We start from the raw sequence: 144,179 nt of genomic DNA, 5'->3' as shown, positions 1-144,179 counted from the left end.
ATTTAAAATTTGTTTCCAGAGGGAAATTTTGTGCTTCATCTGCAATGTACCTGGGAGCTTCAACAATCTGGGGACACTCTAAATTAATTTTTTTGCTTGAGTTTCTTTCCCTTCACCATACCTATTCGTACTAATTCCAACATTATATCCTATTGAAGGCAGGTGTTCCTATTATTTTTCTCAGTGGACCAAGGTTTTTTTTAGCCCCCCCCCGCCCCACCCAGTTCAGTGATTATAATAATCAAAATTATTAGACTAAATGTAGTTAAAAATAAGCCGCAAAATTTCAGTGGCTTAAGAAAATGATGGCTTATTTTCCTTATGCCAAGTCTGATGTGGAGTGGGCCGTCTTCCCACATTTTTTAACTTTAATATGTGGAACACATTACCTCCCAAGAGCCAGGTCTGGAAAGAGAGTACGTTATTTCCACCCACATCCTACTGGCCAGATTGCTGTCACACAGCCCCAAACAAACTGCAGGGAGCCTGGGAAAGAGCATCTTCCTCTGTGCCCAGGAAGAAGAAAGGTTATGATGATCGTATAATATTGTCTCAGTCAGGGGCGCTTGGGTGGCTCAGTGGGTTGAGCCTCTGCCTTCGGCTCAGGTCATGATCCCAGGGACTTGGAATCCAGCCCCGCCTCAGGCTCTCTGCTCAGCGGGGAGCCTGCTTCCTCCTCTCTCTCTGCCTGCCTCTCTGCCTACTTGTGATCACTATCTGTCAGATAAATAAAATCTTAAAAAAAAAAAAAAGATATATATATATATATATATATATATATATATATATATATATATAGTCTCAGTCACATCCACCAGGGTCAAAAGGCATTCAGGCATCCAGCACTATGTGGAGGTCTCCGTTCTGATTTCCCAACTTGCAGGAGACTTAGGCTTTCTTTTTCTTTCTTTCTTTTTTTTATTTTTTCCTTTTTAATGCTTTCCTAGATCAGGCTGATGGTCAGTTAAAATCAAAGTCTTGGGGGATGCCAGTTTTAGTGTGTCTGGGCTTGCTGGATTTGTACTTTGTTGACAGTTCTGAGAATTTCCCTTATTTTTCTGCCAGCTCATCAATGCATTTTTTTTTTAAATTTTATTTATTTATTTGACAGAGAGGGAGAGATCACAAGTAGGCAGAGAGGCAGGCAGAGAGAGAGAGGAGGAAGCAGGCTCCCTGCTGAGCAGAATCAATGCATTTTTTTAAAAAGTTCCCTTAAAATGTACATTTTGCACACTTAGGTATTTTGCACCAGGAGGATTTCTTAGGACAGCTAGTCTGATGTGTTGCAGAAAATGGAAGTCAACTTCAGCTTTTAAGAGATTATTCGGATCCCAGTTCATAGCCTGTTTTGCAGTGTGGTTTCTCATAGTGAGGAAGAAACTGGGTGGTTTCTTCATTTTGAGAGTCTGAAATGTTACACCTACCAGATAGCTGCTCCTGTTCCTTAGCATCCATATCTTTTTCAATTTTATTTCATATGAGAAAGCCATGTTATTCCCGGACCAAGTTGTTTGAATTAAATTTCCAACAAGCTACTTTTAGCCAGCTTGCAATTAGACCACTACTATATCACTTTTCTCATTTCTCCCCTTTTAAGATATCCTTCAGGAAGTTATAGGGACATTCAGTCTGAGGGGAAGAAGAACTGGTTTGATAACACCACATAACTTCATAATCACCCACATTTCAATTAAAATGAGGTAATATGGGGATATCAAATGTTGAATTATAGTTAGTGTATTAGCATTTTCTTATTTTTAAAAAAATTAAGTAAAGCTCCCTCATCAGTAGGAAACACTGAAGATTTATAAATTAAGGTAAGTAGTCCAATCCAAAATTATTTATTGTGAGTTGTCATAGTTGTAGATCATAAACTAATCTAAATGCAATGTTTAATTACTTATAAAAATTAAAGTGATTAATATGGCATAGTCAATGTTGTTTAAGCTCAGTGGGTATTAATCAGAGCTATATATTCTCATATAGTGTTGAACTAATTTCTGTTGTAAAAAATGGGTTAAGATTACTTCTGCCAATTTTTACAATCCTCAAGAGGCAATATCATATTGAGTTCCATTTAGAATTTTAAGTCTAAATTACTGTAATTAATTCAGTGATTGATAAAGTCTCTTGTGTTTTTGTTATAAAATTTCTAAAAGAATCTCAATTTGGAAAAATTACTTAAGCAAAGTTTTCTATTTTTATGGACTGATTTCATGAACTTCATCATAAGCATTTGCTGTAGACTGGAATCAATAGAGCAGACCTAAAACTTTGTCAAACTTTTTTATTCAAACATCATATCTTTTAGCTCTTCAAATGAAAAGATTGATATATCCTAATTGTTAAAAACTACTTTCTATATTGCTTCCTTTAGTTTACTTTTCTTTAAATTACCAAAAAAGAGTTGATGTTATAAACTTCTTTAAGCTTACCTTATTGTAGTTTCACATTGTCAAATTCATGACCATACATCAATACTATTGCCGGTTTGGTTATAGAAGGTAATTATTGCTTTTTAAATGTTACCATTCTTAAAATGTTTTCCTGTGTTTTAGATTTGATAGGCTATATTCCCTCATTTCACTCATTTCTTTCCATGACTGTAAGGGTGGTTGCTTGGATAAGACACAGCAGTTTATAAAGAGTACCTGTAAGTCCAATGAAAAGAGAACATGTATTAGTATTTGCGTTAAAAAAGAAATCCTGTTCTATGGCCTTTGTGCTGGTTTTCTCTCAAAAATTGTTTTTGTGCTATTCACAATTCCAGCATGGTTTCTAATCTCCATCATATAAGTCATAGTTATTACAAAGGGGAAAGAATGTCTGCTAAAGAAAGATAAACTGGTGATAGCTAGATATGGAGTATAAGCACCAGGCAGCACAGATAGGAAGGTAGAGGATTTGCGAAAAGGATGACAATGCTTGAATTGGAAAGGTCAGGAAAGATCCAAGGATTTGAAATGGTCTATTATAGTCACTGTACTTTTTTTCTTTTCCATGTTAAGACGCAAGCTTCTAAACATTTTATAGGTGCCTTTATTTCTTCTTTTGCAAAACTTTTATTTATACCTTAAGCGCCTGGAAAAACACATCCTATAATTCAAGTAGGTAGATTTTTGTATCTTAAGGCAAGTCTTATCAGTGGATCCCATTGAGATTCTTTCACCAGAGAAATTCTTCTGTAACCAAAATTTTGTAAACAATATTTGGATATTGGAATTTATGCATTGACCCCAGGTTAAGAAACTATGCTTAATATAATAATCCAATACCAACTGAATCAAGTTTGAAAGTCTAAAGAAAAAAAAAGTAGACTATGATGAGAGTAAATTATTCATTTAAGTAGTTTCTACCACCTTCCCTGTGTCTTTCTGTAGCTTTGTGTTATTATTCTGATTTTAAGTATTAAAAACTGGACCCCATGTATTATACACCCAAGATGAAATAAAGTATTTAGGAAGCCGGGTAGGTTAATGAGTTCTTTAAAGAATACTAAGGGTGATCCAAGGGTAAAGAGAGGGAGGCCAGAGATGGTTTTCAGAGATCTGGAATAACTACCCTCTGATGAGAGTCATGTATATTAATCTGTTTGGGCTGCCATAACAAAGTACCAAAAACTGAGTGGCTTAAAAAATAGAAATTTATTTTCTCACAGTTCTGGAAACAAGAAGTCCAACATCAAGGTTCAGGTGATTTGGTTTTTGGTGAGGACATTCTTTCTGGCTTGTAGATAGCTGCCTTCTTGCTATCCCAACATGGCCTTTCCTCAGTGTGTACATGAAGAGAGAGCTCCCCCTCTGGTGTCTCTTATAAAAACATTAATCCTATTGGAGCAGGACCCTACCCTTTTGATGTCATTTAACCTTAATTACTTCCTTAGAGGCCTCATTTTCAAACACAGTCACCCTAAGTGTTGGGACTTCAACATAAGATTTTTTGGGGTACAGGAAAGGACATAATTCACTTCATGATACTCTACATCTCATAGTAAACTTATAAACCAATAAGGAGTAGATGAGAGTGTTTATCAAATCGACTTTCTGAGCCACCTTTGTTCAACTCATCCGGCCAAATGCAGGTTCAAGAGTTCCACTTACGTATTTACTGAAACAAAATTTCTAGGATTTGGCCAAAAATCTCAATAAGACAGGTGCTTGATTTGCATACCAAATACTGAGAATCAGTAACCTAAAATACTTAGTAAGAGTTGCTGCTAGGGAAAATCAGTAGTTTTTACCAGGGAGATGGTTTTATTGAGTACTTATGAAACTCTTATATATAAATATAAGCTTAATAAGTACTCTTTCTAATCCTTTTCTTGTACTCAAACAGTGAAAATGGTGTTTGTATCTTCTCAGTGTGCTATGAAGTTTAGCAATGTAGATTAATTTGATCAAGGCCTTGTCATTTGGACCCATTTAAGAAAAAAAAGAAAAGAAAAGCCTTGTTCTTTGCTGTTGCAGTTGGCATAAACTCCAAGGAGTGATTAGAATTTAGTGAAAAATTTTGAGAAAGGTAACAGATTTCTTATTGTGTAAAAGAATCCCAATACATGATTAAGAGAAACAAAACTTTCCTTTGAATTTTAAATATTCATCTCAAATTGCCAAATTTACATGTGGGGAAGATGAAGGGGAAACCTGTTTTTTATTTGGTGGATTGAATACTGCTCTGTCGGATGTCCAGGGGCAAAAAAATCAAGCAGGAGAAATAAGCTGCTATTTGCAAAGTGTTAAAACAACAGCCAGATTGTTTCTTCTTCACTTACTGTGCACAGTATGGGCTGGCACCACTGTGGTAGCTTAGAAATCTCAAATGCTGTCAGGAAAAACAAACCCAACCCTCCAGACAGAATAAAAGGGTGAAAATGCAAGCAAGGAGGAAGACCAAGAATTTATCTGCAGTTAACAAAAGAATGATATATTTGCTAACAGAACAGTGGAAACTGCTGTGTGAGGAGGGAGTGATCTTGGGAAACGTCTTCCATTTTGCTGTCTTCGTTCCTGAGTGTAGCATAAATGTTGATTTAATTAGCAGTGAATTCTTTGAAGATGTAAAATTTCCTTTAAGACCCCAAAGCCTATATAGCTTACATGATGTGTTGACTTGAAGAGTTCATATATTTCTTAGCTGTTTTTTGAAAGAAATGTCTTGTGAAGTTTTTTTTGTTTTGTTTTGTTTTGTTTTTTAGTGAAAACTGAGTGAATGGAAAGAAAAGAAAAAGGAAATTATCTTTTATTACACTAAACTAGTTTTAAGTTATTTACCTGGAGCACACCACAGGACAAATATTTCTTGTGGTAAATTATCTCTCTGCCTCCCTTTCTGTCTCTCTTTTCTACATTAAAAAAAATATATCTATATATCTATATATCTATATATATAGATATATATCTCCCTGGAAATTGCCTTGTGGAGCAGTTGTAATATCTACCACCACTACGGTATGGACAATTTTAGCATGAACGCAGGTTTAAGTTGCTAAAGATATTCTGATCACAGTGACTGGAAAGGTAAACTTTACCCCCCCCCCAAAAGAGAGAGAGAGACAGAGAGAAAGAGACAGAGACAATTTAGTTTTACTGAAAATGTAAGTCATTTGACTGAAAAAATAAAATAATCAATTTTATTTTTTCTGTTGTTTGGTTGGTTTTCTGCACTTCTTTGTTTTCCTTTTTTTACTTAGTGTAGGACAGATTTTATCCTGATCATTTTTATAGCATGTCCAGGGAAGAAGGTTTGTGGTAAGGATCCATCTTTTCCTCTCAATTAAGAGTGCTTCGAACTGGTTTTCTTCTGTAGAGTTTTAGTACATCATGTGGTTTAACTTAAAAATTAGAGATTACAAAAAGAGTTGGTACTGCTCAGACATATTATCTGTAAATACTTCTGTAGAAATGTCTTGATAATAGACTTAGGTAATTAATAAATAAATTATTCATACTAAACAAAAATAAAACATTAAACTGAGTAAATTTCAAAGATCTTATTGGCTTTTTTCAATGACTTATGGTCTGGGCAGCAGCCTATCTAGGAGATAGAAGGGTGTTCCAAGGAGTTGTACAAATAAAAAATTTTCATTGGCAGAAGGGAGTCAGGACAAGGAGGCAAAAAGTAGATTGGTTCTGTCAAAGTCACTTTCCTTTAGGAGATGACAGGGTCTATCAGGCATATTACTTAACTAGTGCTTATCATTATAATTAACTTTTGGTTTGGTGATATGGGTCTTAGCATAAGTGACTCCATTTTGAGCCTGTTGTCTTGTTTTTAACATTCAGGAACTAGAAGGTATATTGAAGAGTTTTAGCTACTGGATGTCTTATCTGGGGCATGGGACAATCATTTATATTTTTATACTATTGAGATACTTAGAAAGGGTTCTTGTAACTTCTAAAAGATGACAAAGAAAAAAATGGGAAAATGGATTTAAAGTTAATATACTGGTTAATAATACAAGTTCACATACCAATCCTGACTATGTTACCATTAGCATAAGATTCTAAGCTTAAGGACTTAGTAAAAGTTGTATAGTTGATTTGTGTGAATAGATGCATACACTTCAATCCTTTTCAGCCACTAAATCAGCTAGCAGTAGAGGGAGCTGGTTTAGAAAAGGGAAATAACTCAAATGATTTCATTATTTTAGCGTGAATATATACTTCGTTGTTTTAGCAAAATTATTTTGAAACGAGGTTATCAAATGTTTTTGTGTTCATGTTCGACTGACTATTCATTGTTATACTTTTGACTAGGAAGTTCAGATGCTCCAAAAATAGTTCTTGAAATAATGAGTGAGTGAATAAATGAAGCTTTCTTAAATATCCTAAGGAGAAAAAATGTATAGTTGATCCTTGAACAATGTGGGGATTAGGAGCACTGACCCCCCACATGGTTGAAAATCTCAGTATAACATTTCACTCTCCCAAAACTTAGTGACTAATAGCCTACTGTTGACTGAAAGGGTTACTGATAACATAAGCAGTTAATTAACAAATATTTTGCATATTTTATGTATTATATATTGTATCTTACAATGAAGTATCTAGAAAAAAGAAAATGTTATTAAGAAAATCATAAGGAAGAGGGATGCCTGGGTGGCACAGTCCGTTAAGCCACTGCCTTTGGCTCAGGTCATGATCCCAGAGTCCTGAGATCAAGTTCTGCATCAGGCTATTTGCTGGGCAGGGAGACTGCTTCTCTCTCCGCCTCTGCCTGCTACTCTACCTGCTTGTGGGGTCTCTCTCTCTCTCTCTCTCTGACAAATAAATAAATAAATAAATAAAATTTTTATTAAAAAAAAAAAAAAGAAAATCATAAGGAAGAAAAAATAGGTTCCCTCTACTAGACCATAAAAAAAAATTTCTATGGATAAGAGGAGCTGTATAGTTCAAACCTGTGTTGTTCAAGGGTATACACAACACTCTATATGCCTAATATGTATAATTATATATATAATATATATATTACATTGTATATTATAGAATTATGTTTGCTAGTATCTAGTAATTTGATTTGACTTTATGTTTTTGTATCTCTTTACTCTATAATCCTGTCCTTTATGAACATAAAATATAAGTCCCTCTGATTATCTTGTTCTCCTTTTGTGTTTGTTTTGTTTTGACACAGAGAGAGGGAGAGAGCACAAGCAAGGGGAGCTGCAGGCAGAGGGAGAGGGAGAAGCAGGCTCTACACTAAGCAGGGAGCCTGATGCAAAGATCGATCCCAGGACACTGGGATCATGACCTGATCTGCAGGCAGACGCCTAACTGACTGAGCCACCCAGGCCCCCCTTTTTTTGTTTTTAAAATTTATTTTTTAGTAATCTCTACACCAAGTGTGGGCTTAAACTCATGACCCCAAGATCAAGAGTTGCATGCTCTACCAACTGAGCCAGCCAGGTATTCCTACCCTATTATCTTAAAAATTTAATCCTCATTTTATTCTGTTTTCCTTTATCCCAAGATTCATTTTTCCATTGCTAATCTTTGCCCCAACTCTTAGGATTGTTCCCATATATGTTTTACTTTTTCACAAAATATTTATGACATCCTTTCTCCTCCCTAACTTAGTTTCCTTTGTCCACTGGGGACACTTGGTCCATGAGGTCATTTATTTTTTTTTTTTAAGATTTTACTTATTTATTTGACAGAGATCACAAGTAGGCAGAGAGACTGGCAGAGAGAGAGAGAGACGGGGAAGCAGGCTCCCTGCTGAGCAGAGAGCCTGATGTAGGGCTCGATCCCAGGACCCTGGGATCATGATCTGAATTGAAGGCAGAGGCTTAACCCACTGAGCCATGCAGGAACCCCCTATGAGGTCATTTAAATTAAAAACTGCTCATTCTCCTATAAGCCCATGTTTTTTAGATTTGCTGTATTTTTAGATCAGTTAGGCATTCCTTAAATATTTTTAAGTGATTGTCATAAAATTACTATTCTTCCATCTCTCAGTAAAACCCATTCATTATTCCAGGCTCATAGAGTCCAGCTTTGCTTTCTTACTTTTTAAAGTGGGTCTTCTAACATTAGTTACTCCCTCATATTTATCAAGAATTTTGCTTCTTGCCTTAATCTCTCTCTTCATCTCTCCCCCAAGTTTAATATCCTTGTGGCTGGGCCACTTGACTGATGTTTTCGCATTAGAATTTGTTACTCTATTCCAAACCATGTAAGCTATGTTCTCCTCATTACATGGTCAGACCATGGATTTGCTTATCATCTTGAACTCTGAAGAAACCTGAAATTCCAAACTTCTTCAATCCCTTTCATGACTTAAACTTCCGAATACCTCCTCAGATTCCTACCTTTATCATCTTACTGAAAATGCCTTACTATACCTTACAGCCATTCTAACCACTAAAATCTTGCTATATTTTTCCTTAGAATTTTCATCACTATTAAGAATCATATTATTTATTAATTTGTTTGATTCATATCCTTTTATTTTTCTCTCCAGAATGGAAGCTCTTGAAGGACAGGTGTTTTGTCTTCTTCACTAATAAATCCCCCAAATTTACAACAGTGCACAGTGTAGAGTGGGTATTTGCTGAATTGATGAATGAATAAAGTAATTCCAGTGAATCAAGGAGCTGTGTTTTTTTTTTTTTAATGATTATAAATCGGGTTAACTATGTCTTTCAATTATGTGTTCATCTGCTTTTGCTGGATAGAACTGCCTTCAGACTCAGTCTCCAGGGTGGGAATAATTTTATTATGTGACTAAAAGATTGTTTCTCCAAGACTATCTCAGAGGTGTGCATATTTTAGGGTGAAAGTTCCTTTTAGAGTGTGTTTACAAATAGAAAGTATATTAAATTTGGCATATCATCTTTTATTATTGACTCTTTTATAGTCCTGACTACTTATTGATCATCCTCAGTAGGAAGATGGCAAACATTAAAGAGCCAAAAGAACCACACATTTAGTTCTTTGTAACCGAAGGTATGATTTAGAAGGTGATTTTGGAACAGAGCCTAGACAAATGATACATGAAACTTCTTTTGCATTTCACCCAGAAACAAGAGTATACTCTAATGCATTTTAGTTCTGGTCATCTAAATAGATTGCTTTATTGCCTTCCCTTTGTGTGTGAGGATGTAATTCTACTTAAAAAAAAAAAAGAAAAGAATGAATGAATGAATGTAAATAAATAAATGTAAAATGAGAATTAAGCAATGATATGAGCTTTCAACCAGTGTTGGTATTATTTGTTTATCAAGTATTATGTGGAGTGTAATTGAAAACTCTGGGATATCAGGAAGAGCATTCTGTTCATCCTCCTGTCCCTCTTAAAACACTGTGCCTAGCATTTGGCAGGCAATAGTCCTTATAAAATGATCAATCTGATTTTCACTCTTGAGATCTGATATCTAATATACATTTGTCTTCATTTTCTCAAGATTAGTTTTTGCTTTTCTGGTTGTCTTTGGTTGTTAAAATCACTTGTTCTAGATGAGTTATTATTTCATTATGGTTAAAATATATGTAGCTATAAATTCATAGTCTCCTAGGAAGAACATCTTAGAACCGGAATTTTAGGACTAGATGGGTCATTAAAGATCAGTCAGTCCAAACATTGTACTTTACAGATGGGCAGAAATGTCCCAGAGAGGTAAGCTGACTTGCCTGGGGTTTTACAGTTTTTTTAATGGGACTAGAATCTGGGTCACTCAGTGCCGGGCTCTTTTATATTAGATGATTGTACACCATAAAGCCCATTCAGAGGGTAATAAACCTATGTGGCATGCAGTATTGTCTAAGGCAGTGGTTCCAGAACATTTTGATGACACGCCCTAATGAGTAAACAACTTTGAGAATACTCTCAACATATCTAAAATTGTCTATTAAGAAATTATTAAATATTGTGTATGATTTTCATAATAGAAATTTATAAGAGTAATACAGAGTAATAACACCTTAAAACAATTTTACTTACTTTTATTAATAATACAAACATCTTTTTCTGCTTTCACTGAAGAAATAATTATTAATAAAATTTCTAAGAATGCAGTACTTTTGAATATGTTTTATTTTTGAAAATTCTGGTTTAAATATCATTTCATAAAGTGACTTAAAAGGCAGGTCCAGAGTTCAGATTATTTTGATTTTTTGTTTTAATTTTCATAGTGGAAGAAATATAGGGTATAAACCTCCAGTTACAAGTAAGTTTTAGAGAGGTAATGTTCAGCATGTTTAGTTGACAATACTGTATTATATACTTGAAAGTCACTAGGAATAGATTTTTTAAATGTTTTCATCACACATGGAACACACAGTAGTAATTATGTGAAATGATAGAGGTGTTAACTAACCTTATTATAGTAATCATTTCACGGTGCATCTATGTTCAAATCATCACAGGGTACACCTTAAACTTATACAATGTTATATATCAACTACATCTCAACAAAGCTGCAAAAAATACATGTAACAGTGGGAAAAAATATTTCACTGACTGCAGTTAGTACAGCATGATATTAATTTTAAATTGTATTCACCAATTATGCAAAAACTTGTAGATAGAATTCATTTTCTTTCCATCTCCTTCGGGAGTCAATAGTTTATTCTTGCAAACAAAATCTAGATGTCAAACAAATGTAACCATCAAAACCCATTTCTTGGAATAAAAGCATACAGACATATGCTTTTCTTAATGTTGATATGCATAAATGTTAGCAGTAACTGCACATAAAAACAGATATTTCTAACTTTTTTTTCCTCCAGTATGCTCTCTCCTCAGCATGAAGTTTAATTGGAAACCAGTTAGACACGTTCACTATAATTAAAGTTATTCTCTATACAAATGTTCATTGTACCTAATGTGAAAATTCACATTTCAAAAGCTTTCTAGATAATTTCAATATTTTGTGCAACTATTTTCAAATCTGATTAAATTATCATGGTTTATCTTTCAATATGGCTGAAGAGGAGCTTGTATTAGAGAATAGAGAAATAATTAGTTTTGTAATTTTCGTATCATTCAATTTTACTCCCTTCCCATATCATCAACCTATGATTTTTTTTTACAGAAATAGTATTTACCAATTTTGAGAATTAGTCTACTTAAAACTAAATAATATTTACATAAATCTCCTCCTTTATTACCTGCCCACTGAAATACATTCTATGTTGAAAGCAGACTGCTATGATAAGCTCCCCAGTGTAACTTCCCTTCTTTCTTTGGGATAGCAATCCTACATGACAAAAAATTATCTGAATTACATATTTGGGCATAGACCAAATTAAACATCAGTGTGAAATCATATTGATAGTTAAATACCGGAAAATGTTGATTTTTCTCATTCCTTTAGTTAAAAATATAAGTAGAAATTTTAGTATTTTTCAGTTACCCTAATAAATCATTTTGCATACACAAATTGGTACCTTCACCCCTCTTTATAGGTGACTATCTTTGTAGTACAGCTTCACTTACCTGGTTTGTCTAATCTTAAAACCGGAATCAAGACTGTACTAGTCAGGAGCACCTGGGTGGTTCAGTTCTTTCAGCGACCGACCCTTGATTTCAGCTCAGGTCATGATCTCAGTGTCCTGGGATCAAGACCTGTGTCGGGCTCCCCTCTCATACTTTCTCATTCTCTCTCTCAAAAAAAAAACAAAAACAAAAACAAAAAAACAAAAACAAAAACCACACACACACACACACACACACACACAAAATCCCTAGTCTATAATAAGCTGGATCAATGATTTGATCATAAATAATTATTTGGCACCTATCTTTATTGTAGTTACAACATTTGGGTGTTAATAACAGCCAAAACAATGACAACAATAGCAACAACAAAATAACATTTATTGATACTTAAGCCTAACCTATAATACTTTATAGGTATTTTCTCATTTAATTTTATGTATTTTACAGATGTCTCAAAGCTCCAAACTTTCCTAAGTTTGTTTTTGTTCTATCTGCAAAAGGATGATAAGCATCCTTTTATCTGAGAAACAGACTGAGGGTTTTGGAGGAGAGGGGGTGGGAGGGTTTGGTGAGCCTGGTGGTAGTTATCATGGAGTGCATGTATTGCATGGAGCACTGGGTGTGGTGCATAAACAATGAATTCTGGAACACTGAAAATAAATAAATTAAATCAATCAATCAATCAACCAACCAACCAACAAACCAACCAACCACTGGTGCCTACGCTACAAGTTATAGTGAAGTGTGTAATGTGGACAAGGCATTGGAGTAGAAGTGAGAATTTCTTGGTATCACTTCAAGCTAGTTCTGCTGTTAACTAGCTTATATGACTTTGAGTAGTTATTTCAAGTTTCTGGACATTCCCTTTCAGGACATTAGTTGCTTTATGTATAAAATGGGAATGTGGCTAGGGTAAATTATTCTCTTAATTTCCTTATACGCCATTATGCTATTTTAATTTAACTTAAATTGGTATTTGTATATGTGTATAGTGTACGCAATGTGATAATTAAAGTAAGGGATTATTATAGTTACAGTATGTGCAACAAATATGTTTCCAACTCGAAAAACTGCTCTTCAGAGGATATTTTGGGAAGGGATATTGAAAATATCCAGTGTGTATGGTCTCCATGGTCAGGACCTTGTGGGAATTAGAGATGGTAGGAATTCAAGATAAGAAAAGAAGTGCCTACTTTGGTGATCTAGTTAATTTTCCACAACAAAAGTTTTCCCCAAGGTGAAAAAACAATTAGTGCTAACTATTTGCTTAAGCACCAGAGGGATTCTGCATAAGGATTAGCTAGAAAGTTTCAAAGGAAAATCAAGTGACTTTTGAAGGTATTTATAGAATCAAAGCAAAGTTTAAACTGGGGGTGTTCCCATGATGTCTTATTTTCTTACTGAAAATTTGCCTTAGCTATGTCTTTGGTGTCTTCCTTCTATCTGAAGTTTTCCTAAGGTGCATGTTGAGCCAGAGATAAAATATCCAGCTGAAAAAATTGGATCCGCTCTATGAATCTTCTAGAGGAGTAAACAGTAAGTAGAATTAGTGCCTAAAGAATAAAAGTCTTTCCAAACTAGATTTATTTCCTCTGACAAGTGGGCAAAAGTGCTCTGGAAATCACATTGTACCCGATCAGGCATTTTGCTACTGAGATAGCGTTCCATGGTTAGAGTCAGAGAAAGATGTCTCCGGATAATTGAAGAGTAGTAGTCAAGAAAGGGTCTGGAGAAAATAAGCAATTGAGAAAATGGGAAAGAATCTAACGGGCAGAAGGACAAAGTGGAAGAAAGATCAGAGACACTGGTAGTTTTTACTTAGGGAGTAAATTGTATCTTACACAAAGAATGAGGGAATAGTGTAGCATTATGAAAGAATTAAAATAGAAGATGTTAGGAGCCTAGCTTTTTTCTCTTCTGTCTGCAAAGAGTTTTCCAGTTTTCATATGCTTGTTTGAAATGAGAAAGCTTAAATAGAATGCCTCTTCATTCTGCTTGATAAACTACTTCAGGGACCTCAAGGCCCAATTCATTTTCTCTTCCTCCCAACCTTTTCCCCTTCTGTGGGATTTGTCACTGTCCCTTTATGCTTCTGTTATACTGTATATATTTCTGTGTCCCTGTATATCTCTGGGATACCACATGTCACATTGAGTTAGCAATCATTTGCTTACCTAAAAGTTTCCTGTACTTTTGAACCTCTTGAGAGAGAACCATGTTTATTTTATTAGCGACAAGCTAGGTCCTAGCACACTGAATTCAGCCAATTTATCGAGTAATTTAATGAAAAGGTATCTTTAAATTTTTGGATTGACCATATTGATAGTGACCATGATGCGATTTTTGTCTTCTATTCAAAAGATTACTTTTATGTTGATTCTGAGGCTAAGGAAATTGCAGGCGTTCTAGACATTAAGCTGCTAGAATTTCATCCTCTTTGGAGGCTGATGTAGTCACTCAGCTCTTCTAAGACACTTACATGGTCAGGGAATAAGATGACAAAAGAAAAATGTATTTCAGGATTTTTCAAAAATATGATCCACACAGAGTAAAGAGACTTAGCAAAGTCTTAGCAGGAGTGAGATGAACATAGGCCGTGGGGAAAAAAAGGGTAACACACAGATGTTAACTTGAAAATAGCATAACGCTGCTTGACATGTGTGAGTATTAAAAATGGGTCACCAACGGTCCTTACCATTCCCCCTCCTCTTCTCCTGCCTTATGTATCCAGGCAAATGGACACGGAAGACACCTCATGAACAGTCAGAGAAAGATGGTTGTTGACCTAGGTCACAGTGGTTCTTTTGGATCCGAAATAACAAAATCAAACCACAGAAGGATGGAGGAAAGAGCTAATCAAAAGAAAGTGAAAAGGCTTTGCACTTGAAAACTTAAGCGAAAGGGAGAGAAATGTAAGAGAACAGAATGGTTGGGTCAAGAAAATGATTTTCCTACTCAGAACTGAGAAAATCCTTTCAAGTTTGAAAGTCTCTTAACAAGACCCATACATTGAGTTAAAAGTGAGCGAGAAGATGAATAATCAAAATTAAAACTACAGGTTATAAGCTACTTTGTGAAACTGTCGTGAAATTCAAGATTGAAAAAAGGAAGAAACTTGGAAATTAATTTTTCTCAGAAAAAGTATTTATCTTTCATATAAAATTATTCTTGTGTGGTAACTAAAACCTATGTCACTGGCTACCAGCTTCATCAGCAGTGCATATTGCGTTCATTTCTCCATCCCTCCATTGACTTTATATCTCTGAAAAAAAGTTCTATCTCAACTACATTTATTCACAATAACACATATCTCATTAAATATAATAGAAAACAATTGCCCACCAGAGTCTCTCATAAGCATGAAATAAAAAGTGACATCACACCAATTTATTAAGAATTCAACTGAGAACAAAGGTGATTTAAGTTCTGGTTAGTTTGTGCATTGTGATCTTAGATAAGCACAAATTTTAGTAAGCTTCTATATGTTATTGAAAATAGCTTAAGACACCCCCTTGCTTTCGTTTTTCATGGTTTCTCAGTGGTGGCACTATTGACATTTGTGGTCAGGTAATTCGTCATTGCAGGGGGCTGTCTTGTGCCTTGTATGATGTTGAGTAGCATCCCTGGATTCTATCCACTCGATGTTAGTAGTGCCCTCTTCTTGTGGGTAGGGCAAAATGAGTGAAGGGTAATGGGAAAAAAAAGGCCTGCAGTCATGGAATGAATAAGTCATGAGAATAAAAGGCACAACATAAGGAATATAGTCAGTGGTAGTAAAATAGTGATGTAACGGATAGACGGTAGCTACATTTGTGATGAAGATAGCATAATGTATAAACTTCTTGAATCACTATGTTGTATACCTGATACAAATGTAACATTGTGTGTCATCTACAGTCAAATTTTTAAAAAATTACAAAAACTGAAAAAATTTAAAAATGCAGCTCCAGACTTTGAAGTATCCTCTAGGAAGCAAAACTAACACCACTTTTGGTACAAAGAGGTCTGGGGTTCTGGTTTGAGAACCCCCTCACCTCAAGGAATCAAACATTTGGGAAACAAATAACACCTAGAACCAAATAATGCATCCAAAAGGAGCAATAGAGATCATACGTTGGATCCATTCATCTTTCACAGAAAGCAAACATAGCTCTAAGAAGAATCACAAAGCTGGGCTGTCATTTTTGTAGTTTTTGACCAGGCGTGTATTCTGTATAGCATCAAATGACATAAATTTAAAGTAAGACCACACACATTGAAAAGTAGGGTGGAAGCCTCTTTGAGATCCTTTAAACTGATTGTTTAATTCAGAAAGAAAGAAGCAATTATAAAGAAAGAAAGGAGGCTCTATGGATTCATCATTTCAGTCTGTTTCTAATTCAGTGGGAAGTGTGGCCTATCACAGTTTTAGAAGGCAGAGGACTGATAAGAGTTTACAAGCTTTTCAGACTTGTTAGGAACGACCCTTAAATTACCCAATGTGCTGTCTGACTGTTTAAAAGTGCCCTCTGCTGTAATGTGTATTGGCCATTTTCTTTCTTTCTATCGCTTTCTGAATTTGAGGGTGGAATTCTAATCAAAATCTTTCCTTGCACATAGTTCCATTACGCAGTATAGATATTATTACTCAATTTTTAAGACAGCTGTTATTAAAGTGACTGGGTAGATTTAATAGTGTTCATCAATGTTTAATTTTATTTTTGCCACAATTTCCTGCAGACCTTAAGATTAAGGCATGGTCTAAGGAAAGCTATGGATTAAAATTGAATTTGAAATTTTGCTTAGAGTCACTATCCTCTATCAATGAAGAGTGAATCGCTGGGGAGTGCGGCCCTATATGGGTCTGAACGTGTAGCAGCCCATTTGTCATCTGTAGAAATGGTCTGAGCAACATATTACCTGGGATAGAGTAACTAGAGGTAATCTCAGATTATATGATTAAGTCACTAGTTTTAAATTAGACTGAGGGAATCAAGTTATTGTTTAAGAAGAATGAACTCAAGGTTCTGACATCATAATTTTCACTTATAGGAATGAGGAAGATCCAGAACATGGTTAGGTTAGCTCCACTGAAGTCTCTTTTCACATAATAGAGGGAGAGTATATTCTGATGTTGCTATCTAAGTAGTTTACTGCTCATGCAATTACTATTATTGCCACCACCATTATTACTGCTATTAACAAGAATAGCAGTAGCTTCCATCAATTTGGGAGTGTTTACTATATGCAGAATCTTGATATTTAAAATCATTATTTCAAGTTCCCCCCAACAACCTGTGACTGCTACTAGGTCTAATCTAGAGATGAGGAAACTGAATTTTGGAGAAATTGCTTCCTTCAGATCAAGTTGTATTAAATGGCACAACCTGAATTGAGCAGCGTTGACTATCTCCAAACCCCATGCTTTTTGTTGCTGTTGTTCTTAAATATATTGCACATATCAAGCTCCTGTGGTGAAGGAAGGAAGGAGGCAAGAAGAATGCCAAGGAACTAACCTGTGCACCTGGTATTTCACAGAGGACCAAGAATATTTTCATTCTTCACCCTTCTGCTCAACTGAGTATTTGGGTAGAGAAGACATTTTCTTTCCATTACTAAACTCTACTTGTTGTTTACCTTTTCTCAGCCCCTTTGCTCTTGGTGGTGAGATCAAACATGTCCCCCAACATTTGTGGTATATTTTAAAATGTCGTCCTTGCCCCATTATAGCATAGTGAGGGAATGTTCAGTTTTGAAGAGAATGAGAATCTTAAGCACCCTTTTTCTAACAAATGTGTTCCTCTCTAAAACAGAAGGATCGTCTAAATGATAAATTCAACTGTGCTTGATTTTGGTGATATTAACCAAGAAAAAAATCTTCTGAGATAATTGGCCATAAGTCTTTCTTCTTTTTGCTGTTTTGCATATTTATGCAAGATCCTTCTCTGACGATTTCAAAGCTGAGGCCAATTAATATTCATTTAAAAGTATTCAGGCTCATGTCTTCTTATATCTACTTCTGTAATGTTCAACATTTCTTATTGTGATAAATGTATGACCCTGCATACACATATAAACCTTTCTGTCCATTTTACTTGTTGATTTTTGTCTGTGATAAATATAGAAGTCACCATGTAAAGATGGAAAGAAGAATGTGCCTATAAACCATCATTAATTTAACAATGTCTAGGAACTGGCTGCCATATCCCAGCGAGGTGCTGTGAACAGCAAAAGCAAACAGGTTTCTGCACTCATTGGACATAGGTTGTGGGAGCAGTATTCTATGAATTTTTTTTCGATTTGCTTTCCCCCACTCGGCCTCTCTTGGTCTATTTATGCTTATGGAATAATGGTGGCAGAGGACTCAGTGAGACTGAATTGTATGAAACTTAATTCTGAGCTCATTCTGAACCTCAGCTTTTCCATTGGTGAAATGGGGTGATCATACCTTCTCCATAGGCTAGTTGTCGGATTACGTGAAATACTATATGTAAAGAGACCGCCATGGTGCTTGAAGCAGAGGCACTTAACATTAGCTTTTTTTTTTTTTTTTAAGATTTTTTAATTTTATTTCATTTGACAGACAGAGAGATCATAAGTAGGCAGAGAGGCAGGCAGAGAGAGAGGGGGAAGCAGGCTCCCTGCTGAGCAGAGAGCCTGATGTGGGGCTTGATCCCAGAACCCTGAGATCATGACCTGAGCCAAAGGCAGAGGCTCAACCCACTGAGCCACCCAGGCACCCCAACATTAGTTTTTTTTTTTTTTTTTTTAACCACCATCTCTGTTTTTGTAACATCTGAGCCTCTGCCATCACATATTATCCTCTGTGGAACTCTTGCCTATGAAGTCTTGAGGTAAGCACCTATGGATTCTAGCAGGGAAATACATGGATTTGGGATTAGAAAAATGAGGTGCATGCAGGCCAGAAACAAGGGCATCAGGGGACCACCTTTCTGAGAATTGAGGGTCCTCAGCACTACGAGGTATTTTGTGTTGCCATGTTATGGAGGTAGAGTTTGCCATCTATATTTTAAAGATACTGGCAAATTAAAGTCTTCATTAAGCTAAATGGTAAAAGAAGGAAACCATTAATCACAAGAAAAGAAAAAAAAATCACAGGACTAAATACCTAGCTTTAATAGAAACAAATGAGTTTTTTCTCTCCAAGTAGTTTTCTGGATGTTATAGCAGATACCAGAAAGCCATGTATGTTTGGCACACAGTTTATGTTCAATATATATTTGCTGAACAAGCAAACAAAAATTAATAAACTCTTCCCTTGATTAAATAAAATTGTGAAAGTCCCCCTAGAAATAGTAATTACAAGAGGTAGCCAAATCAGTTCATAGTTTTGTATTTGACTGATACTGGTGAGTGTTAGAAGTCTGTACTAATTCTGCTTGAATTAAAACTTCAGAAGATACATGTTGGTTTTCAGAGCTGTCAATTCAAGAGTATATAGGCAGTGAATTTTCTGCAGAGAAAAAACATCACTACCTTACTCAATTAAAATTTTTCAGAGATATTCTGCCCCAAATTTCGTATTCTGATCTACAAGGACAGTGTAATACCTGAATGGACTAACAGGATTTCATTCTATTATCATGCAGTCCTTGTTGTCTGGCAACATTAATCAGAATGTGTTACCTTGCAAAATGAAGCATTACCCATTGGCTTAGGAAGTCCCCCAAACATGATTAATTCATTCATAGCTTTTAAAATGCTATGTCGAGTTGTCCTTTAGTTTGTGATTTAAAATTCTTATCGTAGTTTATTCTGGTTAAAAGTCATTTTCTCATGAAAGATAAATGTGAAATGTTCAATGGCTTCACGTCTCCTCATTCTATGATCTCATATGACCATGTAGTTCAGATAAGATTTAATTTGGTTGGGTAATTATTTAGAAAAAGGAAAGTGTCTAAGAAAATGCAATTGAAATTGCATTTGAATTGAAATGATGGACCTCTAGGAATCCTACAGAACATCTAGTCCAAACCTACATTTCAAGATTTAGAAAACTGAAAAACAGAAAGAATGAGTTTTTAGTTCAAGGTTGTTTACCTTGACTGGGAAACCACTGTTTTACCAAATCATGATGTTTTTGTCCTTAGGGCTACTTCTCTTTCAGATAAATTTATGTAAGTTTACACATATGCTTAACCTTGACTTTGTCATATTTGTTTCTTCCTTAGTATATTTACTTTCTCATAGTTAATTGATTGGTATCCCTGTCTTCCCATGACCTGTGAACATTCTAACATGAAATGCTTTAAAGAAGAAACTGAAATAGCGATAGTTATTTAGGAGAAAGGTTAACATCTGATATCCATCAGCCTGTTGTTAATAAGACCGGACTAGGCTTTGTTCCATCCCTGAAACCACTCCTCAGATCTTCCTCTAGTCTTCTTAAAATACCATACGACACTCATGCAATGACAAAATAGCATTGCCTTTGTGTGCATTTATCCTTAAAATTCTCCCAATATTTGATCTATAACTGAGGTTTCCCCCTTTCCTTAACAGTCATTAAATAAAAATATAAACCTTTTTATTGTTATGGATTTAGGTATCTGTATCTGTATACTCTTTCTATTTTATATGCAGCCCCGTTTAGAGAAAGAGCAGAACAAACACATGGAAAATAAAATGACTTATGTGTTTGATAACCAAAAAAGTCATTCCCATGGAATGGGAAGATGGGCGATAAACATTAGTAGATCCTATCTTAATCAGATAAAACTGAGACTCTGCCAGACAATTTTGCTCATAATGATAATTGACCACAACTCTGTTTTTGTTAAATAAAAGTCATTTCCCTAAGTAACATAGTTTATGGCAAATGTGGTAGAGCCATAAAAAAAAAAAAAAAAAAAACAGAGGGACACTAAATTGTTGCTTGTTTTTGTCACAGACAAAATACCATGACAATAATGTCCCTTATCACTGCATCTAGGGAAGTCTTATCTTGGCACTTAAAAAAATTATTGACTTAGGATTTTTTGATATGTGTTCTTCTTTTTAAAAAACGTGTACCATAGTGCCTGCCATTTAAATGCTCTTGGCTTCAGTTTCCTCAACTGTGAAATTAATGGGTTGATATTGATATTCCTAAGGTTACTTCCAGTTGTAAAAGTCAGATTCTATTATTTAGGTATATCAAATAAAACCATTCCTCCTTGTTGAAATACAAGTGTGTATGTATTCAAAAGTTCTATCCATATTGTGCTGATTTATTCATTCAAATTTTACCAAGTGTGTACTGCTTGCCTGACAATTTCATGCAGGGGTGTAAATCAAGGATAGGCAAACTATGGTCCCCAGGTTTAATGTGGCTTGCTGCCTATTTTTGTGAATAAAGATTTTTAGAGCTTTGCCATACAATTTTGGGTGCTGTGTATGGCTGCCTTCACATTACAGCACAGAGTTAACTAGTTGGAGAGAGCCTATTGCCCACAAAACCTCAAATATTTACTGTCTGGTCTTTTACAGAAAAAGGTTGCAAAACCAAAATATACGTTTATGTATATACTCATTTTATTGAATCTGTCACTGATTTTTATCGATTACACTATAATAAGCATTTTTGTTGTAGGTGTTCTTGGATGTGTGTGTGTGTGTGTGTGTGTGTTATGTATGTTTGTTTTTGTGGCAGTAAGTTGAACCTTTGCTTTGTTCATTTTTCAATCTATTTTTCTGTTCCATGCTAATATTTCAATTGATTTTTTTCATTATGTAAACAATTGGCAACTGGCCATTGAACTTAGAAGCCAGTAATGTATGGATAACAGTCTTGATGCTATTTAAAGATGACTGTGAATAACCTTAAATAAAACTTGTGTTTTTGTCCATGAAAACACTATCAATGGATTGAAAAGATCACATGAAAAAATGTTCATCATCATTAGCCATCTGGGAGATTCAAATCAAAACCACATTGAGATACCACCTTACTCCAGTTAGAATGGCCAGAATCAACAAGACTATAAACAACATGTGTTGGAGAGGATATGGAGAAAAGGGAACCCTCTTATACTGTTGGTGGGAATGCAAGTTGGTGCAGCCACTTTGGAAAACAGTGTGGAGATTCCTTAAGAAATTAAAAATAGAGCTACCCTATGACCCTGCAATTGCACTAATTGGTATTTACTCCAAAGATACAGATGTAGTGAAAAGAAGGGCCATCTGTACCCCAATGTTCATAGCAGCAATGGCCACAGTCACCAAACTGTGGAAAGAACCAAGATGCTCTTCAACGGATGAATGGATAAAGAAGATATGGTCCATATATAAAACAGAGTATTATGCCTCCATCAGAAAGGATGAATACGGGGCACCTGGGTGGCTCAGTGGGTTCGGCTCAGGTCATGATCTCAGGGTCCTGGGATCGAGTCCCACGTCAGGCTCTCTGCTTGGCGGGGAGCCTGCTTCCTCCTCTCTCTCTCTCTGCTTGCCTCTCTGCCTACTTGTGATCTCTCTCTGTCAAATAAGTAAAATATTTAAAAAAAAAAAAGGGTGAATACCCAACTTTTGTTTATACATGTACAGGACTAGAAGAGAATATGCTGAGTGAAATAAGTCAAGCAGAGAGAATCAATTATCATATGGTTTCACTTACTTGTGGAGCACAAGGAATAACAAGGAGGACATGGAGAGATGGGGAGGAGAAGTGAGTTGGGGGAAATCCGAGGGGGAGACCAACCATGAGAGACTATAGACTCTGAGAAACAAACTGAGGGTTTTGGCGGGGAGGGGGGTAGGGGTTTGAGTGAGCCTGGTAGTGGGTATTAAGGAGGGCATGTATTGCATGGAGCATTGGGTATGGTGCATAAACAATGAATTCTGGAACACTGAAAAAAAGTAAAATAAAATGGAAAACAAAAAGGTGTTTTCAGCACATATCTCTAAGCATTTGCACTAGACTATTTTTGTTGAAATCAGAAGAGAATATACAAGTTATAATTTGTCATAGATTATTTTTACATTGATATTTATAGTAGTTCTGGTAGACAGAAAAATAAATTCTGTTTGATAAAATAGAGGATATTTAGACTGCTCTTTTCATTTAAGGACCATTGTCCATTTTTTCTTTGTTTTTGTTCCTCAATTTGGTGTGGTGGAGAGAGGGGAGAATGGAGAAAAAGGAGAAAATGGCAGGAGCCATCCTAGTCTGAGGTGCATAAGGAAAGGCTCTGCTTTAGTTAACATTTAGGTCTGATGGTTGCTTATACTCTACGGTTCCCCTCATCTCCTCAGGAAATTAGACTTAATACAATTTTTACAGTTGACTGTATTAAATGAAAGGATGATTAATGAAGATGACATTTCCCCTGATTGTTGTGCTCTTTAAAAAGATATTCTCCACGAAGAGCTCGCATTTCTAGGCTCCAGATGGAGGTGACATTCTTGGGGAAGAAATTGAGTTGAACTCTGTTTCACTAACTACATTTCCAGGTAAAGATTACTATCTTGGTGCTTCTTGTCAGACTCATCAGAAGAGATAGGTTTTCTTTGAAGTACAGCACTCATCAGTTTTGAGTACTGAATTACATGACCCCCTTCTCTCTCTCTTTCTTTTTTTAAAGTTCACTGAAGACACTAACATTCTGAATTGTTTGAAAAATTCCAGAAAACTTTTGTTGGAGAAGCTTCAAAGGTTTCAATAGTCTTAAATTGGTGATTTAGGACATGAAGATCTAAAAGCAGACAGGGTTCACATCCCACAAAGGTACCTTTCAGTTCACACAAGCAGAAGGACTAACCAACCTCTCTAGTCTTTTAGGGATTTTGATATTCTTGTCTCTTGGAACTGGCATTCAGCTATTTTTGCTAATCACCATCATATAACAAAAAAACTTAAATCTGTTCTGGAGTTATTGGAAGCTAAGTGGGCCAGAAATCATGCTAATCTAATTGCAGTGTGAACTTATAGATACAGAAGTCAACATTGATTTTGTACCAGCGGGCAAGGTAGTCTAGAAAAAAAGGAAACTGTCTTAATTTCCTCCCTGAACAAGCAGATACCTTGGTTGCTGGGCCCGGACAGTTTGTTAGTTTTTAGTTATTGAGTTTCTCATACATATAAACCACTGCATGTATTCTCATGGAGCTCACAGTCTAAGGGAGCCCTAGAGGCCTAGTCTGAACCCTTTGAAGGGAGGACAGATCCACCTTGAGGACTGACTTGAGGACCTCAGACTATGATTCTAGTGAGAGCTAAAATATACTTTTGAGGGGACAAATCTGAAAAAGAAATTTAAGGAAGATACTACAAATGAGGCAGACTGAGAAGCAGAAATTAGGTATGAGGTCACAAGGATATACCAGAATCATTGGCCATATGGCAGCCTTTGGTTTGGATAATAAGATAGAGAGATGGGCCAGGGCCAGTGGAGAGGGCTGTGTGTGTGTGTGTGTGTAGAAATCTTTCAGAGCACTGACCTGTCCAGGAAGAACTCACCTTTTTATTATTACAGAATAATCCAAGGGAAGAACCTCTGAAATAAAATTTCGACTCAATCACAGTAAACTGTAAGGAAATAGCTTTATTATTTTTAAGTCTTTGTTGTGGTATCTCAATTTGGGATTTCCACGGTATTGCCCAATAGTGACCTCTTAGGAATAATCTTAACAATTCATGCCATGGATTTGTAATTAGAACATAGCGTGTTTTCACATTCATTATTGCATCTGAGGTACCTTAAAATAGTTTGTGCCCACCCAGGTAAAATGTTTTTCTTGCAATTGCATTTAGACTGTTGGTTAGTTAAGCCTTTCCCTTTGTGTTGTGAAAAAATCAACTCTCTTTTAATGCTGTAAGTACGTGATCACAAACCTCAAGTTGCTAGAGTTGAAAATGAATCTTCTTTAGAAACATTTGTTTGCCATTCTGAATAGGAGAAATGACATCTCTTTTCCATTCTCTTCATTGTTAGTTACCATCAGGGCCTTGTCTCATTGCAATGAGAAAGTATGGATCAGCAAGATCCATAATTAGATTTAGAAGGATACTACTCAGTATTAGGATCTGCTGAGAATATAAAGGGATTCAAAGAGAAGACCTGTCTGTTTATGGAGATGAATACATTTCCTCAAATACATTTTCATATTTCTACAACCTGGATAAATCTGATTACAAAAGAATCTCACCAGACACAATTAAAATTTCTTTTATCACTTAAAGCTATCATTTAATTGATGAGGTGCTTTGTAATTGAGGGTGTTTGAGACCTAAGAAAAGATGATTTTTAAGATTCTTTGACATTTTCATATTTCAGAATAATCCGCCCTTTTGGATCTATTTAATTTCAAACCATAAGTCTGCAAAGCTTTCCGTTCTAACCCTGGTGAAGCAATCTGGTAAAATCTATTTTAAAAAGACTTCTGCTTGGCTACTTTATCCCCATTCAGTTTCTTTTTTTTTGTTTTTGACAGGAATGACTACCGTTTTTCTTAAGTTCTTCAAACCATCCTTAAAACTTCATTGTCAAAACATGAACTTTTGGTCTTGTTGGAATAAAATGGGCTTGCTCAAATTTTCTCCCACTATCCACCACACGAAACGATTCCTTAACCAATTTTTACTTTGATTAGTCTCATATAAGAAAATGATCTTTCATCTACTCCCATCTTCCATTTCTCTGCACTGATTCCTTCTCTTCTGATTTTGACTCTACCTTACACTCTCTTGTTACACAAAATTACACAAACTAAATTTAAAAGAAGAAAAAAAAATACCCTTGCCTTACCTTTATTTGTTCACAAGTTCCCTTTTCCTTTTATTTATCATGAACCTCTTAGAAAGATTAAATTCACTCACTGCTGCCCACATCAGTCCCTTAGATGTTCCTGGATGTACAAAACTCTGAATTTACCTTTTTGTGAAATTGCTCTCAGTGGTCAAGAATACTGCCCCGGTTACAGCATCTAATGATCTTTTCTCAAAACTTGGACTTTTGACACATATGGGGGTTATAGCGGTGACCTCCTTCACGCAATTGCTACTCCTGTTTCTCAGCATCACTATTTTGAGTCTATTTTTAGTTTTCAATATGGCTCAAGTTTCCAGATCACTCTTTGTCTCTTTTCACTTTAAAATTTCGCTCACTTTATTATCTTTGCTTAATCTCTGACATGCCAATACTGCCCAAAATATATCTCTCTCTGCTTCCTGGACATTGTCACTTAGATGGGTACTTCAGTCGTAAGGTATCCCACCTCTTAAAGCTGTCTTTGTTCTGTATATCCAGGAACCATGCGGGAGACTGCTTGTCACCATCACTTTTTCCCACCCTGTTACTAACTCAATATATCAACTGCAAACCCTCTAGATTTAGACATTTAGAAATGTCTTTTCCTGATCTCTCCTCTTTTTTTCCATTCTTATTACCATATCTTTAGCCCAGTTTCTCATTGTCGTTAAAAAACACATTTAATCTCCTTAGCCTATCTCAAAGCTGTTCAAATCCTATTTCTAAATCGACCTTTTCAGTGTATTCTCCCGATGCTTCTCCCCCATTCTTGCGACTGTGGGTCATATGTCCTCTCCTGAATCTTAAGGAATAAAGTGTTGAAAAGCTACTATTTTTATGCTTTTGATCATCTTCTTTCTCCTCTTTGCTATGCTTGTGTCTTCATGGCCTGGTAAAATTTTACCCATTTATTAATTCTAATACAATGTCCTCTTCTTTGTAAAACAAAACAAAACAAAACAAAACTTTTTTTTTTTTTTTTGTGCTTAGGCAGAAATAACTCTTCTCTTTGTGTCTCAGCTGTAACCCTTTTGTTTCTAAGTAACAGAAACTTAGTCACCTGAGATTAAATGGAGAGAGATTCACAGGGAAAGAAAATGTGCTTTACATACATATACCATTCGTATTATCTGACTATTGCTGTATAACAAACTAGCCTGAAACGTAGTGGCTTGAAACTATACATACTTATTATACCACAAATTGTATGGGATAGAACCTGATCATGGCTTAGCTGGATCTTCTCCTTTATGGTCTCTCAAAAGATTGCAACCAAAACATTAATCCAGGGTTTGTATTTTTATCTGAAGCCTTGAAGAAGAAAGGATTGACTTTGGAACTTTCTGAGCAACAGTGATGTTATCCGTGACAACATTTACAAATCAACAAAAGGCATGATCTTTTAAAGTCTTTCATCAAATAAAGTTCGGTGCTATTGTCTTTGATATACACTTGCGTTATTGAGGCTTAACACAGAGTTTGGTTTCATTCTGTGACATCGAAAAGTGTTCAAAATGAGAGCTAATAAAACTATGGTAGTAATATGGCCTCTTATGCTGTTTCTCCAATTTAGAATATTGTTGCTTAAGCACCTTTATATTTGGAATATTTACATGGACTAAAAACCTACTTCCTTCTTGAAGCCTACAGTGATCATTCAACATCTATTTATAAAATTTGTGTTATATATGAGCCAAAGGGATAAATATTATTGCTGCTATGAATATGACAGTTCCTGCTCCCCAAGGACTCTGTCCACTGGGGAAGACATCTTGGTAAACAAGATATAAAACCATTGGTAAATGTAGTGTATATTTATAAGAGCAAATCAGAAGTAACCTCTCTTTCCTTGAAGGTCTACAGTGTTTGTATTATAGAAATACTTGCCTTAAATTACTTGTTTTAGTTATTTTTTTTATGTGCTTCATGTCTTATGTTAGTAGTAAATTCCCGAAGAGCATGTAACTGAATATTGTTTCCTTCAAATCTCAGCTTAAGGGTCTCTTTCTAGTAAATATCCTTTCACTTCCCCCTTCATATACCTCATGTTCCCAAAGCATATGGCTATATCTCCATCTGTTTCTCTAGACAATAAAATTCTTTTTTGAAAAATTGAAGCATAATTGACATAAAGAATTGTTAGTTTCAGGTATTCAACATAATGATTTGATTTGTAGATGTTGTGAAATGATCACCACAATAAGTCTAGTAAACATCTGTCACCCTACATAGTTCCAATTTTTTTCCCTTGTGATGAGAACTTTCAAGATTTACCCATCCAGCAAGTTTCAAATGTGCAATATAGTATTATTAACTACAGTCACCGTGTTGTATATTACATTCCAATGACTGACTTATTTTATAATTGGAAGTTTGTAACTATAGGTCTCCTTTAGCCATTTTCCCCACCCCTTCCCCTTCCTTGGCAATCACCAACCTGGTTTTCATTTTGTTTGTTTTTTTGTGTGTGTTTTTTGTTTTGTATTCATGAGCTTAGTTTTTTAAAAAAATTATTTTAGGGGCACCTGGGTGGCTCAGATGGTTAAGTGTCTGCCTTTGGCTATGGTCGTGATCTCCACGTCCTGGGATCGAGCTTCATGTCAGTCTCCCTGCTCAGTGGGGAGTCTACTTCTCCCTTTCCCTGTGCCCCTCCCCTCCCAGTTGTACTGTCTTTGTTTCTCTCTTTATTTATTTAAAAAATAAATAAAAAATAAGTTTATTTGTTATAAAAATTTTTATTATGAAAAATTTATTATAAAAACAAATTTATTTAACATAAAAGTGAGATCATACAGTTTTCATCTTTCTTTGACCTATTTCACTAGGTATAATCCCTTCAAGGTCCATCCATGTTGTGCAAATGGTAAGATTTCATTCTTTCTTATGGCTGAATAATATCCAATTTTATATATATACAGTATTGTCTTTATCCACTCATCCATTGGTGGATACTTAAGTTATTTCAATATTTTGACTATTGTGAATAATGCTGCCTAGAACATCAGGGTGCATATATCTTTTTGAGTTAATATCTTCATTTTTTTCAGATAAATACCCAAAGGAATTACTAGCTCATAAAGTATTCTATTTTTAATTTTTTGAGGAGTTAGCATAATATTTTTCATAGTGGCTACACCAACTTACATTTCCATCAACAGTGCACAAGGGTTCTGTCTTCTCATGTCCTTGCCAATACTAGTTACTATTTGTCTTTTTGATGACAGCCATTTGACAAGTGTGAGGTGATACCTCATTGTGGTTTTGATTTGTGTTTCCCTCGTGATGAGTGATGTTGAGGATCTTTTCATGTGTCTGCTGGCCATCCGTATGTCTTTGGAAAAATGTCTATTCAGGTCCTCTGTTTTTAAATGAGATTGTTTTCTTCACTATTGAGTTGTATGAGTTCTTTATGTATTTTAAATATTAACCCCTTTTCAGATATATGACTTACAAATATTCTCTCCCATATAGTAGGTTCCCTTTCATCCCTTTCATTTGATGGAGACCATACTTTTTTTTTATGGAAAAAATAAGAATTTAATAAGAATTAAATTTCTTATCATTTTAATCATGAATTTTCTGATACTTGTACTAGGTCCTGGCTACTGAAAATGTGATTCTTGAATTGGCCACACTGGCATCACCTCTAAGTTTGTTAAAAATGTAGGCTCTTCAGTTGGTGGGTATTAAGGAGGGCACGTATTGCATGGAGCACTGGGTGTGGTGCAAAAACAATGAATTCTGTTATGCTGAAAAGAAATAAAAAAAAAAAAGAAATGTAGGCTCTTAGGGCACATGTGAGAGCTATTGAATTAGAATATGCATGTATCAGTCTCTCCAGATGAGTATGTGCACATGTAATTTAATTAACATTGTTGGAAGATATAAAGTATCACAGCATAGGATTTTTCAAATGTGTTTGAAAAGTCATCAATATGAGAATGTGAATCATTGAATTCGGGTTAGCATGATGGTTTGGTGATGGCAATGTGGTGGTAGGTAGTGATGGTGGTTTATGAGTTTGTAAAAATTCATGGTCCTTGGCCTCACCTCAGAATCTACAAAAATGCAATATACGTGTTTCTGTTTAACGCGTTGTACAAGTGATTTTTAGTCTTATAGAAGTTTGAGAAGATTCTAGGTGAAGTGTTCTACCTCTGGAGCCTGATTCCCTCAGTTTCCTCCTTTATAAAATGGGATAATGAGAGTACCCATCTCTTTGACATACAGATCTGTTAGGATTACAGGTGTTAACGTTACACATTGCTTGCTGCCTAGTCAGCATATGGTAATGTTAGCTGTTAACAGCTGTAACATATATTTGATGTTCAAATGCACATCTGCCTTATAAAGTTACTGGCAATAGTAGCCACACAGTAAATATTATTTTTACTTTATTTATTTGCTTCTTGTCTATTCTTTTGCCCAAACCGTAATTGTGATTTTTTTTCCTTTCTCTGTTTCTTCTCTGAGACTGTTTTTCTTAGTACTGTTTGCAATATCCTTCATAGTTTTTAGCATGAATTCCTTGATAAATTTGGTTACATGGAAAATTTGCTGATTTCAGTAATAAGAGAGATAAGGGGCAGCAGGGGCAAAAAAGGCAATACCATGACCCTGAGAGAAGAAGTGTGAGGAAGACAATATATAGATAATAAAAGGTTTTTTAGCCAGTTTGGGAAGATAGCCACAATTCAACAGGCCCTTAGAGTCAGCTGTAGAAAATGAATTTTCAAAGCCACCTTGTCATGGCAACTAAGGGTCTGGATTGTTCTTCAAATCTTCTGACTTCACGTGCCCCGAAATAAATTTCTCTGAAATTATTTTTAAAGCCCAAGTATTTCAATCCTAGAACTTTCATATTACTAAATGGTTAATTGTTTTAAAAATCAAGATTTCCAAATGGAAATAATTTGTGAGCACAGAGAAAGGAAAATTCAAGGTATGTTTTGGTAGAGCTTGGAAAGCAGTTTTATTAAAGCAGGAGGTTCAACTTTAAAAGAGTAGATTGAATTAAAATATGTCTGTTTGTATCACTTCCTTATTTGAAACATATGAATAGGTTAATCTTGCATTTGTAAGAAAATACGAACTCTGCTCTGCACCAGAAAGGTCTCTTGGAGGGATTCTTGCCTATATCTTTTCTGTCTTAGCACCAGCTACCTAGTTCACTACTCCAGCCAGGTCTTCCTGCCATTCCTTGAACACACTGTCTAGAACTTACCTGTTACATAGGTGGATGGATAAATGAATGAATAGTGGTTGAATGAATAGTGTAAAAATGAAATAATGTTTTGGTTTATTTTTTCTTTAAGGTTATGCCTATTGAATAAACTTTGAATAAAATTAAAAACAAAAGTGCTAGTAAAAACAGCAGCCCTGATAGAGTTGGGTAGCTTTGTCTATGTAACTCTGTTATTTTTCCTATAGATTCAGGTTCCTCTTCTATCAACTTGAGTCACAATTTCCCATCCTACAAAATAAGTCTCTTTCATTTAATCACTTGCCTTCAGAAAGAAGCATTTGCATAAATCACTTATTCCTTGATATTTTAGATTGAAAACTCAGCTTAATTTTCAAGAGTGACTAAATCTATACCTAAGTTCGTTTCAATTGGATTTTTTTTTTATTAATTTGGGCAAAAAGGCAAAGATACCTTCTTTTTTATTAATTAAATTTATGGAAGATTTGAATTGACAACTGAAACATTATTTTAGTGTTCTTTGGTTATTTTTTTAATCAACGGCCTCTACATTGGCAACTTTAAAAATGTTTAAACATAGAGACTTAAGTTGCCAAAAAAAAAGTCTTGGTTTAGCTTTGAATGAATCCAGAAATACCAGTGAAGTATTTGCTTCTACCACAAGGAGATACTTTATAATATCCAATTTTATTTGACTGTCTTTTCTCCTTAACTTAGAATTAATCCTCCTAGTGGAAGACCTGGTTTGGAAACAGGGTGAATAAAAATAATCTTTTTGCTTGTTGGACCAGCTGTTTATAAAAAAATGGTTATATAAACACAACTGGGCAATCATTGCTAAAGTTCAAACTAAGCATGGTGAGTCTCTAGAACTTCCCTTGCACAGCAGGCAGCTGGCCAGGGCAAGGGTGTGTTTATCCACAGAATACTATACCTACAGAAAATGTTCACATGTCACTGAAACCTTTTTTATGCTGCTGTCCTGTAGTTGGACACCACAGATACAAATTAGTGAGACTCTGTAAACCAGATGTTCTTACTCTGTGGTAACATTTAAGTGGTCTGTGGGTGAATGTTTGAGGGTCCTGGAAACCTCTGAAATTGTACACTAAATTTCAGAATAATTAGAATATGCATTTTCTTGGAAGGGAGTCTATAATTATTATCAGATTCTCCAATATCTCCAATATCTCTGTAATTGCTTCTGCGTCAAATGTGGTTTACTTGTCTATATTCCTTACTAGATTTTAATCATGACCAAATATGAGACTTACTATTGAAAGCCTAGTACCAAGCTCTGTACTTAGTACAGGAAAGGCAGTCAGTGTTGATGAGTAAGTGAATAAATGAATGTATGGTTGAGAGAATAAACAAATGGACTGTATCATCTGTTGCTAGCATCTAGTGTCTTGTTATGATGGTATGGCCCTTCCATTCAACTTTTTCCTTGGCTTGGGGGAAGGATTATCGCCAGATTGTTTGCTCAAAGTGTTTCATGTCTGAGTCCACTCAGTATAGTGTTTATGCTCCTAAAATTTCTATAACAGAGCTAAGAATAACTTTTAGCATATTGTATAGTAAAAACATTTAAATTCTTGTTCTCATGAGAATTAACAAAGTTAATGAAGTATTCCAAAGATCTCTCCAAAACTGTTCTTTTATATTTTTATATTCTTTCTTTGTAAAAGAACCATGCTTTTTCATTTTTACCATTTTAACCCATCATTAAATTGACAGCTGATTTGATGTAATAAACAATACATGATGAAAACACATGTAATATAATTATTGCAAAATATTTCCAACACTCATTATTTGATTGATATCTCACAAATTTAATGAAAACACATGTAATATAATTATTCCAAAATATTTCCAACACTCACTATTTGATTGATAGCCCACAAATTTAATGAAGACTTGATAATGGGACTAATTGGGAACCAAAGTGCATTCTTAGGTTTTTCTCTATATTGCAATTCAAAAAAAGTTTGTAAAACAACATTTGATACTGAACTGTCTTGCCAGTTTAGCAGAAACTTTGTGAGTCTGACGGGAGAAGTGTATGTATATGTAGGGGAAAGGAAGGTTTAGAGCAAATACTTCTGGTTAGACCCAGGCTCATATCCAGACTTGGAGGCTTTTGATGACACATTAATTTCTTCATGATGAAATAATAACACCAATTTTTGGTTTGCCCCATTCTCAGCTGTAGAGATGAACCAGTTCTAACAGAAAACTGTACACTTCTATTGTAGTGTACAGACACTAATGGGGAACTGGGTATACAAAATTTCTTAGCCTAACTATATACTACGATTTATAAATAAATTCAAGTCTTAGGGCTAAACCATCTGCCACATATCTTCCAACTGATGTACTTAATGCAGAAAAAACAGAAACACAGCTAAGCACCATTTGCATAGAAAGGAATAAATGGTGTGCTGAAAGATTAGGTATTCTCTCTCTCTCTCTCTTTTAAGATATTATTTATTCATTTGAGAGAGAGAGTACAAGCTGGGGGAGAGACAGAGGGAGAGGGAGAAGCAGACTCCCCACTGGATTGGGAGCCTGACATGGCGCTTGATCCCAAGTCGTGGAGATCATGATCTGAGCTGATGTTTAACCATCTGAACCACCCAGGTGCCCCAACTCTCTCTCTTTTCTTTAAAAAAAAGGTGGTATTTATTTGAGATAAAGCATGGGCTTGAGCAGGAGGGTAGAGGGAGAGGGAGAAACAGACTCCCCACTGAACAAGGAGCCTGTCGCAGGGCTCATTTCCAGGACCCTGTGATCATGACCTGAGCCAAAGTCAGACACTCCACTGACTGAGCCATCCATGCACCCCAGGTATTTTCTCTTAAGCTATTTTTGAGTCAAAGAAATTATTACCTTTAACCATAGAAGATTTTTTTTTTCTTCTTTCAAAACCATTGGCATAAGGCATTTTAGTACAGTAATTCAGTTGTGCTTTCATTTATCTAAAATAACACAAAAAGATATATCAACCAAGATTGTTAAAATATGTTAAAGCATCTGTTGTGAATAGATTATGCCATTTCCCCCACTTTGTTTCTACTATCTGTTTTATTAAGAGGCAATACAACCGAAGATCTAAATTTTTGTTTTTAGACAAAATGAATACTTTGAATATAGAAACAACCTTTCTAAGATTTAGTGTACATTAGTGGATTTTTAAAACTATTTTTGAAAGCAATTGTAGCAAGGCATGCTGATTCTTTGTCATAATTTGTTGGTTTGAAATCTCAATGTGAGTATAAAAGCTAAGCAAAAAGAATAAGATGAAGAAACACACAAAAACTGCTCTGCTGGAGAATACAGAGTTAGAAAGTTGGCCCAGCACCCATGACAAAAGAATCCAAGTCAAAAGAAAATTATACTGGGGGTGCCTGAGTGGCTCAGTGGGTTAAAGCCTCTGCCTTCGGCTCAGGTCATGATCCCAGGGTCCTGGGATCGAGACCTGCATCAGGCTCTCTGCTCAGCAGGGAGCCTGGTTCCTACTCTCTCTCCGCCTGCTTCTCTGCTTACTTGTGATCTCTGTCTGTCAAATAAATAAATACAATCTTTAAAAAAAAAAAAAAGAAAATTATACTGACCTGAAATATACAATTAGCTTTGTGACCATGATTTAGCACGATTTTTAAATTTTCATATGAGCAGGGACTTTTAGCTCAGGGAGAAATGTTAGGCCTTAACTAATTCTTTCCTTTAGTTTATGAAAGAGAAAATTCAGATGAAGAAATGTATGGACAATATTATTTGTCCATCCAAGATCACATCCCTATTTGGGGTCTGAGCTATAACTGGAATCCTGAATTCTTTACTCCACATCTTTACCACAGTGCACTACTTTTTGTGAAAATTTGTTTCCATTGACATCTATATATTAATGTCTATGGTAAAATACATGAAGGACATCCTCAGAAAAGTCTCCAACATTGTTGACTTGTTATTTATCTAATGTGTATAACATATTATTCCCAAACTTGGTTAAAACAAAAATTATTTATTATCTCAAAGTTTGTGTGGAATAGAAATCCAGGTGCAACCCAGCTGGATCCTCCCTTTCAGAGGATACCACAAGGCTGTAATCTAGGTGTGGGTCAAGGCTGTAGTCTTCTCAAGGCTCAGCTGGGGGAGAATCTTCTTCTAGGCACACTGCCATGGGTTCTGCAGGATTCAGTCCCTCACACTGAACAACTGTAGCTGTCACTTGGAGGCTGCCCTCCAATCTTTGCCACAGGGCTGCTTGTAATATGGCAGCTCGTTTCACCAAAGTGGGTAAGCGAGGTGAGCCAGAGAAAGAGCACAAGTGAGAGAGAAGACATAGTCTTTCAAACAATCTTGCTGTATTCTCTTTATTAGATGCAAGTCCCTAGATCAGCTCATATATTGGGGCGAACACCAAAAGGTAGGGATCACTAGGGGCTCTTTTAGATGCTGCCTGTTACACTGACCGAATCCCACTGCTTTATGCTCTTATAGATCATAGTTGCCTCAGCAGGACTTCCATGATTACACTAGTACATGAATGGAAATGTAGATTGAGGAAAAGGCAATAGGGAGTGTCATAGGCCACTGTCCTCATTTGCATGATTTTTCATTAATGGCTCATCTTCCTTGACTGCAAGTTCCGAGAAGGCAGATGTTATGTCCTGCTAACTCTTGTCACCATCCCTACCCCCCAACACACACTCTATTGTATTTCTAGGATCTCTTAGAGTCAATGGCACTAATAGTTATATTATAAGATTTTTTGAATAAACAATTGGATTGTTTCCAGAGAAAATTAGCCTTTCATCCAGGTCCCTGTTGGCAGAAATATGCATAAAATCAAAAGCCAAAAGAAATAAAGGCAGTTTCATAACCATTATGAATTCTTTGGTGCCCTGTTTTCTTTATATACCAGACATGCTACGTAGTGTATACTCATATACCAAACCTCATGAGCATGACATTTATGCTTAAAGAACGCACGGCTTCTTTAATCACTCACTCACCCCACCAATCAATCAGTGCAGAGATCTTAAAGACTTGTGTGTTTTCAGATTCAGTCAATGCTTTAGGTGGTCCACGAGTTAAATGTACAAAATGTTCCCAGAGGTAAAAGAACTTCCTATCTAGTCTGTGAATCAGGACTAACATATGAAAAGGCAAAGGCTGTTGTGTTTAGATTTAAAATGTGAAATGAATGGAAAGGACAAAAAGAGGGTGAAGAGGGAAGATAATTTTCAGTTATTTTCAATCAAGGAAGGCTTTGCAGCATTTCTGGTAGTTCATCTGTATCTTCCAAGATGGCAGGATTTAGGTGATTAAGGAGGGCTGGGACGCAAGAGCATTTTTTGACAAAAATACTGTGGACAGCAAACAGGCTGACGTGGACACTCAAGAGGAGTAGCGAGAAAAAAGCAATGTTTAAAGGAGATGCAGTAGCATTGAGTTTCTCACTCGTTTTATTTTGAAAGGCAGAAATGTAATGGTCAGGAAAACTTGTTTGTTTGAAGGCCTTTAACTCTAACTTGTCTCTAACATGCAGAGGATAGTAAGGCCAACCCTTGGTAAATTTTGGAAGGAGTGCCTAGATTCTCTAGTATGTTTCTGAATTATGATTGTATGACATTTTCCTCTGAATCTCCCCACTAAAGTTCTTTTGATTCAGATTTTTTCATCTTCATCCTTCTTAGATTTCAGTTATTTGAGAAAACAGATAAAACAGTTTAGACTGAGGAGTGAATGACTGATATTTCTGGAACTCTCCTAACGTGTTTACATTAAAGAAATAAAAGCAGGGGTGAAAGAAGGGGTAAAATGCCATTTATTTCTTTGAGAAAAGGAAAACTTATCTAGTATTCTGCAGGTTTGGGAAGGAAGCTAATCTGTGTGCATCCACGCGTTTTAACATTTAGTTTCCTCTCAGCGGCCTCATAGCAGTGCCTGTCTAGTCCACACATCATAGCTTCTCCATGTAGTTGAAACCAACTGTACTTTCTTCACCGCCACTGTTACAGGTCCCTACTTTGACCAAGAGCCAGGTCTGGAATAGTTTGTGAGTGAAGTAAGGTAGAGTGCACTGGAGGGTGGATTAGCTTGCTTGGGCTGCCATAACAAAATACCACAGACTGGGTGGCTTCAACAACAGAAATGTATCTTCTCACACTTCTGGAGGCCAGAAGTCCAAGATCATGGTGTTGGCAGGGTTTCTCCTGGGCCTTTCTCTTTGCTTTCAGATAGCTACATTCTCACTGTGTCCTTATGTGGCCTCTTCTCTGTGTGCTCTGCATCCTTGATGTCTCTTCATCTTCTCCTAAGGACATCTTTAGGTTAGATTAGGGCTGTACCTTTATGACTTCATTTAGCCCTATTGTCTCTGTAATGCCCTATCTCCAAATACAGTCATATGTGTGTGTGGAGGGCTAGGATTTCAACATGTGAATTTGGCGGAGACATAATTCAGTCCCTAAATAATGGGTAACTTTCACTAAATAACTGCACAAGGAAGAATCTTAAGGTTATTCTGTGCAGTAGCCTAAAAAAGTACAAAGTCAAGGCCCAAAGTATGTCAATACAATAAACACTTATTGAGCACTTGTTAGGGACCAAGAACTAAGTACCTTAACATTCAAAGGCAGCAAAGTCACTTTTAGAGCCCTTGCTTCTTTAATCTAACAGATGAAACAGAAGAGAAATGCATAATTACAAGGTGTGATGATTAATTTCATTGTGTCAATTCGGCTGAGCCATGGTACCCAAATATTTAGTCAAAAATGATTCTGGATGTTTCTGTTAAGGTGTTGTATGTGGATGAGATTAACATTAAAATCAGAGGACTTCAAGTAGAGCAGATTGCTCTCCATAATGCGGTGGATCTCATCTCTTTAGCTGATGGTCCTGAAGGAAGAAAAGATTGACCTCTCATGAATGAGAAGGAATTCTGCCACTGACAGCCTTAGGACTTGGAACTATAGAATTATAGACTACAGCCTGCTGGCTCACTGTGCACATTTTAGACTTGCAGTCTTTACCAATCAAGTAAGACAGTTCCTTAAAATAAATCTATCTCTATACATATACACTCATCCTCATGGTTCTCTTTCTGTGGAAACTCTGTTCCTTCATTCAGTTGCCCTCTCCTCCGTTAGCTTCACCTGTTCAGAGTATGTCTCCTTTGGGATGTAAGGGCAGGTGCAAGGTGCTAGGATGTCAGTTTAATTGAACTCTGTTCAAGCCACTAACCAGAATCAGCTTAGTTGGTGAATTTTCATACCATATGGCTTGATGTTCAAGTCTGCAATTTACAACTTTACAAAAAGTAGGATAGGTGATCGAACTCCTGTTTTTTTCTGATCTAATTGGGTTGCCTGTACTACGGGACTCTTCTATATGAGAGCCTGATGGGAATTGTGCATGGACATTGTATGGCACCACAAAGAGGGGGCACGTATGTGATACAGCATAGGGCTGGGTCAGGAATATGTACTAGGTTCTGGTAATTTTATTTCTAAGAGTAGGATGAAGCTGTGTATCTCCAGAGCATATTTTTTGATAGCTTACTAGTTTATAGTCTTTTCCAGTTAGCCTTCTAACCTTGCCTGAAGGGAATCAATGATAAGCATTATTAACTCCTTATGGGCATCCAGAGACTCTAAAATGCCAGGAAGAAGGTGACCTACCATATATCATGCTGTAGGCCTTGGAGAGAATGCCACTGCACAGAGCTCTCTTCTCCTGTGTTCATCCTCTGAAGGCATTCCTGGGGTCTGAAAGGTCTGTCTTTTGTTCTGTGGGAAATCTCGTTGTTGTAATTTGTGGTATATAAAGAGAAAAAATAAAAATTTGTAAGGAGTATATAAATGGATGTTATATTTTTCATTCCTGAAATGGCAAAGTCAACCAGTGAAGGAGTATGTTGACTTGAAACAAAATAAAAAAGAGCTTTGGAGTTCACATTATTGTGATATTGACTTTTCCCCTCCATTTGCATATAGTGCCACAGATTCCAAGGGAGCTAAAGGGAATGATAAGCTCTACCTAGAGAGTATCTATACAAAATGAGATAGGAGACCTATATTTTTACTCTTTTTTTTTTAAAAGATTTTATTTTTAAGTAAACTCTATATGCAATGTGGGGCTTGAACTTAAAACCTCAAAATCAGGAGTTGCTTGCCTTAACTCAGCCAGTCCCCCCTATTTTTACTCCTTTAAATGAAATATATAATTATTACCTATCAAAGTGTTTTCTTTCACTTCATTGAAAGCATGAACATACTGTCTTTTAGTATTTCAGTTTTTCACCACCTTCTCTAGCAGAGTTGCCTTCAAGGTCACTGGAAAAATGTTTTGTTTTGTTTTGTTTTTTCCTCTTGTCTTCCAGAATCCTAAATTTAAGAGACCATTCTGCCATATCCTCATTTTGCTTATGAAAAAACAGAGCTTCAGGGAGGTTAAGTGTCTTGCCTTTTATCACACAGCTGTTTTTATTTCATTTTATGTTGTATATGTGTGCATTTGTGGCTAAAATAAGACTGTTTCTTTCCTGTGAAAAAATTCCAGGTATAAAAACATAATGGTGTTTGCTACCCTTTGTACTGCTTTCACTCAAACTTTGTCTGCTATAAATCTGGTAAATTAAATAAAAAGTAACTGGTAGATCCTAGTGTTAGAGTTTACTGTTCTAACTGAACTGATGGTGAAGTTGAATCAAAGCCAATGGTTGAAAGGGGCATTAGGGAATATAAAGATTTGAGCGTACTTTTCTTTAATAGAATTCTTTCATTATTGAGGAAGTGGGAATGGCTTCTGATCCCCTATCCTGTCTTCTTAAACTATTGTACATGAGATCAGAACAAGGATTTTGTTGTCAAACCTAAGTTTTAGAGCTCTCTCTCTTCTGTTTTCTTTCTATGTAACTTTGAGAAAGTGTATTAACTTTTGATGGAATGGTAACTACCTTACAGGTATTGCAAAGACTAAATGGTGATACAATGCCTATAAAGTTCTTGGGGTGGCTTCTATTGTCCTGTGGTGATTACTGCTAATATTCACTATTATTGGTCTTTCTCCTTCAATCTTTCTTCATATAATTTTTTTTCCTCTCTGGGTCTTTTTGGTAAAGCCTAAACTATATACTAGAACAAGGTACTGTTATGGTCAATGAGAAAGACAGGGAATGGGGTGTGTGTCAGGATATATGGAAGGCTCAAAAATCTATGTTTGTGAAAAAAAAAAAATCCCTGCACCACAATTAATGGCAGTTGTCAATTATTAAGTACTTATTTTGTGCGATATTTACTATTAAGTGTTTTATACATATTAGCTCATTTAGTCCTCATTATAAATATTATAAAATTGTTATTACTCCAACTTTTTGAACGAGGGCACTGAGGCTCAGAGAATTAGGTAATATCCTTAATATGTATTAACTAATTTGAGAATTTAGATTGAAACCCAGATATGCTGGATGTTAGGCACAAATATCCTTAATAATGATCCTTAAGGGTTATCAGGTAGAATTCTAGAATAGAAAGATGAGATTGGAAATTTATAAAGTTTACATCATAACATGCTCAGCTATATGAAAACCACAACTTTCTATAAGTCTTGGCCATACAGCCTCTATGATTGCTCTACTGTTGAGCTCAGGAAAAATCACAATGATTTGTTAGCAAAAAAATAAGGATATTTCAAAAAATGATGTGGGAACAATTATATGAGGAAAACTATTTCTCACTCTAAATCAAAAATAAAGTTAGATAGTTAAAAAATTTCAGGGAACAAAAGGTATCTATGACTTTTTTTAGGGAAAAAAAAAAAAGAAAACCTTTATGATACTAGAAGAGGGACAAATTTCTTAACAAGAAAAAACCATAGGATGCTGGGTGGCTCAGTTTGTTAAGCAACTGCCTTCAGCTCAGGTCATGATCAGAGTCCCGGGATCCAGTCCCGCATCAGGCTCCCAGTTCCATGGGGAGTCTGCTTCTCCCTCTCACCTTCTCCCCTCTCATGCTCTCTTTCACTGCCTCTTTCTCAAATAAATAAATAAAATCTTTAAAAAAAAAGAACAAACCATAAAGGAAAGGACTAATGAAATTGATTAAAATGATTGTTTTATGAAAAGATACTGTAAGTAAAATAATAAAAGGCAGAGAAGATTTTTATAATACATATATAGGTAACTAAGTTTTATGTGCAGAACGTATAGAATACTGTTATAAACAGATAAGAAAATGACAACAATCTGAAATAACCTGAAAAAGAGGTAATAGTTATTATATCAGTTAGCATTATTTTTGGCTACAAGTGCCAGACTGTCTCAAAATAGCAGACAAAAATTCAGTTTTTTTCCTCACATAAAGGAGTGACACAGTAATCAATCAGGGTCATCAGTAATTAGGTAAAAGATTGGTTGGTAATTTCACTATCATTAGGAGTTCATGGTCCTTTTCTTGAGTTGCTCTGTTATCTTCCACATGTGACTTCCTAATGTCCAAGATGGTGACTCCTGTTCTGGGGATCATATTCCGTATTCAAACCCATAGGAAGGGAAAGGAGAAGAGATGGGTGGTTTCCTTTACTTAGTGGGCATTTGCTATATGTCATAGACCGCATTTCTGCTTACATCTCATTGGCCAGAAGGTTGACACATGACTACACCAAACTTCTCTTAAAACTTGGAAATATAAATTTTAGGATTGTCTGTTCCAGCACTTTGAAAAATGCCATTGGTATTTTGATTGAGATGGCATTGAAAGTATAGATTGCTCTGAGCAGCACAGACATTTTAATGATTTTTTTCTTCCAATCCATGAGCATGGAATGTTTTTCCATCTTTTTGTGTCTTCTTCAATTTCTTTCATAAGTGTTGTGTAGTTTCTAGAGTATAGATCCTTCACCTCTTTGGTTAGGTTGATTCTAAGGTATCTTATGGTTTTTGATGCTATTGTAAATGGAATTGACTCCCTAATTTTTCTTTCTACAGTTACATTGTTAGTGTATAGGAAAGCAACTGATTTCTGTGCATTGATTTTGTATCCTGTCACATCACTGAATTGCTGTATGAGTTCTAGTAATTTAGGGGTGGAGTCTTTTGGGTTTTCCACATAAAGTATCATATCATCTGTGAAGAGAGAGAGTTTGACTTCTTTGCCAATTTGGATACCTTTTATTTCTTTTTGTTGTCTGATTGCTGTTGCTAGGACTTCTAGTACTATGTCGAACAATAGTGGCAGAAGTGGGCATCCTTGTTGTGTTCCTGATCTTAAGGGAAAGGCTCTCATCTTTTCTCGATTGAGAATGATATTCACTGTGGGCTTTTCATAGATGGTTTTTATGAAACTGAAGAATGGTTCTTCTATCCCTACACTCCAAAGAGTTTTAATCAGGAAAGATGCTGTATTTTGTCAAATGCTTTTTTCTGCATCAATTGAGAGGACCATATGGTTCTTCTTTCTCCTTTTATTAATGTGTTCTCTCACATTGATTGATTTGCAAATGTTGAACCCCCTTGCATACCAGGGATAAATCCCACCTGGTCGTGATGGATAATCCTTTTAATGTACTGTTGGCTCCTATTAGCTAGGATCTTGTTGAGAATTTTGGCATCCATATTCATCAGGGATATTGGTCTGAAATTCTCCTTTTTTGGGGGGGTCTTTGCTTGGTTTTAGGATCAAGGTAATACTGGTCTCATAGTGAATCTGGACGTTTTCCTTCTGTTTCTATTTTTTGAAACTGCTTCAGAAGAATAGGTATTATTTCTTCTTTGAATGTTTGGTAGAATTCTCCAGGGAATCTATCAGGTCCTGGATTCTTGTTTTTTGGGAGGTTTTTGAACACTGCTTCAATCTTGCTACTGGTTATTAGTCTATTCAGGTTGTTAATTTCTTCCTGTTTCAGTCTTGGTAGTTTAGAGGTTTCGAGGAAGACATCAGTTTCTTTCAGGTTGCTCAACTTATTGGCATATAGTTGATAATAACTTCTGATTATTGTTTCTATTTCCTTTGTGTTAGTCATGATCTCTCCCTTTTCATTCATAATTTTATTAATTTGGATCCTTTCTCTTTTCTTTTGGATAAGTCTGTCCAGTGTTTTATCAATATTCAAATCACCTAGGAAATGTTGAAAAAGAAAAACAAAGCTGGGGCATCATATTGACTCATTTCAAGCTGTATTACAAAGCTGTGATCACCAAGACAGCATGGTATGGGCACAAAAACAGACACATAGATCAAGGGAACAGAATAGAGAGCCCAAGTATGGGCCCTTGACTTTATGGTCAACTAATGTTTGACAAAACAGGAAAAAGTATCCAAAGAAAAAAGACAGTCTCTTCAATAAATGGTGCTGGGAAAATTGGACAGCTATATGCAGAAGAATGAAACTCGGCCATTCACTTACACCATACACAAAGATAAACTCTAAATGACTGAAAGGCCTCAGTGTAAGACAGGAATCCATCAAAGCCCTAGAGGAGAACATAGGCAATAACCTCTTAGACATCAGCCATAGCAACTTCCTTCAAGACATGTCTCCAAAGGCAAGGGAAACAAAAGTGAAAATGAACTTCTGGGACTTCATCAAGATAAAAAGCTTTTGCACAGCAAAGGAAATAGTCAACAAAACAAAGAGACAGCTCACAGAATGGGAGAAGATATTTGCAAATGATGCTATAGATAAAGGACTGGTAGCCAAGATCTATAAAGAACTTCTCAAACTCAATACCCAAAATCACAAATAATCAAGTCAAAAAATGGGCAGAAGACATGAACAGACATTTCTCCAAAGAAGACATACAAAGGGCTAATGGACACATGAAAAAAATGTTCATCATCATTAGCCATCAGGGAAATTCAAACCAAAACCACATTGAGATATCCCCTTACACCAGTTAGAATGGCAAAAATTGACAAGGTGAGAAAGAACAAATGTTGGAGAGGTTGGAGTGGAGAAAGGGGAATCCTCTTACACTGTTGGAAGGAATGTAAGTTGGTACAGCCACTTTGGAAAACAGTGTGGAGTTTCCTCAAAAAGTTAAAAATAAAGCTACCCTTGGGACGCCTGAGCAGCTCAGTGGGTTAAGCCGCTGCCTTGGGCTCAAGTCATGATCCTAGGGTCCTGGGATGCCCTTCAACAGATCCATGGATAAAAGAGATGTGGTCCATATATACAATGGTATATTACTCAGCCATCAGAAAGGATGAATACCCAACTTCTGCATCAACATAGATAGAACTGGAGAAGATTATGCTAAGTGAAATAAGCCAAGAAGACAAAGTCAATTATCATATGGTTTCAATTATTTGTGGAAAAAAGGAATAGCATGGAGAAAATTAGAAGGAAGGGAAAAATGAAGGAGGGTAATCAGAGGGGCAGATGAACTATGAGAGACTATGGACCCTGGGAAACAAACTGAAGATTTTAGAGAGGTGGGGGTGGGGGATGGGTTAGCCCAGTTATGAGTATTAAGGATGGCATGTATTGTATGGAGCCCTAGGTGTTATATGTAAACAATGAATCATGGAACACTACATCAAAAACTAATGATGCACTGTATGGTGACTAACATAATGTTAAAAGAAAAAAAAGGACTTGGAAATAAAATCTTGGCTTTGGGTAGCCGTGTGTCTAACTACAAATAGAGAGCTCTATTTCTAGAGAAGTCAGCTATGGGGTGTCCCCTAGGAGGCTCTGCTAAAGCCATAAACAAAAACTTCACCAAAAGGGAAACTCAGAAGGGTCATACATATTTTAAAAGATTCTCAACTTTTTGAAAAATCAGGGGGCACCTAGGTGGCTCAGTGGGTTGTGTCTCTGCCTTCAGCTCAGGTCATGGTCTCAGGGTCCTGGGATCGAGCCCCGCATTGGGTTCTCTGCTTGGTGGGGAGCCTGCTTCCCCCTTTCCCTCTGCCTGCCTCTCTGCCTACTTGTGATCTCTCTCTCTCTCTCTCTCTATCAAATAAATAAATAAATAATCTTAAAAAAAAGGAAAGAAAAAAATCAGGAATTGGAAAATGAATCTAAGTTGACATATCATTTCACACATATTAGGTCAGAAAAAGCTTTGAAGCCTGAAGTAGTTGTATAGATATAGAGCAATATAAATTCTTATTATGCTATTTATGAAAGTGTCTAAATTGGTAAAAACCAATTGGCAAGCAATTTGGCAATATTTATCATAGTTAGAGATACATATACTTTTCAAACAAGCATTTCCATTTTTAGGTATATAACCTAAAGATGACCTGGTGTGTGCTCAAGAAAACATGCTTAAGAATGCCATGGCAACATGCAACATATATGTGGTGAATAAGAAGGAGGAGAGAGAGAGACTGACTAGTATAGTTTATGTAGAGACTAAGTAGAGAGACACCTGGGTGGCCCATGTGGTTAAGCTTCTGCCTTCGGCTCAGGTCATGATCCCGAGGTCCTGGAATTGAGTTCCACATCAGGCTCCTTGCTCAATAGGGAGCCCGCTTCTCCGTCTGCCACTCTCACTGCTTACGTGTGCACTCTTTCTCTGACAAATAAATCTTTAAAAAAAATAAAATAAGTAGAAATTTAATTTCATTATCAGGAGAACAAACACATCTATTGTGGCGTATCTATAAAATAAAATACAACATAATTGAAAATAAATTAATTAGACTTAACTGTATCAATACATATAATCTCCCAAACAATGCTCAATGGAAAAAGGAGTTGTGAAAGGATGCATTTATTGTGATACAACTTATATGGCTATTGTTTATAGATCCACACAGATGTAATGAAAGTATTTACAAGTACATGGGAATGAAAAAACAAAGGATATGAGGATGACAAATACCAAGTGTAATCTAGTGGTTACCACCTTTCAAAGCAAGAGGGAATGGATTGAGGAAGAGGACATAGTGTCTTCCATTTTATTTGTAATGTCTTGTTTTCTAAGCCAACTAGTGAGTTTGTGAAATTCATTCTGTTTTCCTTATACCTTTGTGTGACTGAACTATCTCATAATAATAATAAAAAAAATCAGAAAAAGGGGTAGCTTCAGACAATCATTAGGGAGGCAACAGATACAGGAAGAAGAGGGAAGGAATGATCCAACTATCTAACTCCCAGGTCATCTTCTCAAGTTAGAAGAAATCAGGGGATTAGCAATGAGGTGAAGTCAAGGAAAACATAAATCTCTCTCTCTTTTCCTGTTTGAGCACCACAGATTCCTGTTTCTGCTTGTCCTTAAAGTGCTCAGCAAAGTGGCAATCATTGCAACAGATAACACCATTTAAGAACTTAAAGACATTGGGAGGGTATGTGCTATGGAGAGTTCTGTGAAATGTGTAAGGCTGACGATTCACAGACCTATACCCCTGGGGCAAATAATACGTTATATGTTAATTTAAAAGAAATGGAAGAAGAAGAAGTTCCTAACATACTGGGTTCCTCAAGGCAGTATCTAATAGTGAACATGTTGATTGCTATATGTGATATTTGCTCTACCTTCTTGGGGAAAGAAGTTTTTGTTAATGTGTAGGATTGTTGTTTGCTTATCATTACTGAGAGGGGAACAATATTGTCATTTAGTGTGTTGGGATCAGAGAAGCTTAATGCAGTAGCCTTCAGTAATGCCAAAAATGCTGGAGAGCTCCTCTGTGGGGGGTGGGGTGGAGGGAAGATACTGGTGGAGCTATCCTTCAATGATACAGAAAAGTGTGTGTGTGTGTGTTTATGAATCATCACAAATTCATCACCTTAGAACTTTGTTTATTACCAGAGTGACAAGAACATAAAGGAATAAAGAAAAAAACCTCTTCATCAACTCAAGGAAATTATTCCATTCCCTCTGCACTAGAGATGTGTACTACTAGGTTTTATAGACTGGTTTCACGTTGAGTTTGTTCACCTGACTTCTTGTTCTATCCCTGTAAGCTTACAGTTTCTAGAGAGCTAACTGTCACTCTTATTCCAAAGAAAAGATAAAAACAATCAAGAAGGAATATCCAAATAAACCACAGATTAATTGAAACCCTGCAGAACTGATTCTATGTTTGTTAACCCCTCAGTGACCCCTTACATTTGCTGCCACTCTCACTTTTTATATAACAAATGATCTTGTGATATTAACGTTTAGACCCAGTGTTTAAAAAACACTCTTTGACAGAAGCAAGAGATATTTGATTTGGAAACTGTATTTCCTGAGTGTAGCCAGGAAGTGATCTGTATGGTCGAAAGTCTATTGTTGATGCCAGAGAACTTTAAATCTGCAGATGGAGCAATTTTCATTCACTGTGGCTGCTACCAGAGTGGCTGATTCTTAAATTATTTATGCAAAGAAGCGAACTGTTCTGTTCTTTATCTGAAATTACGCCAATTGCATGCTTAACAAGGCTAAACTTTTCACTGAAAATTCAGCTTCTTTTTCAAGCTCGTATTTTTTATCTTGTCACTAACTGTTCACACTGGGGAAGATGAATCGTGCTCACATAGTACAAATGCTTTGCCAGGCTCTTGAGAGAGTAATAACTAGAAGCTGCGATAACAGATTCCATAAGTGAAACCTAACAGGTTTATACTTTAGTCGGTAAGCTATTAAAGCTTCTTGAAGTTATACTGCTGAATAAACAAGTTTGGGGCATTATTATTTTTGTTCAGCAGAATATATTCTTAGTCAAAAAATTTGGAGGTTAGGAGACTGTCATCCAAAATATGTTTGCTATAAAACTAATGAACTTCACATGCCAAAGAAAACTCAGGCATATCAGAGTTGAGATTTGGTTTATTAAGGAAACGGAAAAGAACATAGTCCAATTCATTTATGAAAAACATCAAATTTTAGAAAATCAGAATTATTCTGGACATTTATCAGCATGCCCAAAGCAAATCAACACACAGAACATTCATGTTTGCTAGGTATTGTGCTCAGTGTCTTACATAAACTGTTGCATTTCTTGCTAACAACTCTCTGTGTAGGAGGCGTGATTGTCCAGACTCAGACTTTTGAAATGCCTCGGTCATAGCTAATAATTGAATGATCACAGAACAGAACTGGATCTCTAAGCTTTACATTGGTACAAGGCCCTTGACATATAACCTGATAATTTTAGATTTCTGAGGTTTTCGGCAGTTACAGAAAGAAAGTTTGAGATCCTCTTTTGCATTTTTTCTTGTTAACAGGATATTAATTGGAACAGATTTTTTTCCTTTGGTTACTCAAACTGGAAATGTGGCTATCTCTTTGCCATACACTGCATGATATTTCAACACAGTCACTCTGTCGAAGTTTACATCAGGAAGCAACATTCTCTGGAGAGAAAATAAACCAGAATTATGGGTATGACTGAGCAAGCCTATCTTCATTTGTTTTTTGTCTCCTTCTCTTCCTATGCCAGTACCAACCTATTTTTTACAAAGTGCTGTACTCTAAAGCAACTTACTTTCAGCCTTCCCTCTATTTTCTTTTTTATTCCCGCTGAATATCCTAGCCATTTTTGTTCAATTTATTCTCCTATGTTAAATTGAGTATTTTTCTAGTACTAAAAACGAGCAAGTAAACATGCCTCAGGTTTGATATTGCATAACAAAAGGAAAAAAGCTATGCCCAGTTAAGATGAGAAAACAGGTTTAGAATTTTGGGGTAGTTTGGACTATCGTTCACAAAATATAGGCACAGTGCATGAGTGTCTCTCCAGTTTTTATTTTTGTTGTAGAAAGCCTTTTGGTTTGTGAAGATCAACCTCATAGAATGTACAACATATTTTGTTTGGCCAGTGGAAAAATTATGTTTACATATCTAAAACTCAACACAACATTGTAATACAACAATGTATGGGCATTAAGTAGAATGTGCCTGTATATCAATTTTTCTTCCCTTAGGGATCCTCCTCTGTGGTGTCCCCATCCTGTGGGAGGATACCCCAGCCCCACTGAACAATGAAGTGGTCATGTGACTTTCTCCAGCCAAAGAAATATGGGTAGGAATGACCTGTGTAAGTTCCAGGCAGACGCTTTAAGGGCCTGTGTGTGGCTTTCCATATTGTTGCTGTTACTATTTTCTCTCTGCCAAAGATCATCAATATTCCAGATAGAAAATTGTATCCTAGAAAAAGACAACATGTAGCTGAGCCTTAACAGTCCTTGGCAAATATAAAGCTTGAGTGAAAATTAATTGTTATTGTCATAACACACAGAGATTTGGGGTCACTTGTTACCTAACTTATTCTAGCTGATTCTAATAGTTATAATGTTTTGATACTATAGTTCTGCATTAAAATCACTTTTATGTCATTAGTGAGAATATTTTTTTTTTAAGATTTTATTTATTTATTTGACAGACAGAGATCACAGGTAGGCAGAGAGGCAGGCAGAGAGAGAGGAGGAAGCAGGTTTCCTGCTGAGCAGAGATCCCGATGTGGGGCTTGATCCCAGGACCCTGGGATCACGACCTGAGCCGAAGACAGAGGCTTTAACCCACTGATCCACCCAGGTGCCCCTAGTGAGAATATTTTTGAGATAATTCGAACTTCGGTGACCCCATTTCTGAGTGTATTTGAGTTTTTGCTAAGACGATTAAATAGGTTTTGTTTGACCCACAACTGGTATTGCCAAGATGATGAAATCTTCCGAAGGGACATGTTTATATTGTCTCTCATTTCTAGTCTTTTATACTTTTACTTTGTCAAAGGAACTTTAAATCTATTTCATTTCTACATTTGTTTCTGGTAGGAGATAAAATTCATTGTTGATAAAGTTTTCTATAAAAATATAAGTGCATTCACATATCTTGTTTTATTCACTATCTCAATACCACAACTTGTCTCACTTTATTCCCAGAAGAAAAATTTTTGGTGAAGAATTAACTAAAACCGTACATTTAGACATGAAATTATATAATTTCTGGGCAATTAACAAATATTTGATCACCAGCTGTCTCCCCATTGTTTGCAGGAATTATCATTCACTGTTTGAGTGTATAAAATTTAATTGCTATTAACTTCCGAGGGGCAACCAAGAGTTCCCATGTGGGAAAGATTTTGATAGCAAGTTATTCCTAATTTTAAGTGTCTGCCCTTATAATTTTGACTTGATTCTCAAAATTGAAACTATCTTATATTCTCTGACCTAGAATCTGTGAGAAGTTTATCTTAATTGGTACTGTCTTTGATGTACCTAAGTGCCCTGAAGAACTGTCTACCTTTTGGGGGTGTCTAACATGGACATCCCAAAAGAATTTTGTGTATGCTGAAGAGATTATATTTTCAGACCTCAAAACTCCAATTTGGATAAAAAAAATAAACTGTGTAAGTTTTTCTGCTGTGAAGTAAAAGATCAATCACGATATAACTTTCATTTTTTAATAATGTGGATATAGAGATAGAGAGATAATAGATAGATGACAGATAGATAGAAATCCATTACAAGTGGATTTATATTGCCCTGTTAAAAATTTTCAGTTAGGACCATCAGTTTAGAATGACTTAGGATGTTTGTCTTGATTTATACTGTAGGTTAGATAAGACGGTGATGAAAACTTATAATTGATAAATGGAGTGGCAGGAGACAGACTTTCAACCTGGGGATCACATTTTTTATTAATGACACCCTACTTTCTACTAATGTAGACTCTATGTTATCTCTTCTTATTGTTACATATTAGAGGTAAATAACCCTTGTATTTTATAAGCACTTGTTTTTCATTTTGAACAATTATAAAATGCTAAAACTAGAAGAGTTAGTGTTTATCTGGTTGGATGCCCTCAGAAATTGAGATATTGAGTGACTTGCCAAGTGTCACATAGCCAATTAGAGGTAGAACTAGGAGGCCTGGCTCTCAGTTCAGTGCTCATTCTCTCTGCTATTAACTTGTGCCCCTGTACAGGTTGAGAAATATAAAAATAATTATTGTTTGCATTTGGGTAGGTGCAGGAGGAATGTGTTTGGAGGAAAATAGCGTATATAGGGAAACAGGAAATTTGTTGTAGCACTTATTTTTCAAAGACAAAAGCAGCTTGGCAGTGGGATGTAAGAAATATTATACATAGGCAGATATGACTTGTAAGGGATAGAAGGGACAGAGCTAGAAGGGCCAGGATAGTCTCTTGACCACAAAAAGGCAGAGACTCTTTGAGAGAAAACATAAACTGGCATGTGTATGTCTGTGTCTAGGTCTGCCTATCCAAAAATATTAGGATGTACCACAGATTAAAAAGAAGCATGATGGGCTAGATATGTCGATCTGACCACAAATAGAAAAAGACTATAATTTTTTAAAAGTAACTATAGATCCCAAGGTAAATCATATTTTAAGAATCTCAAATCCAAAATCATAGGAATCCTTGCACTTAGAATGAATCTAGACATATAGTGAAGTGTTATTTTTTATACCCAAACGCTGACTAAATTGCCCCGTCTAGAGAGTTGGTTTGTTTCCTAACCTTTAACACTGGAATGAAAATACACACTTTATGTACTTTCCAGGGCCCTCGGGAGGTCAGGATGAGCTAATATCTGAGATGGTTAGGAAAAAAGTAAAGACACATGTAAATTTTACATCCCCATTTTGTAAATAACTGAATATGGAGTAGTTTATTACTTTTATAAGGACTCACAGTAGCTCTACCAGGAATAGAAAGCGCCACTGGCAGGTTATTTATAGTTATCTCAGCAAAGGACATTTTTGTACATGGCATAGCCCTTGACAAGAAAGCAAAAATTACCTCTGAAAAATGCTATGAGGTTTTTAAATTAATATTTTACATAAATCTATAAATATTTTTAGAAAATAGTTCAATACAGCAAGACAAAACCTAAGGTCCCATTAGTTAAATTTAATAAGGAAACATTTCTTATTAATCCGGAACCTCATTATCATCCCCTGCCAACAGAAGAGAAGATGGTCTAAAATAGCAATTGGTGCCCATTTAAGAGACGCGGTTTGGGAGTCATATTTATAGCTAGTTTTTATAAATTTATGGAGATCATATGCTGTTGGATGTGATCTTCTGGGCTCAACTGCTGCTTTAATAATTTGTTATTAGTTGTTTTTTGATTATTAATAATCTCACTTGGGAATGTATTTATAACCCAGTGTATCTACCCGATCTATAATATTAAATTTGGGAAATGTTTGGATAAGATCCTATAGGCTTTTATGCTGCTCTTTTGAGATATGTTCATGAGATAAAAACAATTTGATAGCAAGCCTCCTGATGATATGAAAAATGTAAATTCTTCCAGTTGTTTTGTGGCTGTAAAACAATCACTAACACATTATTTTTTTCTCTTTCTATGAGATACTGATTCATGTGATTAGAAACCTCTATATATTCTTGTCATAGTATTTAAACAGGCACTTAAAAAATTAAAATTGATATCTTGTGTATAGAACAGGTCACAGATATGAGACATTTTTCACTGTGAAAGAAGTTATTTATTAAATTGTGATAGTTTTCATGAAGTAGTTGAATATTTAATATAGATGATGGGCATGTTTATTATATAGTGCACACCATTTTTTTAGGACATTTCAAGTAATTTTTTTGTTATTAGAGCCACCAATAAAATATGCATCACATATATCCTCTCTTTCATCACACACACGTGCATATAATATTATAAGAAAAAAATATTTTTAATAATCTGATGCCATTTATTCATCCATTTATTCGTTCACTGATTTGTTTACTCATTAAATATATATTGATTAAACCTGGATGTTTGCTCTACAATTTCTAAATTTCATTTGTTTTTATTTTTCTGAAGTTTTGAATTAAAAAAGAATTTGTTTTCTCCCTGCCTATTCATATTTATATCACGTCTATTCATGTCTGTATCACTTCCCAAATAATTATACATGTGAATTCTAATACATGTGAATTATCATTATGATAACATATTAAATTTTGGTATATTTACTCTTTGCTGGGTCCTCACAAATCACTTTTTATGGGTGGTGGGCTGGGGAAATCGGACTCAGTAAAAATGAAAAATGTGAATGTTTTTCTGGAGTGGAAAGAAACCCCTCAAGATACACATATAGTATTCATCCACTGTGTTATAAAGCAGCTTCTTAATGAAGCCTACTAAACAGTCATTTTAGAACTTAATCTAGGATTAACATCTCTCATGAAAAAAATTTAAATTTAATTTAATTTAATTTTAAAATTACTTCCTTATATTTGTCATCCCCCAAAGACAATATATATGTATTTCATTTTCTACTTAACTTCTTTTTACAGATTTTGGTTTGAAATTTGATGCTTTGTAATGTCCTAAGAGATTTACTGACAAATTAGTTAACTTCCAGGGTCATTTACTATAGGCTACTTACCCCCACCCTTTTCTGTAGGGCTGTTATATATCACTCATTTTTATAATTAATGCTTATTGAATGGGTTCTTCTTTCAATAGGCAGATATTCCAGACACACTTCTAGTCTGAAAATAGAAGGCAAGTTTATTGAGATGACTGTGGAAATATCCATGAAGAAATTCAGCTTTTAAGCATTACTGAGGTGTCTCAAATTTTCTAGGAGATAGGACAAGAAAGGACTAAGAGAATCGTGGAATTTAAAAGGTAGGATTAATTGAAATTCTAGTAGGAGTCAGCAGGACTGAGTGTCATTCATCACACTGATTTGATATGAGGGATGTGAGACTTCAAGGTTAGACAAGGTGAGCTGGGAATTTCATGGGAGGGATGACTTTTCTTTATTCTCTTCTGAATAGAGATTATCAACCCATAATAGAAAAAAAGAAAGCAAGTATTTAAAGAGGCTACCCTCTATAATACCAAATCCTGTCCTTGGTTCATCTTCTAAATTAATTCTTATTACTTTATTTAAATGTTTTTGAACTTTTCAGCTACAAAAACTGGATTAGAAAAAGAAAATTACATAAATATTTTGAAGTCAAGAAGGAAACATGCAAATATTTTTTAATCCAACTGCCATACCATTTATCAAATTGAAAGGAAAATTGATGGAGTTGTTAATATCTTTGTAGGTCAAGGCAGAACACAACTTTCTCTGTGCTTGTATTGGAAGCCCCTGAGAAACAGACATAAGAATTGTGTCTGGAAATCATACTTGGAAAAATATGGCTTTGCCTGTAGCAAAGAATATCTGTGATTATTTCATGTGTGAATTTAACCTACCTACAAAGGCACAGGTATTACCTAAACAGCCACTGACCTCCCATTTGGGCACCTGACTGTGTAAAATTTAGGGCAAGGAGGGGCATAGATTATGTACTTTCTGTCGATAGCTGCTTCTCACAAAGAGAGGGGAAAGAAGAAGGAGCACATTGGACTCCTTTTTCCAAATGCACCAAGTGGATGAGCAATTTTTCCAATATGCAGACAAGTGAATAAAGGTACAGCTAAAGGCCATGAATTCACTCCAGCAAAGTCTTTCCACATGGAAATCTGGGGGAAGAAGAATATTTGTATGTCTTTAATATTTTGAAGTCTTGGAAATCTGAAATCAATTCAAACCCATTCAGCAATTAACTAGTGTGTTATATTGTGCTGAGTAATTAGAGTCACAGGTAAGACTATTAATTTAATTTCTGTCACAAGAGGTCTAGAATTAACTTCTTTTGGTTAATATAAAAGATATAGCAACGTTTCAAAAAGGTGGAATTTGTGAGCAGATTCCTCTTTGCTTGATTTTCTGGGGGAGAATAAAATACTTGCATTAATAATTCTTAATGTGGAGGGAAAATTTACCAAAAGGAAAAAGTCCAAATATTTCAGATATTATAATTCCACCAAGTACTAGTCTCTATAATTTTTACCCTTAGGCTTTATTTCCCCAAAATTTGGACTGGGCGTTTCAAGTATATATTTGTTATGAGGACATGGAGACATGTTCGATGTATTCCTTGCTTTAAAAAAAAAAAGAATCAGGGGCTCCTGGGTGGCTCAGTGGGTTAAAGCCTCTGCCTTCGGCTCAGGTCATGATCCTAGGGTCCTGGGATCGAGGCCCACATCAGGCTGTCTGCTCAGCAGGGAGCCTGCTTCCTCCTCTCTCTGCCTGTCTCTCTGCCTACTTGTGATCCCTGTCTGTCAAAAAAATAAATAAAAATCTTAAAAAAAAAAAAAGATTCATTAGACACCAGAAAAAAATCTTTCACCTTTAAGGAACTTACATGTTAGTAGGAAGGACACAAATAAACCTAAATGCATGTATCAAGTAGTGACAAGTATGGATAAAGTTAAGTTGTAACGAGTGCTGTGAGGACCCGGAGATGGTAGTGGGTGCTATTATAGGTGGTAGTTGGATTGACAAGCCCTTCCCAAGGTAGAGCTTTAGAACAAAGTCCTGAGCAAAGCTATGTGAATATCTTTGTGGAGGAGCCTTCTAACTAAGGGAAGAGGAAGGGCAAAGGCACTGAAATGGTGTCATATATGCTGGGTGTGCTCAAAAAGCAGCAAACAGCTTGTTTGGTTGACATGGAACAAGAAAAAGGAATAGTAGGAGGTAATTACGTTAGTGGCCAAGGGCTAGGTCCTGTAGAACGTCATAACACTGCAAGCAGTTGTTAAAAAGTTTTGATCTCTAATGGCTTGATTTAAATTTAGAGACACCATTCTGGTTGCTGTATTGAGATGAGACTTTTGGAAAGTATGGGAGGAAGTGGGGAGAAAAATTCATTCATTCAAAACATTTCCTTAGGGTCTATTATATGCCTACCATAGAAATAGAAGTAAATTCACATTAGTGAATAAAGAAACAGTCCCTGTTCTTCTGAAGCTCATATAAAAATAAGTGAACAATCTATTAAGCACCAGAATGTAGAAAAATAACATAGGGCATAGGGATAGAAAGTGCAGGTGGAGGTATATGGATGGACATGCACATATTGGATCTATAAGGAAGGGTCAAGGAGAATGTTCTAAATAAAGTAACATTTAAACAAAGACCAAAAGGAAATGCAGATGTTTTGGGAAAGATGCTTGAGGAGGAGGAAGCAGCAGATGCAAAGGCCCTGATGGAGCTGGATTGGAGTGAATGAAAAGGAAGTGGTTACATGAGGTTAGGGAGAGAATGAGGGGAGAGGTGGCAAAGGGTTTTCTAGGCCATGGATTTTATGTTGAATGACGTGAGAGACTATTGGAGGCTTCTAAACAGAGGAATGTGATGCTCTGACTCACATCTTAAAAGTAACACCGACTGCTGTGTCTAGAATACATGATGGAGGAGCAAGACTAGATGGTAAGGAGCAAGGATGTCCTAGGAAATGGAGACTTATGCCAATTCAGTCCCCTTTAGGAAGGGACTCGCTGCCCAGCAGGGAAGAGGGTTGACAGTTTCTGGTTGTAAGCTTTATCACGGGTTTGCCTCAGTTGCTAGAGTGGCTCCACCCAGTCACTGAGCAAAGTGATGGTACAAGAGCACAGCCATTTCTACCCAATGCAGGACTCCTCTAACGGGACAAATTTGCTTCAGAGCCCGTTGCTGGGCTGGCAGAAGCTTTGCCAGGTTGGCATCAGTGTCCATCACAAAACTCTGCCAAACCCCGTTTCCTTGGTTTTCCTTTCACCGGTGTTACCACTCCCTGCCCCCAGCCAGTACACTTTTTGCACTCCTAACTCCATCTCAGTGACTGCTTCCCGAAGAACTCAAGCTTCAACAGATGGGAAAAGGGAGATGAATTAAGAAGCAATGGTGATAATTCAGGCAAAAGATGATGGGAACCTTAGGTAGGTTAGTGAGAGTGGAAATCCTGAGAATATGGTGGATATATGTTGCAAGTGGAATGAACAGTAATTGCTAGAGAGTTGAATGGAGATGTGATAGAAAGATTCAGTCAAGCTGGACTTCAGGTTTTTGACTCGAAAAATTGGAAAGGAAGCTTTGCGCAGTGGCAGTATCGTAGCCAATGAGGTTTATCCGAGGAGCGATTATTGCTAATTGAAAAAATTGGAAAGGAGGTGTTTTTCTTTGCCAAAATAGAGAAAATGGTAAAAAGAAAAAAAAGGGGGGGTGGTCAGGGTAAGGAGCTTAGAAAAAAATTAAGAGTTCAATTGTAGCATGCTAATTTTTCCATTTTAAGTTGGGTTTACAAGTCTGAGATGATCATTGAGGAAGATATGCATTTGGAAGTTACGAGCCTATTGCAGTATCTTAGCTACAAGAGTGGATGGCTTCTCTAGGAGATGAGGGTAGACGGAGAAGCACTACAAAGTTTCCAGGTCAAAAAAATTAGTCAAAGCCAGTTAAGAAGTCTGAGAAATTATACTCACTGAATTAGTAAGAAGCAAGAGTGCAAATACTGGGGGCTCACCGAAGAAAGTCTTTAAAAAAAAAAAAGAAGGAAAGATCCATTTGATTCAAATGTTGCTAAAAGTTACAGTACAGTGAAGACAGAAATCACTACTGCACTTGAAAACACGGAGGAGTTGATGGCCTTGGGAAGGATGGTATCGGTGAGGGGGTAAACACTGAAGCCTGAGTGATGGGAGCAAATGCTGTGCAGGAGAGTGAAGACAGTGCAAGCACAGCACGGTGCTGTAGGTAAAGTGAGCGGTAGCTGGAGCCAGTGCACTATAGCGAGATTTATTACATGATTATTATTTTAATAAACACATTTATCAGTTACAATATGCTAGGCACCTTCATATATGCAATATAAACATCTAATTTAATACTCCAGCAACTCTAGGGTGGAAACACTCTTGTTATTTCTGTTTTGGTGGAAATTTGAGGGCAGAGATATTAACTATGTTGCCTGAGATCACACACCTAGTAAAGTGTACAGGTGGTCATTCAACCCCAGTCATCAGAATCAATAGCATTCTCCAGAATCAATCCTTCCAACCCTGTTTTTACCTATGGTGCAGGATATCTGTGTGTTGGAGTTTATATACTGATGGGAATGTTAGTATAAAGAAAATCTGTTGATATAACAGGGGGAAAGATAATTATAGAAGCAAATTCCTTGAGCATGCAGGAAGGGATCTAAATTCAGTGCATAGATAGAGAATTTGGCTTTAGATAGGAAAAGGGATGGTTCATACATTGTGATAGGACAGAAGGCTAAATATTTGCATGCAAATTAGGTAGGATTTTAGCTTTGGTGCTAAGAGAGTGAGAAAGTTCTCTTCTGATTGCTTCTATTTTCTATGAATCATGAATCCAGGCCTTCATCTGAAAGTGAGAAAAGGAATAAAAGTGATGGAAGATTGAAGAGAAAAAAGAAGGTACAAAATAGTGGGGGAGAGTGCTTTTTTTAATGTGTGAGGGTCAAATTTACACATCTGAAAATAACAACTGTAATAATTATATGTAATATTATTAAGCACTTATTATATACAGACCTTGAAAGTATTAATATATTAATTCATTTATTCCTCTCAGCAATAATATTAGAATTATTATACCAATTTTGCAGATGAGAAAGTGAAGACATAGAAAGCCATGGAAGAGTTTACTGGTTAGGACTCCATTAATAAGGGACAAAAACCAAACTCACTCAGAAGCTTATTGGCTCATAGTGTGAGGGACCCAGGGAATGCCTAGCACGGCTGAGTTCATGCTCTTCAATGAAGTCACACCATCATTAGTTTCTTCTTTTTGGTTCCCTCTGTGTTGGATTTATTCTCAGCGTGGCTCTTCCCCAAGACTCCCATCTCCCCAGCCTTTCTCATGGTGGTGGCTTCTGATAGCTTTAGATTCACATCCTTAGGACTTATTAACCTCAGTGGAAAGAGACTTTCTCTTTCCCAGTAGCTGCCACACAAATCTTAGGATGATATCAAGAGATCTATCTTCAGTTTTGGAGACTCCCCCTTTTGCCTGCTATTGAGTTTTACTATTATATTTTTAATTTCATTTACTGGATTCTTCAGATCCAGCATTTGTTGTTGGTGTGTGTTTGTGTGTGTGTGTGTGTGTGTGTGTGTGTGCTTTAAATGACTTCTGTTTACTGAACTTCTCGTTTTGCTCATGCATTGTTTCCCTGTTTATTGAGTTGTCTGTGTTCTCTTGAATTTCATTGAAGTTCCTTAATTATTTTGAATTCTTTTTCAGGCAACTAACAGGTTGCCATTTTTTGGTGATTAGTTACTGAAAAATTATTGTGTTGCTTGGCAGTATCATGTTTCTTTGTACATGTTGTTGATAAGTTTCTATGTATAAACTAGGTACTGTTAAGTAACAAAAATACTTCATATGTAGACCAGTTTTTTCCTTTTTTCAAATATCTTTTGAATAGTTACTATGCACCAAGCATTATTAATTGTTCTTGCAAGTAGAATTGTGCCCGCCCCCCCCCCCCCCCCGCCAAAATATAAGTTGAAGTCCAAACCCATCTTACCTGTAGAATGTGGCCTTACTTGGAAATAGGGTATTTGCAGATATGGTCAAGTTAAGATGAGGTCAGTAGGGTAGGGTCTGATTCCATATGACTGTTGTCTTTAAAGGAAGGGAGGAATTTGGACATGCTCACACACACAGAAAGGAACCAACAGCCCAAGGGAAGACAAAAAAGACCAGGAGAAAGCCATGTGACAATAGAGGCAGAGACTGGAGTAAAGCCATTGTCAACCCAGCAAGTCTAAGGATATAGATGGCCTTCACCGGAAGCTAGGAGAGGAAGGAGTTCTCCATTCTATATATCAGAGAAAGAATGGCCCAGCTGACTCCTTGACTTTGGAATTTTTTCCAGAACTGTGAGGGAATAAACTTCTGTTCTTCTGAGCCATCCAGTTTGTGGTACTTAGGCATAGCGGCCCTAGAAAACAAATACAGAATTACGTATTCTAACATTGAAATATAGGTATATATTTTAATGGGCTCTGGAAAAAGCTCAATGATTTGATCAATTTGTGAAGTAAGATGATGCAGCATCTCATTCAGCTCTATGGATATAGTTCATATATTTAAAATATGATTATAAGTATTACTAAAGTAAGACACTTTATTTACTAGTGAAACAAGACTCTGTTCCAATAAAGACATTTAAGGAACCTACAATATTACTGAGAGAGGAAGACATATACCATCCCCACCCCGCAAAAAAGTCCAATATAAAAGGATTTTTCCAGTTGGTCACACTGGTACAGATAAGATGCCCTACTAATTTCTAGTGAAGGAGAGGCTATATTTGATTGGAAACACTTCAGGGCAGAGGCACGAGCTTAGGATCGTTTGGATTTGATAGTTTAAAACACAGACTTAAGGGGAAGGGCTTGCCTAGGTAACCATGTGGACAGAGCCACAGAGGCAAAAAGCACATGAAAGTGGGGTATTAAAGGATGGAATTAGTGGATTGGCCAAACCTATACCATGGAGAGGGTAGTATTTGTCCCAACTGACCTTCATGGGCTGAAAGCTGAGGAGGCATTGATTCTTGAAGTAGATTTAAGATGTTCTTATTACTAGAAGGGGAAATGGATGCAAGGCAAGGGAAAAATGAAAATCTATCATTATTATTGATTACTTCAATAATCTCATGAGATCCTAAGGTCACCTAAACCAACGTAATGAAAGATCATTGAAGGATTGTCAAAACCAAGAGTCAGCAATAAGTAGGTCATAGGTGCTAGTTGAGCAAAATTATCAGAATTTTGACTTGTTCTTCCTAGTACATTTTAGTCATCTCCTGAATATGTGCCAATTTATAAGATTTTGGTCAGTTTGCTTTAGCAAATTGTATTTCACTTTTGTTTTATTAAACTAAAACTTTCACTTATATAATGATGCCACTGGAGAAAGAATGTTGAGTGGTGTTTGGAATAAATAATAACTATAATTTGATGCATGGGGAGACTCTTCTCAAAGGTTAAATAATTCATTTCAAGATTCACATGGGCTGAGATGAAATAAAAAGTCTGTTTTGACTTCTTAGTTTGCTTGTTCTTCCCTATTCCTATTTTCCCTTCAGTGATCAATTTTTTCTAGGGAAAAGTTGAAATTTGATTTACTAATATGAACGACCAGGATGCCATTAGAATTCCAAATGGAAATACAAAATACCTGCTTCTGTTTGACTCTTTGCAAAGGTTTTAACATTAATATATATCTGAGAAACACTATCTGTAATGTGAAATTGTTAGTATCTCATACCATAGTTGTAACATAGTTTTGAAATTACTTTTTTAGAAAATTTCATATACATGAGTACTGATTATTTTTTTTAATGAACTCTGATTTACTTACCACTCAGGTTCAAAAATTGTCTGCTCATGGCCATTTCTTTCTTCTATGTTATGATTGAGTTTGCACTTTATAAAAGTAACCTTTTTTTTTAGTGATAGTAACACTGGTTAAAAAAAAAGAAACAGTTTGACTTACAGTGAGGCTGGTGTCAGAAAACCATTTAGGTAGCTATTGTGTTCATCTAGGTGAGAACCTGAATTTAATTAAGTGAGAGATTGGATTTTTAAAATATGTATGTAAAAGATACAAGATGTATAATCTAGCCATTGGTTGAACAAGCAATGCTCTAAAAGAGTCTGACAAGGGAAATTGGTGTCATTTTATTTTTTCCTCTTCAGTTTAAGCATCACAAACATGCTACTAAACTATTTTGAGTGCTCACTAGAGCTATAACTTCCTTTTGTAGTTAGTACCTGAAACCATGATAATAGATTTATGTAACTTTCTTCTTTTATTAACTATGTTTTTATTTTTTTAAAGATTTTATTTATTTATTTGACAGACAAGAGATCACAAGTAGGCAGAGAAGCAGGCAGAGAGAGAGGAAGGGAAGCAGGCTCCCCACCGAGCAGAGAGCCCTATGCGGGGCTTGATCCCAGGACCCTGGGATCATGACCTGAGCTGAAGGCAGAGATTTTAATCCACTGAGCCGCCCAGGTGCCCTTTATTAACTATATTTTAAAATATTCATTTATTTTAGAGAGAGAGCACATGTGGGGAGGGATAGAGGGAGGGGGGAGAGAGAGTCTCAAGCAGTCTTCATGCACAGGACAGAACTCCATGTGGGGCTTGATCTCATGACCCCAAGATCATGACCTGATCCCAAACCAAGAGTTGGATGCTCAACCAACTGCACTACTCAAGCACACCTATTTATGTAACATTCTGATTAAAATTTCTACTCAGATTAAAATTTGTTACAAAGTTTTGTGGAATGAGAAAATAATTTTTGATCTCTTGGTTTTTGAGAGAGGAAGGAGACCATGTAGGAATGTACCCAAGACAAAATAGAAGCTTAATAAATATGACTGTGGAAAGAAGTAAATATATTCTTCAAAAAATAGTTTAGAAATAATTCTTTAATTTTTGTTTTAAAAATCTCACCTAATTCTAGAAATTGCTTGGGTATGTCTGTAGTAGGAATATGATAGAATATTTTGTCAATTATACCTCAATAAAGCTAAAAGAGGATACCATACAATAAGATTGTAAAAGTAGGGGTGTCTGGGTGGCTCAGTGGGTTAAAGCCTCTGCCTTCGGTTCAGGTCATGATCCCAGAGTCCTAGGATCGAGCCCCACGTTGGGCTTTCTGCTCGGCAGGGAGCCTGCTTCCCTTCCTCCCTCTCTGCCTGCCTCTCTGCCTACTTGTGATCTCTGTCAAATAAATAAATAAAAATTAAAAAAAAAAAAGATTGTAAAAATTAAATTATAAATTAAAGAAGTATAAATTAAAGAAGGAAAAACTCAACAGTAAAAAGAGAAGGAAGCAAGTAGATAACCATTTGCTGTTGTTGGTTTAGTTATGTACCTGTGAAAGTCAGGGGTCTGGTCTGGTTCTATGATCCTGTGAGTAAAAGAAACTGTTTTTATTAAATGTATTTATATACAAATGTATATATTATAAAGATTTTATTTATTTATTTATTTATTTGACAGAGAGAGAGAGATCACAAGTAGGCAGAGAGGCAGGCAGAGAGACGAGGGGAGCAGGCTCCCCCGCTGAGCGGAGAGCCCAATGTGGGGCTCAATCCCAGGACCTTGGGACCATGACCTGAGCAGAAGGCAGAGGCTTATCCCACTGAGCCACCCAGGTGCCCCCAAATGTATATATTATATATACTCACACATACACACACAATCAGTATTTAGTGACTCAGGAGGTTAACTTACAGCAATACTTGGTTGAATGTGTAGATAGCACAAAGAAAAGATAAACATGACTTTGATTTCTAAAATTTTTATTGGAGTTTATATTAGCATTTCAAGTACAACAAACCATGAAAAGTGACTCCGTTCCTACTCTGACTTCACCACTTGTAACAACATCAAGGAGGAAGACAGAAATTCTGTGCTTTGATCATCAAAATATACTGTCTACATAAATTGAGCACTTACAGGAGGCATTATGGGGGTTGATACCTATGAAAACACAGTGGAATAGATAAAGTGCAACTTTATCTTTTCACCTTGGACATTTATAATTCCCATTGTAAGAAAAGCTTTCCCTTGCCATCCCCTCTTGCCCTCACCCCAACACTTCCAAGGAACTTACAGTACTTCCAGTAACATGTTTGGTCACCAAACTGCCAGAAATTGGAGTGCAACACTCTTTATATACAAATCTGTTTAGTATTCTCTGGAGAGTATCCACTTCATTGGTTCTACTCTGTCTGAGAGCAGATGGAGCCCTAAAGTGAGACCATTCTTATTTTTCAAAACCATAACCTCTTCTGGAAACTGTTCTCTTTTTAATGAAGTGAGCTATCAGGATGGAAAAAAAAATCTTACTTGTCTAATGTCTAATATACATGGATAACTACTTTCTAATATGAAACACATACTTCTGAAATAATGTTTTCTTTAAACTGTGTGCAATAATTTACTTTAGACTTTAAAAATATCATCAGTTATTGTCTCTTTTTTAATTTAAATTGTGTTAAGATTTTATGAGTCCTTTCACTTGGGACACTCCGCTCTCTCTGGGTTGATTGTTTTTTGTGCTTTTTGGCATCAAAAGAAAGGAATTAAAATGAAAACTTTATAAATAAAAAAGTTAAAAAGGCAACTTGGGTAAATCATGGAAAGAATCTTTTAAATTAGTGGTCCCGTCCAATGAAAAATCCAATTCCAAGAAATCAGTAAAACTTTGAGATTTCCTGTATCCTTAAAATCTTTTCAAAAGTCATGAGAATAGTAGCCACATAGCAATGTGATTCCTCACTTATATTTGCAGATGTTAACAAAAATAGCCATATGATGACAGCTTTTCAGTTTGGTTAAATATACTATTCTAATTAAGAAATTAGAGCTCTGGGAGAGACACAGCATTTATTGGTTCATTCCTTCATTATTTAATTCAATAAGTATTACCAATAATCTGTTATGCTCTGTATAAGATGCTAGAATTTATTTATTTATTCTTTAAAAATTTTATTTATTTGACAGAGGGAGAGACGGCAAGAGAGGGAACACAAGCAGGGGGAGTGGGAGAGGGAGAAGCAGACTCCCCCGTGAGCAGGGAGTCCCATGTGGGACTTGATCCCAGGGAACTGAGCCTAAGGCAGACGCTTAATGACTGAGCCATCTAGGTGTCCAATATGCTAGAATTTAAAGTATGAATAAGATGCATCCATACTTTATGCCATACATATACCATTACTAAGTCTGAAATATGATTGTCATGATAATCAAGGATTTATTTTTGTGCTTAAACTAGAGGCGAATGGACTTAATGAAAAATGGAATTAATAAAGTTTCTGCAATAGTTTGATAAAAGTGGTGAGTGCTCTAAGCATACTGGACTCAAAAAGATCCTGTGACAATACCGTACTCAGCTTTTCAACAGCTGTCTTACCATGTTCTATTTCTGTATATACTTTTTTTTTTTTGCAGTAGTTCTATTACCTATAACAGTGACTGACACTCAATAAATATTTGTTAGATGGTTGAATGAAGCAGTAAATTACCATCGTCAATCACACTCATCAGAAAAAATTTTCATTAAGCGGCATTTGTATTTTGGATAAATGGCCTCTCTTGCCCCAAATTAAAGAATCAAGTTGACAGGCAACCAATTAAACTCATAAATACACCTTTCTATTTTAAAATTCAAAATTGGCAATGTAGTGTCAGGAATATAACATGATCTATGACATTAAGTGATGTTATTAACTGAATTTTAATGGTTACGCAGTCTTTTCCAAACTTAATTTATGAGTTTGTTTTGGTTTCATAGTTATATAAGGATTAGCATAAAGCATTTATAAGTTGCTGTGGTTGTTAGATCTTGTTCTCCATGAAGGAATGAGGAAGCTAACCTGTCTAGACTCTCTCTTGGAGGCCCCTGCAGATTGTAAAGGGCAAAGAGTGACATTTATTGAGCACATGAATGCACTGGCGCAGCCTTCAGAGGTGGGAATGAGGACGGAGAACACTCAATAAACCATTTTGTTGTTTACATGATCTACTTCTGCTTTCTGAAAATCACTGGAAAATTCTTTTTTACTTTCTAGTTTTCAGAGGTTGCAGAGACTAAAAGCCGCAGAGCACTTTTCCTTATTGTTTGACTATGACCAGAAATATCAATTTTGAAATGAAAATTGAAGCATTAAAAGCATGGCTTAAAGACAAAATACTCCAAAATACAGTCTTCCAGTACTGTACAGCACAAGTCCGTAATCCAAAGCATTTTTTCTAGCATCAAATATGAGCCTGCCACTATTGTAGGCCCTTGGATTCAGCCAGGCAGAGAAAACAAAGCCTCTGAACTTAGGGGCTGATATTTTTCCTAGAGGACGGAGAGAAGAGTAGAAAAAAATACTGGAATGGTGATTTGGAATTGCAGTGCAAAGTCAGATGCTATTTAGCTTTTTGTCACTGGCAGGCATTTTGCTTTTGCTTCCTCGCCCACTAAATGTGAAGTAGGGCTTTTTTTTTTTTTTTTAATCATTTTAAACTGATAGAGGAGTTCTAAGAATAGTACAGAATGCTCCCATGACATGCTGATTCATAAAACAGTTTCAGTACCCCTTACAATAATCTATCTTAGAACAAAAGGATCCAATCTAGTATCATATGTTGTGTGTAGTCCCCATGTCTCTTCCGTTCCCTTTTATCTGGAATTGTTCTTCAGTCTCTCTTTGACCTTCATGACCTTAAGTTATTTAAAAACTACAGACTAGGGGCACCCGGGTGGCTCAGTGGGTTAAGCCTCTGCCTTCGACTCAGGTCACGATCCCAGGGTCCTGGGATCGAGCCCCACGTGGCTCTCTGCTCAGCAGGGAGTCTGCTTCCTCCTCTCTCTCTGCCTGCTGCTCTGCCTACTTGTGATCTCTGTCTGTCAAATAAATAAATAAAATCTTCAAATAAATACTAAAAAACTACAGACTAACTGCTTTGTAGGATTTAGCATTCTCTGGTGTTTCCTTTGATTAGACTCAGGCCATTAATATCATAGTACTGATCACATGCCTTTTTCACTGTATCCCATCAGATGGCACTGGTTTGTTTTGTCCCATCATTGGTAATGTTAACTTTGGTCACTTGAATAAGGTGGTAGCTTCCAGATTTCTTCACTGTAAAGCTTTTCTCTTTTACGATTAATGTGTACTTTGTGAGGAGATACTTTACACAATATAAATATCCCAGTCTTCATTCAACTTTCATTCACTAGTTTTGTTGATGTTTTTTGCCTGAATTAATTATTATGACTATGGTTGACAAGTGCTAATTTTCAAATTCCATCATTGCTTCTACATTTTTAAGTTGTCATTTTACTGCAAGGCATACATTACTATTTATTTCAGTGCAGATGTATGGATCCCCATTTTATTGGGTAGGATATAATCTATCACTAGGTCTTTGGATACTAACTTGTCTCAGTTTTGCTCAGTGGGACCCCCTTCAAGCTAACTTCTCTGTCTGTCTGACATGGTTTTATCATTTTTCGGTGTCCATCTCCTTAATTTCTGAATTAACACATTCCAGGCTGATTCTGTAATGTTTTTGCTCCATCCTAGAATTAGCTTCCAATCCAAGGGGCCCTGGTAAATCTTGGTGATGCATGCACTGATTTCTACGGGGTTTCACTGTTCCCAAGACCTCAGTGCTCAGAGCAAGTGTGTATGTATATATCATCTAGGTTTTCCCCTTTTGCATATTTGTAACTTCTTTCTCTTTCTGTGAGAAATCTCTATTTGTTTCTTTGTTCTATTTCCCAATCCCAGTGGACAGGCTATCCCACTTGGAAGCTTCCCTGACCTCACCCCCTGCCAGGCCTTTCTCCTTCCTTGATTGGGATCTTCTAATGGCTCTTCGAATCATTAAGATTCAAAGAAGGAATTAAGCAAAGAAGGAAGGAGGGAAAGAAAGAAGGAGGGAAGAAAGGAGGCTATTAATTTTGAACAAAGGAAAATAGTGGCTATGCAGATTATTTTAAAACCAGAGTAAATGCATAATAATTTCTCAGGGTAATATAGCAGTTGGATTGGGTTATGTGACATTTAATAATTAAGTAAAATACAGGTTATATTTTTAAGTTCCATATCTGCTGGCTTTTCCCTTCAAATCTAGCATTCTTCTCTCACGGCAATAGTAGCATCTTTTGACTCTAGGTTTGCTGTTTACACTGTTTTCCAGTCTTCACTAGGGAAAGGAATGGATACATGGATTTCTTGATTTCATCTCACTAACGACTGAGAGATATCCTGTCCAATTTTTTGAAAAAAGTATGAGCATTTTTAATTGAAACAATATGAGTAAATTAAAAATAAACTCACTGAAGGAGAAAAGAATCCAGAAACTTCCAGTAGTTTGTGAGCCTTGAAAGAAGTTAAAAATGGAAATGTCTTGACATTCTTCTTTTGAAAGGTTGAGTTTAAAAATAAAAGTGACCTGACAAACACAAACCTTGATTAGACATTGAACCATAACATTACAAAAAAAAAAAAAAAAAGTAAGCTGAGAACAAATAGTCTGAAAAAGAGCACTGCTAAGGGGCAGGCGATATTCTTCCATGGAAAAAATAATAAATGATAGCTACATGTATTTCAGCAGGAATTTATGATTAAATAATACTCTGGGGAGGTACATGGCATATTTAGCGAGTATTCTAACGAAAGAACCACACCTTGAAAACTTTGCTTCTTTGAATGTCTTGTTTATTATTCATTCCTGTAATCTTTCTAACACTTGGAAACACACCACTTTTTTACTTACAGGGGCATTTCATTTTCAGTTTTTCCATGGCCATTTCTAAATCTTTAAATTCTGGTTCTTCTCAAAGAAGGTAGCTTTTAAATACGTAATGAGTTTCTCCGGCTATTTTTCAGCATCTTTGCTCCTGATCCCCCCCTCCCCCCCAACTATGATGAAGATGTATCACAGACTTGTTACTACACTGGCTTGTGGTTATCAAGTTTCCTGAATGACAGAATTTTTTTGATCACTAAAAGGCTGCTTTTAGAGCACCTACTATGTGCAATGACCCCCTTTGACATTACTGTCTCATAAATCATGCTTGTAGTCACATGGAAAAGTTTAGAAAATGCATAATAATTACAATATTCCAGAATTGTCCTTGTGGATTTGGCTACTTTAATAAGGTTCCTAGTTGCAAGTAACAGAAATTAATTCAGCTTAACCTGGAAAAGGAAGAATCATGGGAAAAATCTTTAGAGGTTCTGAAAACCCAGCTGAAGAAATCAGAAAACAAGATCAGCTGCAGGATACCCAACCAGGATCTGGATGGAGATGATCTGGATCGTGGGTAGTTTATACAGAAAAAACTGGATTAATGTAAGGAGGCAATAGTGTGATTATAAGCATCTAGCATACCAACAGCCCCAGTTTGCCTGGGATAATCATGGTTTCAGCACTGGAAACCCCTGTTTTAGCAGACCTTTTAGTCCCAGGGAAAGTGGAATGGCTGGTCACCCTTCTCGTACCATTTGGCTAAAATTCTATCCTTGTATAAAAATATGATTTAAATATTTCAGTTAAAATCATGGAAAAGTTTGCTTCATAGTCAATAGCTAAAACCCTGAAATTGAGAGGTAAATTGTATTAAAATAGCAATTTACCAGGTGCTTAAACTTAATTGGTCCCTATAGTTAGCCTTATTGATCCATCAATCTAGGTGTAGACACATCTACAGTTAAATTTATAGAAAACTCCTCCATGTGCTTTGTGATCCATATTAAGCTCCCCACTCGCCTTAGCAGACTGCACTGGAATCTTCCTTCTCCTCTCGCTGTTCACAGTATAAACATTATACTGTCTCTAATTTGCTGGTGAATGCCTTCTGGTAGGTGGCTTTGCTGAGTTCTACCTACGTGATTTCATTTAATTCTTGCAACAGCTCCATACAATTGACTCTGAGAAATTTAGATACTTGTTCTTGGTCGCATATCTACTAAGCAGCAGAGCCAAAAATTGAACGCGTGTTTCTTTGACTCCAGAGTGCATGCTTTAACATGCAGATTGTCTCTCAGTGGTCACTGACATTTTTTAAAAAAACTTCTTATCTCTTCAGAGAGATAACTCCCTTGCGGGCCTGTCCTATATGCTGCAAGAGCTCTATATTGGAGAGAGTAGCGGTTCTCAAACCCAGGGAGCTATTAAAAATATTGGTATCTAGATTTCCCCCAGAGAAACTCTGATTTAGCTGATTCGGCATGGGTTCTGACCACTTAACATATATTTTAAAAAACCTGCTCAGGTGATTCTTGGCTCAGCAAGACTTGAGAAACCTCTGGTGTAGTGTGCAAACTAGTATCTCTCTAACCATGGAGGTATGAACCAGTAAGAACAAGAAGCTGATCTGAGACAGGTTGAGGCAGGTTTGAAGGATCAGGTAGGGATACTATGGAAGATTTAAATATCATTGAACAAGCAGCAATTGACTAAATCACAGTTACCTGAAGAATGATCATCTTTCTTTTCACAGCAACGGTAGTACTGTATTTACGGCAGCCGTCCTCACACTTCATTGCCTCCATCCCCTTGGTTACCCACAGTTAAAATAAAAATGCACAGAAACAGGACGCCTGGGTGGCTCAGTTGGTTGAGCGGCCACCTTCGGCTCAGGTCATGATCCCAGCGTCCTGGGATCGAGTCCCACATCGGGCTCCTTGCTCCGCAGGGAGCCTGCTTCTCCCTTTGCCATTCTGTCTGCCTGTGCTCACTCTCTCTCTCTCTCTCTCTCTCTGACAGATAAATAAATAAAATCTTAAAAAAAAATGCACAGAAACAAACAGCAAACAACTGAAACCAAATGACTTATTAGCAAACCACAGTGGTGGTTTAAGTTAGATATCGTCCCTAAACGAAACTGTGTTGTTTCGGATAATGAGTGAGCCCAGGGCAAATCGTATCCCTAACTTTCATTTCCAAAATATCAATTCTAGTTTTGAACTCTTCCTAGGTAAGAGAAAAGTAACTATTAAGAAATAGAATAGGGAGAGGATTCTAAGTCTAGACAGCTGGGAATTGGGAGAGAAATAAAAATTCCAGGCAGATACACCAGTGACAGGTAGGTGCTGAGATATAAAGCAAGATAAATAGCCAGAAATGCAGCCAGTATAACCTGAAGATTTTTCATAACTAGTGCTCTGTCCCAGGGCTGTAACATTTCTGGAATCTTGTTAAGGCAGGACCTAATTATTAGTTTAGCTAGTTTGATTGTTAGATTGGGTACTTGAGTGTTGTGGTCTGAAAGACAGTAGGAGAGAAGTGACAGCCTAATGGATGACCTTAAATCTTTTTGATTGAATTATGTCATAGTTACAGATAGGACCATTATATTCTCTTGCAACAATTAACCAACTTACACTACATTACCTGCATGACCATTGATGCAAAGCAGTTTTTTAAAAAAAATATTTTATTTATTTATTAGAGAGAGCAAGGTCACAAGTAGGCAGAGAGGCAGGCAGAGAGAGAGGGGGAAGCAGGCTCCCCGCTGAGCAGAGAGCCTGATGTGGGGCTCGATCCCAGGACCCCGAGATCATGACCTGAGCTGAAAGCAGAGGCTTAACCCACTGAGCCACCCAGGCGCCCCTGCAAAGCAGTTTTTAGTAGTAAAAGACGGCACACTGAATTCTTCCAATGTTTTCCTTCCAGATTTGAAATGACTACAATGAAGTCTGAGTTGAAAATGCTTTCTGGTGTAAGACTATATATATCACTTATAGGAAAAAGACAACCTCAGTATGAAAGCAGATGTGGTACTTCGGAATAACACCAACAGGGTAATATAGTTGTTAAACTGGCCCCAAATACCAGCACATATACTTTTGTTAAAAAAAAGGTTGACAGGGAAAAAATATCTCTTGGGAGTATAGGCTAGACTATCTGTCAAAGGGAGAATTGAAACCATATTTCCATTAGAGGTGGTCATTGATCATTTGGTGAAGATTTCTGTAGACAAATTGTATAGACTATGTCATCTTCCACTATCTTATCTTACATATACAGACCTCAGACATTCTTCAAGAAAAGGCAATTTGGCACTCAGAATTTGGGCAGGATTGTTAAAAATGTGATTCTAGGAAAGGAGCTCTATAGACATCAGTTGGAGAAAAAGTAGTTTGAGAAAACAGAGGCTGTATGTTGAATCTGAACACCGGCAAATCAGCAGTAGAATACTCCAAGGCTGAAGTAGAAATAGCTCCAATTTTTTTTTAATTAAGAATTAAAAAAAATTAAAATTAATTTTAAAATTATTTTAAATTAACTTTAAAAATATTTTTAAAAATTAAGAATTTTTTAAAAATTAAGAATTTTATTTATTTATTTGGTAGATAAGGGGGCAAATTTAAAAAAAACCTGTAAATGAATTAACTGAAAAATAGAAAAAAAGATCTCTCTCTCTCTTTTTGGTGGAGAGTCCTGGAATAAACATTACTACATTAATAGAACTATCTTGAATCATCTAATGGCATTCTCAGATATGAATATGCATATAGGTAGTATATGAATAACTTGAATGCTGACAGTAAGAGACAGAAAATGTATGTATTTCATTACAGAAAATGGAGTTACCTGTTAATTTTTATAATAACTTTGGAGCAATTGTTTGGAACAAATGACTTAAGTCCTTAAAAAAATGTTTTTTTTACATTTTAAATCTCCTCTGTGTATAATATCTATTATAGTGTCTACATAGCATACATTTCAGGGTTACCACCTCTTCTTCTATAGCCAATGCCCTTGAGTTATTAGTAAACTAGAGATAACATAAAGTACTTAGTAAGTATTAGTTTTTATTTGCCTGACTAGTTGTCTCAAAAAGAAAAAAAAAAAAGATCTGCAAAGCTTGTAATGCCTATATCTTATTGCCAGTGTACCTGCAGCCCAATACATATAAAGAAAAAGGGCTTTTTACCTGAAAACAATATAGCTTGCTAACTCCTGATCCTCATGGAGAGTGGACACAAGTATGTTGTTTTGCGGATCTTCAGTCCGAACAGTGTACAGTAACCAGCATCTGCATGTACAAGAGCAACTGGGGGTCTTGAGTAAGGCAGGAGCTAAGGGTAAAGACAGGCGGGATGAAAAGAGGAAAAGAACAGGATGAAAAGGGAACATTAGAGCATCTTTTGTATTGCTGGCTAGGTGCCCTCTTCCTCTTTCTACCTCTCTGGGTTGTGACTGACAGGGTTTTAACGGTGTTACAAATGTTTTTAATCTTTGCCATGGTAAAGAATCTTGAAGATAAATGGTTCCTGGTTGGCTCTCAGTGACCAGTCTTGCTTGTGTGTATTCATCATGTTTCCATGCCTTGGTGAATCACAGGGTGTTAGCTTAGGGAGGAAGATAAGGAGAATACATTTGGGGTCAAATACAATGGTAATTTAGAAACACTTGCCTGATCAGAACTTTGACCTGGAGTGTCAGTGGAGGAGGTTTCAAATTATTCAAAGTCAAATATATTTTAGCTTGTGATTATTTTCTCAAATCCTATAATATGGACTGTTTCCTCATTCCATTCTATATAACTGTTTAGCCATCTGGATACATGTGAAAACCTAGGTTTTTGAAAGTGTTCATATTTTTTAGACTAGGAAAATTTGGGCAATCAGAGTGTCGAGTACTCTTATCGTGGTCATTTTCTATTTAATTTTCAAATCTTCTTTCTTCATATTTAAGCATTTATGAAATGGGAAAACTGATCTTAAAAATCATTAAAAAAATTCCAGTGCATATCTACGTTCAGCACAGGTTTTAATGCTAAAAAAAAAAAAACCTCTGACAATGTGATCATTTCCATTGTTCCAAAATTTTTATAATTAATGATAAACTTTATTGAGCAATTGTAGTATTTTTCAAGTTTGTTCTGATTATAAGATTACTCCTTTCTGTGAAATAAAACTGAGATATCATTAATATTCCCCCAAATGCTTGATTTTTTCCATCTTATTAAGAAGAACATTTTATGTTATCTTTAAAAATTCCTTTTAGCACATTGACTCCTATTTCTTACTTTTGCCATTGGTTTTTAGATAAAATCTTATTTCCTACCACATTTTTCCAACATATAATGATGCCAGAATATCATGTTTAATGTCTGTTTTAAGCTCAAGGATGTATTTTACACGGGACTAGTTTCTAGTTTTTGTTGAGAATGACTTCCCTACAGTTTTAATCAAATCCGACTCAAAGAATAGAATCTCCCTGATGATTAGTTAATACAGTTAAGATGAATGAAAGTCCATCTATGAATTTCATTTACATTTTCATCCAGCCACTCAAACTATACAGAGTGGTGGCAAGATAATTTAAAGAGCCAAGGATTTAAAAGTTTTCAAAAGTAAGTTAATGGAAGAGAGTCATTCTCTAAGATACTTAAAAATGAAATCATTACACTTATATTTTAGAGCTCTCCTGAACACAGTCAGTTGTGAAGAAAAGGCTTTAGGAAAACAAAGCATTGTTATTATTATTTCCACTGTAAAAATGCCAAACCTAAAGATATATATTCACATAGTCAATCCAAGAGCATTTCACTGAATGAACAAAGACAAGCCTGTCACGGCTTTGCTCTTTGGGAGAAGTCCTTTCCACTGCACAGGCAAATGTATCACATTTTGAAAGGCTAGATCGTGAGGATAGAAGAGAGCAATAAAACATTACGAGGAAGAGACTTTTTCTCATGCTGTTATTAACATCCATCAAAAACCCAGAGTCTTTTTGAATACTACTTTCAAACTGACTCCTTCCCATCAAACAAAATTACTTATGACTTCATTCATGAAAACAGGCTTTTGGTTTCCCGTCAATAAGCAGCAACCCGTTTTTGCCAACCCAACCAACAAGGCGGTCTATTTTACGTCTGATACACGGTTTCAGTCAGTGAAATCATTTATAGGTATAGAGCAAGAGAAGAAAGCTTCAAATAGGCAGAGGCTAACTATATTTAATCCACCATGTATTTCAGGCCATCCCAATGGAATCAGACATAACTATTTCCCTAAGTAAGCCTTCCTTCACCGTTTCAAATGGAGCTACGAAGTATGTTTATTGTGAACTTTTGAACTGTCTGAACTTATTCTATCCACTGAAATAGTGCCTTGAAAATGCTCATTTCAGCTAGTAACATGACAGCTAAAGCTGTTGTGCTCTGTATCATTCAGCTGGAGGGTATTACTCTGAGAATTACATCGACTAGCATAGCCTGGGTTCCTTGAAAATGGGCAAGCTGCATGGTGAATAATTAATATTGGCAGAGTCGTGATAAACCTCCACAGATAGACTCTCATGTACGCGCCTGCAGTACATCCCAAGTACAGAGCAGCTCTGATTTAATTCATTGTCCATTCCAGATTTGTTTTTCTTTTACTAGCCTGCCCTCTATGCAAGACATCATATAAATAAAATCACTGTTTCTGGCTTGAATCAGCGCTAGACTTGAGTTAGTGGCTGCATGAAAGGCTAATTTAAACAACAGCAGGGCCGCTGCCTTATATAGAAGACGACCATCCCTAGCAGTAATGCTCTGTCCAATTAAAATGAATCCTATTCACGTTATATGTAAAATATATCATAGTAAGGTAAACTAAGAATTTGCTCTCATAGAATCAAGAATGAAAGAGAGCTTCAAAGGTCATTAGCCTCTCTTCTGGCTTTCTGAGGGCTACAATTAAAAAGTCCTCAAGAATTATCTGCCAAGTCCTCAAAATTATTCAGACAAGTAGGCACCACAGTCTCCTTCTGTAAGTCATTACCAGGTCTGCCAGCCTTTACTGTCAGTAAGGTCTGCTTGCTATTTAACCCAACCCTGAAAATAGTCCCTGGCCCCATAGAGGGGTCCCAGAGAAAGATAGGCAGTGGATCTAATTTTTAAAATGGGATGGGAATAAAGCAATTTAATTTTTTCTCTCTCTACTTTCCAGAACTTTTCTTTTTGGTTTTCCTGGTAATCAGCCTTTTTGAAAAACCTCAGCCTATTAAACTGGTGGGACAGACTCTAATATTACTATGTGGAACTTTGGCTGGACCGAACTATGCTCCAAATCAAAATATATTCCCTGAAGAAGAGTTTACAGGGAAGAGCAGTCATAGCTTTTAACATAAACCCCTGTCCTATCCTCCAGAGACTGCAAAATAATAATAATTTACATTTACCGAGAGATCACAATGTATTAAGCACAGATTCAAGACTCTTCAATGTATTAAATCCTCACAATCTCCTATGAGATTATTCTTCCCATTTGACAAATGAAAGCATGAGGTTCTGAGGAGGTATGTAACCTGCGTAAGTCACCCACTAGTTGGTGGCAGAACTTGGGTCTGAACTCAGGCATTTTGGAGTCAAAGACTGTATTTAAGTCTAATGAAGTAACACCATTTGATAACTAAGGGTTTATATAGCCTTTGGGTAAAAAACTGAGCTAAAAAGCACAGAGCAAAGTGGAGAGGGTCATAGTAAATATTAGAATTTTTTTAAGATTATTTATTGGGGAGAGAATGAGGCAGGTGAGAGAGAGGTAGAGGGAGAGGAGGGGAGAGAGAAAGAGAAGCCTCAAGCAGACTGCCTGCTGAGCATGTGCCCAGTGTGGGCCTCGATCTCATGACCCAGCGATCATAACCTGAGCTGAAATCAAGAGTTGGATGCTTAACTGACTGAGCTATCTAGCCCCAAATGCTAGAAATTTGTGAAGAAAAATAATTGTCTCTATATTTCTAATAGAATTATGAGAGATCTTTTGAGATGGTGGGAAGCCTGTTGTTCTGTAGAGGCAGGAGAATTCTAAGGAGGGGTTTTGTTACACTGTAATTTGCCATTTACTTTATCATAAATCCTTTAGCACAAATCCTGAGCTATATAATTGATTGAAATGGACTGTTCCAATGTAAGATTTTTAAAATATGATAATGGAACTCTTCGTGGTGCCAAGAAGGAATATTCCAACAGGGAATGACTCATTCCTGACTTTAATAAACCCTCTACACCCTAAACCCATCAGTGGGTTACTTTACCCTGTTTCCAAACATTTTTGTTTACCTATTTGTTTCTCAAGTCAGCAATCTTCTCCCTGATTTTTGCAAAATAGGATTTCCAACCTTCATTCTCCTGACACCTCTGACCCTTCATCCACCCCTTCAATTTTGGTGATAGCTACCATATAGCTAAATATCCTCTTTTCATGAGAACAAGATAATGTAAAATTGCAACTTTCTCTTCTCCACACTGAAATGACGAACATGCTCAAGTTCTCTGAAGTTCACTCCTCCTTTCCAAGTCTTCCACCTGTCCTAGGAACAAGTTCTCTAGATTTCTCTCTCTCTTTTTCCTTTCCTCCCTTTGCTTTTTTTTCTTTGCATTAATCTGTATATAAGACTGTCTCTCTTATTCTAAAACTAAATAAGCTAAGCAAAATAAAATAACCCATTATCCTTTGACCTACTGTCTACCTCCAGTCACCTCTGTATTTCTCTTTTTGCATGTAAATTTCTTGAAAGACTTATCTATTTACGTTCTCAGTTTGCTAACCTCCCAAAGCATTTCTCCTTGAATGCTATCTGATTTCTTTCCCACAGTTTCATGAGTATTTCTATTGTAAAAGTTACCACCTCTGTTTTAGAAAATGCAGTGGATATTTCTCAAGTCTCTTCTGGCATCATTTACTACTGTTGAGTATGCCCTTTGTGAAACACTTCTCTGGACTTCCATGACACCTCACTAGCTTGGTTTGTTTCTTTTTCGCTCTTACCCGGTGTCCTTACATCTTCTTCCACTTGAAATACAGTTTTTATGCTCCGTTGTCTTCTCTCTTGGGGAGAGGGATTCCGCTGAAAAATTGCATTCAACTTTATGACTCTAATTCTCAACTATATGCTAATGATTTCCAGATAAATAATTCCAACCAGTTATTTGCCACTAGCATCAGATATACTCATATATTCATCCAATTTCCTATAGGACACTACATGCAATTATTCTGTTCAACTCTTAAAATTTAACACACTACAAAACAGATTCATAGTTTCTCTCTGCATTTCTCTCTCTGTTTTCTACCTCAGTCAATAGCAAATCCTTTACTCAGTTCCCAACCATGAACTCTGGTGTTATTCTTGATTTCCCTCTTTTTCATACCTCATAACAATTCAATCTCCATGTCCCAGTTGTTTAATCTCTTATAAATCTTCAAACTGGTCAGTTTTTGGGTGCCTGGGTGGCTCCGTAGGTTGAATATCTGCCTTTTGCTCAGATCAAGATCTCAGGGTCCTGGGATCGAGTCTCGAGTTGGGCTCCCTACTAGAGCTCCTTACTCCCTGCTTCTTCCTCTCCTGCTCTCCCTGCTTGTGCTCTTTCTCTCTCTCTCTCTCTCTCTCTCTGTCAAATAAATAAAATCTTAAGAACAGACAGTTTTTCACCATAGCTGTGACTGACTCAACCTACTACCATTTCTCACCTCGATTCCTGCAGCACTATCCTCAGTATTATCTCAACATTTAATGTTGCCCAATCCCATTTTCTGGATCATATCGTCCCCAAAGCCATACCTGATCATATCATACTTCTGCATAGCATTCTTCAGCAGCAACCATTGTTTTTACACTAAACCTAAGTTAACAGAATTTATGTAACAACCCTAATCAAGCCTTTGCTCAGTTCTCCAGCCTTGCCTTGTGCCAGACTAAAGTGCTTTCAATTTCTTGAACACATCATATTTCTAGGAACTCTAGGTTTCTCATCCATTGTTTTCTTGATCTTCAACACTCATTTCTCCAAGCTTCTTGGCCTTTCTTTCACAAATTCCTCAGATCACTTTTTCCTTGTGAGATTTTCCCTCAACTGTTAAGTATGGGTTAGGCATTGTTGCTATGGATTTTCTACAGCATTCAAGCCTTCCTTTGTCAGAATTACCCTCCCACCATGCACAGTATTTATTTATAGTTATGCCATTTTAAATGATAAACTTAATGAAGGCAAGACATTTACCTGGGTTTTTTGTGTTAAGTTTAGCTTAACACTTTAACATAACATAACACTTTAGCATAAATTTATGCACTTCCAAATAATCTGTACTTATATCTACTTGCTGAATATAAACTAGATAATAAAAGAAATTTGTCTTTGGACAAAAAGTTTATTATAGGAAATGTGTGTATGTTTCGCTGTATTTCTTTTTAGAAATTGATTTAGTGATACTTTATAATATGATATGTGGATTTGGACTATAGTCATTTGAAACTCCTCATTTGTGCCATCATAATTTATATGATCCTGTAATTTTAAAGTTTAAATCTCAGCAAGTTTGAGATGGGAATTTTTCCTTTTATTTATTTTTTTTTTGAGATTTATTTATTTATTTATTTGTGTGTGTGTGTGAGAGAGAGAGAGAGAGAGAGCAAGAGAACACAAGCAGGGAGCTCAGGCAAGGCAGGCAGAGGGAGAAGCAGTTTCCCTGCTGGGCAAGGAGCCAGCCCAACTTTTTTTTTTTTTTTTTTTTTAAGATTTTTTAAGAGATGGGAATTTTTCATGAGTCATTTAATTTTGGATATTTGGGGTCCTTGCAATATGTGGCTGGGTCCCTAGAAGAAGGACAGTAAGTAGCTGGGCTGTTACCCATTCACTTCCTTTCCCAGGGAACAAAAAGGAGTCCCAGCCATGTGGTCTAAGTGTCAGGTCCGCTGGCTCTCTGGGTAAACAGACTAATGATATTTGCTTGAAAGAAGAGACTTCATATCTAAAATGCCTTTTGCAGGATGTCCCTGGGCAAAAAAATACTTGTAAGAAGTAGAGTTCAAGATTTAAAAGACACAGGTCCCTGGGGAATGCCATGTAAGACATGTAAATTCTTTGGGGGTAGAAAAGGAAGATGTTTTATAACTGACACCTAAGTGAAATACCCCTAGTTGTATGAGGAACCCAAGAAACTCATTTAGAGATCACGTCTGTTCTGGGCCAAAAGAAAACATCTGATGCAGGAAAGAAGGACCTGAGAAACTGTTTTCAATATCCTAAACCTCCCACTCACTGCTCCTTCTGAGCATTTTCATATTATTTTGTATGGATAAGATCTGATTCCTTGTTGTTTTTTTTTTTTTAAAGATTTTATTTATTTATTTGACAGAGAGAGAGAGAGCGAGAGAGGGAACACAAGCAGGGGAAGTGGGAGAGGGAGAAGCAGGCTTCCCGCTGAGGGGGCTCGACCCCAGGACCCTGGGATCATGACCTGAGCCGAAGGAAGACGGTTAATCAACTGAGCCACCCAGGAGCCCCAAGACCTCTGATTTTTGTCTGATAGGACAACCTGATCCTATGTGGCAGTTTGGATTAAATGCTAACCAGAAATAATTTGACAATTTTTTGTTGATATTTATAATAAGTGTATGACTTTTATCAAGGTAGCTGGATTCATCATTCCTCCCCGATAAATTTCCTTAAACAGAATCTTTAGTTTTCCCATTTGATTATAAAATATTTGGAGGAAAAATCAAGCTCAGCTCTACTATCCATTTGAAACTCTAATAATTATTTTGTGCATTTTAAGCAGATTTAAATTGCATTAACTTATTTCAAAAAGCATATATATTCTTTCAGAGAACAAAGCTAAGGCCAGAAATGGGTAAGAGCCGAACCAAGTTTTACAGATGGATAATTTCATTAGATGCTTTAATTGTATATCTGTGAATAAACTCCATCACACATTGTACTTGGCCTTATAGTTTCAGAAAACTAAGTATCCATTTATTACAAATGGACTGTGGTGACATTAGCTGTTCTGGGAGTTCCTGGAAATGCGGTTATTCTATCTACCTCTTAAAGGGAACAATTGATATTTATTGCCTCAGAGGCTCTGATGAGTGGATGGGGGGAAGGGATGGAAGAGGGGGAGCAGGAGCGGGTTATGAGAACAAGATGTATTGCCATGTTTGCAGCAAAGGCAGATTGAACACAATGAGTCTCAGAAGATAGCATATAAATCAGGATATTCTGACATAACAATATAGGAGAGGTCTTTTAATGGAACTGATTTCATAGTCTTGGTGAGTCATAAAAAGACTATTTGAAAAACTGCAATAATAATTAGACATCTGCCAAGTTTCCTGTATCAGTGTTTGCTGGAGGACTGAGAACTTGCCTGAAAAAAAAAAAATTTTAAGACATTGTCTGGGTTAATCACAAAAGGTGTTTTTTGTTTTGTTTTGTTTTGTTTTGTTTTGCTTTACTCAGAGTTTCCTGTGTAAACCATCAAACGAAAAAAATAAACACTCTAAGAAGGAAGGGGAAATGCGGCATGGCTCCCTCTTGGAATTTCTGCTCAGTTAAAGAAGCCAGGAGAGATTTCAACTCTGTTGAAATGCTGTTATAATTTTAAAATAACCGAATTGCTACAAGTACTTTGAAGTTCTTAGCCATCTCTAAAATTGTGCTTTGTAACGATCAAATTGGAATTTGAATCTTGCAGAAGTACCTTCTAAGGAGTTAGCAAGCAAGGGTGAAAAGAAACATATTTGCTCAATTCAACACAACACAGAAAAATTTATGTTAAAAACATTAAGTTTTGAGAAGTGTGAAAATTCCATTTTTGCCATCCCATCAGCAGAATTTTTTTGTTCATTGCTTTAAAAAAATGAATAAGTTTGACTTTTCTTAATTATACTCAAGGAATGATCTCATGAATTAGAGTCCTGTGAAGGAAATTTTTTCCCTGCCCACTCACAAGCAATTACCATTTTATTTTAGCAGCATGTTTTGATTTGTTTTTATGTGTGTGTACAACACATTCAGAGATGGTAAAAGACATGCCTTTTAATAGTATATGAAAATTCCATGAATTTAAGAACATCTCTCTACCTCCAACCAAAATGCTTGAGAAGTATGCAAAACTAATGTGTTTGGGGCTATAAGTGAGTTCTCAAGTGCTTCTTGAGTACAGTATATCTGTTGAGTTTCTACTCTTCTATTAGTCTGAAAGAGAAAGTCTGAAACACGAGCCATTTAATCCTCTCAGAATGAGGTCCAGGCAGGTAATTAAAACAAGGGAAGGGGGCCAGATGACAGAAAAGGGGACAGCTCCAAGTCATATCTAAATGGTACAGTCTCTACTCATCTCCAGCTGATGGTGGTGATGCAGGTGTACTGGCCCAATTGGGTGCAATCTTTTGTTTTCAAGAGCATTTGTGAATCACTACTTACATGTGAAGTTTCTCAATTTTAAACGTTGGTCAGACAAATCATGATTGTATTTATTTGTGGCTCAAGAGCTGCCAGTTTCCCCATATCTAGTATTAGGGAGTATATATTCTACATCCCTCGCAACTGAAAAAACTCCTGAGGGCCTCCTGGGTGGTGCAGTCAGTTAAGAGATTGACTCTTGGCTTCTTCTCAGGCTGTCATCTCTGGTCCTGAGATCCAGTCCACACTGGGCTCCAAACTCAGGGAGGAGTCTGCTAAAGTTTCTTTCTCCCTCTCCCTCTGCCCCTCCCTGTGCTCACTCTCTTTCTCTTTCAAATCAATAAATCTTAAAAAAACAAAAAAACAAAAACACCCTGATATGTATAAATCAAAAGTTATTTAGCTTATCTTCTTGAAGTAGCATCTTCACTGATTTGTTTTTAATGTTGAATATTTGGTTCTCATTGAGAATTGATACATAAAACAACACTATGACAACTACACCTGAATATGTATAAAGGTATATAAAAATATATCGTTATATGCTATCAAATAGACATGGCCTATTAGGTGTTAAATGTTACTTGTATAAGGATTCATAAAACACATTCATTTTAGATTTAGCAATACCAATAATTTTTTTAAGATAATAAGCATTACATAGTAACATAATCTCCTGGGGTGCCTGGGTGGCTCAGTGGGTTAAAGCCTCTGCCTTTGGCTCAGGTCATGATCCCAGGATCCTGGGATCGAGTTCCGCATCGGGCTCTCTGCTCAGCGGGAGCCTGCTTCCTCCTCTCTCTCTCTCTGCCTGCCTCTCTGCCTACTTGTGATCTCTGTCAAATAAATGAATATAATCTTTTAAAAAAAAAAAAAACTCTTAAGAAAAAAACCCCATAATCTCCTTTAAGAATGAGGAAATAAATAAGGAAGTACATTAAAAATTTAGTCTTAATCATGCTAATTATATGACTTCAAGACAGTGATCTTTTGCATTCATCTTGTAGATAGAATTTCAGATTTCTTGTTCTCTCTTAAAAGCTTGGTGTGGCTGTATAGTTACACATGTATGTATGTGTACATAAAATATAGATCAAACTATGAGTTATGTGTTTATATATTTTAAGTGCTTTAAATCATTCTTTAGAAAACAAGATACAATTTTATTTTATTTTTACTTATTTATTAAGATTTTTTCATTTACCTTAGAGAGAGAGAGAGAGAGAGAGAGAGAATGTACAAGTTGGCGAGGGGCAGAAGGAGAGGAAGACAAGTAGACTTCCTGCTGAGCAGGAAGCCAGACATGGAACTTGATCCCAGGACCCCAGGATCATAACCTGAGCCTCAGTCATGAGCCGGACACTCAACTAGGTGCCTCAGGATACAATTTTGAATAGAAATTTTTAAAAAGCAGTTTGGAATCTTTCTGTTACAGTGTCTGTGAAATGTTGATACTCCATCAAAATCTCAAGACATTTGGATAAGAACATAAATAATAACATTGGAAAGAAGCCAAATTGTTTTTTAAGTGCTCTTCTTTTTCTTAACTAATCTATACTATTTGATGAAGAGATGATAATGGTTTGATATTATTTCTTTGGAAAAGACTTGTATTTTATTAAGTATATTTACTTCAAATTCTTAAGGAGTATGAAGAAGTAACAGTATACACCATTCGAGAAGACATATGAAATGCTTACAGATACATAAATTCTGGTTTTACTCTGTGTTCTTACCTATATACTTTCTCTCTTTTAGATAGATCAGCATATGTTTAGGAAAATTGTATTTATTATTGAAGATAATTATGTTGGGCAACTTTAGCCAGAAAATGAGTATCTCAAGGAAACTTTAGAAGTTTCTAGATTGCATTTGTTTTAAAATGAGTTTTTTTTTCTTTTTTCTTTAAATTCACCAGGTGAAAGTTTTTCACCAGGATTACATTTTGGGGGTGGGGGGCAATTTTGTGTGTAATTATAGGCATGCTTAAACTTTGTGTTTGAGAACAGCTTCAACATCTTTTTAATCTTCATATCCTTTGTACCCTAAGGACAATAAAAGGCATAGTGTATGTTTTCTATAAAGGCTTATTGAACTCTATTAAGAGTATGCTTATACAAATAATTTTGAAAATAGAGTCACATCAAAAAATATTTTATGCATTACTGAATACTTTTGAGCTAAATAACATTTTACTGATAAAGTTTATTTCATATTAGAAACAAAGTTTCTAAATGGTTATTGACTAATTGCCTCCTTCCTGTATTTCCTACATTTGGATAATAATCAATGGTATTAGATAAATAAATATTAACTTTTCGTATTTAGTATGACCAATATTGCTTAAGTACTGAGATGTTCACATATTGCATGGAGCACTGGGTGTGGTGCAAAAACAATGAATACTGTTATGCTGAAAAGAAATTAAAAAAATTAAAAAAATATAATTAGAATGCTATAAACTGGTCTTGAAGAATATTAAAAAGGTGCACATTTCCAAATTTGGATCCAGATGTATATATTTAAGTGCATTTATATACATAAAGCGCTTTTTTATACATAAAGTGCATTTATGTTACTTATTTTTTCAGATGCGTCTGCCATGATCACACTAATTGTCTGACTTTTCATTGACTCCAGAAGGAATATTTTCTTTCAGTGATTCAGAGAAAATCTTTTCCCTAGTAACACTAATCTTGCATAGTAAGACAGGGCTTTTTAAAACATTTTTCCCTAAAAGAAGCTTTATGTTCTCTAAGGTTTTATCCCTGTCCTGGGTGAATAATGGATTAAAAGATGTAGTTGCCAGTCTCCCTTCCTCTTTCCCTTCCCCAGTTGCTAAGCTTCACAGTAAGAAGATATGTACTCAGGGAAAAAGCTCCGTAGTCATAAGTTTGCATTACTTTTCAGAAAGTTAATATGAATTATATTTTTAGATTTCCAAATGGCTTCAAATTGAGTATTCCTAGGGAATGGGTAGAGTGCATATTAATTAATTTGTCCCAAATGCTACTTGTAATTAAGAGCAGTTGAGAGGAAACCCTCTCTTCATATAATCATTTGCATTGTTCTTTCATCAGTTTGCCTTGCTGCTGAGTCCTTTACTTATCTTCACATATGATTTATAAAGAACATTGCTCTTCCAGTTCTCGATTCAATTTTGTGTTTCTCTGCCAAGTCTTATCTAGGCATCTGACATGTAACAAGCCGCTACATAATTGTACAGACTAATAGCTAATGAATAATTACTTTTTTCTCTTGATTCAGTTTAAGGAACTTTTTTGTAGTAAAAATATGTTGCTGTTGTCAGAATATAATAACATTGCATAGGGGAAGGGAACCAAATGCATGAATTCATCATTAATATCTGGGGATTATTTTCCAGCCAAACTGAATTAAAAGCTGGATGATGAATTTCTAATTTAGTGTTTATTTAGGATTCTTTTCTGTACAGGTCTACCATGGACAAACGTGTATACAAAATGTTCACATTTCCATGTGGCACAGTGAAAAGGTCAAATTGTTCACTGAAGATCTGTATTTTCATTTTGGCTTTGCTATTATTTGCATATTTGAGACTTTGAAGGACTCACCTGACCGCCATAAGCTTTTGTTTCCTTGGTCATGCCAGCCTTCTTTCATAGAATAACAGAATATTCAAATGTGATGATTATTTTATATATATATATATATATATATATATATATATATATATATATATATAAAACATTATTTTGTAGCCTAAAACTGTAGTATATAAATGTCAGGTATTTGATTATCTAGACATTCTGTGAGATAATCAAGACAGATTCATTCATTTATTAAACAAATAATTATTATTCACCCACAGTGTTTTTAGTACTGATATCAATGATAAATCAATGGTGATTAAACAGGGGGCTTCTGCCCCCTTAGACCTTCTACCCTACTGTCAAAAATAGAGAGTGCCTAGTTAAACCCATCCTTAAATGATGATCATTTCAGTCCCCTGTCCCCTGTACATGTAATGATGAGAATAAGATAGGGTGATGGGTTCATGACTGCTTAAGGTGTGGATTTAGAATGTTCACTCTGAAGAATAGACATTAGCTGAAACTGGAGTGATGAGTAGGAGCCAGTTACTAGGAGAACTGGAGTAAGAATAGTTTAACAAAGGGAAGCCTCAGTGATCAAGGACTAGGAAGAAGACCTGTGGAGTTGAACATAGCGAGCTGGGGGAAGGATGGCAGAAAACCTTCCTCTGTGAAATTGTCCTTGCAGCCCATCTCCTGGACCCTTCCTGGGCATCCTCACTGTGCATTCCCACCACGGCCCCTATTTCTTTTATAATATCACATCTGACTGTAATTACATTTTTCTTTTCATCCATGGAAGTTGTATTTTACCTTTATAAGAAATAATGTAATTATTTGCCTGTTACTGTCAGACTCTTAGCTGGAAGAAAAGCCAGGAGTATATTTTCTTGCTCATCATTGTATCCCTAGCACCCAGAATAACTTAGTCCCTAGTGAATGCAGAAAATTATTTGATGAAATGGAAGAAATATACAATCAGTTAATGAAATATTATCCAGGGCAGCTAAATTCATTGTCCTCAGAGCATTTAGTCCAGTATTCTTTCCACTATTCCTTACTACCTTCACTAGGTGGAAGCGATCTCTGTCTTTAAGGTCTGACGAAGGTCTTCCATTTTCTAATTTAATATAGACTGGTAAAGGTATACAGTTATTAGTGAAATCCTGAAATAAAGCAAAGGCTTGTTCCAGTAAGGGTGTCATTTGTGGAGAACTTCTGTGGGATAAAATATGAGAGATTTACAGGGTTTGTGTGAACTAACACTTATTATTTGGAGTGGCTATTTCTATGTGTTATATAAGTTCAAGTGCACAACACCCTTCCTGGAAGGTATGCCTATTTAAAACAAGGACTGCAGTGTTTGAATCATTCATTCAAAATTATAAAGCTGTAAATTGCCCATCTAAGTTTTCACACCCAGGTTATTTTTGCCCCTCTTGTATGTTGCACTTTGTATTTGCATAACAAAGTGTTGCTACTGAACCTTTATCAGAGTCACATGGTTTTGTTTTGTTTTGTTTTGTTTTACACTCCAGATGTGTTGATGTTGATTTATCCACTTCCACTCTTTTGTTGGTTTCCCTGTTTAAGATGCATGTGGCAAGATGACTGGGTCCAATGAACTCTTCTAGCCATAAATGCAAACAAACTTCAGTGGAAATTGGCCCTATGATCTTAGACTTTGTAACATCAAATTCTTATTAAAGAAAATGGGAAAGACAAATCTAAAGTGCATGTAGGTGGAGATAAAAAATTGACTTCTATAATTCTTCAAATAAATAAGAAATGGTACTGAGATTTTGAAAGAAATGCAGAAAGGGATATGCTACTAATTTGTTTTCTGGCTATCACCAGGACATCAGTTTAGTGCTAATCCTTTAATAATATACCATAAATGTAATTACCTAAATAATGATAATTCATTATTTTTAGCAATGACCTTTAATCTCTTTTTTTGGTACATGTTCATTAAGACTAATTTGAATAAGTTAGAAAAAAAATTTTGTTTTGTTAACTCCAACTGTTTAATTACAAGCGTTTTTCACTTTTGCATCATCTTTATTTCTGGAGAATTCATTCCTTATATAATAGTCAACTAGAAGAAGGAAAATTGATATTAGAGCATGAGTCTTAAAACTTGGAAAAACATAGATGTGGAACTCAGAAATATGATATATGATTAATATTATAGCCTATTCTCATTAGGCTTTAGAAACTAAAAAGAAAAAATACATATACAGTAGCTAACAATAAAACTATGAAACCCTTTTAATAAAACTTTTAATGTAAATGTTACCTTTCTTTATAATGTAATTTATCAAAGTATTACAGAATAATAACTTGGTCTTTATAGTTTTTAGACAAGTAATTTTATTTAGAAAAAAATTAGTGAAACATTATATGTGAAGTATAATAACAATTTAGAATTCTTGAAATTCTTTTAGATAATGAAATTATTATCAAATGACTAGAATTATGACTCAATAAAAAAGTTTTTCTAAAATTTCTGCTAAATATACTTTCAGTCCAAAAATATGAATCACAAATAATGAGGAAGGAGAAAAGATGAAAGTCCTAACCATCTTAGATTTGAGACAGAGAAATTACACAGTAAACGTTAAAGAGATGGAAGCACACTTAATGAATGGGAATTTTTCAATTCATATCACTGATTTTACTTCAAGACAACCACGAAGTATTTCTTCTAATTTAAATTATAGTCATAACTTATAAGCTATCTTCTTGATTTTGTTTAAAGTTAGCTATAGAAGAGGGGGGAAAAAGAATACCAGGAGAATTTTCAAAAAAATTTAGGCAGTCTAAGTTAGCAAAGAAGGTCTTTAACTTGCTTTGCAACTAAGTGTGCAGACTTGCTAGTTTTTCTGTCATAAGACCTGGATGTTCTCAGTGATACATCCTCTATCCAATAAACATGTCTTCATTTTTTCTTTTCTCATCTCCTCTATGACAGTTTAGATGAGATAGAGTCATTACTTGACTGAGAAAGCTCATCTTCCAAATCATTGAGTTTAGTTGTCACAGGCCTTCTTGATTGGATCCTGTTCTCAGACTTAATAACCTTATCATCTCTCCAATTCCATCTTGCCTCTTGTCTCTGTATCAGTGTCTTCCCTGAAACCACAGTTACAGGTCAGAGATATTCTGTCTGTCAATATTGGACCTTCAGATTGTCCCTGACTGGCCAACTGCATCTGTCAAGATTAATTTTATGCATCACCTTGCCTCACCTAAGGGATGCCTAGATATGTGGCAAAATATTATTTCTAGATGTGTCTGTGAGGGTATCTCCAAAAGAGATTAGCATTTGAATTAGTAGACTGAGTAAGGAAGATAGTTGTACCTAAGGCAGATGGACCTTATCCAATCCATTGAGGACTTGAATAGAGCAAAAAGGGTGAATTCACTTTCTCTGCTTCGACTGGGGCATCCATCTTCCCCTGCCCTTGGAGATTGGGATTGTTACCATTGAATTGCCTTGTTCTCAGATCTTTAGACTTGGAATGAGTTCCATCACTGGCTTTCATGGTTCTTTTCTTGCAAACGTCATTTCCTGGGCTTCTTGGGCTCCATTATAGCATGAACCTTTTTAAAAAATTTATTTATTTATTTATTTATTTATTTATTTATTTTGGAGGGGCACAAAGAGAGTGGGGAGGGAAAATCTCAAGCAGACTCTGCACTGAATGTGGAGCCCAATGTAGGGCTTGATTCCACAACCCTCAGGTCATAAGCTGTCAAAACCAAGAGTTGAGCACTTAACTGACTGCACTATCCAAGTGCCCTATCATGTGAGCCAATTCTTATAATAAATCTCTGAATATGTATATTTATATCTATCCTATTGGTTCTGTTTCTATAGGGAATGCTGACTGATTCAGCAATCATAGACAGTCATGAGTTCTTCCCCAAGAAAGAGATGAGGCAGAGGAGACTGATGTGTTACTGTGCACTGATAATGACATGTTAGCAAATGTTCAATAACTTGCTCTCTAAAAACCAAAGTACTGATTTCTAATATTTTCCACTTTCTGTGGTGTAAATAGTCCCACAATGGCTGATTTCAGACATTATTTAATGCAGAATTGGAAGACATATGCCGCAGTCTTTCATTATATTATATTTCCACTCTACAGATACATAGATGTAAATAAACTCAAGACCATAGGAAATACTAAAAGGTAGCAAAGTAGGAGGTCATAAGATATGGAAATTTATTACCTTTATTTTAAAAATTATTTAAGATCATGTAAGTTTATGTATTTTGATTTTTAATAATTGCTTTGTTCAAAAACAGCTAGCACAACTCCTGTACAGTTAATAAACTGCTCTCATAAACTGTTACAAATTAGCCCCAACACACAACTAGAAATGGTGAATGATAAGGACACCATCTAGGAGGTTGTTGTCTTAATCTAGACACAGAGAATTGAGAGTATGGATCTTAATGGTGACTGAAGCATAGAAATGGAGGAAAGCAAGAGTGGAGCAAGAAGCCATTCAAAGGAGGGGAGGTCTCTGGGAGAAAGCACATTTTAAGAGATGGTGAAGTATAACCAAGTGCAAAGAAAAGATCTGGGATTGGGAACAAAATTAGAAATTCCACTTGGTTTAGATAAAAGTGCCATCACATTTCCAAGAGTTTTGGCAGAATGATAACATAAAATTGAACATAAAATTGAAAATAGTGGTTTAGAAAGGGAGTCAAGACTGATCCCTTAACCACACTGGGAGTCAAGACTATGAGAAGGGAGTTAAGGAATAGAGACCAGTCTTTCAGAATAATGCATATGTTTAAATAGAGAAGAGTGTGCATGTTTTATAAGAAAAAAAGAAAGGGGGGAAAAAAAACAGGGCAGGGAGTAATGTTGAGGCACCACTCTTGTAGAGTGGTGTGATTTACTGTGTACTGAATCTAATTTTTCTATTAAGAACTCAGGAGATAAAATCAGTGATAAAATGAGCTCTTGTGAGTATGATGTTGTATCATTTGAAAATACAATAACTAATAGGAATTTCTTATTAAAAAGGACAAAAATTAATGCCTAGAGAGACTGGAATAGCTGGCCTAGTGAGCAAAATTTTTTCCTCTTCTTTTTTCTTTGTATTTTAAAAATATCTCATTAGGCTCACCAGGTTAACGTGGGCTCAATTAAATTTACTGGTTGTTAATTTATAAACTGTTCAGTATTACACTATTTCTTCCTTAAGAGAGTCCTATTATTTTAGCTGGTTTTGAGATTTAAGAGAATTAAAAAAGAAGAACTGCAGAGTCATTTATTGGCCAGCACTACAAAACCAAAATGCAATTTCTTTTGATAACCTATTGTTGAGGAGCCCTGGAGGCCTGGTGTGTTGTGAGGTCATCCGTCTTCCTTTAAAGACTGATACTCCACATCTTCAGACTGAGCAAGGACGTGACAGCAGGCATGTTGTAAATTTACAGGTCAAAAGAAGCTCAGTGGTGTAAATTACATTATTTTGAAGTCTATGTCTATTGCCAATCCCTTTGGAAATCTAATTTTACTCAATAAATCCCTTCCATCATACAAGTATTATTTTCAAGGAAAAGATGACATGGTTTTAGAAAACAAGTGTCCACAGTAGGCTACAACAAAGGAAAAAAATTAACTTTATTCTGACTCTGTGTTTAAGGGCCTACATCTCTGTTGGGACCACTAAATAATCCATACCCAAGTGAGTTACTCATTTTGTTCAACATGAATACTGGGGTTCATTATAGTGCAAGAGACTATATACAGTTAGAGATTCCATTAGAATGTGGAATAGAAATCATCACTTAGCAATTACTATCAAGAAATTACTGATTGAGGGTGCCTAGTGGCTCAGTCATTAAGTGTCTGCCTTTGGCTCAGGTCATGATCCCAGGGTCCTGGGATGGAGCCCTACATCAGACTTCTTGCTCAGTGGGAAGCCTGCTTCTCCCTCTCCCACTCCCCGGCTTGTATCCCCTCTCTTATTCTCTCTCTCTCTCTCTCTCTCTCTGTGTCAAATAAATAAATACAACCCTTAAAAAAAAAAAAGAAATTACTTATTGAGATAGTTGTATATACTCAGATTCTATCTTCTTCCTTTATGCAATGACTGTCATTTAAAAGTGGTATGGTACAATGCTAACTGATGTGTATCTTAGTGGTGAGTGTCCTAAAAAAAAGAAGGGCAGTTAGCTTCATGCTAATTTCCAATGTGCAAAAGGAGAGGTAGAAGAGTATATAGACTATACTCTCAAAAGTCCCTTTGGGTAGTTCTTGCAAACTGCAGGGAAAGACATAGCAGGAACATTGAGAAGGTTAGAGAATATGGTAGGCAGCTTCTAAGATGTGTCCTAGTGAGGTTTGCCCTCTGATCTTCATGTCAGTGTACAATTCCCTTGCTTTGACTGTGGGCTGGAGCCAGTGACTTGCTTTTTTTTTTTTTTTTTTAAAGATTTTATTTATTTATTTGACAGACAGAGATCACAAGTAGGCAGAGAGGCAGGCAGAGAGAGAGGGGGAAGCAGGCTCCCCGCTGAGCAGAGAACCCGACATGGGGCTCGATCCCAGGACCCTGGGATCATGACCCGAGCCAAAGGCAGAGGCTTTAACCACTGAGCCACCCAGGCGCCCCCAGTGACTTGCTTTTAATGAATACAGTATGGCAAAAATGATAAGATATTGCTTTAGAGACTGGATTCAAAAATCTTCTTCTTCTGTCTTATTTGTCCTCTTCTATTCCCTCACTTGCTTTCTATGACTGTTGTTAGCTCCTCTGTTATAAGCTGTATTAAAAGGCCAATATAACAAGAAACTGAAGGTGGCCTCTAACATATGAGTGAGCTTGGAAGCAAATCCTCTGCTAGTCAAGCCTTAACATGACCTGGAGCTTTGGTTGACACTTGCTTGGACTGTAGCCTTTCAGAGACCCTGAGCCCCCCCAAAAATAAATAAATAAATAAATAAAAATCTAAGTTGCACCCAGTTACCTTCCATACAGAAATACTAAATAAATACTCTGAGAAATACTATATTTTTAAGCAACTAGAATTTGGTGTAATTTTTATACATACAATAGATAACTGAGACTATTTCTTTTTATTTCTATTATGAATCCCATACTGGCACAAATAGGTACCCTGTAATTAATATGTTGAACCAAATTAAGTCCACAGAATGATTGTATCATTCGGAGGCAAGGTGGGAAATAGATGACACCTCAGAGAGTTTAGAACACTTTAATGAAAGAACTTTTTATAGAAGGGTGGGAATGATTATGAGAACCAACAAAAGATAGTGAAGCAATAAGAAACTAACCTTAGAGCGAAGCTGTTAACAACCAAAAGTTTGAAGGGGCCAAGAAATAGAATGGTGTCCTTAGAGTCCAGGGAGGGACTGAAGCTTTGGAAAACTGGTCATTCTCTAGGAATTCTTGCCTGAGAATGAAGGTGCTAGAGCAGCAGCAAGGCTGGGAGAGTGTGGGGGTGGGGAGGAAATCCATACATTGACCTCTTTCTTCCAACCTTTAGATCTTCTCTGTCTCCCATGAGCCAGACCCAATCAGAAACCAGAGGGTAAGCAAGCCTGGAGGATACAGCCCTGAAGTCAGTCTGTCATGGCACAGACCAGGACAGATAATGATGTATTATATTATAGATACAGGAATATGAAAAAAGCCTGAACAGCACATGTGATAGTCACAGTTGAAGATTCAATGTAGCCTAACAATGGGAAGGTGTTGTTTGGTAAAACATTGGTACAGTGTAGGGTGCCTGGGTGGCTCAGTGCATTAAGCATCTCACATTGGGCTCCCTGCTCAGTGAGGAGTCAGCTTCTCCCTCTGCCCCTCCCCACTGCTTGTGTGCATTAGCTCACACACTCTCTCTCTCTTTCTCACAAAAATAAGTATATATATATATATATAAAAGTTGGTAGAGTATATTGGAAGGAAATTAGATGCTACTTTTTTTTTTTAAAGATTTTATTTATTTATTTGACAGATAGAGATTGCAAGTAGGCAGACAGGCAGGCAGAGAGAGGAGGAAGCAGGCTCCCCGCCGAGCAGAGAGCCCGATGTGGGGCTCGATCCCAGGACCCCGGGATCATGACCTGAGCCGAAGGCAGAGGCCTTAACCCACTGAGCCACCCAGGTGCCCCTAGATGCTACTTTTTAGGAAAACATGGCTTCTTCATTTGGGGCACAAACTATGCTACTATTCCTACCTTTTTTTTATAGTTAGGTATACCATATTACAGAGTTCTGGCAATCGAAAAGGAGTAAACTCAGACCACTCCAGATATGGCCCATATGTACCTTGTATGCACTTTGTCCTATGCTGTTTTCTAATTTTTGCTGTGTTGGATGGTGCTCCTACAAGAATACTTTGGGGGGTGCCTGGGTGGCTCAGTTGTTACATGTCTGCCTTCGGCTTGGATTGTGATCCTAGGGTCCTGGGAATGAGCCCATGTTGGGCTCCCTGCTCAGTGGGAGGCCTGCTTCTCCCTCTCCTACTCCCCCTGGCTTGTGTTCCCTCTCTCACTGTGTCTCTCTCTGTCAAATAAATAAATAATAAATAAATGCATACATACTTTGTAATTTGACTGTTGAAGATGGTAGACTGCACTTAGAGTCATGGGTCCCTGAATGACTATGGAACAGAGCTAACAATGGAGACCACCCAATCACTCAGAATTATTAAGAAAACATGAAATAAATGATTATATTTTAGACATTACATTTTTTGAGAGCTTTTTCTCCTTTATCTTAGTTTATCTTTACTAATACAAGAGGATAGGGGTAAAATTTTTGTTCTGTTTTGAATAGAGCTTCCTATTAGGAAGCTTGCACAGGAAGTCACTGGCCACTTTGCCTCCAGGTAAGCCTGCCTCTATACCCACATTTGCTTAGTATTAGCCAAGCTGGATTAAGATTCTGAAGATCCAGTAAAACCATTAAGTCTAAAATTGCCAAACAAATCCCCCAAATGCCCCGTATGGCTGATCATATTTTCCCGAAATGCCTAAAACATTATGTGCAATCCCACAGACTCTTCTTAATATTTGTCTTTAACACTTTCTCTATTGAGAGGTAGGGTCTGTGATGTTCCTTCTTCTAACATCTGGAGAATTTGTGTCCACAAACAAAAAATGCCATGCAATTTCCAAGGCTGGGTTATAAAAAACAATGCAGTTTCTACCTTTTTTCTTGAAACATTCATAGAACCTAGTCACTATGCTATGAGGAAGGAGGCTAAGATGACTGATTCGTCTCTTATAGAAGACTAATAGAAAACTTATAGAAATTTATAGGAAAGGAAGAAGGAGGGAAGGAAGACTTGGAAGGCAATGAGAAGAGCCCAGAAAGTGAGACCAGGAGCTTAGTGGTAAGAGCCAAGGACTGCAGAGAGCAACACTCAGGGAGCAGGACTTATTTAACTAAGAGTTAATTAAGACTTATTTCACTCAGCATAATCTCTTCCAGTCCTGTCCATGTTGCTACAAAAGTTGGGTATTCGTCCTTTCTGATGGAGGCATAATACTCCATAGTGTATATGGACCACATCTTCCTTATCCATTGGAGAGGAGAAGGGAGTTGAGGGAAATTGGAAGGGGAGGTGAACCATGAGAGACTATGGACTCTGAAAAACAACCTGAGGGTTTTGAAGGGGCGGGGCGGGGGTGGGAGGTTGGGGGAACCAGGTGGTGGGTATTAGGGAGGCCACAGATTGCATGGAGCACTGGGTGTGGTGAAAAAACAATGAATACTGTTACGCTGAAAATAAATAAAAAATTTAGTTAAAAAAAAAAAGTTAATTAAGAAACATGCTAGATTTCAAAGTTGCCATTGGAGCAATATTTGTTATGTGTCTCCTCTTTTCACCTTTTTTTTTTTTTTTAAATGAGAAGATGAGAGAGGGAAGGGGAGAAGGAAAGAGAATCTTAAGCCGACTCCACACCCAGCATGGAACCCGATACAAGGCTCAGTCTCACAATCCTGAGATCATGATCTGAGTTGAAATCAAGAGTCCAGCGCTTAACCTACTGAACTAACCAGGCACCGCTCCCATTCTCACCTTTTGAATAGGAATGGCTATAGAAGTTATTCAATAAATATCCCACCCTTGTTTGTGGGCTGTGCATGGGGCACATAACTTTATTCTCAAGATTTTTAGTTTGAAAGAAATTGTACTGAAGGTGCTATATCCAAGTAATCTCATTTAAAATTTTTAGCCCCACCTGCTCTTGAGCCTGATTTAGATAATAAGATTCTTAATATGAGGCTGATGCTACAACTGGATTAGATTTAGGGATTTTAGAGTGGGATCAAGAATATGTTTTCCATAAGAATATATGAATCTGGGGGGCCAGAGGGTGTACAGTGAGAAATTGTATTTCTCAAAAATAGTTCCAAATGTATTTCTTTCTTAACATGATCATCTTATGACATGTCCCCAGTATTCCTCCCCTTGAGAAATAGGGGAATCTCTGTGGACTCCCCCTGCAATTTGAGAGTACTTGTGATTACAGCAGAAGTCATGGGCATGTCACTTCTGAGTCTAGCTTATAAAAAAGCAAGAAAGCTTGGTCTTTTGGGGACTGATACTTTTAAGACTTAGGCAAAATTGTCCTAGCCAAGATTGGATACTGCTGATTGTATTTCCTAACAGATATATGAGTTAGCAAGCCTTTAAGCCTGCAGATGATTTCAGTTCCCAGACATTTTGTTATTTCTAGCCTTTGAATTTTCCTAACCAAAACACCAGATATTGTGGGGGTGGGGTTGGGGGGCAAGAAAATTGTCCTGGTTCTGCCCTCTCTGAATGCCTGACCAACAGAATCTGGGAGCATAACTAAATGGTAGTTTACACCACTAAGTTTGTGGTTTTGTTCTGCTGCTGTAGTAACTGGAAAACCCTGTTTTCCATTCATAGCCCAATAGCTCAATTCTTTAATAGACTGATTTCTGAAGTATCCAAAAGTAGAGATCTTAGAAATTTCGGCAACTTAATTATCCTTTGGTCATTCTTTAGCCATCTGTCTACTGATTCTGGATAACTGGATGACTGATTACCAAGACCATTATCTTAATTACTTTACTCTGACCACTTCATCAATCAACTCATTTGGTATGACTGTTTAACTGCCACAAGCATGTTCACCTTGAGTGTACAAGGTATATAGCACAGACTTGATGAACTTTACATGCTTAAGGCTTTGAAATACCACCCATATATCCATAGCATTGTTAAATTTAATATATGCATGTACCTACCGATTTATGTATCTATGTATGTATCTCTGTGTGTGTATTTGTGACCTCCATTCAAGAATGAAGAACATGTAAATGAACACTTGTAGTAAAAAAAAAAATGAGGAACTCAAAATCTTCATTTACGTTGTAGCTCTGTGTTGAAAATGTTCTAGGGTATATAGAAATACTACAGAGGTAGTGCAAACATTAGATGGGAGTGGTAAATTAAATGTCTTCCCCCGTTTTTTTTAAATGATATTCCCTATGCTGCATGTTTCTTCCCTGCAACTTATTCTTTCCACAACTGGAAGCCTGTATCTTCCACTCCCTTTCACCCATTTTGTCCATCCCTCTGCCCCCCTTCCCCTATGACAACCATCAGTTTGTTCTCCTTATTCATGGGTCTGTTTCTGATTTTTGTTTGTTTTATTTTCTAGATTCCATATGTAAGTGAAATCATAAGGTATTTGTCTTTCACTTCTGACTTATTTCACTTAGCATAATACCTTCAATGTCCACCCATGTTGTGTCAAATGGCGAGATCTTATTCTTTTTATGATTGAATAATGTTCCTGGATGGGTGTGTATGTATGTATACTTGTGTATACATATACATATACATATATACCACCTCTTTTACCCGTTCATCTCTTGAGGAACATTTGGGTTGCTTCCATATCTTGACTCTTGTAAAAAATGCTACAATAAACATTGAGGTGAATATATCTTTTCAAATTAGTCCCCCCCCCCACCGCCTTTGGATAAATTCCCAGTAGTAGAATTATTGGATCATATAATATTTTTATCTTTAATTTTTAGAGGAACTATGATACTGTTTTCCACAGCGGCTGCACTAGTTTGTATTCCCACCAACAGGGCACAAGTGTTCCTTTTTCTGCATCTCCTCACCAACACTTTCTATCTTTTGTCTTTTTGACTCTAGCCATCCTGAGAGGTGTAAGGTGATAGCTCATTGTGGTTTTGATATGCATTTTCCTGATGATTAGTGATGTTGAGCATTTTTTCATGTGTCTGTTGGCTATCTGTATGTGTTCTTTGGAAAAGTGTTTATTCAGGTCTTCTGCCTATTTTTCTAACTAAAAAAAAAATTTTTTTTTTTTTTTGGTGTTGAGTTGTATAAGTTCTTTATGTTTAAATGTCCTTTTAATGACTTTCTGTACCTTGAGGTTTGTTGTGTGGCATTCTGCTTCAAACAACTAGGATTCACCCCAAACAAGAAATCAGTTTATAAAAATAATGCTGTGTTTTCCGTAAGAGCTTCCAAATCGGCTTATTCCTGTATCAAATTCATTAAAGTGATATAGCCTCCTACAGCAATAATGATGAGGGAGGGCAAGAAGAGCCATGGGCCCCAGAGTTATTTCCTGTTGTCTCTGAGTGAAAGAGGAATTTTTGTAACTATCAGAAATGTGATGGGACTGTACATCAAATCAGCTATAAAAATTATAAGTCATATCTCATTTTTTCTACTTGTTCCGTGAAAGTGTAAAAATCATTATTTTTTCTAAGTGGTAAATAAAAATAAAGAACGATGAATGTCTTTTAATGAAGAGACATCCACTATTCATATGTCCTTACAATATTCATTATTTGTATTTGCTTCTCTTTGTAGAATAGAAAACTTCTCTTCCTATCTTAATGGTACCTCTGTTGCTTAGATCAACTCCACATTTTATTGCTTTGCTATGAACTCTGCATTTCAAGAGGATGGGGATATAAGGGGCAAAGACTAACAAAATATTGACAAACCATGAGAAACCCTGGACTATGAGAAACAAACAGGATTTTGGAGGGGAGGGGAGTGAGGGATGGGGTGAGGTTGGTGATGGGTATTATAGAGAGCACGTATTGCATGGAGCACTGGGTGTTGGTGCATAAACAATGAATTCTGGAACACTGAAAAAAAATTAAATTAAATTAAATTAAATTAAAAAAAAGAAAATGACGGGGGAGAAACAAAGTAAAATCAGGTTGTATTACATTAAACAAACTATTTTATAACTCATAAGATACATGTATTTAAGATACATTTCAGCTTAAAGAAATAAAGGAATTAGACATGCAAAACGAAAAAAAAAATATTGTCTCAAGGACAAATATGAAGTTACCAGTTCAAAACCTGCACCTGAGTACAGATTACCTATTATGATTCTGTGGACCAAGGCATAAGCTGTAGTTTGTTCAAAGTATAGGTAAGTAACTGATGTGAGAAGCTCAGTTAGTCTGTTGTACTGAGATACAGGCTTTTTTTCCCTTCCAAATTCTAGTCAGTGTGCAATGGCTGAACATAATAAGCCATGCCTCATTTCATCTTTTCTAGTGAGAGATCCTGCTTGAGTTGAAGCTGATTTATAATATTTATAAGGCCTGTTGAAATTGTACATGGGAGATCTATTTTCAGGGATGCTGAAGGAATCTCCCAGGGAAGTATCTCATGCTCAAGACAGACAAAATCAAGGTAAATGAACTTGCTCAGGGGCACAGAGAAAAATCAATGTTGAGTATAGTATCAGCTGTGGCTCTTTCAGTCTCAAAGATCAGAAATGCATTTCCAACTGTTAGTGGAATCACTAGTCATTGGATAATTTTAAGCAGTGGAAGAACATAACTGGATTAAAAAAAATCATTTCCATGACCATTGTAGTGGTAATTTGGAGAAGTAGTTCAAAGATGGATGCAAAAAACAAAAACAAACAAACAAAAAAACCAAAAACAAAACCCAAAAAACAAAGATGGATGCAGGGGGCATCTGGGTGTCTCAGTGGGTTAAGCCTCTGCCTTCGGCTTAGGTCATGATCCCAGGGTCCTGGGATTGAGCTCCACGTCAGGCTTTCTGCTTAGCAGGAAGCCTGCTTCCCACTCTGTCTGCCTGCTGCTTTGCCTACTTGTGATCTCCTTCTCTCTGTGTCAAATAAATAAAATCTTAAAAAAAACCCAAAAAACAAAAAACAAAGATGGATGCAGGAAGGCAAGTTAGGAATCAAGTCTAGCCAATGGTATTCTGGAAAAGGCTTAAGAACCAGCTAGGGGATATTATTTTATGTTCACCATGTTCTGTGGTATAAAACCACACACCATGGCCAATGTCAGAATAGCAATGGTTTAGCAACCATGTCAGCAAACTCCTAAAAATCTAACAATTAGCTCTCACATCCTGGTACCAGTTAGCTCCAGCACACAACAGAATTTAGCTGAGAGATAAAGAATGCTAGTCAGAAATGAATTTATGATATTTGAGACTGAAGGAGTCACAGATGACACTACACTCAACATTGGTGAAGATGTAGAGAAAGCGGAATATTCTTGCACTATTGATGGAAATGCAAACTGGTGCAGCTACTCTGGAAAACAGTATGGAGGTTCTTTAAAAAGTTAAAAATAGAACTACCCCATGATTCAACAATTGCAGTGCTAGGTATTTACCCAAAGAATGTAAAAATACAGGATGCCTGGCCTGGATGGTTTAGTAGGTTAAACATTTACGTTCAGCTCAGGTCATGATCCGAGGGTCCTGGGATCAAGTCCCACATCAGACTTCTTGCCCAGCAGGGAGCCTGCTTCTCCTTTTGCCTTATGCTCCCCTTGCTTGTGCTCTCTCTCTCGCTCTCTCTGACAAATAAATAAATAAGATCTTTTAAAAAAGAATATAAAAATACTAACTCAAAGGAATACATACACCCCAATATTTATAGCAGCATTATCTAAAATAGCCAAATCCTAGAAACAGTTGAAGTGTCCGTTGATTGATGAATGGATAAAGAAGATATGGTGTGCATGTTGTGTGCATGTGTGTATACATATATACACACACACATATTCACACAATGGGATATTTTTCAGCCATAAAAAAGAATGAAATCTTACCATCTGCAATGACATGGATGTAGCTGGAGAGTATTATGCTAAGCAGAATGAGTAAGTCAGAGAAAGACAAATACTACAAGATTTCACTGATATGAGGAATTTAAGAAACAAAGCAAATAAGCAAAAGGGAAAAAAATAAGAGAGACAAACCAAGAAACAGACTCTAACTATAGAGAACAAACTGATGGTTACCAGAAAGGAGGTAGGTGGGGGATGGGTGAAATAGGTGATGGGGATTAAGGAGGGCACTTGTGATGAGCACAAGGTGGTGTATGGAAGTGTTGAATCACTATACTGTACACCTGAAACTAATATTACACTGTATTTTAACTAACTGGAATTTAAATTAAAATTTTAAAAAAATCCAGTGACTTCCCATTATAATTTTGTAGTAGAATTGTACTGTGTCAACTAAGTTAGAACTCTATCTCCTAGAATTCCTTTCCCTATATGGTTCTGGGTTTGCACTGGACACAAAAGAAATTTGTGCGAAACTTGGAAGATGAAAGTGAAGCAGCAGCCATACTTATTCTCTGAAAGTCAACGTACAGATACTCTTGGCACAGCCTAGTCAAGGGCCTTGTGGTTGCCAACTCATCCTTGCTCATCCTCATCAGTTCCAGTTTTCCCTTTTTCACTCTATTTTTTTTTCACTCTATTTTTTGATTATCTTTTCTTCTTAAATGTCTTCTTTGATGACTTCAAGCTTAGAAACAGACAAAGAAGCAACAGCTAGACGAATTGTTTAACCAACTCCCAGTATTGCCTTAAAATTCCTTTTACTATATCATTCCTAGTGGTTCTGTTTCTCTGATTGACTCTGATACACCTTCAAATGAAAACCAAACTTCTCTAGCTATAAACTGTACTTACAGTTAAGCTAGTTGTAAACTATCTTATAAACTGTATTTTAACATACCTCTGCATCCATCTCTGACCTTGTGATGTAGCATTTTTCTCTTCGTCCCCTACTATTGCCACACTGACCTGCTTTATGTTCTTAAAACACATAATGACTTTACTACTTTAGGGCTTTGTGTCAGCTTCTCCCTCTGCCTGATTTGCCTGGCTCCTTTCCTTAAGCTTTCAGTTCAAATGTCATCTTCTAAGAAAGGTTTTTATACTCTGAGCACCCAATTTACAGTCTGAGTTGAAGCCTGCTGTAATTTTTTGTAAAGCCCTGGTAACCATATGATTTCCTTCTATTTATTTGTTAATTATCTTTCTTCTTCCAACAAAATCTAAATGCCTTAGTGATACAGATCTTTCTGACTTGGCCAATAGTGGATGCTCAATAAATATTTGTTCAATGCATGTTAATAACTTCTGCATTGTTGTTTTACACTGTATTTACATTGTATATTTCCATTGTATGGAAAACAAAGTGTAGGCAATTTTGATGATCATAATTCTTGGGAAAGCACAATATTTATCAGTAAAAAATGGCTTGATGACTATTTAGGACACAGGAGTAAAGAGAATTGAGTGAGGGGAGTTGAGATTAAAAAAAGGTAGAAGGAATGAAAATGGTGTTATACAGGGCATTCTCTGAGACTTCTACACATGCCTTCATTAAAGATTTTAACTCATTCAAATTGATTGGAGACTTTATTTTTCACTTTTTGCTTACTTGAGAGTGAACTCAGTTTTGCATCCATGTTAGCTAAGAAGCAAAACAAAATTTAGGGGTGTTAGAGCCCAGAATTAGAGGAAATCACAGGAACCTAAGCCTGTGGGTATTAAAATTATCTGCAACAGTTTCTAGACTTACAGGGGGATGACAATGGAATATTGAATGTATCTTAGTTGACGCTCTTATGTCATGGACACCCCAGCTAACATCTACAACTCAGAAGTAAGGAAGGTACTTTAGCTTAAGAGTTAAGAGAGTTTTCTTTAGATCCAAATTTGGATCGACATTTTCTCTCCCACTTATTGATTCTGTGACTATCACATTACCTATACCCTCTATGCCAAAGTTTTCCCAAGCGGACTTTAGTATTAATAATAGTACCTGTGATGATGAAATAAACAAAGACACTTAGAGCACTTCATATAGTGCCTAGTACATAATTGTCAGCACTGTATATGATTTTAATTTTAATCTGTATTAACATGTACTTATTTTTCTCTAATCAGAATACACGTTTCTGAAGTTTGAGTTATGTATTATATGTCTGTGTTCTCCATGCTTAACTCACTTCTGTTGCTATGATAATGAAGCATATGTTTATTAAATTATATATTTTATGAGACTGATGCTCTGCCTACTGCGCTAAGCAGGCACTTAAATTATATATTTTAAAATTAACTTTACTAACTTTAATACACAACCACTACACGATAGCTTATAATTAGTTATGTCAGAAGAAATATGTGTGTGTGTATATATATATATATATATATGTATATATCATGAAGAAATATTCTGTGGATTTGGTAAAATTATATGCTGAAGATTTTGTGGCATAAAAGTTCATTTTCTGACATGATTAGTAAACAATCTTTTATTTTTTTCCCCAAATTTTAAACAGTTTAACTATTATTATTTAAAAAACAGATTGATAATACATGTATGTGTTATAAAATTCAGAAGATATAAAAGGTCTTCCAGTGAAACATCAGATTTCCTCCCATATGGGTTCCCTATGTCTTAATTTCTTTCTTCTGACTATGCAACCACAGTTACTTCTGGAAATAATCTGCCTCAGAGGACTATACAATGACTACAAGACACAGGCTGGAGGCTTCCCTGACTCAAACAATGACCAATTGACTTTAGAGGTACAACCATATGTTCACGCATTCCCCTGATGACTCTTAAAAGGAAGCATAGCCACATAAAGACATGTGAGGTCTTGCTGTGCTCTAAGAATATGAAAATTTAAAACCAAAAACATCAACAAAAAACTACTCAACATTAAATCCAGCTGCTTTCTATGTTAGCTCTCCATTTAAATGACAGAGAAGAATTTCTGTAAGCTCTCAAAGAAGGAACTAAAAAACCTAAGGCTATTCATTATCAGTAATTATGCATTGTCATTCAATTGTTTCCATGCAATACAGATTATTATATGTGAACTGGAAACATTGTAAAGAGTAAATTAAAAATACAAGCTAATTATGGTGTGCTTGATCACATTTTTCTGTGGGGACTTCCATATTATGGTAGGGAAACTTCATCACACCATCTGAACTGTTTTCCGTACAAACTTTCATATTTCATGAATGTACTTGTTATTGAAAAATTATCCAACTGAATAGGAGTTTTTATTTTCCCTATTCTTTCCCAATATATATGTAAATATGGACATAACAGAAATACACATGAGTGATAACTGCACATGCACATATTCCTATCACAAATTTTTTAAAAACGTAATATTAATGATGACATCTGACATGTTGTTTTACTTGACTTTACTAGCTTGACTTTTGGAGTCCAGTGGATCTGGATTCATGTTGTAGCTCCACAATTTACTAGCTGTATGATTTTGGATAAGTTATCAAATTCTTGGAGATAATAATGGTTCACCTTTGTTGAATGTTTGCTATTTTCCTCCCTTCGCGTATGTTAAATCAGAGCTCCGCTTTTGACAAATGAAAAATCTGAGGCATAGAAAAGTTAGTAATTGCCTGAAGATATAAAATTAGAGAATGGTGAAACTAGAAGCACACTCCAGACAGCCAGACTCCGCAGCCTGCACTTTCTTACCAACTGCATTACACTGCCTAATAGTACTGAAATTGCATACCTCTGAGTGAGTATAATGATTTTAAGTGGGTTAATGCACAGAGGAAACACACATCAGATAATATTTACTCAATAGTTCGCTTCTTTTTGAAAAATTTAACTGTGGCAAATACACATAACATGAAATTTACCGTCTTCACCATTTTTGAATGTACAGTTTAGGGGGATTGGGTACATTCACATTGTTGTGCAAGCATCACCACCATCCAACGCCAGAACACTTTTCATCTTGCAAGCTTAAACTCTAATATTCATTTAACAATGACTCCCTATTCCTCTCTCCCTCGAGCTCCTGGCAACTGCTATTATGTTTTCTGTCTCTATGAATTTGACTATTCTAGCTACCTTGTATAAATGGAATGATATAGTATTCTTTTTTATGACAGGCTTGTTTCATTTAACATAATTTCCTATAATGAGGGATCACCCACATTATAGCATATATCAGAATTCCTTCCTTTTTAAGGCTGAATAATATTCCATTTTATGTATATACTACACTTTTTGAATCCATTCACCCATCGTGGACACTTTGGTTGTTCCTTTCCTTTGACTATAGTGAAGAATGCTACATGGATATGGGCATAGAAATATTTCTTCAAGACCCTGCAATTGTGGGGCACCTGGGTGGCTCAGTGGGTTAAATCCTCTGCCATCAGCTCAGGTCATCATCTCAGGGTCCTGGGATCGAGACCTGCATCGAGCCCTGCATTGGGCTCTCTGCTCAGCAGGGAGCCTGCTTCCCCTCCTTTCTCTCTCTCTGCCTGCCTCTCTACCTACTTGTGATCTATGTCTGTCAAATAAATAAAATCTTTAAAAAAAAAAAAGGCCCTGGGATTGCTAAATCATGTGATAATTTTATTTTTAATTTTTTGAGAAATCACTATACAATTTTCCATAATGGTTGCATAATTTTATAATCCCACCAATAATGCACAAACATTCCAATTCTCTGTATCCTTGCCAACATTATAATTTTTTTAATAGTAGTCCTTCTAATGGGTATAAAATGCTATCACATTGTCATTTTGATTTGCATTTCCAAGTGATTAGTGATGTTGAGCATCTTTTCCTATTCATAACAGCCATTTGTATATCTTCTTTGGAGAAACAGATATCAAGTCCTTTGGCAACTTCTCAATTAGTTTATTCGATTTCTGATTGTGAAGTTATAGGAATTCTTTATATGTTGTGGAGATTAACCATTATCACATAGATGACTTGCAAATATTTTCTACCATTCTGTGGTTTATCTTTTATTCTGTTAATTCTGTTGTGTTCTTTCATGCACAGACATTTTAAACTTTGATATAGTTCACTTTATCTATTTCTTCTTTTGTTTCATGTGCTTTTGGTATCATATCTAAGAAATTATTGCAAAATTTATTATCATTTCTTCTAAGAGTTTTAGAGTCTTAGTTCTTAGATTTAAGCATTCAATTCATTTTGAGGTAACTTTTGTATTTGATTTAAGATAAACATCCAACTTTATTTTCTGTATGTTGACATCCCATTTTTTTCAATATCATTTCTTTCTTTCTTTTTTTTTTTCAATATCATTTCTTGAAAAGACTTTCCTTTCTTTATTGAATGGTTTTGGCATTCTTGCCCAAAATCAGTTGACTACATATGTGAATTTATTTCTGGGCTCCCTGTTTTGTTCCGTTGGTCTGTATGTCTGTCTTTATGTTAGTATTACAGTGTATTGATGATCACAGCTTTGCAATAAGTTTTGAAATCAGAAAGTGTGAGACCTATAACTTTGTTCTTTTTCAAGATTGTTTAAGCTGTTCAAGGTCACCTTAGCATTCCTATTAATTTTAAGATTTAAGTTTTCTGTTATTCTGAAGCATGCTATAGAGATTTTGATAGCAATTGTGTTAAATCTATAGATTACTTTGGGTACTATTGATACCTAGAATACTGTCTTCCAGCCTATGATCATACATATCTTTCCATTTATTTTCATCTTCTTTGAATTCTTTCAGCAACATTTTGTAGTTTTCAGTGTACAGGTCTTTCATCTCTTTGGTTAATTTTATTTTTATCCTATTGTTTTTGATGATATTGTAAATGCATTTTTTAAATTTACTTTTCAGATGGTGTATCCTTAACATATAGAAATGCAATTAATTTTTGTATGTGGATTTAATCCTTCAAATTTACTGAATTTATTTATTAGTATACAACTTCTATTATTTTTATGTGCAACCAAAATTTATTTAATAATTTTTCTAATTTTTAAATAACTATTCCTAAGTTTTTGTTATTGTGAATAATAATATCGAAATAAATATCATTGTAAATGTGTCTCTCACTATGTCTAAGACAAATTCCTAGGAGTGAAGTTATTTGAGAACATAGTCTGAAGATTTTTATGAGTGTTTGTAACTACTGCCAAGTGTCTTCCATCAGAAAGATTTGCTAAAAGAAAATTTTAGCAAACATGTACAATCATGACTTTAACACAGATATAAAATGGGCACATGTTAAGTGACTTGTTTTGTTTATAAGAAATGAGGGAACCAGTCAAATGTTATAAACATTTCAATGGAAAAGTCAAAATAGCATAGATTTATATGGAATAGAGGAATATCTAGATGAATAGACTAGTTTTTCCACAGAGTGGGATGAGCCAATTCAAATCATTAGCAGACAGGATAGCATTTATATGTATATTAGTTACCTACAGCTTAAAAAGTGTTGCAAAATAACATCAACAAAAGCAAGACTAGAATATGATAATCCAAAAGGATGTGCTACAGTGGATATAGATTTCCACTGAAACATATAAAATTTTTTGTAAGTTTATGCCAATTTACCCTTCCAATAGCATTCTATATTAGGTCTTGACTCAATTTCCTCTTCTGGCATTAAATATTATCACTTTGAAAATACAGTAACTTAACAGAAAAAAGGTGTTATATAATTATTAATTTAATTTACATTTATTTGATGATTGCTTTGACAGTGAATAAAGATTTTCATGAAGAATCTTAAAAGAGAAATTAAATTCTAAAACTGTTGTTACATAGTTCTTGTATCTCACTTTCTAAAAGAAAGGCAATAAGAGAAATAAATTTAGAAGAGAATTACCTTGAACAGTAATAAACACTTGTTCATGGTTAAGTGTCTGACAAACTTTTGAAGGTAAAGTTGAATATTAAAAATTACATATGTCAAATAATCATTTGCAAGCAGAGTTTTTAAAAAGCAGTACAATGCCAATTTGATTATTCTCAGGATCCTCTCCTGATAATTAGGATCTATTTCCCTTTCCGATTCTACTTTATTCTACAAAGTATGTTCAGTGCAGAATAAGGCAAAGAATATTAAATGTTTAGTGAAAGAAAAGCTTTGTAAACCCATTCTTAAGAAATGGCTGTGAACATGACCCAGATGGCAATGTAGGTTGTTCCTGACTTCACTCCCATTCACGAGAAGAACAACTAACAAACTATTCAAGGACAAGATACCACTGAAAGAATCCAAGAACATGGAGAAACCTAGAACCCCAGGCACCACAGGGACTAAAAAAGACTATATTAGAAGAATAAGAAAAAACATAGACATGTTAACTACATGCTCCTCAATCAAGCCAGTGTAGCTTGATTGTGTGTTGCCCCTCCCCACCCTAAGACTATTGGCAAATTTCTCAACAGAAATTTTTTTAACCAGGAGAGAATATAATGGACATATTCAAAATGTTGAAGGAAAATAACTGTCAGCCAAGAATTCTATCCTTGCGCAAGCTGTCCTTCAGAAACAAAAGATAGATAAACACTTTCCCAACAAACAAAAGCTGTTTGTTACCACCAGACCTGCCTTACAAGAAATGCTAAAGAAAGTTGAGTGACAATAAAAGAAGACTGATAAAATCATAAAAACATTAAAAGGTAATATAAATCTCACCTGTAATGATACAAATAAAGATAGATATCTATATAGAGATATATATAGAAATTTATGGTCATAGTTAGATTCTATATTATGGTAAAAGTGGTGTATAATTCACTTACAACTCTAGTTTAAAAGTTAAATAAAACAAACGAATGTAGTAAAAGTAACCATAACCATAATAATCTTGTTGGCTATACAATATGAAAGCATGTAAATTGTAACCATAATTACCTACAATATGAGAGAAAGAGAAATAAAAGTATAAAGTTTATAAATTGTATTGAACTTAAGTTATCAGTTTAAAATAAGGTGTTAGAAGTTAAAGATATTTTATGTGAGCCTCATGCTAACCACAAAGGGAAAGCCTGTAGCAATTAAAAAACAGATAGTAACCAAAGAAAACAAAACAAAAAAAATCACCACACACAAAACTCAGAAGTAGCTATGCTTACATTAAACAAAATAGACATTAGACTAAGAAAAGTAAAAAGACACAAAGAAGAACATTATGAAAAAGATAAAAGCATCGATGTACCAAGAAAACATAACAATTATAAATATTTATGTGCCCAAACACTAGAATACCTAAATATAGGAACCAAAACCTAACAGAACTAAAGGGAGAAATAAACAGTAATACAGTAATAATTGGGGATTTTACTACCCCACTCTCAACAATGGATAGATCATCCAGATAGAGAACCAATAAAGAAATAGTAGACATGAGTAACACCGTAGACTAAATGAACCTAACAGAATACACAGAACATTCTATCTAACAACAGCAGAATACACATTCTTCTCAAGTGCATGTGGGATATTTTCTAGGACAGACCATATATTAGGCCACAAGGCAAGTCTTAGCAAATTCAAAAGAATGAAAATTATACCAAGTCTCCTTTTTGAACACAATTGCATGAATCTAGAAATTAATAACAACAGAAAAACTAGAAAATTCACACATATACAGAAATTAAACAGTGCCTTCCTGAACAACCAATGGATAAAAGAAGAAATTAAAGGGGAAATAAAAATGTTTCTTGAGAAAAATGAAAATAGAAACAACACATACCAGAATTTATGAAATGCAGCAAAAATAGTTTTAATAGGGCAGTTCACAGCAATAAACACCTATGTTAAGAAGCAAGAAAGATCACAATAAACAACCTCATGCTACACTTCTAGAAATTCTAGAAGTACTAGAAGTAGAAAAGAAGAACAAATTGAGACCAAAGTTAGCAGAAGACAATGGATAAAAGACCACAACGTGAGACAGGAATCCATCAGAATCCTAGAGGAGAACATAGGCAGTAACCTCTTTGATATCAGCCACAGCAACTTCTTTCAAGATATATCTCCAAAGGCGAAGGAAACAAAAGCAAAAATGAACTTTTGGGACTTCATCAAGATCAAAAGCTTCTGCACAGCGAAGGAAACTGTCAACAAAACAAAGAGGCAACCCACGGAATGGGAGAAGATATTTGCAAATGACAGTACAGACAAAAGGTTGATATCCAGGATCTGTAAAGAACTTCTCAAACTCAACACACACAAAACAGACAATCATATTAAAAAATGGACAGAAGATAATGAACAGACACTTCTCCAATGAAGACATACAAATGGCTACCAGACACATGAAAAAATGTTCATCATCACTAGCCATCAGGGAGATTTGAATTAAAACCACATTGAGATACCACCTTACACCAGTTAGAATGGCCAAAATTAGCAAGACAGGAAACAATATGTGTTGGAGAGGATGTGGAGAAAGGGGAACCCTCTTACACTGTTGGTGGGAATGCAAGTTGGTGCAGCCATTTTGGAGAACAGTGTGGAGATTCCTCAAGAAATCAAAAATAGAGCTTCCCTATGACCCTGCAATTGCACTACTGGGTATTTACCCCAAAGATACAGATGGAGTGAAAAGAAGGGCCATCTGTACCCCAAGGTTTATAGCAGCAATGGCCACGGTCGCCAAACTGTGGAAAGAACCAAGATGCCCTTCAACAAATGAATGGATAAGGAAGACGTGATCCATATACACTGTGGAGTATTATGCCTCCATCAGAAAGGACGAATACCCAACTTTTGTAGCAACATGGACGGGACTGGAAGAGATTATGCCGAGTGAAATAAGTCAAGCAGAGAGAGTCAATTATCATATGGTTTCACTTATTTGTGGAGCATAACAAATAACATGGAGGACATGGGGAGATGGAGAGGAGAAGGGAGTTGAGGGAAATTGGAAGGGGAGGTGAACCATGAGAGACTATGGACTCTGAAAAACAACCTGAGGGTTTTGAAGGGGTGGGGGGTGGGAGGTTGGGGGAACCAGGTGGTGGGTATTAGGGAGGGCACAGATTGCATGGAGCACTGGGTGTGGTGCAAAAACAATGAATACTGTTACGCTGAAAAGAAATAAAAAATTAAAAAAAAATGAATACTGTTACGCTGAAAAGAAATAAAAAATTAAAAAAAAAAGTTAGCAGAAGACAGAAAATAACAAATATTAGAGCAGAAATAAATGAAATAGAGTACAGAAAAACACAATCGAAAAGATTAGCAAGGGGCACCTGGATGGCTCAGTCGGTTAAGTATCTGCCTTTGGCTCATGTCATGATCCCACGATCCTGGGATTGAGCCCCAAGTTGGGGTCCCTGCTCAAGGGGTTGTCTGCTTCTCCCTCTGCCCCTGCCCCTGCTTGTGCTCTCTCTCTCTCATGCACATACATGCTCTTTCTCAAATAAAATATTTTTTAAAAAGATTAAGAAACTAAAAGTTGGTTCTTTGAAAGATAGACAAAATTGACAAATTCTTAGCTAGACTAACCAAGGAAAAAGGAGAAAAGACATAAATTGACAAATTATAAATTAAATAGAGATACTACAACCAATACCACAGAAATTTAAAGGATCATTAGAGGTTACTATGAACAGCTAGATGCCAACAAACTGGTCAACCTAAAGAAATGGAAAAATTCTATTTTTTTTAAAGATTTTATTTATTTGTCAAAGAGAGAGATTGCACAAGCAAGGGGAGCAGCAAGCAGAGGGAGAAGCAGGCTTCCCACTGAGTAAGGAGCCCAATGTGGTACTTGATTCCAGGATCCTGGAATCATGACCTAAGCGGAAGACAGATGCTTAACTGGCTGAGCAACCTAGGCATCCCAGAAATGGAAAAATTCTTAAAAACATACAGTTCACCAAGCCTGATCAGGAGGAAATAGAAAATCTAGTAGGGAGATTCAATCAATAATCAAAAATCTCCCAACAAAAAAAGCTCATGACCAGTGAGCTTCATAAGTGAATTTTACCAAAAACTTAAAGAATTAACACCAGCCCTTCTCAAACTCTTCCAAAAAAAAAAAAAAAGAAAAAAAAATCAAATAACGTGATATACTCCCAAACTCATTTTATGAAGTCCTGATACCAAAACCAGAAAAGGACACTACTAGGATAAAAACCAGAAAAGGACACTACTAGAATAAAAACAAAACAAAACTGTAAGACATTATACCTGATGAATATAGATGGAAAAATTCTTAAACACTACTAGCAAACTGAGTTCAGTAGGACAATAAAAGAATCATACACAATGATCAAGTGAGATTTATCCCTGGCATACAAAGATGTTTCAATATATATAAATCCATCAATGGGAAGCATCATATTAATAGAATAAAAGAAAAGAAACATAAGATCATCTCAATAAATGCAGAAGAGGCATTTTACAACATTCAACATTCATTAATTATATAACTCTTAATACGTATAGAAGGAACATATTTTAACATAATAAAGGTCATATATGACAAGCCCACAGCTAATATCATACTCAATGGTGAAAGGTTGAAAGCTTCTCTTCAAAGATCATGAATAAGATGAGGGTGCCCATTCTTGCCACTCCTATTCAATATAGTACTAGAAGTCCTAGCTAGAGCAATCAGGCAAGAAAAAAAAAAAAAGAAAAGCTATCAGAATTATAAAGGAATAAGCAAAATGATCTCCATTTGCAGATGATTTAATCTTTTATATAAAAATTTCTGAAGACTCAACCAAAAAAATTTTAGACTTAATAAATTCAATAAAGTTTCAGGACACAAAATGAACTTATAAGAATCAGTAGCATTTCTATATTCTAACAACACTTTTTTCTAAAAAAGAAATAAATTAATCCCATCTCTAATAACATCTAAGACAATAAAATATTTAAAATAAATTTAAGGAGGTGAAAGAGCTCTGAAAAGTACAAGACATTGATGAAAGAAATCAAAAAGCCTTAAATGAAAGGTATCCTGTGTTGTGAGACTGGAAAAATTGATACTGCTAAAATGTCAATACTACCAAAAGCCATCTATAGATTCAGAGCAATCGCTGTCAAGATTCCAATGACATTACTTACAGAAGTAGGAAAAAAAACACTCCTAAAATTTATACAGAGCCACAAAAGATCCTGAATAGCCAAAGAAATCTGAGAAAGAAGCTTGAGGCATCATACTCTCTGATTTAAAGTTATACTATAAAGCTATAATTATCAAAACAATATCGTTCTGGTTTGAAAACAAACAGACCAATCGACCAAAATCAAGAGCCTAGAAGTAGACCCAAACATATATCATCAACTAATGTTTTTCAAGGAAGTCAAAAATAATGAATGGAGGGAAAACAATCTTGCAATAAATGGTGCTGGCATAATTAGCTACTCACGTATTTAAAAAATGAATCTGGAATCATATCTTACACCACCTGCAAAAATTAACTCAAAATGGATTAAAGAGTTAAATGTATGACCTGAAACCATCGAGCTCCTAGAAGAAAACATAGGTAAAGCTCCTTGACATGGGTCTTGATAATGATTTTTTTAATATGACAACTAAAGCACAAACAACAAAATAATAATAATAAGTGGTACTTGTTTATTAAAATAAACATTTATTTATAAAACATATATTTATAAAAAACAAACAAGTGGGACTATGTCAAACTAAAAGAGCTTCTGCCTAGAAAAATAAACCACTAAGAAAGTGAAAATACAGCCTATGGAATGGGAAAAAATTACAAACCTCATATCTGATGAGGAGTTAGTATCTAAAAATATATAAAGAACTCATACAAATCAATGGCTTAAAAAAGAAATCTGATTAAAACACAGGGAAAAGAACTGAACAGACCTTTCTCCTTTCTCTAGACCTTTCTCAAGAAAATATTGAAAGGCCAACAGCTACATGAAAAGATACTCAAAATCACTAGTCATCAGGGAAGTGCAAATTAAAACACAATGAGATATCACTTCCAGCCTGTCAGAAAGCCATCATCAAAACAACAAAAGATAACAATGGCTAGTATGAATGTAGAGCAAAGGGAATTCTTGTACACCGTTCGTGTGATTATAAATTGTGGTAGAGTCACAATGGAAAACAGTATGGTGGACACTGAAAAATTTTTAAAAAGAACTACCATATGACCCAGCAGTTCTACTTCTGAAATATACACAAAGGAAATGAAAACATTAACTCAGAAAGATATCTGCATGACCATGTTCATGGTATCATTATGTAGCCAAGATATGGAAACTAGCTAATGTTCATTCATGGATGAATGGATAAGGAAGTTGTGGAGAGTGTGTGTGTGTGTGTGTGTGTGTGTGTGTGTGTGTAATGGAATATTATTCAGCCACAGAAAACGTAAGGAAATCCTACCATTTGTGACAAGGGTGGACCTTGAAGGCATTATGCTAACTGAAATAAGTCAGAAAGGGAAAGACAAATGCAATATTATCTCATTTATATGTGTAACCTGAAAAAACAAAAATCAAAGCAACTCAAAACAAAAAACCCAACCCACAGAGAGATCAGATTTGTGGTTACCAGATATGAAAGCTGGAGGGAAAATTAGAGGAAGGTAGTCAAAAGGCACAACTTCCAGTTATAAGATGAATAGGGGCTAGAGGTGTAATGTAAAACATGACAACAATAGCTAACATGCTATATGATATATTGGAAAGTTGTTAAGAGAATAAATCCTATGGATTCTCATCACAAGTAGAACTTTTTTCCTTGTTTTAATTCTTTTTATTATATCTGTGAGAAGATGGTTGTTAGGTGACCCTATTGTGGTAATCATTTCACAGTATATGTAAACCAAACCATCATGCGGTATATGTCAAGCTTATACAATGAGGTATGTCAATTATTTACCAGTAAGACTGGGAAAAAAAAACAAAAACAAAAACAAGGGAAAGATGCCTGTAACACAAACCACTTTTATTAGTGTATATTCCTGTATATTATAAGTTTGTTAAGAGTTTCTTTTCCTGGAATTTTAATCTTTCCACTGCTATTTTTAAGTTGTGTGACCTTTGGTTAAGCCTGTGGACCTTTATCTTTATTAGTACAAATGATTGCTATATCTCCACAAAGGATTGTTTCAGAATCAAATTAATCGATGTATTTGAAAACACATACAAAAATGATACTTTAAAGAGATATGAGAAATATTTTAATATAATTTTTTTAAACTTCATACTAACCTCTTCTCCTTTCTACTTAGAATAGACTAGTCTGTCCTGCCCTCCTATCCCTCACTCCATTCAAGCAGTAATGAGGGAATGATGGCTTTCTCTTCATGACCTATAGATAGGGACAGTAAAAAGCCAACAAAGAATTAAGATTTTGACTTTTGGTTCTTTAAGAAGATTATTGGAAAGCTCTAGAAAAGACCTGGGTCTGAGAGCCATGGTGTTCGTTTGTTTGGGAATACCCCATCTGCTGGGAAGAGATATGCTTGTTAGCATGATGGTAATTCTAAAATCTTTGCTTTAGACTTTTAGCACCAAACCTTAAGAATCCAGAACTTAGAATATGCTCCATAAACTATAGAATGAGGAAAATTTTAAAAATATTGTATTTATTTATTTGACAGAGAGAGAGATCACAGGTAGGCAGAGAGGCAGGCCGGGGAGAAGGCTTCCCGTTGAGCAGACAGCCCGATGCGGGGCTCGATCCCAGGACCTTGAGATCATGACCTGAGCTGAAGGCAGAGGCTTAACCCTCTGAGCCACCCAGGCACCCCAGAAAATTTTGAATATATAGAAGTCCCCTTTTCCTATTAAAAAAATGGTAAAAGTATCAGAGGAAAATTAACTGGGATAACTTACTGAGATGAGCAGAATCAAGCATGTGTCTAAGAGCAGCATCCCAGAGACCCATTCCAGGTCCATTGCTACCCCTAGGAGGGGTCTAGAAATGAGTAGGAGGGCTGGATGCCTGAAAGGGACCTCACAATGTGCTTGTTTCTGACAACTGGAGCTTATGGGCTACAGCAAACATAAATATTTTTAGTTGGGGCCAATGACTTAGTCCAACACATAGGGGGACAAAGTGCAACTCAGCAGAAGCCAGAAATGGCAAAATACCATCCTGGGCTAAATGTAGAAATATTGAGTATACAAATGGACAATGGCCAGACCATACATAAAAACAGAGCAGAGCTCTGACCCATAATCTCTCCAATAACCAGTCCAGGAAGCCAAACCACAGCCTTTGTAGCAATCAGTCCCCACAGGTTAAGACTTATTTTAGTAACTGCTAGCTTCTTTAGTTTTTGTACCCTCCTCAGCTTCTAACTTAGGAAAAAGCCTAATATGCTCCCCTAAACAATCACATAGGATACACCACTTCGAGTCTGCCCACTTGTGTCTTCCCTATGCCAACACCATCCAATCATGGCATACCAGAAGCCTCCCTTTTTTCTGCTATAATCCAATCCCTGCCTGCATTTGAGTCTTTGCCAAATTTAAGAGATGATAGCTGACTCCTTTGCTACAGAAAGCCCTAAATAAATAGCATTTGCTTGTTCTTATTTGAGTGATCTTGATTGATTTTCATAACGTACATTCCCCTCCTCATACATAAATTTATACATAGGCTTATTCCAAATCTGTATGCCCCACAGGGAAGAGGCAAGAAGAAGCAGTGAGAGAACCCTAAATTTGCAAAGAATTAACTTAGAAAAACTGAGTTTTAAACAAAACGAGACTGAGGGTTTTTTGGTTTTGTTTTGTTTTTTTGGTTTTTTTTTGCATTTGTAAGGTTAAATTTTCTAAAACCAGGCAGGAATGGGATATTATGGACTAAGTTTAGATAAAAAAAAAGTATTTTATATATACTTTTATAATGTATCAAAGGTATAATATGTAATATACTGGAGAGAATCTTAATTATATTGGACAGTGTTGCCTATTTTATTTATACTAAACAATGAATATATAGCCTTTAATTTTTGTTAATTCATTATTTTCTAATCAAAAAATTTTAAGATTTTACTATCTTTTGTATACCATAGACACAAAGAATAATGTAGATACCAGGTGGTCTAGCAGCCCTATAAGGAACACTAACACACATGTGATACTGGAGTGAGCACAATGATACGTGCTTATAGTATTTATGTCAGGGTTTGCTTACTCCAGACGTCATAGCTATTAGAAGTTAAAGGGAAGCCCCTCTGTCCGAGGAGACCACTGCTCTAATTTCTAAGCAATTCCAATACCTAAAACTTTTAGGAAACTAATACTTTTCTCATGAAGCTGTCTTAATAGGTGTGAGTGCGATAGTATATCTGCATTTTTTTTAGTACAAATATCTTACCAAAATAACTCAGCACTTAAGTTGTCCTTCAATTCAGTTCACAGTCTTTGACGGTGAAATTAAGATAAAAAACAATCTAAGGAGTCATATTATTTCCTGAACCTACTGTATTTAATCAAAGGTAGCAGTCTAAAATAATTAGGAAACCGATACATAATTTACATAGAATCTGCTAAAGCAGATGTTTTTTTAACGCAATTTATTTCCTATAGAGCAATGAGAAATCTGAATGCAAAATTTGGAGATTATACTGCCTTTCACCCCTAACTCAAGCTTGTTTCAGAACCAGGTGCTGTGGATTGCCTTTGTGGATCTTAAAACATTTTTATTTTCTTCTTAACCAGCTCAGTGCTTTTCCCCATGATGTCATTCTTTAGGGCAGAGAAATTATGACTATGTGGGACATGTCAGATTTCAATATAAGTATCACATCCTATAGGGATTGAGAAATAATGGTTAAGATAATACAAAATTTTGCATGTTTAAATGTGTTTCACCTATTCTTGAGCACCTAGTATATGCTGGACCCTGTGTCAAATCCTGAGGGAATACAAACATGAATGACCTAGTCCCTATCCTTAAGGAAATTTTAGATGTATAGGAGATTAAAAAAAAATAGCACTTGTTCTATTTATATCCTCTTTTTTAAAAAAAGATTTTATTTATTTATTTGACAGAGAGAGGGAGATCACAAGTAGGAAGAGAGGCAGGCAGGGAGAGAGAGGGAGGGAAGCAGGCTCCCTGCTGAGCAGAGAGCCGGATGTGGGGCTCCATCCCAGGACCCTGAGACCATGACCTGAGCTGAAGGCAGAGGCTTAACCCACTGAGCCACCCAGGTGCCCCTATTTATATCTTCTTTAATTTCTTTTAATATTTTGAACATATTTCATTAGATATTTTTAGGTATTTGGTGACTTTTGATGCTATGGTAAAAGCTATTATTTAAAATTTCATTTTCTGTTTATTGTTGGTATGTAGAAATAAAATTGATTGTATATTGACCTTGTATACAAAGACTGTGTTAAACTTATTGATTCTGTAGACTCTTTTGAAATACAGATTTCTGTATATTCTTTTGAATCATGTTATCTGTGAATAATGAAATTTTATTTATTCCTTTTTGATCCTATGCCTTTTCTTTTTATTGTCCTATCACACTGGTTAGGAATTTTAGTATAATGTCAAACAGAATTGGCAGTAGTTGACATCTTTACTAGTTCCCAATTTCAAGGGATAATTGGCAATATTTTACCATTAAACATATGTTTCTTGTGGTTATTTTTCTTTTTGTAGGCATTGTTTATCAGATTAAGAACAATTTATTCTTTTCCCAAGCTTAGAACAATGTAAATGTTTTATGCAGAAAGGACTATAATAATGTGTCTATAAAATAGTGTGCTTAAGTAGTACTGTGTTTACAAAACTGTTGCAAGTACCAGAGGAGATGGTTTCAGTGGGCTAACACTGGGGGTATTAATTTCAAGAACACATTGCCATGCCTTCAATACAGGGGTCAGGAAGCTGTTGCTGCACCATCACAAACCACTTCTTACTACACATGTCTCAACCTTACTTTCCAGGAAGACCCATTGTAAGATGTGGGTTTTACCTCACTTCTACCTTCTAAATGTGTCCTGAGTACTTCTAACTGGCAGAAACAAATCTACTTGTAGATTCTTGTTTGTAAGTAGAGATGGAGAGGGGGGATTTCAACAATTTTAAATCTGTACTGGATTGTGGTAGTCTCCTGTTAACATTTAATACTGGTCTTGGGAAATTTAGGAGACATCAGATATAAACTACTCTCCCTTCACTCCTCATTTTGTGGCAGTAAGTTCTTTTCTTTATGATGTTCAGAATCAAAGCCAAAAGGTACTACAGTCATCTCCTTTTTTTGGTTGTTGGTTTGTTGCCACGTGGATCTACAAATGACCAGTGGCAGTCTGAAATTCCAGTTCAGTGGAATAATTGCTGTGTTCCCGGGATATAGGGGGATTTTTAAAACCTAAAAATTAACCAACATAGAGTCCTAGGGAGAAGAAACCAAATTGATTGTTGCCCTTATTGGGTAAATAGTGTGAAGTAGTATTGCTATTTCTACCTCTTAATTCCAAGTTCCATGCATCCTTGCTATGTCAATAACTTCATTCAGAGCAAATTGCAGCATTTAGGAAAGCATCTAGCCACACAAGGTGTTATCTTCTGGTTGCTATAACTGATGCATTGACAAGACCTTGCAGACCAGCTGCTTTGGGGTGTTGAGGTACGTGCTAACACCATGAATCTTCAAGGCATGAGACTACTGGCATATTTGTGTTGTTTAGTAAGTCCAATAGCCAGATGCAATATTCTGTAGGATACCATAAAGATAAATAAAAAAACTTGTGGGCACCTGGGTGTCTCAGTTGATTAAGCGACTGCCTTCAGCTCAGGTCATGATCCCGGAGTCCCCAAATCAAGTCCTGCATCAGGCTCCTAGCTTCACGGGGAGTCTGCTTCTCTCTTTGACCTCCCCTCTCATGCTCTCTCTTGCTCTGTCTCTCTCCCTCTCTCTCTCTCTCAAATTAAAAAAAAAAAAAAAAAAGTTTGTGAAGTCCTCAGTTGCTGATAGTGGCAAAAGCGTGGCTGGCTGACTAGGAAAATCCATAGCTCAAATATCTGTATTCCAATGAAGACAAATTGCTACATTCTCTATGAGTTTTATTTTTTCCCCTAAGTCTATACTCTGTCCGCTTTGCCATGATTTCTAGGGTAATTTTTGATTGTTAGATCCAATGGGCATGATGTTATCAATGTAGCTGGTCAGTAAGATGACAATGGTATCTGAGAACTGAAATATGATGAAATTGAAGAGAATAGATGTTGTCCTGAGGGAGGAGAGTGGAATGGACCTGCAGTCCTTGCCAGGTAAAAGTAAATTGATTCTTATATTCTACATTTATTGAGATGGGGGGGGGGGAGTTTCTTAAATTTCTTTTACTTGCTTGTTTATTTTGCCTTTTTTTTTTTTTTTTTGGTATATGGCTACATACCAGTTTCTAGAGACTGTTTTGAGTAAAGAAGCTAAATCTAGAATAGCATCAGCTGAAATTCAAGTCACTGAATGTTTAATTAAGCTTGGTTAAATTGATTCTGATTCTCAAAGATCCTCCGAGAGGACAAACAAGAGAGTTAAATAGGGATATGCTAGAAACCATCTGCATCTTTGAGATCATTAATGGGATACTATATTTGATTCCACTGAGGATTCCATACTTTAAAAATAGATATGTTTTGGTAGGAAGGAGCACTACTGTAGACATCCATATGACTCCTCTGATTTTCTGATCACAATAGCTCTCACTCTATGATTCAAAGTCAATATGCTAAACTTTCCAAATGGTGAGCAAATCCACTCTAACCACGTACTCAGATACTGGGGAAAAGATGTGGGGTAGTTTTTCAGAATCTGTTAAAAACCTGTTATGAAGATTAATTCATTTCAAAACTGCATTAATCACCTGACCCACATAAGTTGCTGGTCTAACTGATGAATGCTGCATTATTTGTGGTAGAGTGACCAAATTCTTCCTTTGGTGTAGCTAGAATCACTCTCATTCAAGGGCAATAGGCAATAGCACAGAGACAAGATTAGGATAAAGGGCTTTGATTTTTTATTATGTGAAATCAAATGAGGACTTATTTTCCTAAACCTAGACTTTTTGCCCATTTGTTTGTTTGTTCAACTCATATAAGACCCTTCCCCTCTTTTAAAAAATGTTACCCATCTATTTCAGCCTTAGGAATTCTGTTCTAGTTTTCCGTTATTACATAAGAGATTGCCACAAGTTTAGCCATTGAAAACAACACACATCTATTATCTTACAGTTTTCAAGGCTAGGAACCTAGGGATAGTTTATTTGGATGTGCTGCTCCAGGACTCACAAGGCTGAGATGAAGTTATCGCCAGAATATGCCCTCATCTAGTGGGTCAACTAGCGAAGAGTTCACTTTCAAACTCATTCAGATTGTTGGAAGAATTTATTCCCTTGTAACTGTGTGATTGAGGGCCCTGGATTTTTTCTCTCAGCTTGAGGCTGACCTTGTTCCTAGAGAACCTCTACAATTTCTTGACTCATGGACTTCTCCAGCCTGACTACTTACTTCATCAAAGACAATATAGAGAGTCTCTAGCCTCTTTTCTAACAAGATGGAGTGTGTGTTTATGTGTGTGTGTGTGTGTGTATTTGTGTGTGTATATGTATGTATAATGTGTGTGTGTGTATACATATATATTTATATGAGTATGTGTGTGTGTATACACAACGAGAGTGACTGCCTGTAATTTTGGCCTTAAAATATATAATCACTGAAGTGACTTCCATTACCTTTGCTATATTCTGTTGGTTGGGAGCAAGTCACAGGCCCTATCAACACTCAAAGGGAAGGATTACACAAAGGTATGAGCACCAGGACACAGGAATTGTTGGAGTCAGCTCAGGGTCTGTTTGACACTGATGACATGTTGAGTTAACCATCACCAAAGATCAGTACAGATAGTATTTATATTGTAATTGCTTCATAAGGCAAAGATGGATTCCTCTCCCACTTAATAAGTAGAACGTTGAGTCTGCAAACCACATGAATTTGAGGGAAATTTTATTACTCAGACAAGGGACTCCCAGTGAGGCACGATAGGTAAAATTAGGCCCAAGTTGGTCAGCGTTTGTGTGATTTGAACTTCTCCTGGCACACAGATGTTTTTAATCAGCTTATCCAGATGTGGGGTAGAACAGAAGGAAAAAAGATAGGCTTAAAAATTATCAGTAGTCAACCATCAAAAAAACAAAGTCATACTTTTTGGTATAGCACCACCATCGTAACTGCCTTGCCTTGTTGAATTAACAGCTGCTATTGCCATATTGGAGATTCCATCATGCCCATCAAAATCAGGAGGTTCATTTTCAATGATGGTATCTTGCCTCATGAAAGTCTATTTTAGAGGGGACAACAAATTCTGTAGTGTCGGATAATATTGGTGCTTCCTTCACCACGTAGCTCTCAAAGTGTTAAAAGTCATCTAGGGGATGAATGACTAGGTCTTACACAGTAAATCCATGTCAACAATCCTATCTTCCAAAGTCTTTAAATTTTCTTTACATTTTATCAAAGAAGTTTTAGAACCTCATAGCCCAGGCCATGAGTTCAAGTTTTATGTAGCCAATTGAGCAACTATCAGAAATATGATCAATTGCTTTAATACATTCAATCCAGAAAACTTTATGAGTATAAATGTACAGGTAAGTTTGGCCAGATCCAAGTTTATGTTCTTCATTTTTTGGACTGGCATATTTTGAAGCAATTTCCATGTATTTTATTATTGATGAATAATAGTAAAATAATTTAGCTATTTTGGTTTACAAATGTTAGGACAAAATTTGGCTCTAGGTTAAAGCAAATACTTAAAGAATTGCATAGTCAATATAATAATGTATTAAATTGCCAGGTACAATTTAATATATAGTCTACAGTGTAGACTATATATTAGTCTACTATAATGTAGACTATACAGTGACAATATGTGACAGAGGAAGAGTGAGGACATTGCATTGAACAAAATCAAATAAGTGAATTTTTTTCTTTTGCTGATGTGCCTAGTGAATTTCTGAGAAGAGGATCCAGTACACAGTATTTTCCATATTTTTAAAAGGGAACTTTTTTCCTTCATCAATTTATAAATCTAGAAAATAACAAAGCAGTTAAAAGAGCAGAGCTCTAAGTATAAGCAGACACACAATTACCCTTGTTTGGGCACTAAATATTTGTTTGATTTTGGACAAGTCGCTTTACCTCAATGTGCTGTATCTTTCATCTATAAATTGAAGAGTGCATGGATACACTGATTCTCAAGTGTGTGATGGATGAGGGAACGTAAGGCAAGCTGAGGACAAAGCAGAAGCTGACTCCCAACAACCTCCCCCTATTCCTGGGTGGGACTGACATTCTTTCAGGAATCTTGCAACTGTGTTAATGTTAATACCTTGCTAGAGGGGAAAAACAATCTTAACCTGACAATGGCAAGTCAGTGGGTATCTTGTAGGTGCTCTTTAGCATATGAAAATTCTACTGAAACCTCCCTTTTTCCTTACCTCCCCCAGCCCCCATAGAATATAATCAGCCACCCCTCACAACCCCAGTGATGCAGCTCTTTCTGCCCTGTCCTGTCCCCGTGCTTTAATAAGCCACCATTTTGCACCAAAGGCATCTCAAAATGCTTTCTTGGTCATCGGCTCCAGACCTCACCCCACTGAACCTCACTTGTATTCCAGAACTTCATCATTTGGTGCCCAAACATGGGGCTTTGAGGCTTTACATCCAGGCTTTGAGCTTCGGTTCAGAATTGGTGAGTACTTCTCTCCCTTTACTCTCATTTCAGGGGCTCTTCAAGGGGTATGGTCTTATTGGAACACTTTCACGTCAATTGCTCAGGCTGTAATCCTCTAGCCCATGACTACTTCACTGGGAAAAGAAAGCCTGCCTTTTGGCTGGAAGTTAGTACCCTGGCCGGAATGGTAATAAGACCCAGAAACTTGATGCCCTCTTTCAGCTCCTGTTCTTACCCAAAGTTGTCTGTCTTGGGCATGGGACAGCCACCTAAGTCACCAGGATGGCTGCCAATCTTAAGACTCCTCTGTGAGGTTTTCTCCGGACTGATCTAATGTGTTCCCCTCTACATCCCTGGTCTAGCCACTTCAGGCCATGGGACCTCCACTGGGAGCCAGCTGAAACCAGTACCTGATTGAATTAAACCCGGGAACCATTTCCTAGGGAAGTTGGGTGTAAGGACCACGTGTGTTGGAATGTTGCTTTTAGAACATGATGGATTTCAATCTTTACTGTTTCTTGTCCGTGTCCTCTCCTATCTAAAGCTACAAAATTTGGTAAAAGTTTTCTAGTATTTTCCATGGGTTAAAATGGCAGGGCAGTACTCAAACCTTCAGGACATAGGATGGCACAGCATGGTATTTCAGTGCAGGCACCCATCTGTAGCCAAGGATGCGATGAGGAAGAGGAGGGGTGCCGGCACCCCTCCAGGGCCTCGTACAGCAGGAATGCCTTCATGGGAAGGCAGGATTGTGATCAATAGCTATGTCTTGTTTGAGGGACACCTCTGGTCGTTTTTGACACAGGAACCTCTGACATATCCTGCGTGGGGCACCAGCCAGGAGTCAGGCGGGGGGATTTGGTAATGGACTTTCTTTGCTTTTCTGGGATCATGGCCTCAGTAGGCTTCTTCAGTTCCCAAGGACTCTTATCTTGGAGTGACTTTTAACCCACTGGAAGCAAATTGCATTGCAAAACTTAGGAAAGGACCAAGCTCCTGTAACACTGCATGGCCTCAGTGGGATTTGTCAGTTAGATCTCCTCTGCAGGAAATAGGGTGAGTGGACCTAGGATACCTTCACTGCTCATACCTAGGACTCATTGCTCTACACCAGGACCCAGACCCAAGGGCCTCTTGCAGAATGTGTTTGCCCAAATGGGTCAGCTAGTAAACTCCCTCTTGACATACTGGATGATAATTATCTAAATAAGCTTTTTGCTGGAGGATATGCAGACCATCCCTAGCAAAGGGGACTCCGACTTTATCTCTCTCTGTTTCTCCTAATAGATATGGGGCTTCTCCTTCACTCATCTCATGGGTTAATGGCTATAACTGGAGCCAACTGTGGCTAGTCTCCCTTGGGATGGGGACTTTAAGGAATATTCCCAAGCAGCTGGCGAAACATCCTTTGTTTGGGGGAAATTCCCCGTCTTTGGCCCCATGTGGACTGCCTAACCTCTCCCCCCTTGTTGGTGGGAAAACATGGCATCTGCTCTTCCACTGGAACTGATGAGCTCTAAAATTGGGAACCCTTTCTTTGCCTTCTGGCAGCACTTTGTCTCTTCTGTCTCCTCCTTCTCCTATTTCTGTACCACCTTGGGTGCAGCCTCTAGACCATCCTCAGTGCCTCCTGCACCATGGCTCCTCCTTTCACTGCCAAGGAGCAAGAAGAGCACCCCCTGAACCTAGCACTTCCCACTCCATATATCCCCACCTGTGTCTCAGATAAAAATTGACATTGGGGTGGGCCCAGGTGGAACATAAGTCAGTGTTTAAACTGAGTTATGTTTGTTGGTTTAATTAAGATAATAAATAGGTCTTTTAAGCTTAATTTACTCTATCAAGGTTTGCCAAAGGTCAAATAAACTTATCTCTGCAATTTGTTAGCAGAAAGATGACTAAACTGATGGTTAATTGTCTATCTTATAGTTTTTATGGGTAATTGCTAAAATAGCTTTCAAAGTCTTTGGTAACCTGAAACTTTAAAGTTTTGCTTGGATAATAAATAGAATTAAATTTGTTGGATGCAGGGGGAGGAGTCAAGATAGTCAAGATGGAGGAGTCAAGAAGTAGCAGGCTGAGACGACATCGGGTAGCAGGAGATCAGCTAGATAGCTTATCTAACCATTGTGAACACCTACAAATCCAACGGGAAATCGAAGAGAAGAAGAGCAACAATCCCAGAAACAGAAAATCGATCACTTTCTGAAAGGTAGGACCTGCGGAGAAGTGAATCCAAAGCGACGGGAAGATAGACCCCGGGGGGAGGGGCCGGCACCCGGCAAGCGGCGGAGCGACGGAGCACAAAATCGGGACTTTTAAAAGTCGGCTCCACTGGGAGACATCGCTCCAGAGGCTAAACTGGGAGGAAACCCAGGCGGGGTCAGCATAACCCCAGGACCCGTGGGGTCACAGAAGGACTGGGGGTGTCTGAGTGCCGCAGAGCTCGCAGGTATTAGAGTGGGGAAGCCAGCTATAGCGACAAAGCCGAGGAGTGAGCTCTAAGCCCAGGGTTACCTTGTGCCCGTCGCAGGCTGGGTGGGCTCGGAGCGCGGCCGGAGGCCACGGAGACAAAAGCGACCCGGCGCTTTTCTCCAGCTCCAGCAATTGACTGCTTTCCTCGAGGCGCGACCGCAAGCCAGGGAGGCGGGGCTGTTGGGCGCTTTGCTCTGAGAGCGCACTGAGGAGCGGAACCCCAAGCTCTCGGCTCCTCCAGGCCGAGAGATTGGGAGGCCGCCATCTTCATTCCCATCCTCCGGAACTCTACAGAAAGCGCTCAGGGAACAAAAGCTCCCGAAAGCAAACCCGAGCGGATTCCTTAGCCCGGCCCCTGGCAAGGGCGGTGCAATTCCGCCTGTGGCAAGGACACTTGAGAATCACTTCAACAGGCCCCTCCCCCAGAAGATCAACAAGAAACCGATCCAAAACCAACTTCAGTCACCAAAAACAGCGGAATTCCACAGCAGGAGAAAGCAAATCCTACCTGGACAAAATGACAAGGCGGGAAAACTCACCTCAAAAAAAAGAACAAGAGGCCGTACCGAAGGCTGGAGACCTAATCAATACAGACATAGGTAGCATGACAGATCTAGAGTTCAGAATGACAATTCTCAAGGTTCTAGCTGGGCTCGAAAAAGGCATAGAAGATATTAGAGAAACCCTCTCCGGAGAGATAAAAGCCCTTTCTGGAGAAATAAAAGAACTAAAATCTAACCAAGTTGAAATCAAAAAAGCTATTCATGAGGTGCAATCAAAAATGGAAGCTCTCACTGCCAGGATAAATGAGGCAGAAGAAAGAATTAGTGACATAGAAGACCAAATGACAGAGAATAAAGAAGCTGAGCAAAAGAGAGACAAACAACTACTGGAACACGAGGAGAGGATTCGAGAGATAAGTGACACCATAAGACGACACAACATTAGAATAATTGGGATTCCAGAAGAAGAAGAAAGAGAGAGGGGAGCAGAAGGTATATTGGAGACAATTATTGGAGAGAATTTCCCTAATATGGCAAAGGGAACAAACATCAAAATCCAGGAGATGCTAAGAACGCCCCTCAAAATCAATAAAAATAGGTCCACACCTCGTCACCTGATAGTAAAATTAACAAGTCTTAGCGACAAAGAGAAAATCCTGAAAGCAGCCCGGGAAAAGAAGTCTGTAACATACAAGGGTAAAAACATTAGATTGGCAGCGGACCTATCCACAGAGACCTGGCAGGCCAGAAAGAACTGGCATGATATATTCAGAGCACTAAACAAGAAAAACATGCAGCCAAGAATACTATATCCGGCTAGGCTATCATTGAAAATAGAAGGAGAGATAAAGAGCTTCCAGGACAAACAAAAGCTGAAAGAATTTGCAAACACCAAACCAGCTCTACAGGAAATATTGAAAGGGGTCCTCTAAGCAAAGAGAGACCCTAAAAGTAGTAGATCAGAAAGAAACAGAAACAATATACAGTAACAATCACCTTACAGGCGATACAATGGCACTAAATTCATATCTCTCAATAGTTACCCTGAATGTTAATGGGCTAAATGCCCCAATCAAAAGACACAGGGTATCAGAATGGATAAAAAAACAAAACCCATCAATATGCTGCCTACAAGAAACTCATTTTAGACCCGAAGACACCTCCAGATTTAAAGTGAGGGGGTGGAAAACAATGTACCATGCTAATGGACATCAGAAGAAAGCTGGGGTGGCAATCCTTATATCAGATCAATTAGATTTGAAGCCAAAGACTATAATAAGAGATGAGGAAGGACACTATATCATACTCAAAGGGTCTGTCCAACAAGAAGATCTACCAATCTTAAATATCTATGCCCCTAACATGGGAGCAGCCAACTATATAAACCAATTAATAACAAAATCAAAGAAATACATCGACAGTAATACAATAATAGCAGGGGACTTTAACACTCCCCTCACTGAAATGGACAGATCATCTAAGCAAAAGTTCCACAAGGAAATAAAGGCCTTAAATGACACACTGGACCAGATGGACATCACAGATATCTTCAGAACATTCCATCCCAAAGCAACAGAATATACGTTCTTCTCTAGTGCACATGGAACATTCTCCAGAATAGACCACATCCTGGGTCATAAATCAGGTCTCAATCGGTACCAAAAGATCGAGATCATTCCCTGCATATTTTCAGACCACAATGCTCTGAAGCTCGAACTCAATCACAAGAGGAAATTTGGAAAGAACGCAAATACATGGAGACTAAACAGCATCCTTCTAAAAAATGAATGGGTCAACCAGGAAATTAAAGAAGAATTGAAAAAATTCATGGAAACAAATGATAATGAAAACACAACAGTTCAAAATCTGTGGGACACAACAAAGGCAGTCCTGAGAGGAAAATATATAGCAGTGCAAGCCTTTCTCAAGAAACAAGAAAGGTCTCAAATACACAACCTAACCCTACACCTAAAGGAGCTGGAGAGAGAACAACAAAGAAAGCCTAAACCCAGCAGGAGAAGAGAAATCATAAAGATCAGAGCAGAAATCAATGAAATAGAAACTAAAAAAAACAATAGAACAAATCAACAAAACTAGGAGCTGGTTCTTTGAAAGAATTAATAAAATTGATAAGCCCCTGGCCAGACTTATCAAAAAGAAAAGAGAAAGGATGCAAATAAATAAAATCATGAATGAAAGAGGAGAGATCACAACCAACACCAAAGAAATACAAACAATTATAAGAACATACTACGAGCAACTCTATGGCAACAAATTTGACAACCTGGAAGAAATGGATACATTTCTAGAGATGTATAAACTACCACAACTGAACCAGGAAGAAATAGATAACCTGAACAGACCCATAACCAGTAAGGAGATTGAAACAGTCATCAAAAATCTCCAAACAAACAAAAGTCCAGGACCAGACGGCTTCCCAGGGGAATTCTACCAAACATTTAAAGAAGAATTAATTCCTATTCTCCTGAAACTGTTCCAAAAAATAGAAATGGAAGGAAAACTTCCAAACTCATTCTATGAGGCCAGCATCACCTTGATCCCAAAACCAGACAAGGATCCCACCAAAAAAGAGAATTACAGACCAATATCCTTGATGAACACAGATGCGAAAATTCTCACCAAAATACTGGCCAATAGGATCCAACAGTACATTAAAAGGATTATTCACCACGACCAAGTGGGATTTATTCCAGGGCTGCAAGGTTGGTTCAACATCCGCAAATCCATCAATGTGATACAATACATTAATAAAAGAAAGAGTAAGAACCATATGATACTCTCAATAGATGCTGAAAAAGCATTTGACAAAGTGCAGCATCCCTTCCTGATTAAAACTCTTCAAAGTGTAGGATTAGAAGGCACATACCTCAATATTATCAAAGCCATCTATGAAAAACCCACTGCAAATATCATTCTCAATGGAGAAAAACTGAAAGCTTCTCCGCTAAGGTCAGGAACACAGCAGGGATGTCCGTTATCACCACTGCTGTTCAATATAGTACTAGAAGTCCTAGCCTCAGCAATCAGACAACAAAAAGAAATTAAAGGCATCCAAATCGGCAAAGAAGAAGTCAAACTATCACTCTTTGCAGATGATATGATACTATATGTGGAAAACCCAAAAGGCTCCACTCCAAAACTGCTAGAACTTATACAGGAATTCAGTAAAGTGTCAGGATATAAAGTCAATGCACAGAAATCAGTCGCATTTCTTTACACTAACAACATGACAGAAGAAAGAGAAATTGAGGAGTCAGTCCCATTTACAATCGTACCCAAAACCATAAGATACCTAGGAATAAATCTAACCAAAGAGGCAAAGAATCTATACTCAGAAAACTATAAAGTACTCATGAAAGAAATTGAGGAAGACACAAAGAAATGGAAAAATATTCCATGCTCATGGATTGGAAGAACAAATATTGTGAAAATGTCTATTCTACCTAAAGCAATCTACACATTTAATGCAATCCCTATCAAAATCCCATCCATTTTTTTTAAAGAAATAGAACAAATAATCCTAAAATTTATATGGAACCAGAAAAGACCTCGAATAGCCAAAGGAATATTGAAAAAGAAAGCCAAAGTCGGTGGCATCACAATTCCAGACTTCAAGCTCTATTACAAAGCTGTCATCATCAAGACAGTATGGTACTGGCACAAAAACAGACATATAGACCAATGGAACAGAATAGAGAGCCCAGAAATAGACCCTCAACTCTATGGTCAACTAATCTTTGACAAAGCAGGAAAGAATATCCAATGGATAAAAAGAGAGCCTCTTCAACAAATGGTGCTGGGAAAATTGGACAGCCACATGCAGAAAAATGAAATTGGACTATTTCCTTACACCACACACGAAAATAGACTCAAAGTGGATGAAGGACCTCAATGTGCGAAAGGAATCTATCAAAATCCTTGAGGACAATGCAGGCAGCAACCTCTTTGACCTCAACCGCAGCAACTTCTTCCTAGGAACATCGCCAAAGGCAACAGAAGCAAGGGCAAAAATGAACTATTGGGATTTCATCAAGATCAAAAGCTTTTGCACAGCAAAGGAAACAGTTAACAAAACCAAAAGACAACTGACAGAATGGGAGAAGATATTTGCAAACGACATATCAGATAAAGGGCTCGTATCCAAAATCTATAAAGAGCTTATCAAACTCAATACCCAAAGAACAAATAATCCAGTCAAGAAATGGGCAGAGGACATGAACAGACATTTCTGCAAGGAAGACATCCAGATGGCTAACAGACACATGAAAAAATGCTCCACATCACTGGGCATCAGGGAAATACAAATCAAAACCACAATGAGATACCACCTCACACCAGTCAGAATGGCTAAAATTAACAAGTCAAGAAATGACAGATGCTGGCGAGGATGCGGAGAGAGGGGAACCCTCCTACACTGTTGGTGGGAATGCAAGCTGGTGCAACCACTCTGGAAAACAGTGTGGAGGTTCCTCAAAAAACTGAAAGTAGAGCTACCCTACGACCCAGCAATTGCACTCCTGGGTATATATCCTAAAGATACAAACGTGGTGCTCCGAAGGGGCACGTGCACCCGAATGTTTATAGCAGCAATGTCCACAATAGCCAAACTGTGGAAAGCGCCTAGATGTCCATCAACAGATGAATGGATAAAGAAGATGTGGTATATATACACAATGGAATACTATGCAGCCATCAAAAGACATGAAATCTTGCCATTTGCGACGACGTGGATGGAACTAGAGGGTATCATGCTTAGCGAAATAAGTCAATTGGAGAAAGACAACTATCATATGATCTCTTTGATATGAGGAAGTGGAGATGCAAGGTGGGGGGGTTTGGGAGGAGGTAGGAAAAGAAAAAATGAAAAGATGGGATTGGGAGGGAGACAAACCATAAAAGACTCAATCTCAAGAAACAGACTGAGGGTTGCGGGGGGGAAGGGGGACGGGAGAGGGTGGTGGGGAAATGGACATTGGGGAGGGTATGGGCTATGATGAGTGCTGTGAAATGTGTAAACCAGACGATTCACAGACCTGTACCCCTGGGGATAAAAATACATTATATGTTTATTAAAATAAAAAAATTAAAAAAAAATAAATTTGTTGGATGTGTAAGTCTTTTCCAAATGGAATAAAGTACTAAGTCACTATTAACTGGATATAGGTTTGTGCTTTTGACTTATTGGAAAGAACTAAGGGTATTTAAATCTGTTGATAAACATGTTTTGTGCTTGATTCATAAATTTGCCATCTAAAGAATTCTGGTGTAACAGTTCACAATTGGCTACTCCTTAGTCTTCACTGGAGATTAATGTTTCTAAAGAATGCAAAATTCTAAATGTAATTAAGACTGATAGAAATAAGGGAAGCAAGTGTGTATGTAGAAAAGTAGGAGATAATGTAAGAGGGATACAAGGAATGGGAATTTATTTTTATAAGTAAAAGAAGGTAGTTTTGTCCTAAGTAAGATGATTTTTTTTTTTTTTTTTTTGGAAAGATGGTTTGGGACAAAATCTGAATGCAAAGGAAAGTTGTAGAAGGTTTATGATGGAAAAACTTTGGAAAGGAATTTTAGGTGTGGTCAGGATGGACTAAGATTGAAATAAATGGATTTTATTTTATTATTTTTTTTTTAAAGATTTTTTATTTATTTATTTGACAGACAGATCACAAGTAGGCAGAGAGGCAGGCAGAGAGAGAAGGGAGGAAGCAGGCTCCCTGCTGAGCAGAGAGCCCGATGCGGGGCTCGATCCCAGGACGCCGGGATCATGACCTGAGCTGAAGGCAGAGGCTTTAACCCACTGAGCCACCCAGGCGCCCCTGAAATAAATGGATTTTAAAGTACACTGGTACAAGATTGAAAGTCTACTTTCTCTCTGTCCAAAAAGACAAACATTTTCTTAGATTAACTGATCTGTTCTTAAGAAGAAATTGTAAATAGTTTTCTCTTCACCTGCAGAGAAGAAACAGTTTCTCTGTTTTGTTTTATCAGATCTTTAACATCCCTAATCCTATTTAGGCATGTGCTTTAAAACTTCCTAAGTTTTAGCAAACTTCCCCAAGATTTAAATCTTGAACAAAGTCTATACTAATTAGGCTTTCTTGTTTGGTATGTTACGTTCCGCTTCTGGCTGTTGAAATGTTGTGTGTCGATATATCACAGAATAACGGAGTTTCCTTGTATATAGTATCATAGTGAACTCTCATATCAGATCGTTAGCAATGTCCCATTTCTGCTTTTTTGTTTGTTTGTTTGTTTTGTTCTGTTTTGTCATTTTTAATTCTAATGATCTTGTAAGATGAGTTTCATCTTCCATGAGGTTCATACAAAGGTCTTTCAAGACAAATATAGGTATTCAATATATTGAAAATCCTAAAACTAAAACGGATAAGAATTTCCAGGACTAACTAAAGCTGCATTGAAGCCAAACCAGAATTAGTAACATGGGACTAAAAGAACTAAAAGATTATAGTGTTGTGACTCTTGTTTGAACCATTGCTGGTTCTCTAATGTTTGCTCTTCCAGACTAAGGAAACTTTTTCTTAAGATATCTGTGACTCACAGAAATGTAAAAATACTCATTTGTAAACAAAAGTGTTTTACTTTTCTTTGTGAACCCTCTGAAACTCAGAAGGTCTCAGTAAGTATTCCTTCTCCCATGGCAACCCTAGTCATTTGCATAAGTTCAATGGGAATCAGTTCTCCTTGTAACAGGACACCATTGGAAACACGGGTATTTTACCAAGGCTTTGACTGGAATGTCATATTTGAGAGACATGCATAGACTCAGATATGACCAGACAGCTTTAAGGAGCTAAGGTTAATGAAACCTGGAGCCATAAAGCTCCTTGGGATTGTTGGCCTGACCCCTTGCCTACAGAGTTCCCAGCAGCCTCACCAGGTGAGTAAAGAACGTTACTTCCTGGCAGGTGTAAGAACCTCAGGATACTTTGGGGACCTCAAGAAGAGGAATCTGCCCAAACCTACAGGTACTACAGGCATGTCTAATGGCAAGCACTTGGTTTGGCTTCTGGCCTGTAGAGGCTACTAAAGGTTCAACCTGGAGATTCCTTATAAGATGTTCCAGCAAAGCAGATTCTAAAAGATCTATACAATCATTCACTATTCTTGCTGAGCTTATGTAAATAATTAGGCCAAATTTGTTAAAACTGGTCTTGTTTTTTGAATAAATTCATCCTGACTTGGCTATCTCTGGAAATGAGGGTTATTTTAGAGAAAAATTATGTTTCAGTAACACACCTTTGTGGATGTTAAATTCTAGATCTGATTGTCTTTAAATGTTTGTTGTTCACCTAAGCTAGACAACTTGAGGTAAACTTCAGAGAAGTTACACAGTAGCTTGTTTAGATGATCTTCTTTCTTGTTATTCTGTTGGAATAATAACAGAAACTCATGGGTATACAATTATTTTAACAACTGGAAAATGAGATTAATTACCCAACAATTGTATAGCTTAAGTATCACTTTGATCAATTCTGTGTCATTGGGATGGTGAAATCGTTCCTAAAAGCCAGAGCATACCCCATTCCACAGGGTAGCTACAGACTTATAGAGATAATGGATGACCCCACTTTCTTTATGGTTGGGTTGGATGATGCACTTGGGAATGACCTTATCACCTAAGACAAATTTTCTCTCACTTGCCAGTGATCCTTTGTAATTAGGATGTTAACGCTTTATCTCAAACAAAGAGGTCTTTTTGGTGGTATTATTTTTTAGCCATATTTATCCTTGAAGCCACTCCTATTGAGGTACAATTGTAAACAAAGGCTTTAGCTAAGCATAAAACAGCCCTCCTGCTAAAAGGAGCCTCAAAACTCACTATGGGACAGTCCCTGACTGTAATGACTTCACAGCAGGTCCAGAGTGTTGTAGAGATCAATGGCCAGCAATAGATGATAGGTGGCTGACTTATTAAATACCAGGCTATGCATATATAGATATGCCTAAAGAAATGCTTAAAACCTGTCTAACTTTAAACCTAGTTACCCTTATGCCTGGACCTGACCATTGTACTTCTCTATAGAGCATGACTGTTCAGAGGTTATTGATCTTGCTTATTCTAGTCAACCAGATTTAAGATGCCCCTATTGAAAATACAAATGACACTTGGTTTAAACATGTCCCCAAATAATAGTACTCCAGGCTACTGATGGGTTTGCTACTGATTGAGTAAGCGACCTGGTGTCATATGGCTAGCTCCACATGGAACCCACTGGATATGTTGAACTAACCTGTGGCCCTGGCTTCCTCTAGGTGGATAGGTGGCTGCACCTTAGGGTTTGTCTAAATGCATGATGCATTATTAAAGCCATTATATCAACCCAGCTGGCCTTCCAAATTTAATTAAAACAATGGCGAGCACGTTTTGTGTTACATTGGTATAATCACCTAGCCTCCATCTTTGTTCCCTCTTTAAGACTGGAGAATGTTGTTTGGTACATGAGAGCTCTTAATAAGTACATGGTCAGCCCAAAATGACCCTTGAAGTAGCATTTCTCTATTAAATGTGATGGTAATACAAATGTGTGAAGCAGCTTCACAAAATAGAATGGCATTAGTTGTTGGTGTTTTAACCGCTACACAAGGTGGAAGTTGTGCTATCACAAAAACAAAATACTATGTTTCAGATTATCACAAAATATCTCTGAGGTTCTGACATATGTAAATTGGCACTTTAAATAGTCCCTCTCTCTCCTTTAATGATTGATTAAATTCCTGGACTAGAAAAGGGTTTTATTTGTCAACTACCAAAAAACTCTGATTTGAGCTTCATTTTCTTTTTAAAGATTTTATTTATTTATTTGACAGACAAGAGATCACAAGTAGGCAGGCAGGCAGAGAGAGAGGAGAAAGCAGGCTTCCTGCTGAGCAGAGAGCCCGATGTGGGACTCGATCCCAGGACCCTGGGATCATGACCTGAGCCAAAAGCAGAGGCTTTAACCCACTGAGCCACCCAGGTTCCCGAGCTTCATTTTCTTTTTGTCATACAAATCATGTTTGCTCTTTTCTCCCATGTCACCCCACCTGGTGTTGACTCCTTTGCTGTCATAACAAGCCAACAGATGATCCTTTCCACTTGGGAAGATCACTTGAGCAGTCTCCCCTGGACTCAGCTGCCTCTGCCTTTTGCAACTCCCCTAAACATTTCCCAGCTGACCAATACTGACCCAGAGGTAGGGATATCTCAGGAATATCTTCCTGTTCAGGAGGAAGACATTACAGAAGATGAGACCTTCCACCTTCAACAACCTTAAAGATTCAAAATTGTTCAGGGGAGAATGATGAGGGAACAGAAGGCAAGCTGAGGACAAAGCAGAAACTTGACACCCTGCAACCTCCCCCCACTCCTGGGTAGGGTATGTGTGACTTTAATGTTAATACCTTGCTAGAGTGGAAAAACAATCTTTTTTTTTTTTTTTAAAGATTTATTTATTTATTTAACAGACAGATCACAAGTAGGCAGCGAGGCAGGCAGAGAGAGAAGGGAGGAAGCAGGCTCCCTGCTGAGCAGAGAGCCCGATATGGGGCTCGATGTGGGGCTCGATGCGGGGCTCGATGTGGGGCTTGATCCCAGAACACTGGGATCATGACCTGAGCTGAAGGCAGCGGCTTTAACCCACTGAGCCACCCAGGCGCCCTGGGGGAAAAACAATCTTAACCTGACAAATAGCAGGTGTCTTGTAGGTCCCTCTTAGCATATGAAAGTTCTATTGAAACTTCCCTTTTTTCTTACCTGTCCCAACCCCCATAGTATATAATCAATCACCCACCCCTCCCCAGTGCAGTGACTTTTCCTGCTCACTGGTCCTGTCCCTGCACTTCAATTAACACCACCATTTTGCACCAAAGGTGTCTCAAGAATTCTTTCTTGGTCGTCAGCTCCGGACTCCACCCCACTGAACCTCATTTGTATTCTAAAACTTCATCATGGCCATCTAAAATTACACTATTAACTTATTTAAAGCAGTCATGAAATTATGATACCTCTTGATTTTCATCTGTAAGAAGGCATTTTTCAGTTACATAGTTTAATAATAATTGAAGAAGAGTAGAAAAATTTGATATTTTGAAAGTTTTGTGATTTATGCAAGGGACAGGAAAATTTTCCACATTTGGAGATAATTCAGTTATGGACAAATGAAGGCAAGTAAAAAACCTAAATTATTTTTTCTCAAGGCTTTATTAGCTTAATATTTGACCTGTTTGTACTCTTCTACAATCTAATCCATATGCTGGAATCAAATACTTAAAATCAGTAAAATGATTTGTAGGAACTGTTTGAAGTCCTAAAGCTCTCCAAATTCTTTTTAATAAGCTAAAATTTTCTTCCCCATAGATACTGAAGAGTATATTTTTGTCAGAATTAAATCAACATAACATATTCACCATCACTTGGCTTAGGAAATAAGACCCTGGAGTGATTCTTAGTAGCCTCCTATAAGTTCTTTAATTTTCTTTGCCTGCTTACCAGAATACGCATTTCTTTTTGAAACTGCTCAGTGAAACTACTGGTACAAATCCTTCTCTGATAAATCTAGAATGAGAGAGTCTTTAACGTGTTACAGAATTTAGAGATTGCTGATGGTAATAGACTCTCATTAAAGATAAGGAATGTAAGGTCTAGAGAAAGTAAATGAAATTCCACGTCATGCAGCTAGTTGGTGAAAAAACTAGGATCTAAGTCTCTTTACCATGCCTATTTAGGGGACATGGTAAATAATCCCCTGACTATAAAAATGTCCTATTTCTCCCTATAACCCCCTTTTTTTCTGTGTAATTTAAAACTAGAGATTTTAACACAGAACTATTCTTATTCTTAAATGTATTCATGTTGTAAAATAAGTGCCATTTTAATGTTTAATAGGCACCCTTACATTTTTTACATTAAAGTCAAGTATTCACAAACTTTGAAGGACAAATCCAGTTTTGATAGTACCCTGCTTCCAAACTCTTAATCTTTGCATTGTCTACATTATGACAAGAATGGTGGGGATATATTTACCATGCCTGATGAAATCCTTGATTCTTACTATCAGCTTTGGTTTTCATCTAGTATAATCTGAGGGAAAAGAAAAATCATTATGGGTCTCCTGGGTTTTGGCAAAGGTTGACCTCTTCTGAGAGGCATGGCTGTGAAAAGGAAAGGCATGTTAAGAGGGGATGAATGTTTCTAACTCCCTTGACGTTTGTAAAACACCTGACTTAAATGTAAAGATTTATTCAGGAAAACAAATGGCTCTAACTGGTTTTGTAAGTTTAGATAAAAGAGTGGAGGGGTACCTGGGTGGCTCACTCAGTTAAGTGTTTGCCTTTGTTCAGCTCAGGTCATGATCCCAAGGTCCTGGGATTGAGCCCTACATTGGGCTCCCTGCTCAGCGGGGAATCTGCTTCTCCCTCTCCTTGCTGCTCTGCCTGCTTGTGCTCTCCATCTCTCTCTGTACAAGATAAATAAATGAAATCTTAAAAAAAAAAAAAAGAGTCTACTGATGAAATGAGCTTGGTCTCCAATGGAGCAGATTGGAGGGACCATTCTCACACAGGTTTTTTAACAGTATCTCCATATTCAGTTGCTACTCATAATGGATTATTTCTGATAACATCTTTGTAAACGAGCAAATTAAACTTGGAAGGGACACAATGGTTTTTGCTTGGTCCAGTATTTTTAACAAGCATGCCATCTGATAGAGAAATGAACATTTTAAGAGATTAGATTTCTGACTTTATTAGGAGTCAGAATTGGATGATCCAGAGAAAACTTTCCTCTGGAGATCTTCCTTGGAAACTGTCTTTTCTGATCTAGTGAGAGAAGACGTCTAGGCCAGATGTTATTTTGTTAGTATTAGGAACAAGAACAGAATGTGGGGAGGAATATTTTCCACTTAACCTTGGGACTGAATTCAGGCAGGAGAAAGCGTGTGTGTGGCGCTGAGGTATCTAGTTGGGAATATGCACCTACCCTAGTACACAGCTATATTCTTAAATCCCATGTAATGTGTGTGTGTGTCTGTGCACGCGCATTTAAGATTTTTTATTTATTTAAGAGAGCACAAACAGGAGGGAGGGAGAAGCAGGCTCCCCACTGTGCAGGAGCCTGATGTGAGACTTGAACCCAGGACCCTGGGATCATGAGTTGAGTCGAAGGCAGACACTTAACTGACTGATCCCCCCAGTGCCCCAGTCCTGTGTAATTTTCTAAAGTGAGACTGAATTTGAGAACCTGGTCTATAGTTGTGTTGGTGTGATCCATGCATCACCTATGGCATTAGTTGCAGCACGGATTCCTTAGCTGCAATGACAGACCCATCTAATCAGAATCTGCGGAGTTCAGACTTCGGAATCTGCATGTTTATTTTAAAAAAGACTACTGCTTTTTGTTTATTTTTATTTATTTATTTATTTAGAGACTGAATCCTAAGCAGGCTCCACACCCAGTGCAGAACCCTACACGGGTCTTGATATCATGAGCCTGGGTTCACAATCTGAGCCGAAATCAAGAGTCAGACACTTAACTAACTAAGCCACCCAGGTGCCCCAAAGGACTGCTGGTTTTATAGTACTTTCTAAGTTTTGTGAACCCTTGCCTTAAATTCCTATCCTGCCGTGCTTTTAAGAACTTTCCAAAATGTCCTCCTCTTTGAGACATTACTACTTTATCTCTTTTTTTTTTTCCCTGAATATATTATGCTCTCTATTGTGATTATCTTGACATCAGGGAAAATTCAGTTTAACTTCTCACCTGATGTGTTGAATATTGATGATGCTATTGAATATCATTATGAATATTCAATGTATAATTTTACCGAAACTTTTTATTCTTCTTTTTTTTTTCTGGAGTTTTTGTGAATAGCTAGAGATGAAATTAAGATCAAGTATGACAATTTGACAAATCAATAGTGCTTTTGAAAATATTGTTTCAGAGACAACCATATTGAAGCAATTATTACAAGAAATGGTTTATGAGACAGCACTTTAACAAAAACTGTTTAGAAGCACGTGCCTGAGGGTTTAGTTGTTTGAGTGTCTGACTCTTGATTTTGGCTCAGGTCATGATCTCAGAGTTGTGAGACCAAGTCCCCATGAGGCTCTACACTGGGCATGGATCCTGCTTAATATTGTCTCTTTCCCCCCTGATGCCCCGATATCGACAGATGAATGGATAAAGAAGATGGGGTATATATATGCAATGGAACATTACTCAGCCATCAAAAAGAGTGAAATCTTGCAATTTACATCTATGTGGATAGAACTGGAGGGTATTATGCTGAACAAAATAAGTCAAACAGAGAAAGACAATTATCATAATGGTTTCACTCATATGCAGAATATAAGAAACAGTGCAAAGGATCATTAGGAATTGGAAGGAAAACTGAATGGGAAGATATCAGAGAGGGATACAGACCATGAGAGACTCTTAACTACAGAAAACAAACTGAGGGTTGCTGAGGAGAGGGATGTAGGGGGATGGGGTAACAGGGTGATGGACATTAAGGAGGGCACGTGATGTGATGAGCACTGGGCATTATATGTAACTGATGAATTACTGAGCTCTACATCTGAAACTAATAAACTATATGTTGGCTAATTGAACTTAAATAAAAAGAAAAATTCTCTCTCTTCCTGCCCCCCTCCCTCCCGCCCTCTCTGAAAAACAAAAACAAAAAAGTATGTTTAGAAACGGTTCGTTTGTAATAGCTGTCTTTTTTCTTTTAAATAAGGTAGACAAACTTCATAAACTAAAAACTTGGATCTAAAGTTAGCATAGCTCTGTGAATGAATATCCGTTGAAGAAAAATAACCTACATTTGAGAAAATAAACATATTTGAATTTTGGCAAATTAATGCAAATTCCTAGTACTCTTAAGCTTAACTACAGATAGTTCAGATTTTTTTTTTTTTTGAGATTAAACTTTGCTTCTATTTATAGATTCTGAGGACTTTTTTTGACTGAAGAAACTCAATAAAAGGGAGAGGCAGGTGGGGAGAAACAACAATGTATCCCCTGTGACTTGAGTATAAAACAAGTGCTAAAGAGAAGGTATTTGTCTCAGGACTGGCCAGTGACAATTCCTCCTGTAATAAACCTTGCAGTTTTGGGTTCTTCACTTTCCGTAATAGATCTGATACCAAAAGCCGTCTTTTAAATATCATCATTGATTGGTTGTGTGGTAATGGAACTATCTGGGCATTATCCATTGTTTCCAAATCGGTTTACCCTACACTTAGGGTGTAGATTTCGTTACTTCCCTCCAAGTCCTGATTTGTTTCATCTATAAGGAGACTCTTGGGAATCTGTCTTTATTTTAGTTATTTTTAAAGTTATGCCATTAACATCAGGTAACTTTGGAAACACTATTCTCATCTATTTTTTCATCAAAATTATCCTTTTTTAAAAAAAACTGTAAGATTATACTTCAGACTTGATTAATTCTTATAATTATCTTTTCAATTTTCTACATCTTCAACTTATTGAGCTAGTTTGCTGTGAATGAAAATCAGAATGTTTGGTTCTATTCTTGCTTCAGTCACTTAATATGAATTAAGGCAAACCATATAATTGGTTTCAATTTCTTTCGTTTCATTCTTCGAATGTTTCTTTATTGTCTCTTATGTGCTGGATATTTATCAAAGGAAGGAATTGGGGCAGATGATCTCTTAGGTCTTTTTAAGTTTGAAGATTATATTTACAGAACATACTTTTTTCTATCCTTGGAGTCAGTTCTTAAGATACAATGAACTTCACCTTTTCTTTTAAATTGGCAGGGTCTACCATAACATACTCTGGGCTTTTGACCTGCAATTTATTTCAATGATTCTTACGTTTGAATAGCCCAATAACCTTGAATGGAAATACTCCTGAATATAGGTTATCTTTTGCACTGTAAATTCTTTGTATATTACACATTCCCTGACTGGACATAGTTGTTTTAAGATATCAATATTTTGAAAAACTGTTTAACAGCACATCTAGAAGGATATTCAGGTGTAACCCTGTTTCTGTCAGTGACAGAACAAAGGGTAGAACATGTGTTGAGGATTTCACATTCCAGCCTTAGTTGAACAATATTTTCATAATTTGAAATGAAAGTAACTTGGTCTCAACGTTTGGCCATCTTGGAAGTGATAATAAAGAAATGATCAATAGATTGCATCTTCAGAACAGGTTTGCTTTATAAGAAGTAACACTGTTGTCTTTTTTAGCAAGCAAATGAAATGCTTTTTGATTCTCAAATATATATCTATATCTATCTATCTATATATATATCTCCTATAGTCTTCTTTCTTTGTGCCAAATGTGCTAGGGATATAAGAGAGTAAAAGAGATTTTCCCCTACCCCAAAGCTCTATTCTTAAAGGCTTTGCATTCTGGCAGAGAAATGAGATAATAAATTAAAAACTAGGAAATTATCCAGATCATTAGAAAGTACATAGTCTATTAGAAATAAACAGAAAAGGAGGGTAGGGCATACTCAGAGGTAGTTAGATGAGGTGCTAGTGACAGTGATGGTCTCACTAAGAAAATGTCTTCAACAAAGACTAGAAGGAAGTGAGGGTTCAAGTTACAGTGTGTCTATGGCAAGAATGTTCCAGGCAGAGGAAAGAACAGGTGCAAAGTCCTGAGGTTGGGACATTCTTGGCAAGTTCTTAGAACTTATAGGACTGCAGTGGGACTGGAGTAGGGAAAGTATGGTCAAGGTATAGGGTACAAGTCGGAGAACTAATGGGGTCAGATTATGTAGAATATTGTAGGTCATTGTAAGGTTTTCAGCATTTACTCTGAGGGACATGAAAATTTGCTGGATGGTTTTGTGCAGCTTTGACTAAAAGCTTGCTAGTCAGTTAATAATACTGACAGAGCAACTCTTATTATTAGGTCTTCCGTGCTTCTTTGCCCCTGTTTCTGTCCTACATGACCCTGTTGTGCCTTTGGGTAAGATGTTAAGCTGGCTAATGACAAAACTTTATAGGATAGTTTTAGGCACGTCATAATGGCGAAGTCTTTTGACAGTGGTGCAACTGATGACACAAGTAAATCAAGAGATTTTCCCTTACTATGAATTATCACCAATGCATTATACACACATATGTATTTGAATTTATTTTTATTTTAATGAATGCTAGTTGACACTAATAAATACTATATTTTTGTACTTACATTTTACTTGTATTTGGTTGCATTAGTGACTAAGGAATGACAACATAAATGAGATAAAATGAGGTAAATGAGAAAATAAAAATATCTATGGTTTCTGTTTTAAATAACATTCACTTGCATTATATAATATTTTAAACATTAAATATTTGAGTACTTTAGTGATTAGGTTCAGTTTTAAGTGTTTTTAACACAAGATGTTAATGATAGATAAATTAATTTAGAGAATTTTAAATCTTAATTTTAAGCAGAAATTTAAAGTAGTTTTTCATTTTGTTTATATTCAAACAAAGGCAAAACTTTAACATTACTTTAGGACTAAAGGTTTTCTTTTTAAAAAGATTAAAACTTTGTTAACTTCTTAATAACCATTTGCAATAGCATATTAAATTTGAGCTACTGAATATATTCTAAAATCTGTAGAGCAATAAAACTTTAAAACATTTTCCAACATGAAAAGCAAAATGTTGTTTCTATATAAAGTTTAATAAAAAGGATATTTAGATTGAACAGAATTGAACCATTTCATTACTAGTTTTTTTTTTCTTTTTCATTTTCACAAGGAAAATCTTTTATAGGTTTAAATAATGACTCATTTAATTAGGAAAAAATTTCTTTGTGAAACTGTGTCTTTATTTAAGAACCATTGTATTTACTAAAACATATAAGGTATATAATACTATTTTTAAATTCAAGCACACATCCAGGGAAACTTAAAAGTTTAAGGCTTCTTTTCTATGGCTTAGCTTGACAGAGTGATCGCTTTTCTTTATCTTTTTTTTTTTTTTTTTCCTACTGACATTAACCCCTCTTGTTTTCAGCTTAAAATTTTTCATTCAGATACCAAAACTGGATGTAGGGGATTTAAATTAGTAGATCTTATCAGTAAGGTAAGCTGACTAAACTACACATACATAGATTGAGTCATTTTCTAGGAATACATCTTGTTGCACAAATATCATCTGATTCTACCATATGTTGTTTTAAATGCAAAGCACATTTTCCTGTCTGATATTTCCTAATCTTACTACAACAAAGTCAAATGCTTCCAATTTTTATAGACTTCAGAGAATGTTGTTCAGAAACACCCAGTAATTTATTTTTACATTATTTTGCAGTACAGCAAGATTACCTCACCATTGTTAACAGATGTTTTTGTCTCTACCAGAGTTTGCTGTTATTTCATCAAATGCAAAGGTACAAAGAAATGCAATAAGAGATGTATATTCTTTTCTCTCATAACATTTATCACAATCAATACAGTATTGGAGCAATGCTAATACTGTGGTCCTCGGAGACTGGAAGGTTTGTAACTTAGCATGGTGCTGTGAGCTGGTGCCAGGATACATTCATGGAAACACTTAACGATAATACTGCTTCGGTAGAGGCAGTAATGGTATAAACAGGGCAAAGGAAATACCAGGATTGCAACAGATGCAATTGATTATATGCCTTGGGGAATATTCCACTCATTTATTTTAAGTCCAGTCCATGTAAATCAAAAGACTGTAATGTTGTCAGTAAGACATATCACAGACATCGTAATATGCTAGAACAGTGCTCCCGCTTTCCTGACACAGTGGATCATGCCTTTGGACATGAGAAGCCATCTGAAGCATCGTTCTTGCACTGTCAACTGTAGAAAATAATCTGACTTAAGCATCCGAATCACTATGAACTGTGATATGGCTTGTTCCAAAAATAAAAGGTGATAGGGCTACTTTAGGTAAAGTTAGCTTGTGTATTTGAACCTGGTCTTAAATCTCTCACTAAGGAGACAGTAATTTTCAGTAGTACTCATAGTTGTCGATCTACACTAGAGCAGTTAACTATTAGGCACCAAGATAGGCAACTTTGGAAAATAACTCTAAAATCAGGATTTCAAATGACACATTCTCCTGCAGAGATGCTTTCTCTAGAGAATAAGGCCATGAAGACCAAGCGTCTTTACTTCTTTCCATTGATTAGGTGGGCATTTTCCAAGTTAAAAAATTCTCTTCCTCTGTCAGTTAAAGATTGTGCCAGACCAGGAAAGCTATGCAACATGTCTCAAATAAGATGCAGGGTTACTGCAGAGATTAGGAAAAACAATTTACATTTCCTTTTATCTCTTACTGATTGAAAGATCCAGTGTACCCCAGATTCACCTTGAAAGCATGAAATTGGCCAAGTGGTACTTTGAAAGCTGAGGCTTAACAAAAATTGCTAACTCTTTTAATAGATGAAGGAGTTGGAAGTCTTATAATTA

The sequence above is a fragment of the Martes martes genome (assembly GCF_963455335.1).
Source record: "Martes martes genome assembly, chromosome: 8".
Lineage (NCBI taxonomy): Eukaryota > Metazoa > Chordata > Mammalia > Carnivora > Mustelidae > Martes > Martes martes.
The sequence above is the reverse complement of the archived record's forward strand: the minus strand, read 5'-3'. Positions refer to the sequence as shown.